This window comes from Equus przewalskii, chromosome 7, assembly GCF_037783145.1.
Source record: "Equus przewalskii isolate Varuska chromosome 7, EquPr2, whole genome shotgun sequence".
NCBI lineage: Eukaryota > Metazoa > Chordata > Mammalia > Perissodactyla > Equidae > Equus > Equus przewalskii.
The window spans coordinates 23,461,575-23,584,948 of NC_091837.1; the positions used below are offsets into that span (position 1 = coordinate 23,461,575).

Sequence of the window (123,374 nt, forward strand, 5' to 3'; positions counted from 1 at the left end):
AAGAGCAGGAAGAGAAAATACAGTGGCTGGGGAGCACCGATCCAGGGAGGTGAGATAGGAGAGGTGACTGGAAAGCTAGGCAGGAACAGATCTTGTAGGACCCTACAGGGGAGGGGAGGGAAATTGGATTCAACTAGCTTTGAGGCGTTTGTGTCATTTGAGCGACAGAAACAGCTGTCCAGAGAGTCACCCAGAGTCTTAGAGGGCAGGAGTCTAGGATCTATTAGTTGCAGTAAATAATAAGGACAATGTGAGATGACAGGGCCCTGTCTGCGCTTCCCCGCCCTGCCCGGCGACCTTGCTGGATGGTCAATGTCAGTTCTAGCATTTCAGGCCCTTGGATTTGGCTCAGGTCAGGCAATGCCAAGAGTGGGGTGAGCTTTCACCTCCCCGACATCTCCTTTCTCCCTCCAGACCCGAGACACCCCAAATAAACACAATCTAAGTAAAATAATCTCTGCAAATACACCTCGCGAACAAGCTCTCCAGGCCCAACCGGGAGAGAGAGAGACTCTGGAGGCGCAGAGACACCCTTAAGGAAGCAGCAACAGACACTGCCAAGACCTGCAAAGCTACAGCAGTCCCCTGGCCCGACCGCGGCGCGGGGGCGGAGCCGGGGGAGGTGCGTGCGCATGCGCGGGGCCGGCCTCCCGGCCAGGGGGTGGAGCGGGCGCCGGGGCGGGGGCGGGGGCGGTGACGTCAGGTGCGCGCGTGGCTCCGGCTGCGCAGGAACAGCTGGTCCCTCGGAAGGCGGTCGGGGCGCGCACCGGAGTGGGGTGCTTGTGGCGGGTCGCGCCACGCTGCGGGAGCAGCCGCCGTCGCCTCGGCCCGCTGCACCATGTCCGGCCAGCTGGAGCGCTGCGAGCGCGAGTGGCACGAGCTGGAGGGAGAATTTCAGGAACTGCAGGTAGGGCCGGGCCACCTGGTCCCGCAACTCTGCTACCTGCGGCGCAGTGCCTTCCCCTTCCTGCTCTCCCAGCCCGGATGGTGGGGGCCATCATGGCCCAGGGCCTGTCCCTGGCTAGGCCCTGGGGGCTGGGGGTCCGTGTGGGTCAGCCCCCTCCCATCTCCCAGCATTTCAGTTCTTCATCCACTTGGGGCGCCCGGCGAAAACCCCCTATTCTCCCGCCCGCGCACTGGCTCTTTGCTCCGCGCCCCTCCTTCGCTGCAGAAAGTTGCTCTGTGGCCTCAGGGGAAGTTCCAGGCGTGCCCGTGTAGGGGAGGCCTGAGGGGGCAGGTGTGTACTGGGACTCCAAGAGAGCAGCCCAGCCCCCACCTTCGCAGGAGTCTCCCCTGACCCCGGTCCCGCCCACCGGCTTTTGGCAGCTCTCCTTGCGCTCTTCTCTGGCGGGGTAGCCCTCTCCTCTGCAGCTCCATTCTGGAAGATGTGCTTGGGAACCGTTCACCTCGAACCCCTAGGCTTTGCTTAGGGATCAGGGAGTCCTGTTCTCCGTCTTTGGGGCTCTGGTGTCTGTGCCTGCCTCTCCGGCGCTGCTGCAGGCTGAGTTTGGCGTTGTGGATGGCATCTATCAGTTCTGACAGCTGGCTTGCCTCTGTCAGCGCTAGAAGCTACTCCCAGCTCTTCACCCTTCTGGCCCAGAGCCTTACACGGGGTGGCATGAGGGCGGGTGTAAGACAGGCCCCTTGAGAGAATGGCATTGCCGCGGGAGTTCCTGGCAGGAGGAGTTGTTTCTGATGGGAGGCTCACAGAGGCCTCCGCCACCTGCTCTGGTGACTAGAGACGCCTCAGGAAACCTTGGGGTTGGCCAAGAGGGACCCTTGGATCATTTTTGGTGACGGGGCTGTTCCCTCTCCAGCCACCAGATTCCAGAGTTCGCCTCTGTTTGCCTGAAATCACATCGTACACCTGCACCTCCTTCCTGTCCTCAGCTGGAGCAGTGACATTTTTCCTGTCCATGTGGCTCTCGTCTGCAGTTAGCTGGCCTCTAACAGTGTCCAGAGGAGGGGAGAGGAGATTGCCAAGGGTGTCTGTAATGGGTCTTTCTAGACGTGAGGCAGCAGGTCCTGATCCATAGAGAGAGAAGGGCTGGGGAACCTGAGCAGGAAGGAGGCGTGAGCAGCGGGTCAGGTATCTAGAGGAGGGTGTGCCCTTCTTGGCCTGTCCAGCATGTCTGGGTTGGTGGCTTCTGTTTCAGATCTACGGCTTCACTCCCACACAGTTCCCAGGGGACCCTTCTGCCTCAGCAGCTTCTTAACCCTTTTTCCTACTGGGCTATCAAGCTATGTCCTGCTGCTGAGCCACGGAGGGAGTATTAGGGTGAAGACTGAGAGAAGAGTTTTGCCATGTGGAGCTTTTGTTGTTAATTCCTTTCCCTTGCCCTGGTTTAGACTAGTAGGAGGAGCAGGAATCTTAACACTTCAGAGCTATGCAATTAATGCAGTTAACAACAATTAGATAGCTAGTCTTGGCAGGCAGAGGTTGCAAAGGAGATCTTTGATTTGTTGTTGTGTTCTTACTTGGTGGCTCTGGGGCTCAGGTGTGAGAGACAGAGAGGAGTTGGGACTTAATCCTGGATTTTGTCCCCTGGTGCACAGCAAGTGTTGTAGAAGGACTGACCGGGTAGAAACTGATGTCCTCTGCTCAGTTCTTCAGCAGTGGGGGAACTGGAATGGATTGGGTCTTACTTTGGGGGAAAGGGACCCTTCTGGCCTCAGGCTTTGTTGGGCAGCTTCTGGGTCAGAGGCCAGTGATGGATGGAAGGCCACGGAGTCCTCTTGGGGTCAAGGTCATAGACTGGAGAAAAATTCACAGTCTTCAGTTCATAGATGAGGAAATGGAAGCTTGGGCATGCTAATTGAGTGAACTGAGCTCACACAGCTCTTTAGAGTAAAGTTAAGGCTAGAACTTAGTTCTCTAATCTTTAGTTCAGGTGTCTACCTTTGTGTTGGGGGCCCCCTCTCTGTCTTCACACCCCTGACCCCCCATAATAAATGAGAGCTCTGCACTCCTGAGATGAACTCTGGAAATATGCATATAATAAGTGGGGTGTACATTGTCATTGTGCATGTGTTGGACGGACTTTCAGATATGAGACATTTGTTGGGGAACACGGAGGTCACAACAGGTAAGCAGGTGGGTGGCTTGGAACTAGAAAGGTTAACAATAGGAATGATTTTTCTCCCACCAGAAAATCTCAGTCTATCTTAATTTTCCTGTGTCTGCCTTAGAATCTAGGATTTGTGGGTTTCAAATTTGTATCTCTCTGATTCTCTTTCTTGGGGTAATATATAATCTCTGTGTTTTACCTCTCCTTCCATTTTTCAAATGAAGGGAAGAAAGAAGAAACCCAGTTCTCAGACCCTAGAAGATTTGAAAGGTCTTTGGAATTCCTCCCCGCCTCCAAAAAGTTATAGTCTCTGGGACTTTCTAGAGAAAAAGATCTGTTTTCTTTTGACTGTGATTTGCACCTGCCAGGGCCTTACTGGGCTCAGGGGCAAGGTCCAGGGGCAAGGTCCAGTCGCTATAGGACCTTGTTTTTGGCTGGCTGAGGTTTCCATCTTGCTGGTGAATTGAGTGTCAGTCTGAAACCAGTGTATGTTTGGCCCTGTGGCCTGTAGTGTGATCACAGAAGGTCACTTGTGGTTATGGTGGCGGACAGCTGAGTGTTTCCTGCCTTGCGTGACTGGAAACCTGACGTTGTCCCTCCTTACTCAGGAAGGAGGTGGTCGTAAGTGGCCTTTCCGTAAACCTGATCTCAGCAGTGCTGGGGCCTGGTAGGCCATTGTAAAGATTTAGCCCTTTACTGCCGATGAAACTGGCATCTCTCTGGTTGTTGTATATAGAATAGAATTGGGGAGCAGACAGGAAAGAGGACTATATTGTTATTTCATTAAAACCTTATAAAATAGACCCTTTTACTCCCAATTTACAGGGGAAAAAAATCAATTCCCCAAAGCAACAGGGCTTGTAAGTGCTTGGAGTCAGGATTTGAACCCACGCTGTCGAACAGAACAGTGGTTAAGAGCACAGACTCAGGGGCTGACCTGGTGGTGCAGCGGTTAAGTGCGTATGCTCCGCTTCAGCGGCCCGGGGTTCACTGCTTCAGATCCCGGGTGTGGCACCCGGGGACATGGCACCGCTTATCAAGCCATGCTGTGGTAGGCGTCCCACATGTAAAGTAGAGGAAGATGGGCACGGATGTCAGCTCAGGGCCAGTCTTCCTCAGCAAAAAGAGGAGGATTGGCAGCAGGTGTTAGCTCAGGGCTAATCTTCCTAAAAAAAAAAAAAAAGCACAGACTCAGTCTGTGCCCTGGGGTCCTCTTTTGTGGGCTTTTGTGTCTCTTCCATCTTGCCGTTGCCTTGTGGGCCTTTTTCTTTAGAAGCGAGTTCTGTGGAAGGAACTCTGGGGAGGGAGGTGGGATTCCTGGGTACAGGCCTGATCTCTGCCATTGTCTAGTATCAGACCTTGAGCAAGCCTCCTCTCTGAGCTTAAGTTTCTTCATCTACAAAACAAAGGCTGATAGTAACAACAACAACGACAAGAGCTAACTGATACTTGGAATGTCCCATTTAATCTAAATGACAACCATGCTTCATGGATGAAAAGACTGAAGCCCAGAGATGTCAAGTAACTTGAACGTCATGGAGCCAGAATTTGAACCCAGGCCTGCTGTATAGGTCAGATACTTTTTGGGTTCCTAACACAGTGGACTCAAACTTTTCAACTTGCAAGTTCTCATTTCTTTTGTATGGTGCTTTAACACAGTGCATTAGTCAGAATTCTTAGTTGCAAGTGACAAAAACCCAATTTGACTGGCTTTGAGCCAAAAAAGGGGTTTATTGGCTCATGTATTGCAAAGTCCAGAGACAAATGGCTTCAGGCAAGGCTGGATCCAGGGGCTCCAGTGATGTCTCTGTGTATCTCTCTGTCTCCTCTATGTCATTTCATTCTCAGGCACTCTCTCCCGTGTTGTGGCCAAGAGGACCACTGGCACTCCCAGGCTGATGTCTACTAGCTTAGCAAACCTGGCAGAAACAGATCATCTTTTTCCCTGTAATTCTAGCAGGAGTCCCAGGGCTGACTCTCATTGGCCTGTCTTGGGTCATGTGATTATCCCTTACTTAACCAGTTACTATGGCACTGATTGGCTGGGCCTTGGTACGTGTCTACCCACGGATCCCAGGACAGGGATCAGTGCCACTCAAACCACATGAAATTAGAGTTGGGGAGGGGCTGTCCCATGAAAGAAAACCAAAATACCAATAGTGAAGAAACAGAGAGGGGTGCTAGACAGACATCTTTTGGGGGATAATAGAAACAGTTTATATCTGTAATTCTCAAACTGTGTCAAGGCACTCCCAGGGAGCTGCAGCAAGCTCACGGGAGCACAATGCTATAATTTAAATTTTCAGGGGAAGCACAGTGACGTCTGTCACACGTCGCTTAGACTGCTAGCTTGAGGCAGTTAGTTCACAGTTGCACGTTAGGTCATGCCGCCTTCTTTTCGATGATGTCATTTCTTTCGAAGTTGAGTTTTCAGTGGTCTCTGATGAAAATCAAGTACTAGATGAAAATCAATATGGAACAAGAAATGAGAAGGGCAGTGTCCAGTCTGATTCCAAGGTTTGAGAATTTGTGCAGAGCCCAGCGGACGCACATCCCATTAGTAAATAATTCTGGTTATGTCAGAATGAAATAATAATATTTTTGTCGATTTCTGTGTACTCGTTTTTCCAGAGGCTCCTAAGTTGTTAGGACGTAAATACTTTTCAAATATTTGACCTAAGGACTCCGGGCAAAGCTTACTGAGATGCTAAGGGCATGGGGAACTGGCAGAGTTCGGGAATTTGTTTTCTGTCCTGATTGTGGCGGTGGTTGCACAACTGTATATATTTGCCAAAATTCATTGAATTATATACCTGAAAATTGGTGAATTGATATGAAAATTATACCTCGATAAAACTGATTTAAAGAGACCAGTACATGACCTGTTACATGTATGTCATCTCCCCGCCCTTTTACAGCTGAGGAAACTGAGGTACAAAGAGATTATGTAACTCAGCTAAGAAGTGGCAGACTCTGGATGTGCAGTCAGACATTGTAACTCTGGAGCCTAATCCCGTAACCATGGTGTTCTCCTGCCTCCTCAGTGCCTGACATACATGCTGATAGCCCTGTTTATTCCTTTAACAGACATCACTAATCGCTCCCAGCGCATGATTGAGTATCGCCCAATATAGAATTGAGACAGTTTAGGTGAAGTCAGCTTGCCATCCTTGGTAGTGGTTCCATGGTGATGAGTCTTCATTAAGTATACTCAACATCCAGAAATCTTTATTTGAAGTTGATTCCTTGGAAAGAGAACTATGTAAATAGAATCTCTTGAAAACTTACCACCAGAGAGAAGCACAGCTGTAAGGCACCACGTTTTGGTGGTGGCCATGGCTCTGTTGCAATCTACTGGGTTGTCCATCAACTTGCCGTGCTCCTGGGCCAGAGCCCTGTCTGAAAATGCCGTGAGATTCCATTTCTGGCAATTCTTGGAATAAACGTTGCCTCAGGAGTTGTGACTCCTCAGTTCTGGATCTCATGACGCAGCCAGGTTGTGTTAGGGAGGCATCTCCGGATGTTTCGCGGCCGTGCTGGGACCTGGAGTCATGAGCCTCATCTTCCCACTGGGGCAGAGCTTTGGGCCTCAGAGGACAGGGGAGGCGGCAGATCTCAAAATCCTCCAACGGAAACTTGCTTGTTTGTGTCTTCTATACGTGGCCTGAAAGGGTGATGATCAGATGTGTAGGAAAGCAGCTATGGGCATCTTAGTTCACAGAGCTGATGTTAGTACTTCTATTTTTTTTTTTTTTTTGAGCAAGTTTAGCCCTGAGCTAACATCCACTGCCAATCCTCCTCTTTTTGCTGAGGAAGACTGGCCCTGAGCTAACATCCATGCCCATCTTCCTCTGCTTTATATGTGGGACGCCTGCCACAGCATGGCTTGACAAGCGGCGCATAGATCCGCACCTGGGATCCGAACTGGCAAACCCTGGGCCACCGAAGCTGAGTGTGCGAACTTAACCGCTGTGCCACTGGGCCGGCCCCAGTGCTTCTATATATATATATATATATATTTTTTTTTTTTAAGGAAGATTAGCCCTGAGCTAACATCTGCTGCCAATCCTCTTGTTGTTGAGGAAGACTGGCCCTGAGCTAACATCCTTGCCCATCTTCCTCTACTTTTTATATGTGGGACGCCTGCCACAGCATGGCATGCCAAGTGGTGCCACGTCTACACCCGGGATCCAAACCGGGGAACCCTGGGCCGCCAAAGCGGAACGTGTGAACTTAACTGCTGTGCCACTGGGCTGGCCCCCTATTTTTTTTTTTAATTCATCCTACATTTTTATAAGGAATATGTATCCGCATAGTTAAACATTCAAATAGGAGATACATACAAGAATTCTCTTAACACTTGTTTATAACAGGTAAAAACTGGAAACCTAAGTGTCCGTCAGAATGGATAATTCCCCTCAACACCCACGGAGCGGGACATCAAGAGGAGAGTAAATAAACTAGAGCTGCATGTATCAACATGGATAAATCTTTTAAACGGAAAGGCAACATTGAATGAAAAGTTGCAGAGGGGTATTTACAGTGTGACATTTATATTAAAGTTAAAAACGTTCAAAACAACACTATGTATTGCTTCCTGAGACATATCTGTGGAGTACAAATATAAAGACTTGCAAGGGAGTGGTGTGGGCCACATTGAGTCTCGTGGAGATTTGAACGGGGGCCCCCGGCAAGAAGCCATGACTCCCGTAAGGGTCGCACTGAAGAGTTTAAGGGAGGGGCTGTTTACAGAGGTGTAGCAGTTTCGGGGGAGGCCTCGGACCTGGGGCCAGTCCTAACCCTAAAGGGGCAGAGGGAGGCAGGCAGTCACTAGAGCTTGGCCGAAGCTTGTTGCTGGGGAAGGGGAGCTGCCACCGGCGCTGGCCCTGTCCTGGTTGAAGGCTGCAGCAAAGCAGGGAGGAGGCAGGAGCAGCAAACACCCCCACCTCTCTCTCCTCCTCCCTCCCGTCTTCTGTCCGTGCAGCCTATTAGCTAAACCCCAGTAGGAGGCAGAGCAAGGGAGCCCAGGAGACGCGGTCTGTAGGGGTCAGCCTGCCAGGGCACAGAGAAAGACAGAGTTGATCTGGGCTGGGCATGGGGGCAGAAATAACCAGCAAAAGGATCCCCCTCTTTGGGGGCAGAGGATGGGAATACCGCCTAGAAAGAGTACATAGGGGCTTTCAACCCTGTGGACACTATTATTTCTTAAACTGAGGGTGAGAATATGAATGTGAATGTTATGTTTATTTTCTATTATATGATTTTTCATCTCTTTTTCTATGCCTGAAATATTTCATAATAAAATGATCAGGAGACCAAAAAATAATCGAGCAGTACTAAAAGGGTTATATAGAAGAAAGAGGCTCACTGTCAATCATTTCCATGATTATGACCGTGCAAATGTCATTTACTGCAGAATCAAGTACTATGCTTGTTTTTTCTCTTGGAGATTTTGATTACATTTATAGAGTTAACATTTGATTCTTTACTGGCAATGTTTGCCTTATAATTAGCCTCTTTTCCCCTCTAAAGCTCTGTCTTTAGATATTCTGTTAACTGTGTTTTTTTTCTTTGCTTGGTCTTGAACTAGACAGTCGCGGGGTTGGGTGTGCTTTGTGCTCCCGGATGGAGTCCTTTCTTCCACAGCTGCCCCTGTGCTTTGGTGCCCCCAGCACTCTGGGCTATTTTTAGAGGTAGCAACTTGGTGTGGAGTCCATCACGTTTGATAAGCTGGTATTCCCTGCGCTGTGTGCAGAGCGCCCACTCCCAGTTTTTGGTACGTGTCCTCATGTTCCAATCCACTGCTGCCAAGTTTAGAAATAAAAATAGTGGTTTGGCAGTTTGGCATTTTCTTTAAAAGTTAAACATACATTTACCGTACAACTGGGCATTTCCATTCCCAGGTATCTACCCAAGAGAAATGAAAATATGTGTCTACAGAAAGACTTGTACGTGGATTTTCATGGTAGCCAAACAGTAGAAAGAACTCAAGTGTCCAACAACTGGTGAATGGGTAAACAATATGTGGTATATTTATAGCAAGTTTTTATTGCTGAATGGCAATAAAAAAATACTAATACATGCTACAGTGTAAATAAACCTCAAAAACATTATGCTAAGTGAAAGAAGCCAGACACAAAAACCACATATTATGTGATTCCATTTATATGAAATATCCAGAAAAGACAAATCTATAGGGACAGAAGGTGGATTAGTGGTTACCAGGAGCTGTGGGGGGAGAGAGTGGGGAGTGAGTGCATCGACCCCGGGGATCCTATTGAGTGATAGAATGTTCTAAAACTGGATGTGGTAATAGTTGCACAACTTGGTAAATATATAAAAATCACAGAATTTTGCACTTAAAATGAGTGCGTTTTATAGGATGTAAATTGTTACCTCAATGAAATGGTTAAAAAATAATGGTTAAGATTCTTAGTTTGGTAGAAAAACACCCAACGTGGTGGTTCAGAGAGCTACGTTTTTGGGTGACTGTTTAGTTACTGGCTCGATGAAGGGTTCTTTCAACCAGGCTCCAAGTCTTTGCTTTGGCATTTTTAAGATGACAGTGCCTTGGGCAAGAGCTTGGTAATAATGAGTCCAAGATTTGTGGCTTCTCTTCTTACCTGGTGTGGTTAACTTTGTCCAGTAGGAAAGCTCTGTTCTTTGGCATATTAATCTAGATTCTGACACTTGCCTCTGAAGTGGAGACACTCAACCCAAACGGGCAAAGCCAAACATAAGATGGAATTTCTTTGCTCATGTAATTGGGAAGTCAAAAGTGTACCGCTTCAGGTATAAGCTGATCCAGGGGCTCAAATGAAATCATCATGGCTCAGCCTTCGTCTCTCTCTCTGCCCTGATTTCCTCTTAGTTGGGTTCATTCTCAGGCAAGACAGCCCCATTAGCTCTGGGCTCACATCCTGCTACCTTCAAAACTAGTGGAAAAAGAGTTTCTCTTTTTTGGCAGTTCTGATAAAAGCCCCATAACTGAGCTTCATTGGTTCTGAATACCAGTTCCTGAATCAACTGGCTGGGTCAGGAGGCTGATGTTCTGATTGGCCAGGCCTGGGTCATGTGCCCTGGAACCCAGGGTAGGGTCAACCCCACTCCTACCTAGATCTCGTGGACTGAGTGTAGGGGAGGGATGGGTCTCCAAAGAAACTATGGGGACATTAACCAGAAAGGGAATAGCTGCCTAGTTGGCAAAAACAACAGAAGGTGTCCATCTGGTGAGTAGTTCCGTTCAAGGCAACAGGGACAGGGTTGATTGGATAAAAGGCAGGATTGGATTGCCTCAGTGTGGCCCATCTGCTCCTGGAAAAAGCATCTCAAAGCACAGGTCCTTTTGAGGGTCTGCTGAAGACACCGTCTTGTGCAGAGGGTAGCCAGAGGCTCCGAGGGAAGACAGGAGTTGTATCGCCTCCGCCTGCCAGAACCACCCCATCGACAGTGCATCAAGAGATAGCAGTTATAAAATGGTGCAGCTGCTGTGGAAAATGGTATGGCAATTCCTCAAAAAAATTAAACATAGAATTACTGTATGATTCAGCAATCTCACTTCTGGGTATATGCCCAAAATAATTGAAAGCAGAGACTCGGACAGATATTTGTACACCCGTGTTCATAGCAACATAATTCACAACAGCCAAAAGATGGAAGCAACCCAAGTGTCTGTCCACAGACCAATGGATAAACCAAATATGGTATATATGGACAGTGGAATATTATTCAGCCCTAAAAGGGAAGGAAATTCTGATACATGCTACAACATGGGTGAGTCTTGAAGACATTATGCTATGTGATAAATAAGCCAGTCACAAAAAGGCAAATACTGTATGATTCCACTTATATGAGGTCCCTAGAGTGGTCAGATTCATAGAAACAGAAAGTCGAATGGTGGTGGCCAGGGCCTGGGTGGGAGAGGAAATGGGGTCATAGTTTGATAGGTCTAGGCTGTCAGTGTGGGATGATGCAAAAGCTCTGGAGATGGATGATGGTGATGGTTGCACAACAACGTGAACGTATTTAATGCCAATGAATTGTATGCTTAAAAATGGTTAAGATGGTAAATTTTGTGTGTATTTTATTACAAATAGAAAAGTAAAAATTTAAAGGATTAAAAAAGTAAATTTTTATATGTATTTTATCCTAATTAAAATATATAGAGAGAGATGGGTGTCTGGAAAAAAGTAAGTATCCAAGAAATGAATTGGTAACCTTCTCTGTGTCTTGTGGGACTGGCATGAGGGGGAAACAGCAGAGCCTGAGCATGGGTGAGGAATGCTCTGGGGGTGGAGAGCGTGTCACAATAAGGGCCTTATTTCTGACTCCTCTCACCCTGCGTTGTCCTCCTCTTGGCTGGCAAGTCCTGAGTCTGGAGCCGAGGACAGGAGTGGTCTCTAGTATCGGGTCTACCCTGGGAAGTGGCTTTGGCCGATGGCAGAGAGAGAGAGAATTGCAGGGGAGTAGGAATGACTCACTCCATATACTGGGGGACAAAATTATGGGAAGGCCCAAGGACTTCCCATCCCTACGCATCAGCCTTAGGATTGAACAGAAAATATCACCAGTGGAGTATTAGAAAAGTGCCCGTAAAAAAGTAAATGTTGATAGCATTGAGTATTGGTGAGGTGTGGACAACTGTCGTATGCTGTGGCTGGGAGTGTAAATTGGTACAGCCATTCTGTGGGCAGTTTCCCAAGATCTATTAAAACTAAAAACAAGCCTGTACCCCCTGACCTAGCAATTCCACTTCTTTTCCCCAGAAAAATAATTGCATCTGTGCCCAGGGAGGCAGTGCAAGGATATTATTCAATGTTGCATTGTTGATTATAGTCAGAGACTGGAAACAACCTAAATATCCAGCAATAGGGAAATGGCTAAATAAAATGTACTATATCCATAGCTGTATATCCATGGATATATTCATATGTCCATGAAATACTGCACTGCACTGAAAAGAATGAAGTACATCTATATATTCTTAGGTATATCTTTAAGACATATTGTTGAGTGAGAAAAGAATGTTGTGGAATCATATGTATACTCTGATGCTGTTAATATATTTTTAAAAATTAAAAGTATGTGCTTTAGGGTATAAGCTATGCTGTTATAATAAAAAGATCCCCAAATAAAAAGGCTTGAATGAAGTAGCTTCTTTCTTTCTCACATAACAGTCTGGAGGGGGGTGTGGTCCAGGGTGAGTGGTGTTCCAGTCATCTGTTGCTGCATAAAACAACAATAATTACATTTTGCTCATGGATTCTGTGAGTCAGCAGTTTACACAGGGCATGGTCTGGATGGCTTGACTGTGCTCTGGTGTCAGAGGCCTTAACTGGGAAGACTTGAATGGCTGGGAGTAACTCACATGCCCGGGGGCTGGATTCATCTGGAAGCTTCTTTACCCCTCTGGTGCCTGAGCTGGAATTACAAGAAGGTTTGTCTTAGTTGGGACTGTTGATCAGGGTGCCTACATGTGACTTCTCTGTGTGGTTAGGGTTTCCACACAGCACAGTGGCCTCAGGGTAGTTGAACTTTTTGTTCCAAGAGCGAGTGTTCCCGCAAGTAAGGTGGAAGGTACATGGCATTCCACACCTTTTTCTCAGAAATTGTATAGTGTCACTTCTGCCGTATTTTATTGGTCAGAACTGCCTATATTTAAGGGGAGGGAACAGAGACCCCCATGTCTCTATGTGAGAAGTAATAAAGGATGGACGATCATGTTTTAAAACCGTCACAGGTGAGAAGCTCTTTCACATGTGGTCACTCAAGATCCAGATTGGTGTGACTGGAGAAGGAACTGTGGGCTTTTCCATTTGCATCATGTAGCTTCCGTCACTGGTTTCGAGGTAACTGGACCCATCGTTGCCATATCCCAGCCTCGGAAAGAGAGAGTGGAGGGCAAGCAGTTCCTTATAAAAATGTGGTTCAGAACTTACACACATCACTTCTGCTTGCATTTGGTTGGCTAACTCATAGTCATCTCATTATACCTAGCTGCAAGGGAGGCTGAGAAACTGGGCAGCCATATGCCCACCTACAATTCAGTGAGGTCCTATTGCTAAAATGAAGCAAAGGAAAATAAGTATTAGGGACAATTAGTTTTTGCAACAGTATGTATTTTTCATGTATGTATTTGTATATATTTATGTGTGTATATATAGAAATAGGTCTATGTAGAATAGAGATATATGGTCACGTGTAGCTTAATGATGGGGATACATTCTGGGAAATGCGTCATTAGGTGATTTCATCGCTGTACAAACATCATAGAGTGTGCTTACACAAACCTAGATGATACAGCCTGCTGCACACCTAGGCTATATTGTACTAACCTTTGGGACCACCGTTGTGTATGTGGTTCGTCACTGACGTGTCATCATGTGGCTCATGACTATAGAGAGATACGTAGGATACAATCTGGAAGAATACCCAGGAAAAGGTCTAGAACAAGCTAGTAACAGTGGTTACTTCTAGGGTAGGGGAGAAGACGGGATAAGGGTGTATTCAAAACTGACTCTAGCCTAGCTGTATTGTTTTAATTTTTAACGAGGATAATGTCTTCACATTTTACTTCTGAAATTAAATATTAATACAAACTGAAGAGGGCCTGGTGAGCCTTTGACTGCTGATCCTGCGGTCTTGGTCCTGTCTCTCTGTGGTGGGACCGAACATCCAAGAGCGTCAGGAGGCGACATGGCCCTTTGCCCTCCAGAAGCCTCAGCTGGCGTTGCCTGGCCTCTCAGTCCAAAGACCCCACCTCCTTGATGGCTGTGTAATCTAGTCGGGGTCTCTGCCCCTGTCCTCCCCATCCAGTTCTGGAGGGTTTCCTTTATTACTGGCAGATATGGGTTGAACATAGAGGGCTGTTTTGGCATTGAAGAATTTGAAAGATTAAAACACAGCCTCTCTTTCACAGATTATTTATTAATTACAGACAGGAAGCCTCTCACTGGACAATGGAGAATGCGGGTGGACACCACCTTTTCTAAACAAAGTTAACGTCACTGCCACCGTATCCTTCCTGATGGGAGTTACTGAGAAGGACACAGCGTTGCTTCAGTGGCATTTCTCCCCCAATTGCATAACCAGAATCCAGTCGTGAAGAAATATCAGATAAACCCAGGTGGAGGGACATTTTCCAAAACAACTGGACTGAGCTCTTTAAAAATGTCGATGTCATGAAAGACAAAGAAAAGTTGAGCAGCTGTTCTAGACTAAAGGAGACTAAAGAGAGAGGAGCAGTAATATGGGCGGGACACTGAGTTGGGTCCAGGATCTGGGGGGAAATTGCCATAAAGGGACAGTCAGCAAAATTTGCATTTGGATGGTATTTGGGGTCATAGTCTTATATTGTATCAAGGTTATATTTTCTGTATTTGATAATTGTCCTGTGGGTATATGAGAGAATGTCATTGTTCTTGGGAAACACACACTAAAATATTTAGGAGCAAAGAAGCATGTTGTCTGCAACTAACTCCCAAATGGTTTAGAACAGGAGGAGGCAAACTTTTTTGGCAAAAAGGCCAAGTAGTGAGGATTCTAGGCTTTGTGGGCCATATGGTCTCTGTCACAACTACTCACTCTGTCTCGTGCCAGAGCAGCCTCAGATGATGTGTAAATGAATGGGCGTGGCTGTGCTCCAATAAGGTTTATTTATGGATACTGAAATTTCAATTTCATATATTTTTCACTTCATGAAGTACTCTTCTTTTGACTTTTTTCAACTGTGCAAAAACCATTTCTAGCTTACTGCCCATACAAATCAGGTGGTCAGATCTGGCTTGTGGGCTGTAGTATAATGATGCCTGATGTAGAAAAAGAACACACACACACACACACACACCCCCACACACACACGGGAGATAAAGCGAATATGGCATAATGCTAACAATTGGGAGATCTGGGTGAAGGGTATAGGGGAGTTCTTTGTACTCGTCTTACAAACCTTCTGCAAGTTTGAAATTATTTAAAAATAAAAAACTAAATAAAAAAGGGGCATGATTTTCCTCTCTGGGGGCCCAGGAAGGAGAGAGTGACGATAGTGTATGGATCCAGGGGACTGAGCCCTCTCACCTGGGGCCCAAGGGAGCCTTGCTCACAGTGTTCCTCACTGTTGCTTTTAATTGTTTTCTATTCACTTCTGTGCCTTCACTTCTTCCTTGTTTTCCTCCTAACCGTCATACCTAGGGACCTCGCTTGGCAGGCATGAGAGTTTAGGCTCTGGCCTCACTGTTTTTGACCATCTTCTTTTTCTCTTCTTCTGCTAAACACGTTTCTCCACCAGCCAAGAAAACAGCCGTTTTCAGTACCCATACCCCATATTGTTTTCTCCAGATTGTGGGTATTTGTCTTACGTGATCAGAACCCTAGAGGGAAGGGCTTGTTCCCCTGCCTATGGCGTTATTTGGGGGAAGTGAGCTATGGCGGCATTGTTGAGAAGTTACTGTATTCCATTCTCCCAGCATTGGGGCGAGGTCTTTTGTAATCCCCCTGGCCTTGTGGCCCTGAATGATTAATTCCAGGAATGAGATAGTGCGTTCATTGAAGTAACTGTGTCTGGGGTAGGGAGGGTTGGCTTTAAGGGAAGAGGTATGTCCTTTTCTTAGTTGACTTAGTGAGAGTTCTCTCCATTGCCATGATTAGAAACCCAACTCAGACTGGCCTAAGTGAAAGGGGATTTATTAATTCATCTAGCCAAGAGTACTGGACAGCATTACATTCAGACTTGGTTGGCTCAAAGGGCTGAAAAGATACTATGAGAATTCTGTCTCCTACCATATCTCAGTTCTGTTTTCCTGTTTGGCTTCATTCTTAGGCAGGTTCTTCCCACTCAGCACTGCCAGGGTACACCTTCTACCAGATTAGTAAACCCAGGAGAAAAAGGGCATTTTGAAACAGTATTTCCAGGGGACTTCCCAGGACTGACTCATTGTCCCGATTTGAGCCGTGTGTCTATGTCTGAACCAATCAATTGATAGGAGATTGGAGGATACTGATTGTCAGGCCTGGATCATGTGACTCTCTCTTGGCACGTGGTCTCTCAGCTCTACTCAAACCATCTGGAGTAAGAACTGTTGAGGTGGCCCCTCAGAGACATGTTTGGTTGTTACCATCAGGAAGGGTGGAACCTGGGCAGGAAAAAAACAGCAGGTTCTTCGTTTTTTGTTTTTTTTTTTTTAAGATTTTATTTTTCCTTTTTCTCCCCAAAGCCCCCCGGTACATAGTTGTATATTTTTAGTTGTGGTTCCTTCTAGTTGTGGCATGTGGGATGCCGTCTCAGCATGGCTTGATCAGCAGTGCCATGTCTGTGCCCAGGATCTGAACCGGCGAAACCCTGGGCTGCTGAAGTGGAGCATGTGAACTTAACCACTCGGCCACAGGGCCAGCCCCCAGCAGTTTCTTATTACACAAATTCTATGCCGTGCCGTGCTGCCTCCCCCAGTTCCAGTCCCAATTTTCTAAGCGACGTCTCTGATAGTTTTAGCTGTATTGTCTTAGCTGTCAAATTGTGACTTCTGTAGTCACGACCCCTGACACAAGCAAGCGATGAAAAATGACCTGTTCACATTCTCCCTTACGCCCTGCCCGGACTCCTCCATCCCTCAGGAAACTCACAGGATCTATAAGCAGAAGCTGGAGGAGCTGACCGCGCTCCAGACTTTGTGTAGCAGCTCCATCAACAAGCAGAAGACGCGACTGAAGGACTTGAAGCACACACTTCAGAGGTAGGCGGGGCTGCATCTCCAAGGCTCCACTGGTTTTAAGGGTCAGAAACCCAACTCAAAACTGGCTTGAGCAGAGAATGGAAATTTTAATGGAAAAAGAAAGGAGTAGCTTCAGGTATCACTGGATCCAGGGGTCAGAGGGTGTTTTTAGGAATCTGTTTTCTTCCCTCTAAATTCTGCCTTCCTCTAGATTGGCTTCACTCTCAGGCTGATTGTCCACTCACGGTCACTGACATGGCCACCAGCAGTGCAAGGCTTCTGTCCTTCAGCCTTGCTTCCTGCTGGCTTGGCCACCCTGCAGAATGAGAACTTGTCTTCCAGCACAAGTTCTGGGTGTGATCCTCATTGGCTGGACTTGCTCATGTGCCCATCGGTGAACCAACCACTGAGACTCTAGTTAGGCAAAACTAGGTCATATTCTTAGTGTATGGACTTGGGGGATGGGACAGTCCTGATTGAACCATGGAGGCGGGAAGAGAATGAGAGGTGCTTCCCCAGAGGAAAGTTGTTGTAAGAAGGCCTGCAGGACAGGTAAACAGTATCCTTCTGATGGCTGTGGGAGCTCGTCCCACCGGGGTCTCTGCTGTAGGGGTAGGAAGTCGGGCATCCCTGGTGGGGATCTACCTGGCCTCATGACTTCGTTCCGTTCCTGAGGCCAGGATCACATGTTCACTTCCCGATCCTTATGTCTTCATGGTTTGGGAAGTGCGTTCATCCCCCGTAGGTGAAGGAGTCCAGTGGATGCTGTGACTCTCTAGGCAGGCAGGGAAACTGAGGCTCTAGTGGCTTGTCTCAGATCACTCAGCTGGGCTTCCATTCCAGAGTGCGTGACTCCTGGTCAGTTCTTCCCTTCTCTTGTGGACAGGTTTTGGGAAGGTTACTGATTATACCCCTAACCTTGGCTGACCATTTTGGAAATGGAAGCCCCTTAGTCATGGGGTAGAGTGTGGGTGGTTCCATGTAACGACATTGCCACTCTTGGAAAAGCACATCTTACTGATGGCAAGACTCAAGGGTCTTTTATCTGTCTAGGGTTTTTCATCGTTGGAACTGCTGATAATTCTTTGCTGCAGGGGTCTGCCTTATGCATTGTAGGGTGTTTAGCAGCATCCCTGGCCTCTACCCACTAGATTCCTGGGGAACCCTCCACCCCTGTCATGACAACCAAAATATTCCCAGACATTGCCAAGTGTCCCCACTTGAGAACCACTGCATTAGAAGGTTGACCCATGAGGACCCCTATTCTTCTGAGAGTGTGTCTGCTGACTTGTTTTTCTACTTTTGAGACTTAAGTGAACCAAAGAATAACAATGAGAGCTGACCGGTTTGACTGCTGACACTTTCAAAGCGCCCTCCTGTCTGCCCTGTTAATAATCTTCAGGTTATTCCTTTAGAATAGTGAGAAGGATAGTATTGCTGGGAGATATCCACTGAGCTCGTTCTGTGTGTCAAATATCATTCTAGAGGCGTTACATTTACTCACTTAATCCTCACAACGGTGTTGTCAGTGAAGTGACCTGATGTTATCCCTGTTTTTCAGGGATGGAATGTAAGACAGAGAGGTTAAAGGACATTTGCAAGGTCACAAGGCTAGCAGGGAGCCAGCATCAAACCCAGAGAGCACAGAAGGAGAATTGAGGTTGCGAGAAGCATTGAGAGGGGAAGATGGGAGGGCAGTGCCCAGAGCTCCCAGATTCTCCGTCCAGCCTGAGTAATGCCCCTGCTTCTCCCACGCCCACACCTCTGACCACAGGTATAAGCACCATGCCAGTCGGGAGGAGGCCGAGCTCGTTCAGCAGATGGGCGCCAGCATCAAGGAGCGGCAGAACATCTTCTTCGACATGGAGGCCTACCTGCCCAAGAAGAATGGGTAGGAGCTGGGCGCCTGCCCCTCCCTGTTGGTCTGAGTCACTCCCACCTCCCTGCTGGGGCTTGAGCTTGAGGGGAGAGCGGGGAAGCAAGGGCAGGAAAGAGAAGGAAGCTTCCTTATCTGTCCCTATGAACCCAGGAGGGGACCTCAGCCCCTGCTGCATGGTAGTGACATTCCCGGGAGGGCTTTTGCAAGCAACCAGGTGAAAGATCTGGTTTCCACCTGCCACATGCCTGGTGCCACTTGGGGTGAAGAGGAAAGGTGTTCTCTCCCAAGGGAGCAAACTATTTGTTGAGTGCTTGCTGTATCCTGGCATTGTGCTGGGAGCTTTCTTTTTTCTTTTTTTTTTTTTTGAGGAAGATTAGCCCTGAGCTAACTGCTGCCAATCCTCCTCTTTTTTTCTGAGGAAGGCTGGCCCTGAGCTAACATTCGTGCCCATCCTCCTCCACCTTAGATGTGGGATGCCTACCACAGCATGGCTTGTCAAGCAGTGCCATGTCCGTACCTGGGATCTGAATTGGTGAACCCCGGGCCGCCAAAGCGAAACATGTGCATTTAACCGCTGCGCCACTGGGCCGGCCCTGTGCTGGGAGCTTTCTTGACATCAGTCATTTTATCCTCAGCAACCTACTGAGTTAGATCCAGGTACCCCCATTCTACAAGGTTCAGAGACATTAGGAAGTATCTTGTGCAGGCAGCTCAGTCCAGGTTTGGCCAAGCTAGGATGTGAACACTGGACATTCTGACTCCAGAGCCCATGTTCTTTCCATCTTCCCCCTTCAGAGAAGTCCCATCTCCTCCCCAAGAGACATCACTGCCACCCAGTTCCAGAGAGAGATCCAGTGTGGGATCGTGACCTGATGGGGGCTGCTGAGCACTTCACCTTGACCTTCTTGCCTGGCACTGAGCCAGAGCTTCCTACCAGGAGGCTCGCTAGCCCTCTTACATTTTAAGCCATTCCTCTTGGCTGCTGCTTTTTTGCTGTGTTTGGTTAAAACTCCATGAGTTGGGTGGTGATGATTTTCTACAGAATGAAACAGCATGACCCTCTTTACAGTGTGGCTCGAATCCACTTTCCCAGCCCCGCCCTCCCCAGTCCTCTGTGCATCTTGCAGATGACAAAAAACTCAACTCCAAGTTGCTTAAGAAAAAATAGGGGATTTGTTGGCTCAGGTAATGCGAAAGTCTGGATGTAGCGGTAGGTATGGCTGGATCCTGCTGCTCAAATGATACTGTTAGAATTTGTCTCTGGTTTAGCTTTCTTTTTACTCTTTTCCAGTGTGAGTTTTATTCTTAGGCAGGCTTTCTCTACAAGCAGGCCCCAGCAGCTCTGGGTTTGCATCCTATCTGCTTAGCAATTCTAGTAGAGAAAGCCTTTTTGTTCCTTAGTGGTTCTGGGAAAAGTCCTGGGACTGATTCTCATTGGCCTGGATTGTGTCACATGACCATTATTAACCCAGTCAGGAGAATGCACTGCTTTGATTGACTGAGCCTGGGTCATTTGCCTTCCCCTAGAGCTTAGGGGAAAAAGAGATCCTTTGAAGGGAAATGACACTGCCCTTTCAGGAAGTAGGGACTGTATGCCAGGCAGGAAACATAGGTGTCCTTTCCACACCTCTGCTCCAGTTACACCAGACTAGAAATGCCTCTAGAATCTCCTCACAGCCGCAAAGAAGGCTCTTCCATTCCCTTTTCTCCTCTCAAACTTCTGCTCATCCTTCAAAGCCTAGTTCACATGTCAGCACCTCGGTGAAGGTTTTCCAAACCCTCTCCCTCTGTGGAGTTAGCCCTGAGATCTCACAGCCCTTAATCTGCACCTTTATTAGCGTGTTAGAGCGCAGGCTGTTGTAACAGAAGCCCAACCGTACAGTGAGTGGCTCAAACAAGCGAGAGATTTCTCTCTCTCACACAGCACAGTCCAGGGGTGAGTGGGCCAAGAGTGGTGGGCTCACGAGGTCCTCTAGGGACTCAGGGTCCTTCCAGTTTAGTGCTTCACCACCCTTTGGGGAGTTGCCCGCATCGGCATGGCCAAGGCTGCCTCACACCATCACATTCTCAGGAAGAGGGGAAGAGTCAGGCAGCGGAGGCCAAGCAGATCCCTCTTTACAAAAAATTTTTACCATTTTCTGGTGAAGCCAACATATACATACCCTGTGACCCATAAATTCCACTGCTGGCTATCTACCCAACGGAAGTGAGTGCTTCTGTCCTCCAAAAGACATGGATAAGAATGTTCACAGCAAAGAAGCCAGACACAAAAGGCCACATATTGCATGAGTGTATTTATGTGAAATGTCTGGAATAGGCAAATCCATAGAGACAGGAAGTAGACTAGTGGTTGCCAGGGGGAGGGAGGAATGGGGAGTGACTACTGATCGGTACAGGCTCTCCTTTTGTGGTGATAAAAATGTTCTGGAATTAGGTAATGGTGATGGTTGCACAACGTTGTGAATATACTAGAAACCATTAAATTGTACACTTTAAAAGGGTGATGTTAATGGTATGTGAATTATACCTCTGTTGAAAAAGAGGAATGTTAGGGGGCTGGCCCAGTGGAGTAGCGGTTACATTCAGGCACTCTGCTTCCGTGGCCTGGGGTTCATGGGTTTGGATCCCAGGCACGGACCTGCACAGCACTCATCAAGCCACGCTGTGGAGGTGTCCCACATGCAAAAAGAGGAGGATTGGCAACAGATATTAGCTCAGGGCCAATCTTCCTCACCAAAAAAAGAGAATGTTCACAGCAGCTTTATTCATAATAGCCAAAAACTGAAAACAAGCCCAAGCCCAATATTCATCAATAGTAGAATGAATAAATCAGTTGTAGTATATTCTCTCAATGGAATAATATATGCAACGAAAAGGCAGGAACTGCTGAAGCACAGACAACATGGGTGAATCTCACAGACACAATATTGAGGGAAAGAAGCCAGGCATAAAATATGACACACTGTGTCCATTATGTGAAGTTCAGAAGTAGGCAGAAGTAATCCATGGTGATAGAAAACATAACAGTGGCGACCCTTGGTGGGGGTACTGACTAGGAGGGGACACGAGGCAGCCTCCTGGGGCTGGAAGTGTTTTATTGTTTGATCTGAGTGTTGGCTACATGGATGTGTAAAGATGTAAAAATTCACCATGTTGTATACTTAAAGATCTGTGCACTTATGAACTTTATGCCTTAATTTTAAAAAGAGTTTGTTTTTCTTTTTTTGAGGAAGATTAGCCCTGAGCGAACATCTGCTGCCAATCCTTCACTTTTTTGCTGAGGAAGACTGGCCCTGAGCTACCATCCGTGCCCATCTTCCTCCACTTTATATGTGGGATGCCTTCCACAGCATGGCTTGCCAAGTGGTGCCATGTCTGCACCTGGGATCCGAACTGGCGAACCCCGGGCCACCAAAGCAGAACATGCACACTTAACCACTGAGCCTCCAGGCCAGCCCCAGAAGAGCTCTTTTTAAATTGACCTGGAGATTGAACACTTACCTTTGCCTCATTGGCTAGAACTTAGTCACATGCTCATGTTAGCTGCAAGGGAGACTGGGAAGTTTGGTCTCTAAGCCAGCTAAAATGGGGGAAATGGGTTAGTCGTGACGTCCTCTAGTCATTATTCTCACTTGATGTGAGAATTTTACCGCTGAGCTTTAGCACCCTATTTTCTAATATCCGGTGCTGAGTGTGTGCTTATTAAGTTGGGATATTTTTTGTTGGGGCCCACTCTTGTGGCTGTTAAGGAACACGATGGCCCTCACAGTTCTTTCCTTCCAGGCTCTACTTAAATCTGGTCCTTGGCAATGTGAACGTGACCCTTCTCAGCAACCAGGCCAAGTAAGTATCCCAGACCCCACCTGGCTTTACGGAATCCGGGCATTTGGCTCTTTCAACTCAGGAGAGACAGGACAAGCTAGAATTTTTGCATACGTGAAAAGTCGTTAACAGTTGGGTCTCTGGCTCTTGGTCTTTCTGACACCCACCCCCTCAGTGGGTAGACCTCCTGAGAGAGGTTTCCTTCCTTCATTTACAGAGTCAATATGCTGGGTGGACAGGACTGCCAATTTCTCATGAGAAGTGGCCCCTGCTCCATTCCACGCCTTGTCGCACACATTTCTCCTGGGAAGCAGGCAGTCCTGTCCACCCGAAATCTGACACTTTCAGGGGAAGTGGGGCTGTGGCATTTCTGCTGCAGTTGCTGGTTGCGGGAGGAGACACTATCTCTGCCCCCTGCCCATCCCATCACAGGCCGGGAGCCCTAAACTGGGAGTCCATGGCAATGTTTACACACTGACCTTCTTTCCCTAATTGATCATCACCATTAATTCAAGGCCAGGTCTCTCCTTTAGTGGGATTGGCAGGTCCTTGTGGGGTGTGGGTGGTGGTAGGTCAAGGATCTGATGGGGCTGAGGGTCCTGCCCCCAGATGGGATATAGTTATGTTACTATAACTATAGTAATAGTTATGGGGGGGTGTCTGTCACTACAGATTTGCCTACAAGGACGAATATGAGAAGTTCAAGCTCTACCTGACCATCATCCTGCTCCTGGGGGCTGTGATGTGTCGATTTGTTCTTCACTACAGGTAACGGGGGCTGTGATGGTGTGTGTGGGCGTGCAGGGGGGAAGGGGCCACGAGGGAGTATCCAGGATCTCTCCTATGTCTGGATCATTTGGTATGACAAGGTGTAGGTAGAGAAGGGCCATTTCTCATGAGAAATAGCAGTCCTGTCCACCCTACGTCCATCCAACAAATATCTAGTAAACAGCTGTTGGAGAAGCCTTATAACATAGTGGTTAAGAAAGCGCTCAATGGCATACCCATGCAGTGAAATTTGTGATTTAGCCATAGACAGGAGTGAAGCACTGACACGTGCTACGGCGTGGACGAACCTTGAAAACATTCTGCGAAGTGAAAGAAGTTAGTCACGAAAGGCCACATATTCCGTTCATATGAAATGTCCAGAACTGGCAAATCCATAGAGACAGAAAATAGATTAGTGGTTACCAGGGGCTGAGGGAGGGGAAATGAGTAACTGCTAATGGGTATGGGGTTTCTTTTGGAGTGATGAGAATATTCTAGAACTAGGTCGTGATAGAGGCATAACTGTGAATATACTAGAAACTACTGAATTGTGTACTTTAAAAGGCTGAATTTTATGGTATGTGAATTATATGTCAATTACAAAGAGAGAAAGAGAAAGAGAAAGAGGGGAAGAAGAAAAGAAAGAAAGATCACAGACTGTCTGGGTTGAATCCTGGCTTGGAGACTAACTGGCTGTTACCGTGGGCAGGTTCCCTCTGGGAGCCTCAGTCTCCCCATCGGGAAGACGAGGTGACACCAGTGCCTGTCTTACAGGGTTGTCGTGACGACTCGGTGTTAACACTGTATGTGGGGGGCTCTGCCCAGCACCTGGCACCCCGTAGTGTGGTTGAGAGCGTCAGCTGCTGCTGTTTGAGTGGGATGGGGGTGTGCCGCTCTGAGAGGCTGAGGCCACTGGGCTGAAGGTGCACTGCTCCCGGGGGGTTTCGTTTCTCCCCCAGGTCCTGGGTTTTCTGCCCCGAGGGGAGGCGGCCAAGTACAACTTGGGCATTTGGCCCTCGTATCAGGGATTTGTTTCCTGACAGGCGCTTGGCTGGGAGTCCAGTTGCTGGTCTGGCCACTTGAATGTCCAAACAAAGGCTCTTTTAGGCCCTGGGCCCGTGCCTGCCTGCCACCTCGGGCCTGGGCCGTTTCCCCGGAGGGCAAAGGCTGCACACGTCAGTAATGCCTGCTCACACGCCCTTCTGGAAGCGGGTAGAAGTTCTTGGTGTACAACCAGCGTCCCTTGCGCTGGGACCTCTGGGGCCCTCAGGGGCAAACCTGTGGTGTGTTGTCCAGTTCTGGGACCCACTGAGGGAAGACTTCCATTTCCTCTCGGCCCTTTCTGTATTCATTTCCTGGGGCTGTCTTAACAAAGCACCACAAACTGGGCAGCTTGAAACAACAGAAAGCTATTTCATCACAGTTCTGGTGGGCACCTGGAGTTCAGTGCTGCTGGAGAACGGGGGGACAGCATGGGACATGCCTCAGTTATCCCAGCTGAGGGGCGAGGGAGTGGGGGTGTCCATCCTCTAACTGCTGTCGCTCAGGGGAGTGGAGGACTGCTCCCAGACGGTGTTAATTCCCTCACTCTCCTGATCTGCCTCTGCTGCCAGCAGCGTGAGCTCGGGGGGCCTGAGAAAGCCCCCGGGCATGCTGGGAATTGCAGGTTGTGGCTGTCAGAAGTGGTGTAGATGGGCATGGTTGTGCTAAGTGTGTCTGCCACAAGAACCAGTCCTGTAGGGTTGTTAGAGGATCCAGAAAGATCGTCCATGTAAAATGCCTGCAAGCTTGCAAGTTCCCAATAAGTAGTGCTGGCCTAGCGTGGCAGGCTGAATAATGGTCCCCAAAGATGGGCACTTTCTAATCCCCATAACCTGCGAATATGTCCCCTAATGTGGCAAAGGTCTTTGCAGATGGATTAAGTTAAGGATCTGGAGATGGGGGATTGTCCTGGGTTATCCAGGTGGCCCAGTGCCATCACAAGGGTCCTTATAAGAGGGAGGCAGGAGGGTCAGAGTCAGAGAATGAAATGTGATGACAGAAGCAGAGGTCAGAGTGATGTGGGGCCACAAGACAAGGAATGTGGGCGGCCTCTAAAAGCTGGAAAAGGCAAGGAATGGGTTCTCCCCTGGAGGCTCCCAGGGGAATGCAGCCCTGCCGACCCGTTTCAGACTTCAGACCTCCGGCACTGTAAGAGAATAAACGTGTTGCTTTAGGTCACTACGTTTGTGGTCATTTATTACAGCAGCAACCGGAAACTCACATACTTCAGCCAAGCAGGTTGAGGCGGGCACCTCAAGCATATCCCTGAAGTGCCAGAGCCATAAAACTTTATTTTCATTCTTCTTTTTACTGATAAGATACAGGAAAGGACTGGTGAAAATATCCTGCTAACCACAGTGGGCTCCTGGGCCTGTCTCCTGCTTGGAGGTGAGGTCAGAAGTCAGCGTGTATGTGCCCTGCACTGGGGGGGGCCATCCCCTCCCCCCCGTGTCCTGGTCAGGTCATGTGGGCCTCTGATTTCCTCGGAGTCGGGCATCTGAGACTCAGTGCTCGGACTCTGGACACTGTGGGGCTTCCAGATTATGACGGGGAACACAGAAAGCTTGTTCAGAGGTGCGGCCTGGCGGAAGGTGCTGGTACTCTCCCCATTTACAGACAGGGACCCGACAGCCCTGGAGAATCGCTAACTCGTCCGTGCTCTCCGAGCCGGGATTGGAACTCAGGCCCTGTGTTTGCAGGTCTGTTCCTCCTCCTCCTGAGACTGCCTCTGCTGGCGATGGTTCAGTGGGACTCGGGGCTGAGAGTCCGTCATCTGTGACCGCACAGCTTAAAAGACGCTTCCCATCCTCTTCTGTTATTGTTGAAGTTGCATCCTCCAGTTTCCCTCTCAGGGCCGTTAGAGCTGAGGAGGAGGAGGATCTCCCAGTTCAGGGAGGGAAATGGCGCAGATGGGGCGTGTTCTCCCTGCCCTGAGCAGATGGGCAGCACCCCGTGCAGTCATTTCTGTTCCCCTGCTGGATGCATCTGTCTGACACTGGGAGGTGCAGAGGCGCTTGCCATTGGGGTTGAAGACAGAGCCTTTGTCGAGGTCTTGTCAGTCAGAGAGAGTCAGTGGCCAGGGAGCCCTCTGAGGGGCTGTCTGTCGCAGGCTCTTCCCCAGGATCCTTCACCCAGGAATGCTCATGTAGGGGGTCAGCCTTCCCATCTTACAGACAGCAGAGCTGAGGCCAGGCAGGTCTCTGACAAGGTCACACACAGCGTGTCCACTGGCTCTCCACTCTGACCAGGGCACAACACAGCTCCAGCTGCCCGGTTCTGCCCACCTTGAAGGCCTGCTCTGCCCAGCTCCAGGCTGTGGTCCCTGTAGAGGAGGCTGGGAGTTCTTGAGTTCGTCTTACAGACGATTCAGGCTGTCTGAAGAATTTCTTTGTATGTGCAACAAGGTTTACAGATGGTTTAAGGGGGCAGAGGGAATTTACATCTTGACACCACAGACAGTTTAAAATAGAATATTAGGTTCCCTGCGTAAAGTCGTTCTGTCACCATGCCACCAGAAATGTCACATCAGACAGTAAGAATTTAGAAGGGAGAGAGGCTGTCGTGGATCATGGGCTGAGTGATCCGGGAAGGAGAGGAATCCTCAGCCAGAGCCTTTAGGGCAGGGAGAATTCCTGTAGAAAGGTGAGGAGGGGACAGGCACTCTGGGTGGAGGCGAGGCTCCGTCTGCCTTCCTGGGGGTCATGGGGGTTTCCGGAGGCACGCTGCGGTGGGCAGCCCGTGCACGTCCTGGTTTGCTGTTCTGTTGCTGTGCGGGTGGGTCAGCCATCCCTGGTTCTCATCCGTGCTCCCCTCCTTGGGGCTGTTTCTCCTCGCCAGGGTGACAGATGAAGTCTTTAACTTCCTGCTGGTGTGGTATTACTGCACCCTGACCATTCGGGAGAGTATTCTCATCAGCAACGGCTCCAGGTAATTGGGGGCCTGGCTTAGTGGAGGGTGTAGGGGGAGCCAAAGGGAAAGCCGTCATGGATTCTCAGCCTGCATTCGCTTCCTCCTCGGGGGAGTCTGTGACCACTCAGACCCAGGGAGGGGGAAAACTGTGTCTGCTGCTGCTGCAGTGTCACTTGCTATGGTCAGTTTCTTGCTTACAAGGAACCCTAACTCAACTGGACTTAACAGGAAATTTATTTTCTCCCGTCAAGGACCAGCTACATTGGGCTGACTTCAGGTGAGGCTTAAGCCAGGTGCTCAGACATTGTCATCAGGACCCAGTTTCTCTCCATCTCTCACCTCTGCCTTCTCCTGTGTTGTCTTTATTCTCAGGCTCCATGTAGGCGCACCCGGCAGCTCCAGGTTCACGTCTTTATTTCTAGCATTCCCAGCAAAATAGAGCACAGTCCTTTCTTCCAAGAGTGTCACTGGGTTTCCCTGGCACTCACTGGATCATGTGCCTATCTATGAACCAATCACTGTGGCCAGAGAATGCGTGGCTGTGATTGGTCAGGCGTGAGCCCTGTGCCCACCCTTACACTGTTAGAAGTCTAGAGGCTGAGTCTCAGGAGGGGAGTGCTTCCCCAGAGGAAAACTGGGGTACTATCACTGGAAAGAGGAGTGGATGCTGGTGACAAGAGTGGATGGTCCCGCACTGGGAGATGGGGAGGAGGGTAGACAGATGCTGTGGGTCTTGGGGCAAACTTGCCTTGTCACAGAGCTGGTGCTTGGGAGAAGGAGGCCAGGCTGGGAGTGGAGATTCCTGAGTTCTAGTACCAGTGCTGTCACTCAGCAGCTTTGTGACCCCGGACAAGTCATGTCCCCTTTTTGGGCTGTTTAAGAGTCCCATGGGGGAGTGATTGTGCCCCAGTGTTGCTGAGTGAATCTGGGCACGATTGGGGCACCCCTTATTCCCCAATCTCTGAAGGCGTCCAAGTGCAAGGAGCCCCACTATTTTCTCTCAGTTTCCTTTCTGCCCCGCCTGTCTCTGAGCTGAGACTCTCAGGACCCTGTTAAGATCCACAACTTGCCACCTGGAGGACCCATTTTCTGAAGGTCTGATTCCTTTCTGGTGTGTCCGTTTTAATCTCTATGTGCCATTCCTGTCCCTGTTCTTTCCTGGAACAACAGTAACAACCTCCCAACTCCTCCCCACTTCCTCCCTCCTGGGGTTTGCTAAGGAGTGGCTAGGAACTGTATTTAAGATTGGGGGCATCTGCCAAAGCCCCAAGTAATTTGCCACCTTCTCACTTTTCTGCCCAGTGGTCTCTTATGGCAGATCCTTGCCCTGCCGGGCCTTACCCTGAACATAGAGCCGAGAGGTAAGGACCGGGGAGCAGCGGTTTGTAGGTACGCAGCCCTGTAGCATGTAGCTCTTTAGAAAAGATCAGTGTTTCTCAAACTGCACTTGCTTTTGTCCTATCCATGCCTTTTGGGCCATGTCCATGTATCACCTAGATGATAATTTTCTCACATTTTAAATCAACCCTCTCCTTTTTTTTTTCACTTAAATATTAATTTATTTTAAATGGAAACTTTATTTCACTATCATACATGGAAACCAGCATCAATTGCAGGAAAGAGGAAGTCGTGTAAAAATATCTTTTTGTTTTCATTGTCTAAATTATTGAAGTCAGTCATTCTTGCTTCCTGTAGGCTCTGTGCCCGAGGCCTGCTCTCTCTCTTGTGTGTGTGTACATGTGTGTAAAAAGGGAGTTTAGCAGATCTTGAGAGGCGTTAAAGAGGTACTAGCATCTCGCCAAGACACTCTCCCTGACTTAATCAGGAGATGGAAAGAGAACTGAAAAGATGGCTTCTCGCCATGATTCAGTGTCATCTATAGACTGTTATGCTCGAAGATCATCTAAAACCTTGTGATACGCGCCCCATGCTTTGGGAAACACTGAGGTAGAGGATCTTACCAAGTAAATAACATCCATAGCTTTCCTTAATTTTAGTGAATAGTATCTTTCTGCTTTTGGGTATGGCCGGAGGGAGCCAGTGGAGTATATAGTGGGGAAATGGGGCCAGAGTGATTGGCAAGGCTTCCTTGTCACTAATTTTCTTCCCATACCCATGGGCTGTCAGTCTTGCAGTTTCACCCTTCTGATGGGCTCATATCAAGAGTGTTCAGGGGCATGCTACGTCTCTAACAGTCACTAACACTTGAGTACGAGTTAGTCTTGTCAGCTCTTTTTCTAGTATGACAAGCTGTGGATGGAGGGGTTACCAGAGAGAAGGGAGCAGGACTGAGTGGAGGTCCCTGCGAGTGCGGCATACCAGGAAAATGGGAAGGGGCACAAAGGAGGAAGAAATGGCATTCCATGCCGTGCCTCGTTTGCCTAACCCTTTAGCAGGGGCTGTTCTGGGGCCTCCTTTAAGCTCATGCTCTGATGGCACAGCAGGAAGGGTTGTCTCTGAGCTTGTAATGCAAAGCTTTGCGTGTGGGTCTGCTCTATCCACCCCTCTCCCTGGCATTCATCACGCATTTATTTTGAGCATCTCCTAGGTGCCAGACACTGAGCTGGAGACTCCAAGATAACCCATACTCTGTGCCTTTTGGGAGCACTCAGAGTTTTTTTTAAAAGACCCATTCATGGCCAATATGGTTCAGGAATCTCGAGTTGTAATGGCACTGTTCCCCCAAGCCTGCCTCTCCACTCTGGCCTGGGGCGGGGGTTCGGATGTGCTGGTGGTGCGGAGGCTGGAATGGATGAGGTGGGCTCGTACAGGTGCCTCATCTTCTGGAATGACTACAGGAGTTGTGGCCAATTTGTGGGAGGGAGCACAGCAGGTGGGCCCAATCTGAGTAACTAAAACTTGTGACTCATCCTCGAAATCTGTTGGATATCTAGCCTCCATCCTCCCCCAGCTCCTTCTCGGAGCTGCTTTCTCCTGGGGGCGGGCAGGGGAGGTGCCTTTGAGGTTTTCCCTCACACTTGGCCCTTACCAGGAGTAGCTGAGAAACCATTCCAAGAGAGCACATGAGGAGGAGGAGGGAGGGGTCTGGATTGGGGTGAAATCCACCCTTCTCTTCTCTGAAGCATCCCAGGGCCAGCTCAGGGTTGGCATCCAGTAAACACTCCATGGTCTTTGTAGAAACAAATGGCACCCAGGCTCGGCACTGAGGGAAGGTCCCTGAGGCTGTACCAGCGGTCTAAAGACAGCTGGTGCTGAGCTCTAGGGGCTTCCTGGAGCCTTGCTGCCCGGTTGTGGTCTGGCTGAGCCCCCTTCCTTCTGTTCCCCATTACCTGAGGCCTGAATTAGGGGTGTGGTCAGGGAAGCAGGCCTAGAGAGGTGGGGTATGGAGGAACTCCCCGCTTTGGTTTGTGTCTGACTCCTCCCATGTGAGATGTAGCTCATTAGCTCAGTGCAGTAAGTAAATCGGCTTCCCTTGCAAATTTCGCAAATAAGGGAAAACCACCCAAGAGGAGTGAACGTGAAGGGGGAGAGCCGTCCTGATGGCCTAGTGGTTAAAGTTCCATGCACTCCCTGCTTTGGCAGCTGGGGTTCGTTTCCTGGCTGTGGAACCACACCGCCCATCTGTTAGGCCATGCCATGGCAGTGGGTCACAAAGAACTAGAAGGACTTACAGCTAGGATATACAACCCTGTACTGGGACTTTGGGGGAAAAAAACACCCCAAAAACGTGAAGGGGGAGCATATAAATAGTTCAAGGAGGTGAAAAGGGCTCAAACAATGTTAACAACCCTGCTTCCTTTCCCTAGTCTATTGTCCCTTGTGCTGGCTCCCAGCCCTCGGTCCAGCATCCTACCTAATCAGCACTCCCAGAGGAGCAAGCTCCTTTCCTCCACTGAGCCAGCTGCAATCTTGAGAGGGACTTCTCATTGGCTAGGCTCAGGTCACATGCTCATCCCTGAGACAATCACTGGCTGGAGGGATGCAGAGCCGTGATTGGCTGAGTCTGAGTCATGTGCCCAGTTAAATTCCTCAGCTCCACCCCAACTACCTAGACTTGAGTGTGGGGGTGAGGTGGTTCCCCCAAAGAAAGCTGAGGCCCGGACCAGAATAGGAGTGATTGACAGACAGGCAAAACAGCAGATGTCTCCCACAGTTAGTTCTGGGCCAGAATGAATAATGAATCAGAGATCATGTTGGCATTCTTGGCGAGCCGGCCCTCAGGTTCCTGGCTCTAACCAGACTTTATAGGGGCCTTCCCTGGGATACACAGGTGTAGGGGTGACAAGCAAGGGAGGGAGCCTCAGTGTGGAGGCCGTTCCCCCAACTGCCCAGAGGGACCCGGAGCTCAAAGCCAGAAGCAGCCTGGGGTTGAACAATGGCTGGTACACATATCTGTGGACACACTGCAAACATGACTAAGGTGTCCTGAAGGGAGGGCCCTCGTCTCCCTGGGCACAATCCCCAGATACCAGGACATGCTGTCCCTACGTTCTGGCCACATGTGCACCACTCTTCCTGCAGCCTCCACTGTCTGCTCATTTAGAAAGCCCACAAGTCCTTGCAAGCTTCATCTCTGTAGCAAAATGGGCCCAGAGAATGACCACTAATTGGTGCAGTTTTCTTTTTGGGGTGATAAAAATGTCCTAAAACTGATTGTGGTCATGGTTCCAAAAACTGTGAATGTAGTAAAAACCACTGACTCGTATACTTTATTTTTTTATTTTATTTTATTTTTCTTTTCTGCTTTATCTCCCCAAACCGCCGCTGCTCCCTCCCCCCGCCCCGGTACGTAGTTGTATATCTTAGTTGCAGGTCCTTCTAGTTGTGGGAAGACTCGTATACTTTAAATGGGTGAATGGTATGGTATCTGAATTATATCACAATAAAACTGTTATATAAATACACACACAAGCACAAAACCAGTCCAGAGCCCTGGGGTGTGCAGATGGATGATGATGCTGTGCTGGGGAAGAAGCAATTTCTAGCTCCCTGGTGCTGCTGAGCTGTTTATTGGCGGCATCTGTTAGAGATGGGCTCTGGGCATGGTGAGCAGAGAAATTCAAAGCTGCTGCTCGGCCACGCTTCTTGCCCAGACCCTGTGTCTGGCTCTGCCGCCCCCACGAAGGGAGAGGGCATTTCTCGGGGGAGCTTTGTGGAGCAGGACGTGGGAGCGTGGGGCTTGCGTGTGGCTTTGCAGAGAACCAGGGGGTTCCAGAGAGGCTTCTTGGGGTCAAGCTGAAAGTCTGAGGATGGGGCCAACTGCCTTTTCTGTCAGAAAATTAGAGCCAGGGGTTTTCGTAGATTCTGATGGACAAGACAGGGACTTGGGGAGGGAGAGACTGGGACAAAGAAGCAGGTGGATATCTTGTCTTGTGAACTTACATGGCACCTGCAACAATCTCCTGTCACCTCTGTGCTGGTGGCAACCAGACCAGCTGCTGCTTGCACCAGCCGCACCTCCTGGATGTCATTCATTTCAACATTGATTGAGTGCCTACTGTTTACCGGCTGCTGTTAGTGCTAGGAATAAAGAGCCACCTACAGCCTTGTCTCTCACCATGACCCTTGAAGTGCCCCCAGGCCATTGTGTGCACAGCTAAGTTATGCCCAGAACTATTGTAGGGCTTCAAAGAGAAGAAGAGAGGAGTAAGATCCAGTCTCTGCTCTTATGATGTCTATATTCTGGTTGGGAGGTTTTAAGACTGCTCAAAATTGCTTATTAGGACAATGCAAATTAAAACCTCAATGACACACCAATTTTCACCTAATAAGATGGGAAGAAATTTGAAAATCTTGTCAGGCGTTTGTGCAGGTTTGAGGAACCAGATATTCTCCGCTACTGCTGCTAGAAGTTTAAGTTGGATAGCAGTCTTGGAGGGCGATTTGACAAGTAGCCATGCATACATCCTCTGACCTGGCCAGCCTACTTCTCGGTAGGCACCACAGAGAAACATTGTCATTGCCCTTAGGGACATCCACAAGGATGTCATGGCAGCATTAGAGGATGATAGTGACAGTTGAGGGACAGCCAAGTAGACTGTGGCGGAGCTGCATCCTGAGATGTCATGTGGCATTTAAGAAGCCAGTGACAGGTCTGCAGGTACTGGCCTGGGAGTCAAGACATGAAAGCAAGTTGCAGGACGATTTTAGTTAAAAAGTCTAACCCAGCGCTCATGCCCCGAGCCAGCAGATCCTCGGGCTCCTCCTTTTGTGAGCGGCAGCACCTTGGACCGCATCTCCCCATTTGGCTGCCGCCCCAGTCCTTTCTCGAGAGAGTTCTGGAGGGCGAGGGTTTCCTACTACTCCCACGTGGAAACTGCAGGCGTCCCAGTCTTTGAGAAGAAGCTCGCTGCTCCCGGGCTGCATTTGGCAAAGCAGATCATTGCCAGATAGACTCAGTTGTATTGAGGTAACTGAGCTCCAGAGAGGGGCCGGGGAAGGGCAGCAGAGGCCAGAGGCAGACCCGGGGACTTTGACGGGAAAAGGTTTGAGGGGCCAGCTTCATCCTAGGCTGCCACTGACACAGAGGAGGAAGTGACAGCCAGGCTCCTTCCCCCACTGTGGAGAGCTGGGAGCTGAGGGAGCTCTGGGTTCTGACAGCAGAGTCCCCACAGCTTCTGGACTGGACGGATGAAGTCGAGGGCTGGGCAAGGACCTGCTGTAGACGGCAGGTGCAGGTGCGCCTAGGGCATCGGGCTCCCGGGAGAAGCTGTGTCTGGGATGGTGTGAGCGCCTGCCGTTGCAGCCTGTCGTTTCTCTGTATCTGTGTGGGGTAACGTAGGTAGCTACAGCTGTGTGGAAATGTGTGCGTGTGTTCTGTGTTTATTCAACACACTTACTGAGCGCCTGCTCTGAGCCAGGTGTCACAGATACATGGATGAACAACACAGACAAGATCCTTGCTCTTCTGGAGTTTACATTTGAGTGGGGAAGGGGGTTTAGAAAACAAACAAGAAAAACAAGAATTTCAGATAGTTGTAAGCACCATGATGAAAATGAAACAGGGTAATTGTGATCCAAAGTGGGGCTGGCTGTTTTAGTTAAGGTGGTCAGGGAAGGCATCTTGGAGGAGGTGACAGTTGGTCCGAAGCTTGAATTCGGACCAGGAGCCAGGCAGCCAAGTGTTGGAGCAGAGAGAATGGCAAGTAGGGGAGCCCTGCTGGTCTGCCCTGGCTGTCATGAGAAAATACCAGACTCGGGGCTTAAACAACAGAAATTCATTCTCACAGTTCTGGAGACTAGAAGTCCAAGATCAAGGTGCCTGCAGCATTGGTTTCTCCTGAGGCCTCTCCTTGGCTTGCAGATGGCCACACTGTCTTCACACGGCCTTTTCTCTGAGCATGCGCACCCCCTGTGTCTCTTCCTCTAGTAAATCCTCTTGGACTAGAGCCCATCCTTATGACCTCATTTAACCTTAATCACCTCTTTGAAGGCCCCGTCTCCAAATACAGTCACATTCTAGGGTACTGGGGGTTAGGGTTTCAACATAGGAGTTTGAGGGGCACACAGTTCAGCCCATAACAGGCCCTGAGGTACAGTGTGCTTGAGGGGTTCAAGGAGAAGAGGACAGGGAGGCGGGGCCTGGACTTGTGGAGAGCTTAGGGATGTGTTCTGAGGGTTGCGGGAAGCCACTGGAGGCCCAATTGCTTCTGTGGGTCTCGTGGCCAATCTGTGAGTGGTTCCTGTGTGATTCTGCATCTCTGTGGGGCAGAGAGAAGGCAGTCATGGCTTGTATCTATTTCGTGGCTGTTTCTGGGCCCCAGAGCAGCCCCCTCCCACGTAGGCTAGGGAGCCAGCAGGCGCCTGCGTTTCTCTCTCCGCCTGAGCTCCTTTTCCTTTTGTTCTCTCTGAGAATTAAAGGCTGGTGGGTGTCTCACCACTATGTGTCCACGTTCCTGTCTGGAGTGATGTTGACCTGGTGAGTGTCTCCTACCATGCCCTGAGGGCCTCCGCTCACCCTCCTCAGGAAGGGAGCCGGTAAATGGGGGCTGGTGGTGGGCGAGGGGGCCCAGGTTGGAGGGGGGCAAGGGGCTTTCAGGTCAAGAAGGAAAATGTGAGCTTACAACCGGGCTGTGGGGACCACCCCCAAACCAGCTGGCTGGTTTTCTGGGGAATGTCCCATCCACCTGCTGGCTGGAGCAGAGGTGAGAGGGAGCAGGGCTGGACGGATGAGGCTCCGGCACCAAAGGGGAGGAAGGGAGATGGAGGGAGGGGCACTGGGCGGGAACTTGGGCTTCAGGCTGACTGCCTGGGCTCCCCTGGTTCTGAGACGGACTTAAAGCACTGATGGAAATGACCTGGTCCAGCCCAGGGACACTGGTGATAAAGAAGGGCAGAAATCAGGGACCTCGGTTTAATTTTAAAACCTTTTCCTCTCGGATGGAACAGAGACGGGTGGGGATGAGTGTCTGATTTCAAGCTGTCTCACCTTTGCCTCTCCCCACTTCTCTGCAGGCCTAACGGACTAATTTATCAGAAGTTTCGCAATCAGTTTTTAGCATTTTCCATTTTTCAGAGTGAGTGTCTCTTGCCCAGATTCCGGGGAGGGGGCACGGTTTCCTGTGGCTTTCACTGAGGGAGGACCCTGTAGCCCTGTGTGAGGGGCGTGTCTTGCGTGGAAGGGAAACAAGACTGGGGGAGGTCCCTGGGCAGCCTGGGGCAGGGGAGTGTCCCAGAAATCCAGAAGAGAGCTCTCCCTGCCAGAGCATCTCCATCCTACCCTGCAGCCTGGGAGAGGGAGGCCTGACCCACCCCCACCCCCTGTAGCTCCTGTCGCCTCCTTTCCCCTCCCTGAAACTTATCCAATTGCAGCCTTCTAGAACTGAGTGGTGGTGGGGGCACTAACTTTGTTTTCCTCAAAATGGAAATATACATTCTTTTTCTCACTTAAGAATAGCCCTGGATTTATATCCAATGAACTGGGCGCAGGGGTCACCTCTGGGAAGGGGAGCCTGGATGGTTGGGGACGGGGACAGAGGGAGTTTTACTTTTTACTGAGTACCTGTTTGTTCCCTTTGAATTTTATGCGACGTGTATGTTACCTGTTCAAAAAGTATGATTTAGTTTTTAAATAAAACCCTGCTTCCAAATGCAAATATATAAAGCTGAGAATGAAAACTGTGTATAATCCCACCCTTAGGGATGATCACTGTTAATAGATCTATGTCCTTTCAGATGTTTTTATTCATAAATGCGTATCTCTGTATGTACTGCATTATGTATAGTCCACAAATGTGGGATCCCTCTGCACATACAGCTTTGCTTATAACCTAGTTTTTTTTTTTTTAAACAATTTATCATGGGTATTTTTCCATGTCAATACACAGAATTCTACTTCCTCATTTTTAATGACTACAAAGTATCCCATTGTATGAAACTATATTTTGCGTGTCTTGGCATTGCACGCAGCTCCCAGCATGGCGCTGCCATTCCAGCAAGCATCTATTGAGTGCCTACTGCATGCCTAGGAAAGCTCCAGAAGTTTCTAGTCTAGTTGGGTCCTCAGATAACCTGAGCTCTCTTTGTATTCTGGTTAAGGGATAAAGCGGGTTCAGTCTGAAGTATGTGCACGGTGCGCATGCGATCATGTGTGTAGTTGCTAGGGGTGGGGGTGGAGTTGCACCCAGGGTGCCCCCTGCAGGCAGTGAAGACCCGGGGCTTGCCGTGGAGGTGTCGCCCAGTCCTCCAGGTCCTGAGCTGGGCGCTGTGCTCCCCCTGCAGGCTGTGTCCAGTTCCTGCAATATTATTACCAGAGGGGCTGCCTCTACCGGCTGCGGGCCCTGGGGGAGAGGAATCACCTGGACCTCACGGTGGGTACGTAGCCCTGGCTGGGGTGTAGGGGCAAGCCCCTGACCCCTCCCTGCTCCCCTAGACCTTGCCTTTCACTCCCCACTGGGAGCCCCTGCCAGTAAGAGCATAGAAAGACTGACCACACGCAAAGCCGGGGCTGCTGGCCTCTGCCAGAGTTGCTTTTCCTAATTCATCGCGGATTCTGTTTCAGCTGACGAGCATGAGGCCAGCTGCGTGCCAGGCCCTTGATGCTGATTTCTCTCTTATCTTTTTTGAAGAATGTCCATTTTCGGTCTGTTTTATAATATATGTAATATTAGCTTAGTGTTGCACATACAAAATTTATGTATGATATGTCTACATGTAAATGTGTATGAACATATACATGTATGCACCTTGGGAGTGTATGCTGAGCTTTTTTAACTCGTAGAGGTGGGTGCTTAAAAAAGCTCGGAGACCCCTCATCTAAACTCTCGGGGGAAACTTCTTAATAGAACTCTGCTATCTTTTAAGATGGTCCTTTCCATTGAATTACTCTGCAAAGTAGGTCCTATCTTGTCAAGGCTCGATTACAATGATTCATGCGAAAGCCTATGTAAATTAAAGAAATTATTAAAAAACAGTGCCTGGACATGAACGTTCTGTAGGTATTGTTGAGCTCACTTAGTTCCTGGTGACTTGAGGCGTGAGAGCAGTCAGGCCTGGCCACAGCTGTTCTGCCCGCTCTCTGGGTTATTTTCACAGCGAGTGCTCACCCACCTATAAGAGGGGAGGGCTGTCCCCCCCCCTCGGGTGTGTTTGTGCCTGACTACTCTCAGGGTGACTGGCATGGCTGGGCAGGGGGCACTTGGTGTGGCCGTGGGGGCAGCCGAACCCCCTCACCTGGCCCCTTCCTCCCTCCCTCCCTCCCTCCTCTCCACAGAAGGATTCCAGTCCTGGATGTGGCGGGGCCTCACCTTCCTTCTGCCTTTCCTGTTCTGTGGCCACGTGAGTCCCCCTGGAGTTTGTGGGTATCCCCTGCTCTGGGCTGACCCCCGGGGACAGAGGTCTTCAGGCCTCTCCCTCATTCACCAGCCATCCCCCAGTTGGGCCCCACGGGGTCCTAGGGCTAGGACGGCCCCTGGTTCCAGGGGTGCCAAAGGCAGAAGCCAGAACTGGCCCTCAGCACCAGCATGCCCAACCCCAGGCCCTCAGACCTGCTGTGGCCTAGGGTGCCCCTGATTCATTTGGGAGGTTTGTCAGTGTGTCAGGGAAGTTGATACCAGAAGCTCCAGGGCCTGGTCCATCTCCCGGGCTTTCCCTCGGGGGTCTCCAGGGGAACTGGGTCAGTGAGCAGCGCCTGCCTCCCCTCTCGCAGTTCTGGCAGCTCTACAATGCCGTCACGTTGTTTGAGCTCTCCAGCCACGAGGAATGCAAAGAATGGCAGGTATGGGGTGTGCGTGCGCGTGTGCCTGTGCATATGTGTGTGTAGTCGGGGTCCTGGGGAAGGGTGGGCCGGCTTGGGGAGAATTCTTTCCTCCACCACTCCCCTCACCTCCCTCCGTGGGGGCCCTGCTACTCAGAGCTCCCTGCTACTGGGGCCGGGGAGCCTCTCACTGGTCTGAGAATCCCAAGGAGGTTCACCCCATCGAATGCTACTGGGAGCTGCAGAAGGAGCCCCCCAGGACCCTTCCTGACCCTGAGGACTCTCCCCCTTCACCCAGTTGGCCCAGAGCTCTGCCATCTGCGGGCAAACCCTGCAGTTTTTGGGTAGCTGGCGCTAAGGGGGTTGTGAGTCCGGGGGGCAGGGTGGGCACTCAGTGAGGGGGCCGATGGGAGCCCACACAGCCTCTTCCGTCTTTGCCCTCTTCTCTCTGCCCTGCCTTCCCGGCCCCTGGCACTGCCCTTCTCTGCACGCCCCCCGCCCCTAGGTGTTCGTGTTGGCGCTCACGTTCCTCGTCCTCTTCCTTGGCAATTTCCTGACCACACTCAAAGTCGTGCACACCAAACTCCAGAAGAACAGAAGCAAGGCGAAGAAGCCGTGAGCCACGGGACTGTGAGGCTGCAGGGGGATCCCAGTCGGCACCCTCGCTGCCGATTTCCTCCCCTACAGTGTCAGTGGCCACTGACAGCAGTGACCTCAGGGGCCAGTGGCATCGCTGGGAGCAGGACTGAGGCCCTGGACCGCGGCCGGACATGAAGAATGTGACCCCAGCCTGTCTGCACAGTATTAGCCCTACAGCCTCCCTATTTATGACATATTTAATTCCAGACCTCCCCACCTCCCTAGACTGGGTCAGTCTTCCTGAGGTGGGGGGCCTAACCTCAGGGAGCCCCTCTGTCCCCACTCCCATCGTTTGAGCCCCTCAGTTGGGGTTTGGATGTGCCTCGCTGGGGTCGGGTTGATGCTGACCTGCTGCTGACTGAGTCCCAGGCGGGGGTGGAAGGACACCCCTCAGCATCCTGTGGAGCCTCCCTTCTCCAGGCACACCCCTTCTGCTGTAAGCTCCCCCCTCCTCCTGGCCCCTCCTCCTCCCAGGTGGGGGTATTTAAGTTCTCAGAGAACCACTGTCTGTGCCTCGTGCTCTTTGTGCTTCTCGAGTCTCCTGCCTGCTGACCACCAGGGGAAGGCAGGTCTGCCGCCCTGATGCCTGGGGCTTGGTCCCTGGAGCAGCCAGGGTTCGGAAGGTCACCACCAGAGGGCACTGCAGCCTCTGCATCTTTCCCGTAGTTCGAAAGCCTTTTTGACACTGGAAGTTCGGGTGCACTCCTGGGGGTGTCCTGACCCCCACCCCTCAGCTTACCGTCCTGAATTCTTGCAGTGAGTGCTTAGGGAGGGGGACCAAGACCCTCAGCGCCGGCTGGGACCTACGCCATCCTGGAGGTCACCCGCCCTCCACCTCCCTCCCTTTGCCTCAGAGGCTGTGGAATGTGGGGGCGGTCTGCGCAGGTTTACTTCCAGGAGGCCACACTCAGGCCCGGGCAGGTCTGCTGGTCACCTTGTCTTAGCTTCTGGATTCTTGGGGAGGGTGAAGAAGCCAACAGGTTTGGTTGAATTTTCTCCCCACATATGGGCCTCAGCTACTTCCCTACAAATCCCCTTTGGCCAGAGTTCACAGCTGGTGTCCATGGCCATGCTTTGGCTCTCAAAGGGGCCTAAACTTTTAAAATTAGTTATATTTTTAAACTATGAAATTTCCCCTTCCTCTGAGTAAGATTACACATAAAAATCTAGATTTCTGGGGGCCAGTCTGGTGGTGTAGTAGTTAAGTTGGCACTCTCTGCTTTGATGGCCCAGGGTTCAAGGGTTTGGATCCTGGGCGCAGACCTACACACTGCTCATCCAAGCCATGCTGTGGTGGCTTCCCACATACAAAATAGAGGAAGACTGGCATAGATGTTAGCTCAGGGCCAATCTTCCTCCCCCCAAAAAAATAAAATAAAAATCTGGACTTACGGTTTGCCTAGAAAAATGAAAAGATCTGGTAATATTTCCACAGGACAGCAACTGGCTGGGCTGAGCTGCCTGCCTAGGGTGGTGTGCTTGTTTTCTAGTTTGCCACAGGCCCCACCACTCCTTTTTATCCCTGTCCTACTTCACCCTTTGGGTCTTCCATTAGGCTCTTTAGGCACTGGGGTTTGCCCTACACTAGGAGTTGGCAGACTTTTCCTGTAAAGGGCCAGATGGTAAATATTTTAGGTTTTGCGGGCTAGATGGTTTCTGTCACAACTGCTCTAGTCTGCAGTTGTAGGGCAAAGCAGCCAATGCATAAATGAATGGGCGTGGCTGTGTTCCAATAAAAATTTATTTACAAAAACAGGCAGCGGCCAGATTTGGCCCACAGGCTGTGGTTTGCTGACCTCTGTCCTAGACTATCATTTGTCCACTAGGCCTTTGATTCTGCTAGAACAAGAGGTCCTTGGTCTGAACACTCTGTTGACTCCCCAGGGTATGGCAGGGCCTTGGGGAACCAGGGTGGGGTGGGGTAGGGTGGACTTCAGAATTCCCTTTTCCTACCACTTGACTTCAGAGAGCCTCAGGCTTAGTGGGGGCTGCAGCACTGCAAGGGGGGGCTGAGGCAGGAGCCCCCTGAAGCCATTATCCCTTCTTAGGCAATGCTGACTCCCAGGCTCACTCAGGAACCCAGCAGCTGTCATCTCTGGGGCAGTAGAATCACCTGGGGCACTTGTTTAACTGCTCCTGGAGCCCCGACCCCAGACCTTCCAGGAGGTTCAGGGAACCCGAGGCTGGGGGTTGATCAGGTCCCTTCTCGCAGGTGGCCAGGATGGTCTCAGCTCCAGAGCTCCACATCTTGGCAGAAGTGGAGGCTGTGAGGGACAGAGGGGAGCTTGATGACTTTAAATGACCCAGCGCTGTCCTTTTGCAGATAAGGAAACAGTCTTTAGAGAGAGAACTGACTCGCCCAAGATCACTCAGAGCTGTTGTCACTTTTCATCTCGAGTTTCTGGCAGTGGGGGGTTGCAGGTGAGAGGAGTTCGGATGGGTGGTCCAGAGTCTACTCTTTGCTTTTTAAAGTGAGTTTCTTCTTGGGCATATGTGACCTGCTCTGGAAAGATGGCAGCCAAGCCGAAGGCTGAGACTCAAGTCCTGTGTGGGGTGGAGGAGGGAGGGAGGTTGGGTAGGCGCTGGTGCCTGTACTCTCCTGATAGGCTCTGGTCCCTTCGTGGCCCCCAGGTTCCTGGGGGAAGGAAGCAAGAAGCTGGAGGATGCAGCCAGGCCTATCTGAGGAGCCCAGGGAGGCGGGTAATGTGGGAGCTGCAGGCTTGGGGGGCGCTATGTGGAGTGGTGCCAAATCCACATTTACCCACGTACCAGATGTTTTACATTTCAAGCACAGGATTTGAGGACCTATTGGCTGTGCAAAGGGGGGACACATATGGCTGGGGGGGAGGTTGTGAAGAGGGCACTCCTGGGTCCTAGGGACAAATGCTACTTCCAGGGTACAGAGGGACTGAGTCCAGCACCCTCACCTACCACCACGCAGGCCACAGCTCCAGTGAGCCCAGAGGTGAGCTCATGATCAGAGCTCCAGCTGAGAGAGTTCCAGAATGTTCTAATAGTGTGGCCCCAGGCACTGGAGATGCCCAACTCCAAGTGTGCTTCGAGAGTTGGGTCTGGGACCGGATCCTGGGGAGCAGTCTGGGCCTAGGGAGCCAGGCCCTGTCAGTCCTGTTGTGAGGGCCATGTGCCCCCGAAGGGTCAGAGCAGCAGGCACACGCGGTTTTTTTTCTGCCTCTGTGCTTTCTTCAGAGCACTGAGGGCAACCTTGGCGGCCTCTCGGAAGACATCCTCCACATTCTCCCGAAACTTGGCGGAACATTCCAGGTAGAGGGCAGCTTGGATCTGTTCGCAGGCGCTCTGGCCCTGGTGGGGGAGGGGCCGGCATTAGATGAGGGGCCTGGAGCATGGGGTGCCTCCTGACACCCCCTTGGGGGTTTGGGGCTGGCGTTGGGGACTCTCCAGGGGCAGAGGCCTTGGTGTGGGGCCCCTCTCTCCACCCCAGGGCCAGCCCCACCAGTGAGTGTAGATGAACACGGCCTGTTCGCTGTGGCCCACGGGCTGCAGCTGCTGGGAGAGGCCACTCCTGGCCTACTCCTACCCGCCCTCCAGCCTCGGCAGAGAATGGCAGCACGGGCGGGCGAGGTCGGTCTCTGCCAGGCCTGAGAGAAGACCTGAAGGCCCCAGGACAAGAAGGGCTCCCTGCAGGCCTCTCCCTGTCTCTTCTCCAGAGCACAATTTAGGCAACTGAGCTTGCCATTAGAGGAAAAGATATCTTTATTTCTAAAACAAATTTACTTTTATTAGTGCTTGCTTCTTTTTATTAAACTTTATTAGTTTTCCTTTGTGTTCCTTTTATTCTCCCAAGCCTCACCCAGAAGGCCGTGCCGTTTTGCTTTGCCCACGACTCTCCTAGGTAGGGGAAGCCTGCTTTTGAATGAGGGCCTGCCCCTCCGGTCCCCTGGGGAGATGGGACGGGGCGGGGGGGGGGGGTGGCTAAGAGCCCAGACTCGAGCCAGAGTGACTAGGACAGGATCCTGACTCCACTTCAGGTTAGCTGTGTGACCCTGGGCAAGCTACTTAACCTCTCTGGGTCTCAGTTTCTCCCCTGTAAACTTGGGGATGCTAACAGTCCCTGCCTTAGGGTCATAAGGGTTAAATGAGGTAAGTAAAGTGTTCACATAAGTAGGCTCTCAATATTAATATCTTCAAATTAGCATTCTTAGAATCCTGCGTGCTTCAGCTCCCCAAAAGGCCACTAAGGCACCCCAGTTGCAGAGGCCAAAGGCCTGAGAGGCTTTTCACCTACGGTTGTGCCCAGGGACCTGGGCCCCTGGTGGGAAGGGAAGGGGGCCCCTGGCCGACCTGCATGTAGGTGATGGGCTCCAGCTGGGCCGCCCGGAGCTTCCGCAGCTGCTCCTTGTCCTTCCTTAGGTCTGTCTTGCAGCCGATGAGCACCATGGGGGTCCCACGGCAGAAATGAGTGACCTCAGGGAACCACTGTCAAGGGAGAGGGCGGGCATCAGGGCTGGGGCCGGATCCGTGGTCCCCAGCCCCAGGTGCAGGCTGGCTGGGAGATGGGCCTCACCTTGATGAGGACGTTGTCATAGCTGGTGGGGTTCATGACGTCATAGCAGATGAGCACGAGGTGGGTGTTCTGGTAGGACAGGGGCCGCAGCCTGTCGTAATCTTCCTGCCCTGAAACCGGAGAGCAGGTGGGGGGTGAGGGAGGCACCACTTCCTTGTCCACCTGAGTCCCCTGTCTGGGCTCAGATGGGTGAGGGGGTGGGGTCTCCTGGGCAAGTGACTCCATGTCTCTAGGCCTCAGTTTCTTCACCTATAAAACAGAGGTAGCAGCCCGCAGCCCTGGACGGTAGCCAAGATTACACAAGATAAAACCCATGCAGTGCTCAGAACTGGGCCCGAGTACCGGGTACGTGCTGGGAGAACAGCTAGCAATTACGCGATGATGATTACATCCCCCCACCTGCCCTGGTGCTCAGGTTGAAAGTGCAGACTCAGAAGCCCCATCCCTCCCCTCCCCAAGTGGGGCAGGGCACTGCAGTTAACCGTGGAGGGTGCCCCCAGGCTCAGGGGTGCGTGGCCTCCGGCTGAATTCCTCCTGCCATTCTGGTACACGCCAGGAGGACTGTCAGGGGATGGCTGGAGATGACCAGCACGCTCCCGCCCAGAGCCACCTGCACAGCAGTTGTCAGCCCCGCTGCATATCAGCCTCACCTGGGCAGAACCGAACACTCCAGGGGCTCGCCGCCCCCACCCCCCCCTTCCCCCAGCACCAACTGAATCAGAACCCAAGGCTTGGCTTCAGCAACAGTGGGTTTGGTTTTTAAAAACTTTTTTAGTAATTTTTTATACTCACCATTTCAAACATACAGAAAAATTGCAAAAAAGCATGCAAAGAACTCCCTACTCAGAGGCACCAAGTGTTTACACTTGGCCCACCCCTCCCACCTCCCCCTGTTATCTATATATAAATGCCTTTGAAGCACATGAGAGGTAATTGCAGGCGCTCGGCTTCTTTGCTCTAGAATCGGTCGTGGATTTCCTAAGAACAAGGACGTGCTCTCACCTCCCACAGTCCCCGGATCGAACCCGAGGAGCCACCGCTGACAGTGTTCTCTAATCCAGCCCACAGGCCGAGTCAGATCTCACCCATAACGGCCTGTGGTCTTTTTGTCCTGGTCCAGAAGCAGGCCCAGGACCGCGCTTAGTTATCATGCCCGGCATTTCTGAAAGACTCCCGAGTGAGACCCACCCTGGGAAGGGTGCTGTGACTTCCCAACACAGAGGCCCAGGGTCCCCCACCCTCGCTCCTCCCTCTAGCCTGTGGGGGCCTGGGTAGCACCCGCCTGTCCTCCCCTCCCTCCCTGCCAAAGGCCTCTCGGGACAAGTGGCCTCTCCACTGAGCGAGGCCAGGCCACCTCCTGCTCCTGGCTCCCCTCTGATGACAGGGCACGGCCACCCTCTCCCTTTCCCACTGGCTTTTCCTCAACCCAGGAGCCCTAAGGGGGTGCAGTGAACAAGAGCCACAGTTATGACGACAGCTGGCCCAGGAGGACTGTCCATGCTGTGGTGCAGCCAAAGTACCCCCAGCACTGGAGGGAAGGTGAGGGGTGGTCGGGGCCCACGGGACTCAGATCCTCCTGCCCTCATTGCCACAAACAAAGCTGGAGAAATCCTTGTAAGACGGTGGGAAACGGGTCCAGCATGCTATTCCAGCCCATCCCCCCTTTCCACGTACATCCCCAACTGTCCCCTCTCCTAACCTTTGTCCATGTCTTTCTAGACTTGTGCCGTCCGATAGGGCAGCTGCCAGCCCCATGTAGCTACTTAATGAACATTAAAAATTCAGCTTCTCTGTTGCACTAGCTACGTTTCAAGTGATTAACTGCTACATGCAGCTGGTGGCTACCGTAATGGGCAATGCAGGTGCAGAACGTTTCCATCGTTGCAGAAAGTTCTGTTGGACAGCATGGCACCGTCCTCGTCCAAGTCACCGTTGGTCTGCTATGCCGCCTCCTCCCTGGCCTCCTGCTGCTCCTTGATGAATCCATTCTCCACCAGGCAGCTGGATGGATCTTAAAGCACAAGTAAAATCCTGCCCCTCTCCCTTCAACTGAAACACTCAGTGGCTCTTGATTGTCCTTTGGGTAAATCCAGCATCTCCTGGTGGTCCATCTGACCTGGCACCCACGGACCTCGACCTCATCTCCCTCTCTCGATGCCCCCTCACTCACTGCAGTCCAGCCAAGATGGCCTCCTCACTGTTTCTCACACCCATCAAGCTCTTGTGCCTCAGAGCCCTTGTACTTGCTGTTCCCCACACCTGGAATACTTTCCCTCATTTTTGTTTTCCATTTTCTTCCTAGCATTTTATTTTTAAATATTCAGACTGACCATCTGCATTATTTCCTTTTTCAGGATAATTGCCTTCTCACTATTTCTACTTAATAATAATACCACCTGATACTTCATATGCATTTTACAGTGCTTTTGCCTGTAAGCGATTAAGAAGTCCTTACAACTACCACCTGACGTGCCAGTCGGGGAACTTAGGAATACGCCCATTTCCGTATAAAGAGAGTGAGTTTCAGAGAAGTGAAGCCGCCCACCTGAGGCCACTGAATTAGTGACTGAGCCAGGACCCAACCCCAGTTCATTAAATTCCAAGTCAACACAGCAATGCTCTATTCTGCTTTGCTTTGTGCAAAAATAGGTGCTAGGCCTCTTCGCTGCCATGATGCCGTTCATCATTCTGACAATACAGACATTCTCATTCCCTTCTAGAAATACGGCAGGAGTGGACACGCAGTTGTTAAGTGGGGCTCTGACGTCTTCCCTCATCTCGCACAGCTGATTCCTGTGAGAGGCCTTCCCTCCTCCCTCGAAGTCCACCCCGTTTGTCCACAATCTTTACTCATCCATGGACCTGCCGTCTCCCCATGGACTGTAAGCACCCAGAGGGCAGGGACCAAGTCTGTCCTTAAAAATACTTCCCGGCCCCCAGGAGGCGTCCACTCAATAATACTGACTGGTTGTTGAGGTTGTTCAGCTCTTGTCAGATGAGCAGAGACGACGGCCGAGATGTGCCCCCGGAGTTTAGCAATTACGGCCTCTGATGATTTCAGCAGAGGCAATGAGAGCAGAAGTCGGGCTGTGGCGGGTTGAGGGAGGAAGTCAGACCAGCCCTGCTCCCCATCAGGGCCTCTGCCCTTGCTGTTCCCTCTTCTAGAAGGCTCTTCCCCAGGTAACAGCACAGCTCATTCCCTCCTTTCCTTCAGGTCTCTGCAGAAATGTCACCTCCTCCCAGAGAACTTTCCCAAGGACTCTGACACCACAGCCTCCTTTGCAGTCTGTCGGCTTTATTTTCCCATGTAGCGCACACACTTCCTGACCTCGCAATATCCGTCTGCGTTTTTTGTCTCCCCCATGAGCACGTATGCCCCCTGAGGCCAGGGGCCGGCTCTGTCCTCGGGACAGTGACACACCGGGGAGACAGCAAGCTCTGCGAGTGTGGTGAACGAACAGATGAGTGGGTGCGTGAAGACAGTGGGAAACTCATCTACTCGTCGGTGTGGCTTTCAGCCTTGGGAGAGCACTTCGCTTCTATCCTGTGTTAATTCAAGCAGCCACCCGGGAGGGGAGCTGGGCCCAGGAAGTTCTTCCTGTTAAGAGCCCACGTGGCCGAGGGGGCCTTTTTCAAGGTCATAGACAGGCTGCCTGTGAGCTGGAGTGCCAACTCAGTCCCCAACTCCAAGGTCAGCTGCCTGCCAGGCCACTCGAAACGCGCCAATTCTCCCAGGAAGCCTTCCCCAGCCTTCCCAATGTGGAATTAACTTCTGGACCTCAGTTTCCTCATCTGCGAAACGGATATGTGGGAAGCAGATGGGGCTTGATGACAATAATAAAAATGGTAAATATGGGCAATATTTATGGAAGAATGCTCACTCATCATACACCAGGCCCCATCTAAAGTCCTTTACCTACACTCATTCCTTACTACGACCCTACAAGGTAGGAATATTGTTATTCCCATTTTACAGATGCAGAAACTGAAGCACAGAGAGGTTAAGTGACTTGCCCAAGGTCACACAGCTAAGGGGAACTCTGTAAACGACAGAGGACCATAGGTAGGACGGTCGGGATGCCTCTCTCTCAGTCCACCCTAGAGGGTACGGACCTGTCCTCACCCTACAAGCATCAGCTCTGACCAAATGAGGAAAGGCTGCCAACCCAGGCATCTCAAAAGAGAGAGGGACTCCAGGAGGGGCTGAGCAGGCAGCCCAGATCCCAGCTCCCCCTCCGGGTTGCCTTCCTGGCTTAAATGTGCCTGGCTCAGCTCTCCCCGGGATTTGGTGTGGGCCTCCACTTGGGGACCAGGCCTGCAGTCTGGACTTCCGGGTGCCGTTGACCTCGTCTCCTTGGGAGGGGAGTGTTCTAGCCATCTCTCCTGTATGAGTCAGGAGAGCCAGGCTCCACTCAGACTCACGTTCTGTGACCTTCCACCTTCCCTCTCTGGTCCTCAGTTTCCTTATCTGGAAAAGGGGGTGATAACCCTGCCCCTGATACTGAAAGTAAAGGACTTTCAATGCTGAGCAAAGGTGAGAGATGGCTCCTGTCGTTATGACTGAAAATAGAAACTCCCAACGGCCAGGGGCCAGGGTGGGGGGTTCTAACCCTGAATCTTTGGCCCCACAAGCTTTGAGGGCCTCCCAGCCATAAGGTGATACCTCCCATTTACCAACAGCGATGCCGAGACTTAAAGGGGCTGAGCCACCTGCCCACAGGCAAACAGGGATCCCCCTCAGGCCTCTGAAGATGTGCTTGAGAGGTTAAGAAAGCCCCCGAGTTACGTTCAAAGGCATCTGTTTCTGGCGAGGAAAGGTCTGAGCCCCGGCTCCCCTCAAAGCTGCTCATCTTCCTGAGGTTGGCGGGGCTGTGGGGTGGGAGGAAGTGAGGCTCTCGCCTCCCACCAGGGTATTTCCTTTGTGGGAAGGAGCTTTGCCGCGGCAGTCATCTTTCTGGGCCGAGGGGTCTCTACGGCCAAGCTGGGTTGAGGAGAGAGGGTGTCATGGGGCCACAGTGGTGCCCACATCAGCTGGAGGAACAGACACAGGGCAGGCGGCTCCCAGCTCCAGCAGGGGCGTTGGTCAGGGGAGGGGCGCAGGCAGCGTGAGAAGCAGCTGCTGGAAGAGGAACCCACTTCTACTAGCACTACTGGGGCCCACCCACCTGCGTTTCCTTCCCCAGAGACAGGAGGGGCTGGGGTGGGGGCAGCCCCAGCCTGGAGCCGAGAGCACATTCTGACCCACCCACAGCTCGGCTCCCCAAGCTTCCAGTGCTCCTGGCTCCTAGACACCCCTCCTGTGCCTGATTCCTTGTCTTAGCAACCACTTTGTCCCTCACTTTTCCTACTGTTCCCATCTCAGGCTGGGAAGGGGACCACGGCTCCCCACCTCTCTGGGCAACCCCCACCCCATCCTGTGATGCCCCAACCCTGGGCCCCACCCAAGGCCCAGATAGCTGTCTCTGGTTGGTGTCTTAACATCCCACCTCGTGCCCCCCTCCCCTCTGCCCAGGAAACTTCAGACCTCACCACAGCTTCCTGCCTCTGAGGGCGTCAGGCCCGACGGGCGAGGCTGCTAGGGTAATGGGTGCTCACAGCCCCCACCCCTTCACCTTTGAGCACTGAGAACTCTGTAAACCCTCCATCTACCCTCCCACTGCTGCGGTGTCTGTAACTGCTTCTGCAGGACGGAGACAAGTGGCCTCCCACGTGGACTCCTGCGACCGAGGCCCTGGGTGTGGAGAAATTCAGCCTCCCAGGGGCCACCCTTGTCCCAGAGCTCTGGTCATCACAGGTTGGTTGGAAAGATGCTGCCCTGCCCACTCCCATCCCCCACCCCGGGGTCGTGCCCATCAGGTTCTAGAACCTTCTGCAACAACCTTTACTAGACTCATCTCCAGCTCAGCCACTTCCCTCACCCCCCTTAGTCTCTGTCTTTTTCTAGTTGGTAACCTGGCCATCCTTTTCTGCCACGTTCTCCTGACATCTGTCCACCCCATAGGTAGAGACAAATCTCATTGGCTTTATCACACAGGACCTTCTCCAGGGGCCTCTCTGCATCCAGATTTATTTTTCATTCCACAAGCCTCACTCTAGGACAAGCACCGTGCTGGGCACTGGTGTACGTAAGAGGAATGACCCAGTCTCTCCTTCACTCTGCTCCCGATGATGGGCTTCCCAGGTCACAGTGGGACCCCCTTGAGGTGGCAGCAGCTCTGTTTCTCCCTCCTTTGGCTGTCCTGCTGACTGTGAGGCCAGTCGGCCAGTCTACTCCCCCAGGGCTCCAGCTGGAGGTTCAAACCCCAGCTCTGCTTTTCTGCTGCTTGAAAGACTCCTGCTGGGAAAGCGGGGGTGGGGGCCAGCGCAGAGCTCCGCCTGACAGATCCAGAAGGGGCTCAGGCTTGGGGCTTGGCCTGAATGGTGGAGGTTAACAATCACAATGACAACACTTAGCCGTTCCCAAGAGAGAAAACCCAGTGCTAAATGCTGCATGTCGCACAGATCTGATTTAACCCTCACGACTATTGTAGCCCTGATTACACATGAGGAAACTGAGGCCCAGGTGTCCCTGATGACCCAGCCAGGGGAGCTGGCGTCAAAGCCCAGGTCTGACTCCAAAGCATGTGGCAGGAAGTCACGGACGGGACTATCATTGTCCAGGGGGGTCGCATGCTTCTGATGACGAGAGATGGGGCTCCCTCCGTCCCTCCCACAGCAGCAGTTAGTGCAAAGCCTTCCGTACACCGAGGAGAAGCTTTCTGGAGCCTCCACACAACAATCTAACGGGTTCTTTGAGCATCTTTCTCTGGGTGAAGTTAGAAAGATCAGAAGTGGCTCCTGCGCTGGGTCTCATGGGAGAGGCTGAGTGAAGGGTGAACTCTGGGGATCTGATAGGGGAGGCCCCGAGGTCAGGGGAAGGAAGAGAAAGTGAAAACTCTCCTCTGGCTCTCCCAGCCTGTCAGCCCTTCACCCATAAAGTGGGGCTAATGGACCTGCCCCTCCCTGGCTCCTGGATGGGAAACATATGAAACTTCAGGTGTCCCAGGCATACCACCATTTTTACTGCTTTCGTGACCTCGCCCTCGGGAATTCCTCAGAAGCCTTTGGCTTTCCCAGTTCAGTGGGCTGGAGGCATGGCCCTGTTCTGGGGGCAGCCCTGCAGGGCTCTCATCCAAGAAGAGGGGATCCTTAGAGGCCACTCAAGGCGGGGCACACCTGTACAGCAAAGCCTGCCAAAGTCAGGAACAGAGGGAGGGTCTGGGACTGGGGCGAACCTTTCTCTGATCCTCTCCAGGATGGAACGAGAGATGCTAGTGGCAGCCTTGGGGACGGGGTGGGGGTGTCTGGGTTTTGGCTCCATCCAAGACCAGTTGGCAACTTCACCTCACACATACAAGGCTTGGCTTGCAAGGGAACCTGATGACATGATTCCACGCAGGTCATTAAACACTGAGTCACAGAGGCTGGGTGAGGCCCCAGCTGGGGATCCTGACCTTTGCTCCCCAATACTGACCTTTGGCCCAAAGGGGAGCCAGAGCAGGACGGAAGCTACCCGAAGGCAGCCCCCTCAAGTGTTACCCAAATCCTCCCAGTGGCTGTGCTCCTCCACTCATCCCCCAGCAACAGGGACCCTGATGACTGTCGCAGTTAGTTAGCGTAAATCCCCTTGCCTTAGGAGCTGCAGGTGGCAGAGAGGATCTTATCTTGGATCTTCATTCCTTAGAGCTCTGTTCCATCATCAGTGCCTGGTTTCTTCCCAGGGAATCGAGAAGACACAGACCTGTAGCCACAGAATCCTAGAACCACAGGCTTTAAACTGTAGACCACAGAATTCCAGAATCACACACTGTATTCCAGGGAATCCCAGAAGCATGGGACTCAGAACTTGGGTGCACAGGACTGTGGAGTCTCAGAACTGTCAGCCACAGAATCTTGGAATCACAAGCTCTGATCAGTCACCTAGAGTATTCCAGAAGCACAGAACCCAGAAATGCAGCCCACGGAATCATAGCACCAGGGCATTCAAATCTGCAGCCCACAGAATCTTAAGAGACCACAGCATGTAAGGCACGAAATCCTGGAACCATGGGAAGCAGAAGTAAAGCCCGTGGTTTTCTAGAACTACAGAAGAGAAACGAAGCCGTGGGTCCTCAGCACATCACGCTAGCAGGGTGTTCCAGAAGCTCACCTCCTCCAAATACCCTCCTTTGACAGATGGAACGACTGAGGCCTTTTTGGACTCCAGGCGGTGGTTAACCGGCCCCCAGCCAGCGCCCCTCCGCGGCCTCCATGAGTGATGGGATGTCAGGGCCCCGCAAAGGCTGACGGGCCCGGGATGCCCGGCGGGGGATACCCCTGCAGGGGAATCCCTTCGGGCGGACCCCGGGACCCTCGGCGCGCAAGCGCACTCACCGGCGGTGTCGTAGAGATTCAGGGTCACCTCCTTGCTGCCCACAGTCACGCTGGCCGTGTACTTCTCGAACACGGATGGGGCGTAGTGCTGTCGGAGAAGGGGTCGGGTTGGATCTTAAGGGGTGGTGCGAAGACTCAGAGTCCGGCCGGACGCCCCCTCCACCTTCACCGCATCCGGCCCAGCCTCCCCCTCACCCCGCTGGGCTCTGGAATTCCCGAGGGAGCGCCCCGGGGTGGCGGCCGCCTCTCCACGCGCAGGACGCCGGGGACCCGGGGTCCGGGCTCGTGGCGCAGGCTGAGGGCCATCCCTCGCCCCCAGTCGCCCCAAGCAAGTCCCCTCCACCCAGCCTACCTGCCTCCATCCCCCCGGCGGGCCTCACCTCGGGAAAGGAGCCCTGGCTGTACACCATGAGCAGCGAGGTCTTGCCGCAGCCGCCGTCGCCCACGATCACAATCTTCAGCTCCTTCCTGCCCGGGCTCGGGCCCGGGGCGACGGTCGGGGCCGGGGCCCCGGGGGCGTCCATAGCCCGGAGCCGGCAGCACTGGCGGTGGCTCGCCCGGCGGAGCGCAGGGGCTGAGGGATCAGCGGTGGGGGCCGCCCCCGGGGCGGTGCTAAAAGATACCCCGCCCCTTCGGAGCTGGCACAGCCTCCGCCAGGCAGCCACCTGGGCCGACCTCCCAGCCTGTTTCCTTCTTGCTAGGGTCCTGGCCCAGGGCGTTCACCTCTCATTTCCAGGGAAACTGAGGCAACTGAGAAACGGAGTGCTCAGCGGCAAGCGCAGCTCCCACCCCCTCACCCGCGCGTCACGGCGCGCCCCCCACAGGAAAGATCCGAACATTTCGGCCGCTCCTAGCCCGGCACCCCTGATTGGCAGGCTCCGCCTTCCGGCAGGGTCCCTCTGATTGGCCGGCTCGGCCTCCCCCATCAGCCAGGGATTCTTCGATTGGCGGACTGTCCCTCCAGCACTCGGGTTCGAGGAGCCTCGGTCTCCAGCTCTGGGAACCCCTCCCCCGCCCCAGCTTAGCCCCGCCCCAGCTGCGCGGCCTGGGGCAAGCCCGCCTCTGACCTCAGTTTCCCCGAAGGAGGTAGGTTGGTGGTGCCAGGGAAGACGATGGCACGGGGGTCGTGTCTGCCCACCCGGTGTGGCCGTCCGGACACCTGTGCGGCTGCGGGTTGAGGGTGGGGAACTGCGGTTCCACTTACCTACCCCTCACCTCCCTGGGGGCGCAAGGTGGACGTCTGGCGCCCTCTGCCGGGCGATCGCCTCGGCGCGGGCGGCTTGGGGAGCAGGTGAACCTCCCCGGAACAACACCCTTTCGGGGGTTGGCCCCAAACCACGCTGGCGGGAACCTCTTTCTAGCAGGGGCCAGAGGCGTGACCCGAGCAAGACACTGTCGAAGAAGGGACGGGGAAAGCCAGGGTAGATCTAGTGGAGATAGCTGGACCCTACTCCATCCGCTTTGGAGATTCATTAACACCCACCCCCACCCAGAAATTTGTATTCTCCAGCTAGCAGCCACATATCCTTCATCCCAAGGATTCTCCTTAATCCTCCCACCCCCCTAATCAAAACAGCTATTTACTGAGCACACTATAAGGACAGGCATTACCAGGGCGGCGGACAAGATCGCCCCTGCCCTTCCATCCCTGCGACCCTGGGGTCCTTTGGACAAGCCAAGCCAACGGTCGGAGGGACAGAGGAACCCCTGGACCCGGTGCGCGGCAGGCAGGCACTGAGGCATGGCCAAGTGAGAGAGCAGGGTCCTCCCAGATGGGGTAAGACCTCGAGTGGTTTGCTCAGAGGGGCTGGCAGGACTCAGGATCCTCTTGCCCCCCACCCCCACCCAGAAGATTCCCAATTTTCAAGTTCTCAGCAAAGACCAGGTAAACTACTTCGGGGAGGAAACTGCCAAGCTGGCAGTTCCACAAATGCCAGGTCAAGGTTTTCAGTGGATCCAAGTCAGGATCTGACCACCAGATGGCAGCATCGACTGCCCGTGGAAGCCCCAAGAGCCCAGAGCTGGAAACAGGACAGAAGGCCCAGCTCCAGGTTGCTGGGTGGAGGCCCCATCCTGTCACCAGGAGTCAAACACCCCTAAACAAATTTACAGCAACTCATTCATTCCTTTTTGCAACACAAGTTTATTGAGAGGCAATTATGTTCCTGCCTGAGAGGAGCTCAGTCTTGGGGGAAGAGGTCTAAAGGAGTTTGGGAGATGTGAACAACTTAGAGGACAGAGTCCCTGTGGGGTTCAGGGAAGGTAGGGCTCTGGGTGGCACATGAACTAAGCTTGGCAGTGCTGGGAGGGCAGGCCAGTGGAAGCAGGATGGATACCTAGCCTGAGCAAATGCATGGTGGCTCGAAAACCCCAACAGGTTCGGCAGTGGTGGGGGAGTGAGGAGTGAGGCCAGACATGGTTGGCAAGGTAACCAGGGTTAGATCATGGAAGGCTTGGCTGCCAGGCTCATGCTGGGTACTGGACAGAAGGCTCCTGAACAGGAGGAACCCAGCCAAAGCCGGGACCTCAAGCTCTCTCTGGTGACCAAGGAAGAGCTGTGATTGGCTGGTGGGATAGGCATGGGGCTGGGGCCATCTTTCCATAGAGGCAGCCTAAGGCTGGCAAGAGAGGAGACCAGGTCCAGGGACATGTCAGAAGTGAGGTTCCCCAGGACCATGGGGGGAGGCTAGGGCATCCCATCACTCAGGGAGGGGGAGCATGGAAGAGGGTTTTGAGTGAGGGGAGGACCACTTACCTTCGCAGCCAGCCCCAGGCCTCTCCCCTCTGGCTGCCTCAGGCGTCACCCTGAAGCTCAGGGGGGACTGGAGGGTAAGAGAGGGAGGGAGGCTGCCTCATCTGGGAGAGGCCTGGGGAGAATTCACTTAGGAGGGTCTGAGCAAACTGTGTCACCGAAACAGGGTTAACCGCACGAGCCCATGGGAAGGCTCCTGACTTTGCTCTGATCTCAGTTTCCACCCATCTGAGAAATAGGGCTACGATTTAGACTTATGACAGAACAAATGACTTACACGAAACTGAGGGGAGGGAGGAAGAGGAAAAGTGATTCTTCTCAGCTCTGCCTGAGTCCAGGCAGAACAGCTGATGCTGGCCCCAGCCCGCCCACCCACCCACCCCTGCCTGGCCAAGGCTGGCAGAACCCCAGCCCCACCCAGCCTGGAGCGTGTTGGACTTGGACCCAGCTCCAGTGGTGGTGCAGGGGCTAGATCTGTAGCTAAAAATACCCAGGAGCCAGGCCAGCTGCTTGGAGCTTCCTCAGAGGCGGCCGGCCTGGGCAGGCCACCCGAGGCGGCCGGCACACCCACAGGCATGGGGAGCCCCACTCCCTTACCTATGAGATTGTCTGAGGACCCACGTCATTCTCTCTATTCACCAGGCATTCCTGGAGACTGAGGAGGGCCACGATTCTTTAAACTGGTTCTTGCTACAGAGTTGTTGGGACACAGAAGCCTAGGGGAGCTGGCCAGGTGGCATTTGTGGGGTGCCTGTGCCATACTGAGGCCAACTGAACACAGGAGAGAAGTAGGGGCCAGATCACTTCTGTCTTATCAGGGCAAAGGTTATGATGGGGAAGTTAATGGTAATTCTTACGGCTTCCACCTCCTTGTCCCTCAGAATATCCTGAGATCATCCACCCTAGATGAGGCAGAAGAAACTGAGCCTTCACAGATTAAGCTGTTCTTTGAGGTCCCAGAGATGGGAGATAGCCAAGGCCATCTGCCCTCACCCCAGGACTCCCTGCAGGCTTCAGCACTTGGTGGGGGAGAGTACAAAAAGCTCCCCTCTCACAAAGCCAGACTCAGAAACAAGATTATCAGGCCAACTTCCCCCTCCAGGTTCACACGGGGAGACCACTGTTCCCAGAGGGGCGGGGACATGCCGAGGTCACTAGCCAGTTGGAGACAGCACTGGACCCAGATGGCCTCTGAGATGGCGGGGTACCTCTCTCTCTACAGTCCGAGAAGAGGCCTCCCGTCTGGCCCAGAGGGTCCAAAAGGTCGTATTCCACGCTGGGGCTCTCGGAGGGGCCGGAAGAGGCGGGGCTCTGGCGTCCAGTAGTAAGGCAGGTCCAGCCACCTCCCTGCCTTGGGCCGCCCTGCTGCTGGCGTGGCCCTTTGGGCAGGCCCCACCGGCTTGGCGCCAGGACCAGCCCCGCCCCACGCTCCCTGGGTGACCGGTGGGCGGGGCCACCCTCACGGCCAGCCAGGAGGAACAGCAGCCTGCGGACAGGTTGCCCCGCCCCTCCCGGGCTCCACGAGGTGACACTGGGAAGGGGGGAGGGGGAGGTCAAAGAAATTAGAAGGGGTGAAAGAGAAATGGAAGCAGTGAGGGAGTACCACCTTCCAGGCTGTGAGGATGCCTCTCCCTTCCAAGAATCACACCTAGACCACAGTTCCGCACCTAATTGCTCCCTAATTGGTCCGAGGGCTGGAGCAGAGGAACTGGCTGTAGCCCTCCAGGGTGCTGCTAGGCAGGGAAGGTTTAAATCATTTCACCATCCCATGCCCATGGGAGGTAAAGACCCCTGCCGGGGGAGCCCCTAGGACTCTATTCAAAGGGACGCAGGACGCTCTCAGTCGGCCGACCCGTCTCCTCAGTGGCAGAGCCAAATAGAAACCTCAGGTTTGGGGCAAGTGTGGAAGGAGGGCAGAGGCTTGAGATGCTAACAGTAGTGTGAGTGCAACAACTCTGCAAAGTGCCTTCCCCTCTCCCCTCACCCCAGGTAGGGGGAAGGCTGCGGCAGGGTGCACCCCCTTCCCCCCCAGCAAAGGACAAGATGGACCAAACCCAGCTTATCTGGGGTTGGAAACCCTCACAGGGCCAAGGCTTGGCAGCCAGGAGGAGCCAAGAGCAGCACGCTGCTTACTTTCAACCAGACAGCTTTCCCAGCTCCCGGGCAGTGATGCCAGCAGACAGCTGGCATGGGAAGCAGCCCAAAATAACCCAGACAGCTGGGGTGAGGGGGTGCCATGGACACAGGCCCTGGGCTGGAAGTCAAGACACCTGGAACCCCATCCTGGCTGCTCGTGGTGGCCTTGTGACCTTGGGTGAGTCACTTCTACTCTCTGGGTGGGTGCGTGATCCAAAATCGTATCGGATCATGGAAAAGCCTGTGGAGCTGGGGGCAAGCCACCATCCCGACTCAAACTACAGAGGAGGAAAAACAGCGCTGGCTCTCTGCCTGCAGAAAGGCAGTCTTCCCTTTGCCCTGAGGCTTTGCCACGTGCTTGGGGGGGGAGGGGCTGGTGGGGGAGGAGCTCGAAGGCAGCCCAGCCCCCACTCCCTGCAGCCACACTAGAATGGAGGCCAACTAGTGTGAAGCCAGAATGCGAGGCCGGCCCCCTTAATCGCACTAATCCTCCCACCACCGTTTTCAGCATTCATTATTATCATTTCACACCGGAGACTCGCCCAAGGTCGCCAGCACGGCAGACATTCAAGCCCTGGGCCGCCTGACTTAGAGCCTCCCTTGAGTAAACACCAAGACGCCCAGGTCAAGCCCTATGGGTTCCCCCAAACCTCAGTTTAGCCCTCACACTGAGGGGTGGAGTAAAAGTGGGCAGGGCTGATCTGACAAGGCAGCCATGCCCCCGCCCAAACGGGGCGGCACCTGGACCCAAATGGCTCATCAAAGTAATCTCAAACTAGAGATCACATGGGGCAGGTCGGAGATCAAGGGTCCCCTCCAGCTGTGGAGCTTCCTGGAGACAGGATGGCACTGTGCGCAGTCAGCTCAAGTTAGAACAGGGAGAGAGTTGCCATCATTACCAAGCTAACGAGTCTGTGCCAAGCTGGGGGCTCCAAGTACACGAGCTTGCATCCTCCTCACAACACCCAGATGTGACCAAGCCCAAAGGTTCTCAAAATGTCCCAGGTCACAGCATCAGTTCACCTGGGAACCTGTTAGAAATGCAAGTTCTCAGGCCCCATCTACTGAATCAGAAACTGAAGGACTGGGCCCAGAATCCGTTCTAATGAGCCACCCCTGTGATTCTGACGCGCACTGAAGTGTGAGAATCACTGACCTAGCCCCGTTTATGCAGATGGGAAAACTGGGGCTCAGAAACTGTGCAACTCATCCAAGGTCACAGCAGGTAAAGGGCTAGCCAGGTTTCAAATCCAGGTATGGCCCATTCTAGAAACCAGGCTCCTTTTGGGTGGGGGCTGGGGAGAGAATCGTGGGAATTCCCAGGAAGGGGAAGAACACTCAAGAACCCTCTTTCTCAGAGGAAGGTGACCCAGATCTCAGGTCCTTCGGTTCAGCTCCCTAGCAGCCAGACACCAGAGGCCAGCTCCTAACAGTCACCCTACACGTTCCCACTGGGGGCGGGAAGGTAAGGCCAGGCTTCCTGACAGCAGACTGTGCCTTTCAGAAGTAAGAGGCTTCCTGGGCCCTCCCCCCACCACCAAACACACAACTGGGAAATACTTGCAAGCGCAGCCTGTCGTACGCTGCTAAATACGGCAGAGAATTGCACGCCCCAAACTCCTGACAACAGAAGCTGACAGGCAGGGATGGATGGACCAAGCAGGCCCAGCAGGCAGCCGATTTCACACACACAGTCCCACACATCTGTGTGGGGGAGGGGCTGCAGAACCAGCCTGGCGGGTTTGGGGTCCCCGCCCTCCCTGGGCTCCAGGCCAAAGCCCCCCAAATCTCCCTCGCAGCCTGGGAAAGGGCTCACACCTACCTTAGTGGGAGGATTGTCAGAGTCAAACTAGGCCTGCTCCTGCTGTCCAAAGGACTGTCCACTCTGAGGGAACCAGGCCCGCTGCCCCTTCTCCGGTCGAGACCCTGAGGGGGAAAGAGTCGGAGGGTTTGTTAGGGAGTCGATGACCACGAACCGGACAGGATCTCCTCGAGGGAAGGGGAGCTTTACAAATGCCGCGCGCCCCTCCCCAGCTGCCAAGACGGCCCTCACTCTGGAATGGATGGGGGGGGTGGCTGAGTCACCAAGGTTCAGCCCGGGCGACAAGCAGCAGGAGGCGACTCATCTGCATTTCCAAAGGCCCGCCCCGTCCGCATCCCCTCCCCCAGGAAGGGCCGGAGATGAGGGTTTACCCCAGAGCCCTCCGCCTCTGGGGATCCCGGGGAAGGCCCGCTCAGCCTTCCCAGGCCCCAACCCCCACCGCAGCTCTAGAGCCTCCGGGTGGAGGGCGTGCCGCGGGCGGCCAAGCCCGGGCGTCGGCGGCCTCCGCGAGGGCCTCGCGCCCAAAGTGGGGACAAAGGGGGCCCCCCGCCCCTCGGGCTCTGCGATCCAAGGACGCCCTAAACAGGGGCGCCCAGGCCCGGGTCGGCGGCGAGGGAGGCTTCCGCGGCCTCCGGGGCAGCCGGCCGGGTCAGGGGGCGGCCTCGAGGCCGCGGCAGGCCCCGTGGCCCGCTGCTACTGGCTCCCGCGCGGGAGGAAGGAGGGAGGGCCCCGCGGCCCGGTCTGCGAGCGAGACCGCGTGGCCCGGCGCGGGGTCCGAGGGGCGGCGGAGCCCGCGCTCGTCGTCGAGGCCTCCCGGGCCAGGGCGTCCACGCGGGAGGCGGCCTCTCCTCCCCTCCCCCCGGCCGCCGCCTCCTCCCTCCTCCCGCCGGCGCGCGGCAGCCGCCACCGCCCGAGCCGCGGGCGGCGCGCGAAATGGCGCCCGTCTGGCCGCCTCGCCCGGCAGAGGAGAGCGCGGGAGCCGCGGCGCGCGACGCCCCCAGGCCCGCGGCCCCCGAAACGGCCTCCGCGCCCCCCGCCCCGGCCCGGGGCGCTGGGCCCTGCGGGCTCTCGGGGCCGCCGCCCGCGCCGGGCTCCCGACCGCGACCGGGGAAGGAGGGAGGAAGGCAGGAGAGCCGGGGCCGCCATTAGCCGCCGCAGCCCGCCCGCCAGCCTGCCAGCCCGGCCCCGGCGGCGGCGCCGCGCTGAACCTGAAAATAAAACTCGAGTTTGGGAGGGAGGAGCGAGCGCGGCCGGAGCACAGGCAGCGCGGGCAGCGGGCTGAGAGATGCTGCGTCATGGTGCCAACATGGACGCCGGCCTTTGTCCTTTCTGCTTGGGAAGTGCAGGCGCGCCCCGGAGCCCCGCGAGCCGGCCTCGGAGGGCGAGCCCCCCCCAGTCCAAAGGGAACGAGGCCCTAGGTCGCGTGGGGAGGTTGCCTTGTCTTTTGAGTCCCTCATTTCCAAAGCACTTTAATTTCTTCTCCCCACCAAGGCTCAGACCTAGAAAAGCGAAGGGGACGAGCGCAGGCGGCCCCGTGGACGCCCGAGGTCGCTGGGGAGACCCTCCTCTCGCCTCCGGGGCAGAAGGGGCAAAAGGGTTTGAAGAGCCCTCCTCGTCCCCCTACCCCTCCCCGATCCGGGTGCCAAACATAAAGCTCCAGAAACCTCCTTCTCTCCTCAGCTCCCAAACATTTGCAGCCCTTGGCCTGCTCTAAAAAAGATTTCCTCGAAGGGGCAAAAGGCACGTTTGTTTTTTTTTTTTTACTCACCCGCTCAGCCCGGTGCCATGGAGTCTGGAAGATCAAGCGGGGCGGACGTTTTGAGTATCTTTTGGGGGGGATTGTTTAGTTGGGAATATTTGGGGGGATGGTGGTGTCTTTTTTTGTTGTTGCTGTTACCTTTTGGTAAGTTACACTGTCATGGCATTTTCTGCTCCTTCCACTTCTGCAAACTTTCCAGGGTTGGGTTGGCAAAAGGCGGCTTCGCAGAGGACTGTTTACTGCTCTGGATATAGCAATGGTGGGATCGTCATTAAGAGACAAAAGGCGAAAATACACAGTCAAATCAAACAAAAGGCATAAGACGCACCGGCCATCCCAACCATCACAGAAAATACCCGCGACTTAACGTTGGTGTTTGGCTCGAACCAGCTAGGACTTGTTTTCCAGTTTTAATCTAGTTTCCTGTGACGGCTTTAGTCTCTTTACACAAAGAGAAGGTCTTCCTTTCCCTCACCCACCCCCCTACCAAGACGAGAAAAACAGAGCTGTTTTTCTTCAAATAGATCGATTTTCAAAGAAAGTGTACATGCTACTGGGAAGAAAGCTGACTAGCATTTATTGCTGTAAACATTTTCAAAAGCTTAAAGCTAAAAAACCTTAGCTTTATAAAAGCAAAATCGTCTAAAAGCATTTTAACTGGCTTATATTAGACAAGAGCGACAAAGACATACATGCAGATGAAGGTTCAGAAAATTAAGGACATCTCAGCAACATTAACATGAAAACTGCACTGCGTAAGGACAGAATGGATTGGGTACTTACAATGTAAAAGGTTTTTAGAAACTTAAAAGTAACAACTGCTTACAATTTTTTGTTGCTGCCATTTCGCTAGTCCTAAAACTATACATTTAAAACATTACCTTGTTAAAAAGAGAGCAGAAGGAGTTAATAAGATGGCCAGGTTTAAGTGTTTAATAGAGGAAACTATATATATTTAAAAATTTATTGTTCAGTCAAGAGAATACAGATTAAGACAGCTCCAAGCTCCCCCCACCCACCCAAGAAAAAAAGAGGAAAAAAATTAAATATGTCATTTACTTAGGTTTTTTGGAATTCAAAATTGTTAACTGCTGACATTAATGGTGTGCTATGACCTAGTTATACAAGACAAAGATGGATTCCAAGTCATAAGGAAAAATCCAGATCTTTTTAAAAAGTCTTCTTCATTCTTCCAATTGTGAGTCCTTTAGCCTGTTGACAAATGTTAAACACAACACTGAGGCGTCCTGAACTGGATGGTGGAGTCAAAGGAAAAACATTCCCCATTTGCAACAAAGGAAAAACCCACTTGGCCATTTAATTCCATTGCAGAAAAATGGCTCCCCTCATCTGTTGGCCTCTCCTTGGTGTCTGATGAAGGATGTTTTGAGACCAGCGTCTAATAACTCAAGCCCGATAGAAGCCGCGCGCTGATTGGCTGCCGCGCCCTGCCGCCCTGCTCCAGCCAATTACCTACCCACGGCCAAATTACAAACCCCGAAAAGAGCCCCAATATGAAATACACCACCACGAAGCCCCGGCGAGGCGGCTCCCGCGCCTCGGCCGCCCGAGAGGAGAGGCAGAGGGGGCTGCAAACGCGTCCTCGCGAAGCCCGGGAGCCTCGGAGTTGAACTCACAAAATGGAAGCCGCGCGCTGATTGGCCGCCGCCACTCCCGGACCTTTAATAAAGAAAGGGGAAGGAAAAGATAAATGCAAAAAAGGGGGACTCTCTCCTCCGCTGGTGGCTGGAGGAAGAAGGAGGGGGGAGAGAGAGGCATGTGTTCAAGACAATTACAGGGCGCTCCTCTCCAAAAATAAAAACAGAGAAAGAAGCTTCTATCACCCAGGTCCAGGCGAGGGCTGCATCCTCCCAGGAATGTGAATGCTAATTTGGTTAAAATCCTGGTTTTCCCTCCCCAGCTCTGTTCCAGGGGGGAGGGGGTCGCGGGGCAGAAGAGGAAGCCGGAGCGGAGATACCTCGATTGCAACTCGTCTTGAGTCGTCTTGCCTCTCCCCACGGCTCCCAACGTTCAAACACACAATCACACACACATACACACCCCAAAACCCAGCCCTTCCCCCCGAGCCCCCACGCGCCCACCTCCGGTCTTGGCAGTTTGGAAACAGTTTTGGAGGCCCGAGGCGCGCACCGCGGCGGCCGCGGCTCGGAGGGTAGCCCCAGCCGCGGGAGGTAGAGCCTGGGGAGACCCCCTCCCCCGCCAGCCAAGCCCCCCACCTAAGTCCCAGCAGAATAAATAAATTAAAAGGCCTTCCCCCGGGGAGGGGGGAGGCAGTGTGGGAGCGCGCGAGTGAGGGGTGGGGGGCCGCTGGGGCCCGGGGCTTTGGCGGCGCAGCTGCCGCCGCCGGGAGAGTGCCTGGGGAAGCGGCGAGGAAGGAGAGGGGAGGAGGAAGAGGAGGAGGAGGAGGAAGAGGAGGAGGGTGAGCGCTCGGGTCGGGCTCCTTAGCGGTGTATTGTGGGATGTGCGGCTACTGGGAGCCGAGCCTCCGCCGCCAGCCGCCTCCCGGGCAGCAGCAGCAGCAGCAGCAGCGGCGGCGGCAGCAGCTCCGGGCCCGGCAGCCGCGGCGGCGGTGCCCCCCCGTCCCGGCCCCCAGTCCGGCCGCCCCGGCCTCGGCTCCCGCGGGGGACACCATGTACTGGCTGGCGGCGCAGGGAGGCCGGCGCCCGGCGGGGATGTAAGCGCGGCTCGGGGAGGGAGAGGCCGCGGCCGGCAGCCGGGCAGCCCGAGCCCCCGGCCCCGGCCCCGGCCCCGGCCGAGCGAGCGGGCGGGCGGGCGGGCGGCGCCAGGCCTGCCGCGAGCCCCGCGCCCGAGCCGGGCCGAGCGAGCGAGCGAGCGAGCGCCACGCCGGGCGGCCGGGCGGGCACCATGGGCCGGAGCCCGCGTCCTCCGGGCGCCCCGGGCACCGCCAGCCCGCACCCGGGGCCCCCGGGAGCCCCTCGCAGCCGCCCCGAGACGGTGGCCGAGCGGGCGGGCGCCTAATTCTCCCGGAAGGGTTATTCTCTCGCTCCATTCTTATTTTGGGGGGAGCCAGCGAGACAGCTCCTTTTGGGGCGCGCTGGTAAGGTGGGAGGGGGTGGGGGCCGGACGATTGGATTCTCTCGCGTGTGTGTAGAAGCGGCCGCCGCCGCCGCCGCGGCGGAGACGACAACAACTTGCTCGTTTTCAGGTTGGGTTAACGGCATGGAGAACAGTCACCCCCCCCACCACCACCACCAGCAGCCCCCGCCGCAGCCCGGCCCTTCGGGCGAGAGGAGGAACCACCATTGGAGAAGTTACAAGTTGATGATTGACCCGGCTCTGAAAAAGGGGCATCATAAACTGTACCGCTACGATGGGCAGCATTTCAGCCTGGCGGTGAGTAGCCGGCGCGCCTCCCCGCCGCCCCCACCCACCCCAGCCCTGCCCGGGGAGAGGGGTCCGAGCGGCCCGGGGACCCCCGCCCGACCACCGGGCCAACTGTCAGCCGGGGCCCCAGCCCTGGAGTTTGACAAGCGCCTGGAGAAGGGGGGTCTGCCCCTGCCCCCGGGGAGTGGGTCCAGCCCTCCCATTCCGCCCCCAATTCCTCCCCACAGATGTCCAGCAACCGCCCGGTGGATATCGTCGAAGATCCTCGGGTCGTCGGGATCTGGACCAAAAACAAGGAGCTGGAGCTGTCGGTGCCCAAATTCAAGGTAGGACCCCTCCCCCTCCCCACTCCGCGAGTTCGAAAATAACGCCAGTCCTGACCGAGCCCAGCCGGATTCTGAGTTCCCGCCGTCCGGGCCGGGGAAGTTTTGGCGGGGAGGGGGAGATGGCTGCGAGAGGGTGTCCCTTCCAAGCCTACTGTAAACACTCGGTGAAACTGTAATCAAGGCGCTGATACAGTGTCCTGCCCGCCCAGCTGGGGGCTCCGGGTCTCCACCTGGCTCCTGCCAGCCGGGGGACTCAGCCCCGGGACCCGCCCCCCTTCCCAGCCTTCTGGCTTTACGGGGACAGCTTCCTAGCCCCAGGGGTCGCCCCTGACCCGGCAGCAGGGAGAGGAGGCCAGAATGGGGGGTGGGGAAAGAGAAACTGTTTCTTTTTCCCCTTTCCTTTCGAACCCAGAGGACTTCCACGTTCCAAACGATTTAATCCTCCGCTTCCCGGGCCCGCCCGCGTGCATTTTTTTTTTTCCAAAAAAATTTTTTTTTTAATTTTTTACCCTTCATTGTTTTCAACGGGCGGGCGAGTGGGGAAATGTTGTTTTTCCTTCGGTTTCAATGTTCTCCAAACTCCCTTCCCCCTCGTCCCCTGCCAGATCGATGAGTTCTACGTGGGCCCGGTGCCTCCGAAGCAGGTGACATTTGCCAAGCTGAATGATAACATCCGCGAAAACTTCCTGAGGGACATGTGCAAGAAGTATGGGGAGGTGGAGGAGGTGGAGATTTTGTACAACCCCAAGACCAAGAAGCACTTGGGCATTGCCAAGGTGGTCTTTGCCACGGTCAGGGGGGCCAAGGAGGCGGTTCAGCACTTGCACAGCACTTCGGTCATGGGCAATATCATCCACGTGGAGCTGGACACCAAAGGTGAGTGGAGGCCTGCTCTGGACTGCCCACTGCTGAGCAGCCGCAAGACCTGTCCCTGTGACCCCTTTCCCCCCTAGGGCCCCTCCTGCAGTGTTGGGGACCCCCTCACTCTTCCTTGTGTGCCCCCCTACAGCTGTATTTTTTCCCCCTCCTGAGGGTAGAGTCACGTGGAGCTAAATGTGTTGTCTGTTGCTAGGAGACAAGCTATAATTTACCAAATGTGCCAGTCCTTGGCCACTGCACCCCTAGGGACCACCCGGAGGCTTCCCCACTGCCGACACCCCTGTGGGCCCCTCTCTGAGCCCTGGTGGCCTGGGTTTAGACAGTCCCCAGTGTTGCCAACTGTGTTAGGGGAGGAGGCAGGGTTTGTTTATTTGTGGGGGGCTGAGGGAGAGCCAGCAAGATGCCTTTAAATACATGAAGAATAGGTCCCTCAACTAAAGAGAGAGTCCTCTAAGGACCCAGGGTGCCCCTTCCCCGTGGAACTGGGAGCCAATCTGGGCCCAGAGTGTGGTTTCATTGATACTGTTCCGATTAGAGCGGATGCTCTGGGTGCTCAAGGGTTGACACTGTGTCTTCCCTCCTCTCTCTTAAAGAGACAGCACCACCTCCCATGCACCGGAATCTCACTCTGTGCTCACTCTGAGCGGCTGCTGGGAGAGTCTGGGCTAGTCAGGCTGGGGAGGCCATCCCTCCCACCCTCAGGGTCCTGGGAGGCTCCTCCTGGATGCTGGCTGGAGGGGCTCGCAGGCCTCCAGGGCATCCCTGGGGTTTGCCTGTGGCCTCTCTAGGGAAGTTCCCACTGATATAGAAGAAGGTGCGGGTGCGCTGAGGACCAGCCAGCCCTGTGACTGGGCAGATGCTGTTGGGTCCAGAGCCCCTGGGGGTCCCCTGGGAGACCCTGCCTGGGAGGGCTTAGGTAGGTGGCTTCCAGGGGTTTTGTGAGCATGAGGTTTAGGGGCAACCAGGGCGCACGAAACCCAAGACAGGAAAATCTAACCCTTTCTTTTTTGTCTTTAATAATGAATACATATTGACTGAGTCTCTAAGACCTTGCTGGGGGTTGTGGAAGGACGCTGGTCCTGGGTAGGCAAGGTTATCCACAAACTCTTCAAGCCTGTCCCTAGTTCTGAGCCTCCTGAGGGCACAACCCAGGTTCCTGGCCAAGCCCCAGCCCCTTGACCCCCCTTCTCTAGTTTCTCAATCTCTGCGGGGGGTGGGGAGGGATGGACCCTTTCAAATCTATGTATTCCTTGGGCGGCTGCCATCAGCTCTTACCAAAATTTCATTTCTGCAAAAAAAAAAGAGGGGAGCTCTCAGAGACTGCCAACTAAGTTTGTATTTCAAGAAAGAGACCGGTAAAGTGTAAAGAGTCGCTCAAGGAATGTGTCTCCTTTGCATATGTATGCAGCTGCCTCAGCGGGCTCTATAAATATCGATAATCTGGGGCCCCCTGGTCTGTAGAGGCCTCTGTCTGCTGGGGTGGAGGGTTACCAGACAGGGTGCAGTGGGCCCCGGCGAGCTGGGGAGCCTGGGTGGAGGAGGAGGCGTGTGGAGTTCACAGTAATGTCGTACCAGAGTGTGTTTTACAAACTTTGCTGGTCACCTGGCCCCAGAGAGTTAACAAGAAACTGTCGCCTGTGTCAGCAGTCTCCTCTCCCCTTGGTACAGGGCCCTGGCTGTTAAATGGGAAGGTGAAGGGACAGGGAAGACCTGACTCACTCTTTGGGTGCCATGGCCAGGTGACAGGAAGGGGGTTTGTGTTGCAGGTGGCATTTCTGTATTTGGGGGAGTCCCAGCCCCACGAGGCATCAAATTCTGAATCTCAGGATCAGACAAATCATACAGTTTATTTAGCAGCTTCGTTGAACAGGTGGGACTCTTGCGTGAGGTACAAAGAGAGATGGGAAGCTGGTCAGGGTCACACAGCTTCCCCAGGCTTGGGGTCTCAGGGACCCACAAGGATGCCAACCTGCGGGGGCTGCCCCATCCTGAGCCTTGCTGAGTCCTCCCTCCCTTCCCTTTCCACAGGGGAAACCCGCATGCGGTTCTATGAACTGTTGGTCACGGGCCGATACACACCCCAGACCCTCCCAGTGGGTGAGCTGGACGCTGTCTCTCCCATCGTGAATGAGACCCTGCAGGTGGGTTTATGGCTGTCAGTCGTGTCGTTGTGTTGTTCCCCGCTGCCCCACCATCTCCAGCTTTGGACACCAGGGTCTGGGAGGGAAAGGAGCCTGGCCACACGCACCACAGGTTCCAGTATGGTCTAAAAGCCCAGACTGCCCAAGCTCTCGCTGAGCACAGGCCCCCAGCCCTGCCCCTGCACGGGCTGGGATTCCCACAAGACCCAGAGCCCCCCTGGGGCCTGCTTTCCACATTGATACTGAAACATTGCTGTGTCCAGGGTCCTGGTGTCTGATGTCCTGTGCACACCTCTACCCCTGTGCACCCCTCTAGCCCTGTCCCCAGAGAGCAGAGTTCAGGTCCCTCCTTCCACAGCAAGACAATTCCTTTCCCAACCACTGCCTCCCAGGACACTCACCTAGACCAGTCTTTCCTGGGGAGCTCTTCATCCCAGTGTCAACCCCCGCACCCCCCTCCCCCCGGCACGCCCCCCCAGTAACTATTCCAGAGTGAAGAGTCTGCTTACTTTCAGTCAGCTGGGTTGTTTATTAGGCACTTGTACCATGTCACACTATTTAAATCCTAAGACATCAAGACTGGGGGGACAAGGCCCTTGGCCACCCCTCATTCCTAAAACCACAGGCAGCTATCTCCACCTGGAAAGTTTTTGATTTCTGACAACCTGAGGCAGGAAGGAAATCCCAATTCAAACCAAGATGTCAAGGTCTTATCTTTTCTCTGCTTCAGGGATTAGGAAAAACCCTCAAGGGGTTTTTCCTCTGAGGATAACTGGCTACCCCAAGATTAGAAAAACGTTAAGACCATCAGACACTCCTCTTTAATCTCCCCCACCCCTTCCTTTCACCATACTGTAGTTCTACAGCAACCAGTTTGGCTCTGAGCTCCCCAGCAGCCAGAGTGAGAAGGGAAAACAGCCCCATTCCGCTGCATGTCTTCCCCCCAATGATCTCACATCTCTCTCTCTCTCTCTCTCTTTCTCTCTCTCTAGCTGTCAGATGCCCTGAAGCGCCTTAAGGATGGTGGCCTATCTGCAGGCTGTGGCTCTGGCTCATCCTCTGTCACCCCCAATAGTGGTGGGACACCCTTCTCCCAGGACACTGCTTACTCCAGCTGCCGCCTGGACACGCCCAACTCCTACGGACAGGGCACGCCGCTCACCCCGCGCCTGGGTACCCCCTTCTCGCAGGACTCCAGCTACTCTAGCCGCCAGCCCACACCCTCCTACCTCTTCAGCCAGGACCCCGCAGCGACCTTCAAGGCCCGGCGCCACGAGAGCAAGTTCACGGATGCCTACAACCGCCGCCATGAGCATCATTATGTCCACAACTCTTCTGCAGTCACCGCGGTGGCAGGGGCCACAGCCGCCTTCAGGGGCTCTGTGGACCTCCCGTTTGGGGCAGTTGGCAGCAGTGGGGGCAGCGGTGGCCCTCCATTCAAGGCCCAGCCACAGGATCCAGTCACATTTGCCCACACTCCACCGCCTGCCCCAGCAGCCTCTGCTCCTGGAGTCACGTTCAAGTCGGCTTTCTCTCCATATCAGACCCCTGTGCCCCCTTTCCCCCCACCTCCTGAGGAGCCCACCGCCACAACCCCCTTTGGGGCCCGTGACAGCGGGGAGTTCCGGAGAGCACCTGCGCCCCCGCCTCTGCCCCCCACTGAGCCCCTGACCAAGGAGAAGCCAGGCACGCCTCCCGGCCCACCGCCCCCTGATGCCAACAGCATGGAGCTGGGCGGCCGGCCGACCTTCGGCTGGAGTCCTGAGCCCTGTGACAGTCCTGGCACGCCTACGCTGGAGTCATCGCCTGCAGGGCCGGAGAAGCCCCACGACAGCCTGGACTCCCGCATCGAGATGCTGCTGAAGGAGCAGCGCACCAAGCTGCCCTTCCTTCGGGAGCAGGACTCGGACACGGAGCTGCAGATGGAGGGCAGCCCCATCTCGTCGTCCTCCTCCCAGCTCTCCCCACTGGCCACCTTTGGCACTAACTCCCAGCTGGGCTTTCGAGGGCCCACACCACCTTCCTCACGCCCCTCCAGCACCGGCCTGGAGGATATCAGCCCCACACCACTGCCTGACTCGGATGAGGATGATGAGGTTGACCTGGGCCTGGGGCTCCGGCCCCCACCGGAGCCAGGACCCCCAGACCCGACCAGTCTTCTGGGCCAGACAACTGAGGTGGCCTTGGACCTGGCTGGAGACAGGACCCCAACCTCAGAGAAGATGGATGAGGTACCACCGTGTTTGTCCATCTCTGTCTGGGATTGGTTTTATCTGTCTTGAATCTCCCTCTTTCCCCCTTTGAAACGTTATCCCCTTAGGATAACTAGCTAAGACACAGAAGCAACAGGGCTAGAGCAGGCAAAATACCAGATCAAAAATAAAAAGAGGATGCAAAAAGCACCAGGGGCTGTGATTGAGCAGCTGATTTGGCTTTGAGCTCCCTAGCAGCTATGGAGAGAAGGGAAACATGACCTAGTTCTCTTGCCCTCCTTGTTAGGTATGGGAAGTCATGACTTTTCCTAGGGATAAATTCCGACTTGAGCTTCTTTGGTAGGAGTTTGCTGAGACCCCAGAGAGTATGGGCTGCAGGTTCTGGGCCTCCTTCTCTGTTGGGTGGCTGGGGGGTGATCAAGGCTGGTCCTGATGCTCATGCAGATTTGGGGAGAGGCATTAGCCAGAGCGCTCTCCTGAGCTCGGTCAGGTCGGAGCTCTGGAGCACTGTCTCCTAGAACCTGGTGCTCTCTGAAGAGGGGGCAAACCGTAGTGGGCAGGGAGGGCACTGAAGTTTTCCTTTTCCCTCTGCCCCTGGTTCCAGGAGTGAAGGAGTTAAGGGCTAGCCCAGGGGGAGGGCCAGGGACAGAAGCCGGCAAAGTTGACCACCCTGTACCCTCTCCTCACCCCAGGATCCTCCACCTCCAGGTTGGAGTAGGGGCACTGTGTGCCACATTGCCATGGGGGGGATTAGGTCATCTTCCTTGGCTCTGCTCCTCCTCCCTCCTGGTCCAGGCACCTGCAGTGGCCCTCCTGGAGACCTGAGCTGGAACCTGTGGGCCCGGCAGGCATGAGCAGCCAGGGGCTTAGACAGAGCTCTGTGTCCTGTGGGCAGCAGGGCGGAGGGTCCCCCCTTCCCAGGCCCTTTGATCAGGCCGGTTTGGCTGCCTCAGGGAGGAACAGAGAGGAACCTGTCCTGCCCCGGAGGGGACCGCAGGTGGCTGGGGCTCCAAGGGGCCTCCAGGCCGTTCTAGGGAAGTGGTTTCTGGCGCCAAGGGGACCAGGCAGGGGGAGTTGACAGGTGTGCAGAGGTAGGGGGCTGCTGGCCCTGCCATCCTCCCGTCTTCCCTCCCTCTCAGTTCCCTGGGGTTAAGGATGTTTACCATCCTGACCGACTGGCCTAGGGCTGGGAAGCCCAGAGTAGCCAGAGGGAATGGGCTCTCGCCGTGTCACTATAGGGAAGGGGAGACTGAGGCCCAGGGATCTGGGGTCGGGGATGCCCCAGGACATTAGCCCAGGGAAGCCGGGGAGTACTTCTAACTTCCAGGCTGGCCCTCGGGAGCCCCCTGCTGGCGGTCGGGAGAGCAGCACCCGGGCTCCTCGGGACCGAGCCGGGAGGGAGTCCCAGTCCCCGCTGAAGACTCCGGGAGAGCAGCGGGAGGCGGGTGGGAGACTGACGGGACGGACGGACCTTGGAGGGTGGAGAGAGAGAGTCCCATTCTTCACTGAGGCTGTTGGTGAAAAGTTCAGGCTCCCGTCCTTGAGCCTCGAGTCCTAGCTCTGTCACTTACTAGTTGGGCGACCTTGGGGAAGGCACTTTCCCTGTCTGAATCTCAGTTTCGTCGTCTGTGAAATGGGACGGTGACAGCACCTGCCTACCACCCTCACCTGCCTACCACCGTCTCGGCCTAAGGGCGGGCCGCAGGGGGCGCTCCAGGCTGGGCTGGGGGGGGGCGGCGCTTCCCGCGGCTGCTCCGGGCCTGGGCGGAGGGCGGGGCCGGCCGGCTGGAGCCCGGGGCTCCCCGTGATTGGCTGGCCGCGGTGCCGGCTTAACCCTCTGCGCGCTGCGCCCGCTCGCCCGGCTGTCAGGACTCATCTCCGGGGGCTGTCCCTGAATGTCAGGCTGAGCCTGCCAGTCCCTCCCTCAGTCTGGCGTGGGGACCCCCAAGAGGGAGAGAGAGTGGGTGTGTCCGTAGAGGGGACCTAGCAAAATGCAGAGCCTCCTGCTGCTGCCGAAGGGTTGGAGGGCTGCGCCCCTCTGATGCCCTTGGAGTCCTCCCTCACCTGTAAACCTGACCTCTGACCTTGCAGCCTGCACAGACCCCGCCCCCTCAGCCTTTAAAGGCTCTCCTGTCTCTTAACACCGGACAGAGGCTGTGATCCTCAGCTGCGCTCACCCTGGGCAGGGCCTAAGCTACCTCCTCGCCTCTTGTCCTGACACAAGAGCCTGGGGGTGGCCTGTCCTCCTCTCCCTACCCCTGCTCCTCTTCCCTCCACCTCCACCACGTGGACCAATGCCTCCCTCCAGTTCCAGGCCTGTGCATCCAGCTCCCCGAAGCCCCATGTCCCAAGGCAAAGGGGCCCTTGCCCATTTCAGAGCCGGGGTCATGCTTGACTCCTCCCCTGGTCACCTGGTACCACATCCCTGGATTTGGACAACAGCCCCCTTAACCCTCACTGAGCAGGTGTCCTAGGTTTTGAGTCCTGGCCCCGTTTCTGACTGGCTGTGATTTCCTGCTCTTTGAGTGTGTTTCCTCATCTGTCAGAAGGATCGGAGTGAAACCCCATCTTGTGAGGTTTTGGTGCAGATAAGAAAAGAGACATTGATGAGACATTGTATGCCTGCCACACTCAGCCCCACACTGGACCACACTAAGCGTGCAGTTATGAGACTAGATGAAAAGAGTAATTAAGGAAGAATAAAGACACATCTCCAATTTATGCACCTTTGGTACTGCTAACCCCACTTGCTCCAGTGTCACCTCCTTTGGGCCCTCTCTGCTGCAGTGAGGACAACAGGCCAACTGGGAACACAGGCTGGGGAGCCACTTTCTGGTTCAAATCCTGGCTCCATCTCTTAATGGCTGTGTAGGCTTGGACAAGTTTCTTTTCTTTTTTTTTTCCCCTGAGGAAGATTCGCCCTGAGCTCATCCATTCCAATCTTCCTCTGTTTTTGAGTATGTGGGCCACCAGCACAGCGTGGCTGCCAACAGCAGTGTAGGTCCATGCCCAGGAACCGAACTTGGGCCACTGAAGCACAGAGCACTGAACTTAACCACTAGGCCACTGGGGCTGGCCCTGGCAAATTTCTTAAGGTCTCTGTATTCCAGTTTTGTCATCCATAAAAATGGAGAGAGCAGACCTACTTTGTAGAGTTGCTCTGAGGATTAGCTGAGTTAATATATGTAAAATGCTTAGAAAGGTGCCTGGCACACAGGAAGTGCTATAAGGGTGTTAACTAATAGTATTATCTTTTCTGAATACAAACTGAAACAGAATCTCTCAGATTGAGACAGCATCTCTTTCCTCCTTCATGCCGCATCTCCCTTCCCGGGTTTTCTTTTTCTCTGTGGTGGACTGTATATTTCACACCTTTATCCTGGTTGTCCTCTGCCTCTTCCCTCTAGAAGTTTAACTCCAAGAGAGCATGGATTTCATCTGTCTTGTTCACCACTGTGTCCCTAGCACCTGGAATGGTGTGCCTGCCACACAGCAGGTGCCAAGTAAATGTTTGTTGAATGAATGAATGAATGAATGAATCTTTATAATTACCCCACGAGGCAGGTAATATGATGCCATTATGCAAATGGAGAAACTGAGACTCAGAGAGGTTAAATGACTTGTCCAAGGCCACAGGGCTGGGAAGGGAGGGGACAAGGATCAGAATGGCAGAATCCATGTTGCTCGCTAGTCTTACAGAAAGCTTCTCCAACTTTCTGGGGCTCAGAAGGGGGCTTTGGGAGCCTGCGTGGCCTCCCAGGCTCACCCTCACTGCTCTCTCCTTGCTTTCACCACAGGGCCAGCAGTCCTCGGGTGAGGACATGGAGATCTCGGATGATGAGATGCCCTCGGCCCCCATCACCAGCGCTGACTGCCCCAAGCCCATGGTGGTGACCCCAGGGTCGGCGGCTGTGGCAGCCCCCTCTGTGCTGGCTCCGACCCTGCCACTGCCCCCACCCCCTGGCTTCCCACCACTGCCTCCACCCCCGCCACCGCCCCCACCGCAGCCTGGTTTCCCCATGCCCCCACCTCTGCCCCCACCACCGCCCCCACCACCCCCAGCCCACCCAGCCGTGACAGTGCCCCCACCACCCTTGCCAGCACCACCACCTGGTGTCCCACCCCCGCCCATCCTGCCGCCGCTGCCGCCTTTCCCGCCGGGGCTGTTTCCCGTGATGCAGGTGGACATGAGCCACGTGTTGGGTGGCCAGTGGGGCGGCATGCCCATGTCCTTCCAGATGCAGACGCAGATGCTGAGCCGTCTGATGACAGGCCAGGGTGCCTGCCCCTATCCTCCCTTCATGGCTGCCGCGGCCGCCGCTGCCTCGGCTGGGCTGCAGTTCGTCAACCTGCCGCCTTACCGGGGCCCCTTCTCCCTGAGCAACACTGGCCCAGGCCGCGGGCAGCCCTGGCCACCCCTGCCCAAGTTTGACCCATCAGTGCCGCCACCAGGCTATGTGCCACGCCAGGAGGACCCACACAAGGCCACTGTGGATGGCGTCCTGCTCGTGGTGCTCAAAGAACTCAAGGCCATCATGAAGCGTGACCTGAACCGCAAGATGGTGGAGGTGGTGGCCTTCCGGGCCTTCGACGAGTGGTGGGATAAGAAGGAACGGATGGCCAAGGTGGGTGGGTGGACGCGGGCACCCTGGGTGGCGGGTGGGTGTGAGGCAGGAACCCAGCTGGGCACCCCTTCTACTCCCAAGGCACTTCTGCCACCCACACCCCCAAAATAGGATAGTGTAATATTATTTTGTGAAACTTGTGTTTCGATGATACGAATGTATCTACAATGTTTCTTCTGGATTCCGATTTCTAAAGGGCCAAAGCCACTGTTCTGATGTAGGTAGCTGTAGTGGCCCACTTTGCAGGTGAGGAAATTGAGGGTCAGTGAGGCAGAGTGGAGTACTGGGGCCATCCACTGGAGTGGTGGGCACAAAGTGTGGCCAGGTACACAGAAAGGAAGTGCCCAGTACTGTGCAACTGTCACTATCAGCAGAAGGCAGGCTGCTCAGGGAGAGCCACCCCACAAGGTCACAGCAGCCCTGTAACCATGGTGACGCTCCCCTCCTCTCTCGCACCCCAGGCCTCACTGACCCCTGTGAAGTCCGGCGAGCACAAGGATGAGGACAGGCCGAAGCCCAAGGACCGCATCGCCTCGTGCCTGCTGGAGTCATGGGGCAAGGGCGAGGGCCTGGGCTACGAGGGCCTGGGCCTGGGCATTGGGCTGCGCGGGGCCATCCGGCTGCCCTCCTTCAAGGTCAAGAGGAAGGAGCCACCAGACACAGCGTCGTCTGGCGACCAGAAGCGGCTGCGGCCCTCCACCTCTGTGGATGAGGAAGATGAAGGTTTGTGTGCCCACCCCTTCCTCCATGTCTTCTCCTTCCATGTTCCTCCTGCCCAGCTCTGACACCCTGCCTCCCACAGAATCCGAGCGTGAGCGGGACCGGGATATGGCAGACGCCCCCTGTGAGCTCGCCAAGCGAGACCCCAAGGGTGTGGGCGTGCGGCGGCGGCCGGCCCGGCCACTGGAGCTGGACAGTGGAGGGGAGGAGGACGAGAAGGAGTCATTGTCAGTGTCCTCTTCTTCATCGGCATCCTCATCCTCGGGATCCTCGACCACCTCACCCTCGTCCTCAGCCTCTGACAAAGAGGAGCGGGAAAGCACCGAGGAGGAAGAGGAGGGGGAGGAGGAGGAGGAGGAGGAGGAGGAAGGCCCCAGGAGCCAGGTCTCCTCCTCCTCGACCTCATCCGCATCAGATAAGGTACCATTCAGGCTGAGGAGGCCTGGGGTGCTGGGCCAGGTGAGGGGGCCCAGGCCCTTCACCCAGCCTCCCCATCCCTCCCCCCAGGATGACGACGACGAAGACAGTGATGACCGGGATGAGTCTGAGAATGATGAAGACACAGCCCTGTCAGGGGCGAGTGAGAAGGAAGAAGGGGACTCGGACGGAGGTGAGTGGGGCAGGCTGTGCACCTGGCCCGGCCCAGAGTCCCTCTGCAGAGGGCAGAGTCGGAACAATAGTTAGCAATACATTTGGGGCAAAATTTCTTGCCTTTGAAATGTGAACTCATTAACACACACGTGACATGCTGTATAATTCCTTTTATATGAAATGCCCAGAACAGCTCAATCCATAGAGACAGGAAGCAGATTAGTGGTTGCTTGGGGCAAGGGATGGGGGTAGAGTGGTGATAGCTAAAGGGGATGGGTTTCTTCTTGAACTGATGAAAATATTTTGGAGCTAAATAGAGGTATTGGTTGTACACATTGTGAGTGTACTAAATACCATTGATTGTTTACTGTAAAATGGTCAGTTTAATGTTATGTGGATTTCACCTCAATTTAAAAACATGACAAGTAGTTAGCACACGCATGCACACATTCCCCGACTTATCCGAGGGCCATATTCAGCCCAGGTGCCACCAGTTTGAGACCTTTGGTAAAGCATCTGGCTGGGGCACAGCAGATAACGAGAGGGCCCCTGCCTGTGTCCCCACCCAGAGGAGACAGTGAGCATCGCCACCTCTAAGGCTGAAGCTGGGTCCTCCAGCGAGAGCTCTGAGTCCTCTGAGTTCGAATCAAGCTCTGAGTCCTCGTCATCCTCAGAGGATGAAGAAGAGGTGGAAGCAGAGGAAGAGGAGGAAGAGGAGGAGGAGGAGGAGGAAGAGGAGGCAGCTGCAGATGAGAGCATGGCTCCCACTGCACCTGACGAGGACTTTGAGGAGGACGTGGCCATGGGGGCGCCCGCCATGGAGTCCTTGGGCACGGAAGAGGAGGTGGACATTGAGGCTGAGGACAAAGCCCCCGAGGAGCAGACCCCCATGCTGGAGGAGCCCTCCTTGCCTGTGGGTGTCGAGGAGCTGGCGAGCTGCAAGGAGCCCCCTGAGGAGCCGCACCTGAACCAGGAGGCGGCCAGGCTGCTGTCTCCAGAGCCCCCTGTTGGAGAGGTGGAGACCCGGCCCCTGCCATCCCCAGGGCCCTCTCCAGGTAACACCTGCAGCCCATGTGAGGGTCGTGGGGAGGGAGGCGGGAATGAGGGCCTCCGTCAGAATGAGCCTAGGCTCCTTTGGGTAAATCACCTAACCTTCCTAAGCTTCAGTTTCCTCATCTGTCAGATGGGGTCAGTGGACAGCGCCCCCCTCATGAGGCCGTGAGGGAGGGCAGGGTAAGGTGACACAATGTGCGAGCACTGAACCTGGCCCGTGTTGATGGTGTCCACTGCCGGTACCACTCCTCTCTGCCAGTGTTTCCCCACTAGTTCAGTTCTTGGACCATCAGTCCCACGAGATGCTCCCCAAAAGGGGGGTGGGTGTGTGCAGTCGTTTTAGTGATGAGCCCCGGGGGAGCTGGGCCAGGCGAGAGGGGCTGCGGACACTGCACCCTCCACCATCTCAGTGGAGCTGCACAGAGCACCTAAAAGGCTCTGACAGCGCCGGCCAGGAGAACTTCCTGTGGTGATGGAAGCATTCTCTCTCTGCCCTGTCCAACACCATAGCCACTAGACACACTGTGGCTATGAGCACTTGAAATGTGGCAAGTGCTACTGTGGAGCTGAATTAGTAATGCTAGTTAACTTCAACTAATTTAAACTTACATAGCCGCATGTGCTTACTCCATACCTCTAATAAGACCGTCAGGAAAGAAACCTGTTGTATTTTGTTTAATTGCGTCATTTGGCTGCTGAACAACAGGTCTTTGAATATTGTCACAAGTATTTATCACGCCTCTGTCGTGGCCCCAGTTCTCTTGTTCTGGGCACTGACAATTGGGCCAAACAGACAAGTGTCTGCCCTCGGAGAGCTTGCATTCCAGGGGGTAGGGTGACAGGACAGCAGATAGGTTAGAATATGTGTTATAGGACAATGGAGATAAAGGCCAAGAGAAAACCTTAAAGCCTCTGCCAAGTCCTGCAGGAAGGAGACCTGTTGAATTTTATTTGATCACAGACCCCATCTTCTTGGTCTATGGGGCATTCCCTGTTCACAGGAACTCCCTTCTAAAGACCCAGTGTCAAAAGCTAGCAATCATGTCTCCTGCATCTTTGATTTATTCCACCAACATTTACCAAGCACCTACTGTGTGCCTGACACTGGCCTAGGCGCTGTCCTTGAGTGGTTTAGCTAGAGGGGGACAGTCCCCATACTCACAGAACCCCAGGGGACTCAGAGGGCTATGAGTCGGTCGGGTGTCAAGCGCACAGTAGGGCAGCATAGACAGAGCACTGAACAATGTTAGAATCCAGTAATAACGGCCTGGTTTTCGCCCACCTCTATGCAGAGGACAAGCTGGAAGTGGAGCCCGAGCCCCCTGCACTGCTCTCCTTACCCCTGCAGCCACCATTGCCGCCCCCTCGACCACCCCGGCCGCCTAGCCCACCACCGGAGCCCGAGACCCCGGACGCCCCACAGCCCCCTGTCCCTCTGGAACCTCCCCCAGAGGACCAGCCCCCACGTACTCCAGGCCTCTGTGGCAGCCTGGCCAAGTCGCAGAGCACAGAGACGGTGCCGGCCACGCCAAGCGGGGAACCCCCACTGTCAGGGGGTAGCAGCGGCCTGTCACTGAGCTCCCCACAGGTGCCTGGCAGCCCCTTCTCCTACCCAGCCCAGTCCCCCAGCCTGAGCAGCGGGGGCCTCCCAAGGACACCTGGCCGGGACTTCAGCTTCACGCCCACCTTCCCCGAGCCCGGTGGGCCCATCCTCCTGCCCGTCTGCCCACTCCCCGCTGGCCGGCGCGATGAGCGGGCTGGCCCCCTGGCCTCCCCGGTGCTCCTGGAGACCGGCCTGCCGCTCCCTCTGCCCTTGCCCCTGCCCCTGCCCCTGGCATTGCCGGTCCCAGTCCTGCGGGCCCAGACTCGGGCCCCAACCCAGCTGCCACCCTTGCTGCCTGCCCCGCTGGCCCCCTGCCCACCCCCCATCAAGAGGAAGCCGGGCCGGCCCCGGCGATCCCCACCGGCTGTGCTCTCCTTGGATGGGCCCTTGGTCCGGCCACCAGGAGGGGCCGCCCTCGGCAGGGACCTTCTGCTCCTGCCAGGGCAGCCGCAGACCCCTGTCTTCCCTAGCACCCGAGACCCCCGGGCTGTGACCCTGGACTTCCGGAACGCGGGGATCCCGGCCCCCCCACCACCCCTGCCCCCCCAGCCTCCCCCACCCCCACCTCCACCACCTGTTGAGCCCACCAAGCTGCCCTTTAAGGAGCTAGAGAACCAGTGGCCCTCTGAGGCCATCCCTCCGGGTCCCCGTGGGCGCGATGAAGTCACTGAGGAGTTCATGGAACTGGCCAAGATGCGGGGACCCTGGCGCCGGCCGCCTAAGAAGCGCCACGAGGACCTGGTAGGCTCAGCCTCACCGGAGCTCTCGCCACCACAACCCCTCTTCCGGCCCCGCTCTGAGTTTGAGGAGATGACCATCCTGTATGACATCTGGAACGGTGGCATCGACGAGGAGGACATCCGCTTCCTGTGCGTCACCTACGAGCGGCTGCTGCAGCAGGACAACGGCATGGACTGGCTCAATGACACGCTCTGGGTCTACCATCCCTATATCCTGCCAGGCGGGGCGGGGGTCCACACCTCCTAGGATGCAGGAGCCCTCACCCACCTCTTGGGCCCCATCTCCCACAGTAGCATGAGTCACTGTCACCTATGGAGCAATGTCTGTGGGCCGGCGCTCTGCCAGGCTCCATACAGGATCATCACACGCACTTTACACACACCCTCTATGCCAGGCCCATCTCGCCCCCAGAATTAGGGCCGAACGTAACGATGTGACTGTACAGCATGTCGGTAGCAGAGGCTGACTGAGGGCTCACACTTCCTGGCCCCCCAGTCGCCTAATTTAATCTTCACAGCAGCCCAGTGAGGTAGGGACTAGTATTACTCCCATTTTACATGTAAAGAAACTGAGTCTCAGAGAGGTTAAATGACCTGCCCAAAGTCACACAGCTATGAAATAGCAGAGCTGAGATTTGAACTCAGGCAAAGCTGGCTCCAGGATCTGGGCTCTTAGCCATGATGCTGCCCTGATGGTTATTACCACAAGCCTGTGAGTTTGGAGCTGTCATTATCCCTTTGGTACCAAACTAATTTACTGAGCACCTACTCTGTGTCAGAAACTCTGCTAAGCAGCCTGAGCAGATGTAATCAGAGAGGCATCATTATTACTCCAATTTGCAAATGAGGAAACTGAGGCAAAAAGTGGATAAGAAACACACCCAGGGCCTTGCATCTAGGTGCCCCTGACAGAGTTCTGACCATCAGCAGAGTCGGCCAGTGGGCAGCTGCATGCAGGCGGCGTAGGTGTGGGTGGTGGGGCTTGGCATCCTTACCCTCTGGGAGATTGGTCTGAGGGTGGAGAGGCCAGGACTGGGGGATGGGTCTCCAGAAGGATCTCCCAAATGTCCGTGTGGCCCTTGACCCACACCCACCCACCAGCCTCTCTTCAGCTAAGAAAAAGAAACGAGACGATGGCATCCGCGAGCACGTGACCGGCTGCGCCCGCAGCGAGGGTTTCTACACCATCGACAAGAAGGACAAGCTCAGATACCTCAACAGCAGCCGCGCCAGCACCGACGAGCCCCCTGCAGACACCCAGGTACTGCCATCAGGTGCCCAGACCCCGGAGCCTCCCTGGCTGAGCAGTGAGTGGGCGCCTCCTGGGGGGGGTACCAGGCACTGTGAGGGGCTTTGGAGCCAGAGGGGCCGGCACATGGAGGGTGTTACTCACCTGGGTGCTCGGGGTGAGGGTGGGCAGTGGAGAACCTCCAAAGGGTTTTAATTGAGCACGTGAGCAGGGTTGAGTTGCATCTGCAGAAGGTTCATTCGTTCCTTTTTAAATTCAGCAAATGTCTATTGAGCACCTGCTGTGTTCCCGGCCTGTCCTGGGGCTGCAGCCTCAAACAAGGCAAATCCTTTCTTCATGGAAATTATGTTTTAGTGGGAGACTGGAAATAAGGGAATAGACAAACACAGAATTCAGGTGGAGAGCAAGCTATGGAGAACACAGCAGAGGAGGTTAGGAATTGGTAAGTCAGAAGGGGTCAGAGAAGGGGACGTCTGAGCCAGACTTGAATAAAGTAAAGAAGCAAGCCATGTGGATAACTAGGAGAGACTGCAGAGAAGTAGAAAAAGTCTTCAACAAAAAATTAAAACAGGAGGGGGGCTCACTAACTCTAGTAGGTCACACACAGAACAACATGTGCAAAGGCCCTGAGGCAGGGAAGGGCTCAGTGGTGTGAAAAAAGCAAAGGCTAGTCACAGCCAGAGAGAGAGAGAGAAGAGGTCCTCAGGGCCCCAGAGGCTGTGGTTTGTATTCTGTGTGTGACGGCAAGCCACAGGAGGGTTTTGAGAGGGGGTGACAGTGATGTGGTTCAGGCTGTGGTTTCCAAAGCTCACATTGGCTGCTGTGTAGACCGTTGACTGCAGGGGTCCAGAGGGAAGGCTCTGACACAGTCGCTACAGTTTCCAGTGCAGGGGTGCAGATAGGTTGGACTTAGGTGGCCATGAGGACAAAAATGGGTGCGTTTGGAAGAATATCAGAAATATTAGAATATTAGGAAGTCTAATGGACAGGACAGGCTGAATTGGGTACAGGAGACAAGGGAATTGGGGATGCCACTGGGTCTGGCCTTGGCGACTGGGTAGCTGGACCAGTGCTGAGGTGGGAAGGAAGGTGGCACCTTCACTTTGGGACAGCTTGAGTTTTGGGGTTTGGACCATCCAGGCAGTGAGGTCTGGCAGACTGGTAGATCTATGGGTACACTATAGAACTTGGGAGGGGCACTTCCGGGCCAGGGACCTGAATTTAGGCATCATGAGGATAGAAATGTTAATCAAAGGCCACAGCAGGGACAAGCGCACGCAGGGAGAGCATCTGGGGAGGAGGGAAGCGCCAGGCGTTCATGGCTGGGGCAGAGGGCGATGGAGCCCGAGAGAGGGAAGAGATGCTCCATGTCCAGGAAGGAGCCGTGATTTTGAATGTCCGGCGAAGTCAGAGAGGGTCAAGGTAGACAGACACCACCATCTTCTGTCCAAGAAGCAGAGATGCTTCCAAATCTTCCAGCTGAGATGGGGAAAGACGGCAAGAGTGTGAAGGGAAAGCTGTGTCGTCTTCAAGACTGGAGGGACCTGAGCACGTTCAGATTCTGATGGGAAGGACCAAGCTAGAGGAGAAGTGACAGTTAGGGACAAGAGAGGCACAGATCCGGCCAGAGCAAGAAAGCTGGGAAGTTAGGGCGACAGAGACCCAGAGTTAGGTTGGGGGCGCCAAGGATGTGATGGGGACATGGGTACTGTAGTGAGTGGACCAGCTCCCGCGGGCAGCGCCCCCTTCCTCTGATGTGTCACCGCCATCCTCGGCAGGGCATGAGCATCCCGGCGCAGCCTCACGCCTCCACTCGGGCGGGCTCAGAGCGGCGTTCGGAGCAGCGCCGCCTGTTGTCCTCCTTCACTGGCAGCTGTGACAGTGACCTGCTCAAGTTCAACCAGCTCAAGGTGAGGCCAGGCCCCACCCGGGGTGGCAGCGGGACCTGAGATCAGGGCTCTCACCCCTCATCTCCTTCTCTCCCCCAGTTCCGCAAGAAGAAGCTCAAATTCTGCAAGAGCCACATTCACGACTGGGGCCTGTTCGCCATGGAGCCCATCGCAGCTGACGAGATGGTCATCGAGTATGTGGGCCAGAACATCCGCCAGGTAGGTGCTGTGTGGCAGGACGGGCGTCAGGGCAGGGACGGGTGGCCCGGCCCAGACTGAGGGCTTTTCCTGGCCAGGTGATCGCCGACATGCGGGAGAAACGTTATGAGGATGAGGGCATTGGTAGCAGCTACATGTTCCGGGTGGACCACGACACCATCATTGACGCCACCAAGTGCGGCAACTTCGCGCGCTTCATTAACCACAGCTGCAACGTGAGTGACCAGCAAGGGGCGGCCACTGCCCCTGCCATTGTGCCAGGAGGACCTAGGAGCTCCTGGCACAGGAACCAGTGTGGCCTCCTTCCTAAGCTCAGGGTCGACCAAGGGTGGTAGGGAGTGAGGGTGGGGTGTGAGGCTTTGTACAAGGAGCCCTTCTCTGAGCTTCAGTTTTCTCATCTGTAAAATGGGCATCATGAGATTCAAGGTGCTCAGAAGTGGTCTGTTCAGTTAACGGTTACAGCGTTCCTTCTCTGCGCTGGGCTTTTCTATGCCCCAGTTGTTTGGGCTCAGCCCTCAGAGAGCTTACGTCCTAGGGCAGTGCTGTCCAGTAGAACTTTCTGCACTAGTGGCAATGCTCTGTGTCTGTGCGGTCCACTATGTAGTACTAGTCACATGTGGGGCTGAGCCCCTGCAATGTGGCCAGCGCACCTAAGGAACTGAGTTTTTAATTTCAATTAACTTAAATAGTCACATGTGGCTAGTGGTGGCTGTGGTGGACAGGGCAGGGTTGCAGGGTGTGGTGGGCATTGATGACAAGGTGGTTCTCACGCTGAAGACAGACACAAGGATCTTCAAACAGGAGGCAGGCTAGTTCCAGGACAAGTACCCCCAACCCTGGGTTCGAGTCTTGGATTGCTACTTACTGAGCAACCGTAGGCTTGTACTTCATGTCTCAGTGCCCCAGTTTCCTAGTCTGTAAAACAGGGATGACAACAGTCCTCCTTGTAGATTGTTGGGAGGACCAGGTGGGTCACTGCCTATGGGCCCTTTGAGTGTATTGACAGCAGGTGCTTAGTACGCGCCAGCTTGCATAATTGTGACTTGATCATCCCCGGGGCCCGTAAGGGCTATGCTATGAGATCTGAGGGATAAGGGGAATCACCCAGGCGAAGCAGTGAGTGGGGCAAGCGTTCTGTTCAAAGGCCCTGGGGCAGGGAGCGAGAACACCTGTTTGAGGGACAGCAAGGGGGGCAGTGGGGATGGAGTAGGGGGTAACAGGGCACAGTGAAAGGATGGGGTGGCCAAGTCACTCAGCCCTGTAGGTAGAGCAGAGAAGTTTCTCTAAGAGCCAAGGCAGGCCACTGGAAGGTTTCGAGCCAAGGGCGTACAGGATCTGCTGTCCCTTTGGGGAGATTCCCCTGGCTGCTGGGTCAGGCATAGATTGTTTCAGAGCACAGAGAGGCAGTGGGAGCTGCTGTAGTCCAGGAGAGCAATGAGGGGGTGCCTGACCGTCTCCAGAGCTCAGAAGTGGGGCCTGGGCTAGAAATATAAACTTGGGAGTCACTGGCAGGATGAATGGAAATCGAAGCCTAGGAAGTAATTGGTGATTAGGACCATCATCATCATCCTTATTTAATATCAGGCAAGAGGTCCTTGCACCCAGAGGGGAACCGAGGCCTTGAGCAGGTGGCCAGTGGGCAAGGGGGTCACGCAGCAAGTAAGTCAGGCCTTGAGCTTGGGGCTCAGTTGAGTTTTGGGGGACACGGTGTGGGAGGGCCTGGGTGGGGTCCCAGGTGGGGTCCCAGGTGGGTCGCGTGCTCACCCTCCCCTCCCGCCTCGCCCACAGCCCAACTGCTACGCCAAGGTGATCACAGTGGAGTCACAGAAGAAGATCGTTATCTACTCGAAGCAGCACATCAACGTCAATGAGGAGATCACCTACGACTACAAGTTCCCCATCGAGGACGTCAAGATCCCCTGCCTGTGCGGCTCTGAGAACTGCCGGGGGACCCTCAACTAGGCCCGGTGCCCAGCAGAAGGATGTCAGCTGCCACCCCGGGGCTCCCGAGCGTGGACCCCACGGCCCCGGGGCCTGGCCCCACCTCCCACCCCCATTTCAGGTGCTGTCCTCTACCCAGTGGCCATGTCAGGGCCTGGCGCCCCCAACACTACCCCCAGGACCCCCGCAGCTCCAGCCCCTCGAGGGGAAAGGGCTCCTCTGTCTCTCTCGTTTTTAAAAAAAGCTCCTTTCAGGATTTTTCTTTAGTTCCAACATAAACGTCTCTCTGCCTCTGTGTCTCTCTCCCTGGCTCTCCCCCTTTCTCCACCTCTGTCCGTCTGTCTGTCTGTCTCTTCTCTAGCCTTTTCATCAGCCTCTTCCCATGAATGCTGCTACGTTGTTTTGTCTCCTCTTTAGTTTCTTCCTTGTCATAAGAAAAGACATTTTAACCGTTGAAATGTGAAGGCAGAATCAGAGAGCGGGGACCCCCAGCGGGGGCTGCAGAGGCCTCGGGTCAATGGCGAGTGGGCCCACGTGCCGGAACCCCAGCCAGGGCGCTGGGCCTGGTGCTGCAGCGAGGAGCGGGGCCTGGCTGGGCGGCTTTGACCTCAGAACACTACGCAAAGCCCCCCTCTCTGCTGGCAGCCTCAGCGAGGAGAGGACCCCCTTGCCTGACCCCTACCTGTTCCTTCCCCAGCAGCCTTGGGGGCACCATTTCCCGGAGCAGACCCTGGTAGAGCCAAGCTGGTCCCAGGCAGGAATGTTCCCTCCGGGCTCTCCCTGCCACCCCACACCCCGCCAGCCCCCAAATCTTGGGTTCAATGTTTACTTTCTCATTCGAATGCCAGCAACGAGGGAGCCTCCTGGAGGCCCCAGTGCAGGCGAAGGGCGCTGGGAAGGGTTGTCTACTCTCTCCTGCCCTCACCTTCACCGGGCGGAGGACGGCCTCCCAGGGCCGGCGGGGCCCCCAGTCCCGCCACTACGGGTGTCTGACCTGATGCGTGTGGCATTTTTTGTTTATAAGCTTCACCCACCCGCTCGCCCCCAGCCCACACCCCAGCTCACCCTGCCAGCAGCCTCCTCACCCCAAGAAGTCAAGAGCATATTTATTTTCAGAATGAGATTATTTCTCCCAGAGAAAGGAAAATCTTGGAAAAGATTTTAAAACTCAGATCTAAGTTTCACAGGTTTTTTTTTTTTCAGTCCTTTTTACCCCCCTCCCATCATGCTCTTCAGGGTGTATCTCCATGAATTTTTTTTCTTGTGCGTGTATAAAATCAAAACGAAGGGAAAAAATAGGTTTTTGAAGTTCAGAACCAACTTCTGTATATAGGCTGCCATAACGGACTTTTTCTCGGGAACATTGTTTCTTGTAGAAACATGTGGGAAGACTTTTTTGCTCATTTCTTTGTACTTCCAGAACACCTACAAACACACACACACACACACACAGGCAAGTCCCCTGCACCCCAGAAAGCAGAGCAGGCATGTAAATAATTTATGGAAAGTGACTGTTGTGACCAGGAGTCATCCTCACCAAGACGGGAGAGCTCCCGGTGGGGCCGCCCCACCCTGCGGACGCAGGCCCGGAGCCTCTGGTATCTCAGCTTGTGTCAAGCTTGTTATCATGTAAATTCTGTACAAAGAATTGTTATTTTTCTCTTTTTTTGTCGTTGGTGGTTTTGTTGTGTTTTTTTTTCCTCCACCCCATGCCCTCTCTGTTTGAGACTGTGCCCACCGATTTCAAGGTGGACGAAATCGGTGGCATTAAGACGCAGAGTGGGGACCTGGGCACAGCGGCGACCTTCTCTTCCGTTTGCGGTTTTCTGCCTAATTGTGCAACTGAGGAAATATTTATTTTTCACATGAGGAAATGCGTAGTGTGTAGAGACGGCTGATTAAGTTACTCGAGCATCCCCCAAGGGGCTGTCTGCATTCTCTCCCCTCCCACCAAGAAAGAAGTGGAGGGGGGATGGGAGGACACCAGGGGCCAGGGGCCAGGGGCCAGCCTCACGCCTCACCCTGGCCTCACCTTGCCCAATGGGCGAGGGGCTGGGCCCTCCCCATCCCCAGGAAACCCCACCCCACCCTTGAAATGGTTTGCCATATCCAGAAATGTGTTGACTCATTTTTCTTTCAATGCCTTCATTTTCACTGAACAAATCTTTGCTTTTGAAGAGTTGGGGGTTTCTGCTTTTCTTTTCCTTGTCCTTCCCTCCCTCCCTCTCTCCTCCGCAAAGAAAAGAACCCATAAGTTTTAGGGATGTTTGTGCGTATAGACTCTGTCATCCGTATGTAACTTGTTTTGAAGAGAAGTGTTTCCGTTGTGGGTGTGTCTTGCTGTAAATATTTGTTCATATTTTTGTGAATTCAATACTATGTACCATTGTATTATAGTAACTTTTATAAAGCAAACCATAAATATACTGACTTTTCTTACAGATACGCCGTCTCTCTTGCTCTCCTCTCTCTCCCTCTCTCCCTCTTTTCTTTCTATTGGGAGCTCGCCCTGCTCTCGTGGAGGGTGGGCTGGCTGGGTTCAGGGGGTGCAAGGAGCTAGGTGAGGTGTGATCCACTCAGACCAGCAGTTCTTAAACTCTGAGCCTGTAGGTGGATTCTGTGAACTGGGCCAAGTTATGGTCAGACTAGACCTTCCACAGCTTTTAAATTTTCCCTCCAGAACGTTTCTTAAAACCTTAGGTATCTAACACTGCTAATGGTCTGCAATTAAGGAAACAAGATCAAATATCCTATTGGCTTCACTTGAAGAGCTTGGAAAGGTGGTACCTCAAAAATGTTTAACACTTAAGGAGACATCGCTGTGGTCGCATTTGAGGGCAGAGAGGGATGATAAAATAGGCACAAGTTGAGAAGAATTCCATGCATGTGGCGTTTGCAGTATTCCAGAGGTTCTGTGCCCTGGAAGGTCTCCACTCTGGCCGATCTGGGGATGGGGTAACTAGGGGGCCCACAGAGAGCTTGTTAGACCACGTCCACTCATCCCCGAGAAGGACAGACTCACAACCTCAGCAAAAAGCAGCTTGACTGAAAAAATGCTGCACCTCACTTCTTACTAGAAAAATGCAAATTGTACCATGATATCATTTCCCCGGTCAGGTGGCAAATATCAGAAATTGGAAAACACCCAGTGTTGGTGAGTATGTGGCGGGGGGCACTCAGGCACCGTCGGTAGGAGCATAAATAGCTGCAACCCTGAGGAGGAAAAATGAGCTGTTCACAATCAGTACTTAAAATGCACAAAAACTCTTGGCTGAAATGCTCCACTGCCAGGAATTGAGCCTGACAGCCACAAGCAGGCAACAGTACAAGAATGTTCTTTGCAACCTCACTTGTGAGCAAAGAAATGAAGGCAGGGTAGATGTCCACTAGCGCTGGGCTGTTTTTCACAATTGTACTTCTGAACAGCTGAAAACCACTGAAGGTGGATTCGTGGGAACAGAAAAAGAGCTGAGGGTCTGGCAAGGCCAGGAAAGAGAAGGTAGAGGCAGCTGCTGACCATTTGTTTGTTCATTCAACCAATATTTATTGAGCACCACTATGTGCCAGATACTCCTCTAGACACTGGGGATGCAGGAACAGAGAAAACACACTCCCTGTCTTCATGGTGATTGTGTTCTTGTGGGTGAGCCAGACAAACATGAAGAACAAATGCTATAGTAGGGAGAAAAATAGCTACGAGAAGAGGGTGTCAGTTGGGAGGGGAGTGAAATTTTAAAGAATGTGGTCAGGAAAGTCCACTTAACTGACATGTGAACAAAACTCAGAGGAGATAAGGAAGTCAGCCCTGCAGACAGCTGGGGGAAGGGTATCCCAGGCAGAAGGAGCAAGCTGTGCAAAGGCCCTGAGGCAGAAGCCCACCCGGTGTACGTGAGGACCAGCAAGGGGGCCCGTGTGGCTGCAGCTGTGAGGGAAAGGAGGAGTACAGGAAATGAGGTCTGAGAGGTACTGAGTTGGGGAGTGAGGGAGGCAGATGCTATAAGGCATTGCAGGGCAGCATGAGGACAACCCAGGGGGTCCAGCCCAAGGCACACAAGGGAAACACATCCAAGTTGGAGTTTCCTTCAACTTCCCTCTCAAACCTGCTCCTCTGCTTCTCTTCCTAGCCCCCACTCATCATGGCTGCTGTGGGTGACCTAAGCTCAAAACCCGGAAGCCCTGGCCTTCTCCTTTTCTCTCAGCTACCAAGTTAGATGGTCTCCTCCCATATTCTTCAAATCCATCCACCTCTCCGTCTGCCCCTCCTCAGTCCCACAGGATAAGTCCTTCCTTCATTGGTTCTGCTGTGGGCACCAGAAAGGGAGTCCCAACTTGAGACATCTACATGCACAGGGCAGACCAGGGTGAGGTGAGAGATTCCAGGTACACTTGGGCAAGAGCCCTTCACCCAGGCCCCTCTGCAAAAATAAGAGCACACACAGCACTGACACTGTGCCAGCCACTGTTTTTTCATTTTTGGTGAGGAAGATTCGCTCTGAGCTAACATCTCTTGCCAATCTTCCTATTTTCTTTTTTTCACTCGAGGAAGATCAGCCATGAGCTAACATCCTTGCCAATCTCCCTTTATTTTATATGTGGGATGCGCCACAGCATGGCTTGGCAAGCAGTATAGGTCCACACCTGAGATCTGATCCTGTGAACCTGGGCCACTGAAGCAGTGTAGGCCAGGCTTAACCATTATGCCATAGGGCCAGTTCAACCCAGGCACTGTTTTAAACATCTTTGATATTAAACTCACAGCGCTAGGAGGTGAGTATTAATTATCATCCCCATTTAACAGATGTGGAAAATTGAGGCACTGAGAGGTCAAGTAGCTTGCCCAAGTTCACACAACTGGCAAGTGGCTGATCTGGAGTGTGAACCCAGGCAGTCTGGCTCTCTAGTCCGTGCTCAGCTGATGCAAATCTGCTCTGCTCATGTCCCATCTAAAGAGGCACCCACTGCTTGGCACCAGCTGATTGTTGCTGGATAGGAAGGCAAGCCCAGAATTGCCTGATAGTTCCAAGAAGAACCAGAATCCTAGAATTCGTATGTGAAATATTTCAATTTTCTGAAAAGTTGAGTCAAATTTGTTTAAAAGCAAGCAGACAGAATAAAACACATCTGTGAGCCAGATTTGGCCCATGAACCACCAGTTTGCAACCTCTTGGGGTACAGAATTCCCCTTCTTTGCATAAGCCATGGGAAAATAGAGGGAGGGTATTTTTAACCAGGAGCACAGGGGCCTGCCATTGTCCCTCTGGCTTCTCACTGCTGTTCTTTTCATTTCTGAAGTGCATGATCCTAGAAGCTCTGACTTCTCTAACCTGAAAAAAAAATCCCCCAATACCCCATTATACTGACTCAGATTTTTTTCTTATACCAAGATCCACCTGCTCCTAGTTCTGAAGTGACTGGTCCTCAGGGAGGGCTGTTAAGCATCCGAAGCAAGAAGGAAAGAGACCCAATTTGCCCCCCCACCTTCTGTTCTCTGGTTTTGAAGAAAAATGTCCTTCCAAGAGATTTCCGACCAATAGCTCCTCTCCCAACTGCACCCTTCTTTTGCAAGGGTCACTCACACTTGAGCATGAACTAGCATCTTTCCAAAGGAAGTCCTCACTGGGAGCAAGCAGAGGGGAGTGCAGCTGCATGGGCAGGGATGGCTGATGTGCTGGGGGTAGAGGGCAGAAGCTGAGGGGCTCAGACCCTACTACCTGCTCTACCTCTCAGACCGGGAACTGCATCCTGTGGGTGCTGAGCAAGGATGCTGCCCCAAAGTCCCTTGGCTAACACCCTCCCCTCTCGTATATCGAGAAGTTCGGGCTCAGAGCAGCAAAGTCGAGGACAGTTTATCTTTAGAGATCACAAAGCCATCGGACAGGATGCCACCAAGTGCGATCCCATCTTATGGCCTTTACTCTTGCTGTTTCCTCTTCCTGGGATGTTCTTTCCCCAGATTTTCCCATGGCTGGCTCCCAAATGTCATCTCCCCAGAGGGGCCTTCTCTCGATATGGAAATTAGTCCCCCTCCCAGCTTCACGCCCACACAGTCTCATCACCTACTTTACTTTCTTAATAGCATTTATTACTCTACGAAACGATACTGTCTTCCCCTCTAGAGTGCAAGCCCTCTGTACCCCTTGGTTCCAGAATTCCCCCCAACCGGTGCGGTCCCGCTTAGCAAAGCGTTTGCACCCCGTGCCTTCTCGGTTTCGAACCCCCAACGCGGAGGCCTCCCGCAGCACTGCCCCCCTGGGCTCCCGGTGGCGTCCAAAGGCCCCACCGCTCAGGCTAGGCACAAACAGGAGAACAAGGCGCAGGACCCCGGTATGCTTTATTCCAGAGGGCGGGAGCAGGGAGGGGCCCAGCTTGGGGGCGTGGTCAGGGGTGGGGGTGGGCGGAGCCTTGGGGAGGCCGCGGAGCCGGCTGGTGGGCGGGGTCTAAAGGGAGTGGCCAGTAAGGAGGGCTTGCTCGTCCTGGCCTGTGGGTGGGCGTGTTCCAGGACTAGGGGGCGTGGCCCACCGTGCGGGGCCCGGCTGGGCCTACTTGCCCGGCACCAGGTCGTTGGTCTGCATGTCGGTGAGGTTGCCCCGCAAATCCTGTTCCTCCTCGAAAGCCTTGAACAGTGCGTTGAAGTTGCCGGCTCCAAAACCCTGGAGCGGGTGAGATGAGGTGAGCTGTGGGCTCAGAAAGCCAACCGTGCTACCCTGCATGCCTCTCGGGCTTGCCGGGGACAGGCGGTACCTGGTGGTTGTGGCGCTGGATGACTTCCAGGAAGAGCGTGGGCCGGTCCTGCGTGGGCTTCGTAAAGATCTGCAGCAGGTAGCCCTTCTCATCGTAGTCCACCAGGATTTTCAGCTCCTAGGTGGGACGGAGGACTGGGTTACAGGGAGGCAGGCACCCTTTAGGTCTCACGGGGGGCTCGTGCACCCCCAAAACCAAGAAAAGACCCCTTTCTCCAGCCATTCCAGACACCTGCAAATAGATCCCCAAATTGTCCTGTTTCCGCCCCCTGCCACAGTCCCTGTGTAAGCCGCTGCCAAGGCTGGCCCGGTCCACCCCAGAAGCCTCTACGCTGGTCTCCTTGCTGCCCTCTTGTCTTCTTACAGTCTGTGCCCCACAGACATCAGAAGGATCTTTGAAAGATGAAATCATATCATTCCCCTGTTTAAAACCCTTCAATGAGAATCATTGCTGGTGGGAATGTAAAACGGTGCAGCCCCTGTGGACAACCGTCTGGCAGATCCTCAAAATGTTAAGCGTAGAGTTACAGCAGTTCCACTCCTAGGTATAGACCCAAGAGAATTAAAAACGTGTTCACGCGAAAATCTGCACACGAGTGATCCTAGTAGCACTATTCACAATAGCCAAAAAGTGGAAACAACCCAAATGTCCATCAACTGATGAACAGATAATCCAAATGTGATCTGCCTGGGCAATGGAATAGGATTCTGCCATAGAAAGGCAGGAGATGCCGATGCATGCTACAACATCGTGCACCTTGAAAACGCTATGCTGAGTGAAAGAAGCCAGACACAACAGACCACATGTTGTATGATTCCATTGATACAGTATGTTCAGAAAAGGCAAATCTATAGAGACGGAAGATAGGTTAATGGTTGCCTAGGGCCGGGGTGGGGGCAGGAATGGAGGGATCAGGAGATGATGGCTATGGGGTGTGAGGTTTCGTTTTAGAGTGATGAAAATGTTCTAACATTGATTTTGATGATGGTTGCGCAACATAGTGAAGAGCTAAAAACTACCGAATTGTGCACTTTGAAAGGGTGACTTATGTGTCAATAAAGCTGTTAAAAACAAAACCAGAAAAAGCCTCCAGGGGCCAGCCCTGTAGCGTAGTGGTTGAGTTCATGCACTCTGCTTTGCCGGCAGGGTTCACTCATCTGGATCCCGGGCGTGGACCTACACACCGCTCAACAGCCATGCTGAGGCAACGTCCCGCATACAAATCAGAGGAAGGCTGGCAATGGATGTTAACTCAGGGCAAATCTTCCTCACCAAAACAAGACAAAACAAAAAAAACCCTCCAGTGGTTTCTGGCCACAGAAGAAAGAAATCCAAACTCCTAAATGGCCTACAAGAGGAATTGGCCCCTGCCTACGTCTATGATCGAGGTCACTCCTCAAACACTTCCTTTCATCCTCCCTAGCCTTTTTGTTCCTCAGACACTCAGAGCTTACTCCTGCTTCAGGACCTTTGCACTTGCTATTCCTTCTGCCAGGACTGCTCTTTCCCCAGCCCTTCACCTGCCAACTTCCTCTCCTCATCTAGATTCCACTGAAATGTCACCTCCTCAGAGAGATCCTTCCTGATCACCTCCTGTAAAGTAGCCTCAGGTCACTGTCTGTCACAGGTCAGCTTTCTGCACACCCCCAACTCTCTCTCTCTGATGGTGCTTGTGTGACTTATTTGTTTGTCATCTGTCTCCCCACTAGCAAGTCCCATGATGGCAGGGACCTGGTCTGGCTTTCTGTCTGTGTCCCGGTGCCTGATGGCGGGTATAGACTTAGACAGTATGTGTGAGGGAAGGTGGAACTCAGGGCTCATTCTCCCCAGCCAACCAAGGCTCCTCCACGAGCCTCACCTCCAGGACATCGATGCTTTCCTTCACCCGGATCTTGGCCGACTTGAGCTTCTCCTGCAGTTGTCTGTAGTACGAGGACGGAACAGCCAAGAACTCCATGCCTCTCTCTCTCAAGTGGCGAATCTGTCTCAGAACAGGTCAGGCTCAGCCTCCTTCCTCCATGCTCAGAACCCCTAGCCAGGTGGAGGTGCTGGGCCGGGAGGAGGCAGGGTCCCCATCCTAGCTCCCTGCAACAGCCAGGATGCAATGTGACCTCTTCCCCTTCCTCCCCTGGTCCTCGCGGGTCCTGTGAGAAGAACAGCCATGGCTACCATGTATGGAACACTGACACTGGGCCTGTCTCCAGCACTCGCTCTGTGTGGCCTCATTATGTCCATGCAGGAATCTTTTGAGGCACCTGGACAATGATCATCCCCATTTCATAGCTGGAGAAACTGAGGCATTGAGAGATTAAATATCTATTTTCAACATAGTAGCCAGAGAGATTCTATTAAAATACAAGTCAAATCATGTCACTCTCCTGCTTAACCCACTGTGGTGTCCCGTCTCAGTCACATTCAAAGCCCTCACCATGGCTCCGGCCATCTGCCCCCAATCCTACCTTCTGACCTCGTCTCCTGCCCCTCTCTGCCTTGCTCCTTCTGTTCCAGCCACACTGATCTCCTTGCTGTTCCTTCAACCTTCCTCTGCTTTGACTGTCCTTTCTGCCTGGGGCACTTTTCCTGGATTTCCACATCCTTCTCTCCTTCCAACTCTGCATCCTCATATGTCCCCTTTCAGTGAGGCCTTTTGTGACCACCCTATGCGTGGTCACCACACAGCGTCCTTTACCCGCCCTCTCCCATCGGCCTGCTTTCTCCTCCAGAGCACGCACCGCCATCTAACATGTATTTTCCTTATTTCAGTTTCTGCCTCCGTAAGGGCAGACACGTCTTGTTGGCTGACGCATCCCAAGCACCTAAAGCCGTGCCCAATACTTAGCGGGGGCTCAAAAAACATCCACTGAGTGAATGAATAAATGAGTGAACGAATGAGTGAAGTTGCCAAGGTCATGCACTGAATTCTTGGTTGGGCCAGGATTGAATGGGACAGTTCAGGCTCTTGTCCACTCTGCCATACTCTGCCACATAAGGAATAGGTAGGACCCAGCCTCCCCAAGGGCTGGATCCATAGACTCAGGACATTTAGTTCAACTGAAAGGACCTAATTCACCTTGTAGCCCAATATCCTCATTTTCAAGGTGAGGTAACTGAAGCCCAGAGAGGGGGTTGACTCCCCCCAAGTACACAGCAAGGCACTTGCAGAACTGGGACTAGAGTCCAGGCTTTCTGTTACTCTGGCACCTGCTACTGATAAAGCCAAGAGTGTTCTGCAGAGACACTGTATCCCGGCAGGGAATGTGCCTGCATATGAGTGGCAGGAACCAGTAAGGGACCCTGTCAGCCCTCTGGGCCGGTGAAGGGGGCCCAGGACTGCCACTCCCCCCGCCCCCTTTTTATTTTGCAGAAATTGACTCGGGAGCTGAGTGGGAGGTGAGTTAGAGCCAGGAAGGGGCTTCTAACCGCTGTGATGATGTCATGGGTCTTGAGAGCAATGTGCTGGACCCCAGCGCCTCCGTTATAGTCCACGTATTCCTGTGGGAAGGAAAGGAAACTACTGTCATTGGCCCCCCTCATGCACACCCCTACCCCCACAAGAGCTCTCAAATTCCCAACCAGGCCCCCAGGGCCCAGAGCAGGCCCCACCTGGATCTGAGACTTCTTCCTGCCCGGCGCTGGCTCATTAATGGGCATCTTGATGGACTCCTCGTAATTGGCCACCACAATGGAACGCAGAGAGCTGTATTCTGTGTGCACCTGCGTGTCATCCACAGACCAGAAACGGTGGAACTGCAGGTTCTTCAGGTACCTGCAGGGTGGCCAGAGGGACACGTCGGCTCTGAGTGCCAGCTGGGGACTGGCTCCCCGCCTCTATTTTCACCTTCTAGAATTTGTTCCCTGAGCAGGCTCCATGAAGGAACCATCATTCACGTCATGTCCCTTGTAGATTTGTCCCTTTATTATGACAGTTTTCCCTCGGGTGGAAATAAAGTGTCTAGTAACAGGATCTGCAGTATGGCAACCCTCCAACCCTCCAGGAGGGGAGGGCTCTGAGAAGGGCCTCTTGCATCTAATTTGCACAAGGGCGCTGTTTGGGCAGTGACCGTCTTCCTCCAAGCGTCTCTGGGCTGGGAGACCCCCTGTGCCAATTCTCCAAGGTTCCTCAGAAAGAGGACCTGTGGATCACTTTGGGCCTTAAATCCTCTGGTCTCCATGGTGACAGCTTTACAGGGAACAGATGAATCAGTGACCCCAGGTTAGCCTCCCCCTACCTTGCTCTATTTCCCAACAAGAACTGGGAAGTGGGCCTGTCCCCTGTGAGGGCCTGTCACCTTTGTGGGAAGGGCGTGGGCCCGGGACTCACCATTCTGAGGCCGACTCCATCTCATGATCAGGTTGGTTTCCCACGACGTGATCGATTATCTCAAGACTGCAGTTGGGCCTGGGAGAGGGAAGCGGTTGGGGGGTGAGGAGCTGTTCTCTGCACCACCCCCTACCCGCTGGCCCCTTGATAACAATAGTAGCTCACATGGGTGTAGCACTTACTATGGGCACTTTATTTTTTGTCACCTCACTCACAGTTACTAGCCCCATTTTACAGACGAAGAAACTGAGGCCTAGAGAAATAAAGTAACTTGCCGAGGTTAAATGGCTATAACGCGACAGAGCTGGGATCTGAACCCAGGCAGCCTGCTTCCAGAGCCTATGCTCTTAGCATCTGGGCTGCCTCTTCAAGCCACCCTTGGGGACCCTCAGGAGCTCCCTGGCAGGCTCCCAGATGCTCTGCCCCCTCAGAGAAGCCCGTCTGCATCCATGACGGGAGCACGCACAGCTTGGAGAGTAGCGGGTCCCTGAATGCTGGGGCCTCGAATCCAGGCAAGAAGCGGCCGGCGTAGCTCATCTTCTCCACCAGGGTGTGTGTAGTGTCCCCATACTGTGAGTGGAAAACAGCCAGGCTTGGCCCCTGAGCTCCCATCCCCGCTGGGGCCAGGCCACATTTCATGGCACCAACACAGCCCTGGGTTCCAGCCCGGTTGGACCCTGACTCCGCATGTGATCTGGGGCAAGTCGCTCCCCCTTTCTGAAATGAACTGCCATCTATCATTTGTTGGGGAATTTCTCTGACAGTCTGTCTGCCCCTCAGGAGCGGAAGCTCTGTGAGGACAGGGATCTGCTTTCCTCATCCTGGTGTCCCCAGCACCCAGGGCAGTGCCTGGCTCATAGCAGATGCTCAATAAAAATGTGTAGCCTAAATGAAGAATGGCTGAGGGTGCTGCATCAAATTATACCAAAGGGCTCTTTCAATCATCTTAGCAATCTTTAAGTTGTATATAGTCTTGAGGAGGTAGGACCTATGACTGTCTGTGTGACGATAACACAGATGCCAGACAGACCTGGTCATCTTTGCTGAGTGTGTACAAGATGCCAGGCCCTGTTGTTCCAAGTGCCGTACACAAATGGTCTCATTGATCCTCACAACGACCCTAGGTTAGAGCTAAAGACACTGAAGCACAGAAGGGTCAAGGAGCACGGGTTAGGGTCCAACTCCAGTCCCTGCTCATTTAAACGGAGGCGCAGAGAGGTGAACTGATTTGCCCAGAGTCACACAGCTAGTGCAGGACAGGGCTGCCCAAGGCCCCACCCCTCTCCTTTCTTCCAAGCCCCTGCCTGCAGCTTACATCCCCTCCTATCACCCCCACTGTGGGGGAAGGAAAGCCCCAGGGGGCACTGGAAGCTCTCACCAGCCTCCGCACGCTGGCCAAGCCTTACAGGTGGTCAGACTGGAGGGAGAATGAATGTCTGTGCTTTGGGGCACGAGGGTGGGGTGACGTCATGGAGTTGGGGTGGGGCCGAGAGGGGGATCTGGGCATCTCAGGGGGTACTGACAGCAGCAGAGGTAGGGCACCCAATTTAACTCACCGTCTGCAGCACAGCGAACTTCACCTTCCCAAACTTATCCTGCTCGACCCAGGGCTCCCGCACGATTTTGGCGCCCCGTTCCCGGGCTTTCTGCAGAAGACATGGGGTGGGGGAAGCCGTCAGGGCTGGACCCTCCGGAGCCCTTGCCGGCTGCCCCTGCTGGATCGCCTTGGAGTGGTCCTGCCACAGCCTCCTCCAGTTTTTCCAGGCCCGGGCAGGAACCCCCCCCCGCCAGCTTCAGCTGTTGCCCCTGATACCCATGCTTCATGCCCATTTGGCAAATAGGGAAACTGAGGCAGGCCAAGGCCCAAAGTTGGGGCTGTGGGAGACAAACCAGGTGGGAGTGGGGGTCTGTCCTGCCTCTGCTAACTCACTTTGTGGCCCTTCACCGTCTCCAGTCCTCAGTTTCCCCAGCTGTAAAAAGGGTGGTTGGATGAGAAGAATATGAGCTGGCATTTATTGAGCACTTACTGTGTGTCAGACCCTCTCCCAGTGCCTCACACTTGTGATTCATGCATTTATTTAGCAAAACCTGACTTACTGCACATCTGTGCTTCTCGAACATCAGGCCCTGTTGCTGGTATTAACCTCTTTAACCCTCACGGCAACAGTCTACTAAAGGCACTGTCAGCTCCATTTTACAGGTGAGGAAAGTGAGGCACAGAGAAGTTAATTCACTTGCCCAATGTCACACAGCTCATAAGATTCAGACCAGGGCAGTTTGCCTCTAGGATCTGTGCTCTGAACCTCTAAACTGCCTCTAGAGTACCGTGTTGGGTTCCAAGTCGTGCTTAAGAAATGGGCATTATGATCTGATTTCCTCTTTGTTACAACTCAGTGAGGTAGGTGCTGTGGTTATCCTATTTTGCAGATGTGGAAACTGAGGATAAGAGAGAGGACACACAGTGAGTAAGGGGCAGGGCGTCCCTGGAACTCAGGTGTGTGTCACACCAATGTCTCGGCTTGTCATGGTGACATGGCAGTGTCCCTCCAGTCCTGACTTGTAGGGGTCCCTACGGCAGAGGGAGGGCAGGCCGAGCCTTATTGCTTCGTCTCAGCGCCAGCGCCAGTGCGGTCTCACCTGCACGATGTAGTCACAATCTTCCACCTCGAAGGCGATGTCCTTCACTCCATCGCCGTGTTTCACCAGGTGATCGCCCATCTCTGTGGTCAGCGGGGGAGGTGGGTTGCACTGGAGTCACAGCCCCCTCACCTGTGCTCTCAGCCTTCTGGGTTCCATCTCCTTCCTGGCTGAGGCCCCCTCCCTGAATCCTGACCCCACCCACAGTACCATGTCTCCACCTCCTGGCACCCCAAACCCCCGGGGCCCCCTCACCTTTGTTCCAAGGGTTGAGGGCGGAGGAGAAGACAAAAATAATCTAAGATACAGAGAAGAAGGGAGGTGGGCTGGTGGCTCAGGTGAGTGTGTGGAGGTGCACCCCGATCCCCTCCTCCCTGCCCACCAGTGAGATACCCCTGGGGGTAAAATGCCAGGGGGCATCAGGACCAGATTACCCCTCCCAGTCAGGCAGGACTCCTTGACTCTGTTTTCCAGTCCCTTCTCTGCCTTTGCGTCCCACCCTGGTCCTGAGGGATGGGGGCTTCCCATATGCCAGACCCTCCCAGAGCCCTGGAGGCTGAGTCAGGCCTCCCCATGGGGGAAAGCCCCAGGGATCCCATGGACCAAGGCACTGCTCAGTCTTCCAGCTCTGACATCGAGGCCTCTGCCAACCTTTCCTGAACATCTGTGAGGCCAGCATTGAGCCAGGCAGAGAAGGAGACAAAAGTAAGAAGATCCCTCTTGCATGTTGTACAAAGGTGCTGGGTCGAGGGGCCGGTGGGTCTGAACTCAGCCCATGCTCCCCTAGCCATGCCCCCCTAGCCATGCCGGGCATTCTGGAAGAGGACTAGGCCTGCCTGGAGAAAGGGCCCTCTGGTCTACTTCACCCAGGGGTGCCGGAGCCCTCAGGGAGCTCAGAGACCAGCAGGGGGAAAGAGGCTGGCCTCCTGGTCGACTGGGAGTCCTGGGGTGGGGACTCACCTTCCCTTGCTTGATCACGTGGCTGACCACCTCCCGGGAACCCGTCTCCAGGCCCTTGTAGGCTAGAGGTTCAAAGCCCAGCTTATTGCAGTAGAATGATGCAGCCTGGACCACAGAGTTGCAACCAGGTTCATGAGGGTCGAAGGGCCAGCCCAGGGAGTCCCCAGCTGAGAGCCCCCAGCCCCCCTCAGCCTGTTTGCCCTGTTGCCCTGGGGGCAGAGTCCTTCCTGGGAAGAAAAGCTGCTCCCTGGCCCATTCTGACTCAGATAAGTTTCCTGCTGGGATCTGTGGCCCTGATTGTGTACATAGGATCCAAAGAGTGTCTGTCCTTTCCAGTACTGGCCCTGATCCTCCCCTCCCGGGGGCCAATCACAGACCCGCTGCAGGCCTGCCCTGTCCGGGAGGTTCTCTCGCCTGCCCTCTGTCCACTCCAACACCTCACACTGGTTTCTACCTGCTTGGCGTTGCCAACCCAGAAGGTCACGGAGTGGAAGTGGAGGAATCGGCCTTTCTCAGGCTGCAGAAGGAGAGAGGGGAGAGGCTGAGTCCCTAGAAATGAGTCTAGAAAAGTGTGGCTGGAGAGATGTCCCCTAGCCACCTCTCTCGTCCCAGGCCCAATCCCACAACACAGAGAAGCCAAACCCCCACAGCCTTGCCAAACTCAAAAGAGGTTTCTCATGTGGAAATTGAGCTCCTGGGGGTCCAGGATGAGGAAGCTCCTTCAGGAGGTGTGCCCAGGTGTCAGAGAGGGAAACAGCTTTATGCTATAGCAACACAGATCTCAGTTAGACCCTAGAAAGTACTTCCAGACAGGATTAAGAGATTGGTAGGAATTTAAGAAGAGGTAAAAGTTTTTCTTAGGAGGGTGATGTTGAGTCCAGCTCAGTCTGGGGGGCCCGGAGAGGAACTCGATGCAGAGTATGCATCGTGGACATGACATACCCACTGGAGCTATTCCTCTTCTGCTCTTTGCTGACATCCCAGTCTCCCAGGACTCTGACCCCCTTTCAGACCCAGACCCCACGCTTCCTCTCCTGCTTACCTTCTCTCCTTTGTTGCTATAAGTCGTCTAAGGAGAAAGAAAAAGACAATAAGACTTGGAAGCTTGGACACAAGGTGCTTCTGAAAGGCTCACTGCAGATCCTACCACCCGAGGGAGGCTGCCCTGGCCCCGGCAGGTGCTTACCATGATTGAGCGTGGTCAGACTTTCCGCTGGGAGGACCAGGACAGACGCTGGCTGAATGCTTAACAGGTGTATTTAACCCCGAGCAGGTCCCGCCCCTGGCCTCCTGGCCTCCCTGGGGGTGGGAGCTGCTCCCAGCGCTGGAAGCTCCTAGGCCTGGGAGCCTCTAATCCTGCCAAGGCCTCATTGGACAGGGCGATGCCGTCAGGCCCAGAGGGGAGTCACTCCCCCAAGGCCACTAGCCAATGGGGGACCAGGCCAGGGCAAGAAGCCAAGGGCACGCTCCTTCTAGGACCACCAGCTGAGACTGCCATCTCTGCCCTCCAGAATCCAAAGCTCAGAGGCCAAGGTCAGCTTGAGTGCAGTGGTGGCTCCGGAATTCTTAACTAGGAAGAATTTGTAGGGAAATTAGGAACAAGCCTTGAAGCCCTGTTTGCATAGCAAGTATGTGGTTTATATTTAGATAAATGGGTTGTATTCCATAGTGATGAGAGGCATGGGCGTGGGGGCTGAATCCGGGATCTGCTACATCCTATGTGACTGGGGAAAGTCAACAAACCCATCTGAGCCTCAATCTCCCCACCTGTAAAATGGGAGCAATAGTAATGTGATGGGGATTAAACGAGACCAAGCATAAGTCTTTGAAAAAGAGCAGTGATTTCTCTGTTAATGTTGGTTATGATAAATTACGTTTCTTTGGGATTTTGGGGGGCTGACGGAGAACAGGAGGTCTTGGCGTTGCCAGAACCCGAGTAGCAGGAAAGAGGTAATGGCCCTGCCCCTGCCCCGAGTTCTCAATATCTCCAGCGTAGCGGGAAGGTGGAGGTGATGGCTGAGGGAGGAGGAAGGCCAGGCCTCTCCCCAGCATTCGCATTCCTGAGTCCTCAGGTCTCGCTTTCCTGGAAGATGGCGTGGTTCCTGCTGGCCAGCCATGGCTCCTGGACAGCCTCCTGCCTCTAGCTCCACAGCAGTCCCCAGAAACTTCATTGCTGGGCCATCTTGCCCACTTCCCAGCGAACTGACTTTCTCAACTATCCTCCTTGCCTGGAAACTCTTTTCCAGCCTCTGACGCTGACAGTCTGGCCCACGACCATGCTATGACCCCCTACCCTCCTGCATTTTTGCTCCCCAAATGTCTTGCATCAACCTTTTTTTAAATACAGAAAAACAGGTCATCATGGCTAGGAATGACCTCAAGGATCATTCAGTCCAACATTCTTATTTTTCAGATGAGAAAAACTGACAAATGGCAAGAAAGTGCCTGAGACGCCCTCCCTCTCTCCTTCCTCCCTCCCCACCAGGGAGCATCGAGGTGCTTGTACCAGGGAGGAGCCCTCCCCCACCTTCCTCAGCATGCCAGCCCCCCGGGCCACTCTCAAGTTTCCACCTTCCCCAGGAAGCCCTCTCAGAACTCTCCAGCCCCAGGTCTGAGGTTGAGGTAAGCCCTGAATCGTCAGCTTTAGCCCCCAGCGCTGGGAGTGGGGCCTAGGTCCGTTGGAGACCTTCCTCAGGCCACGCAGTTAGCAAGTGGCAGAGTAGGACTGGAATGTGAACCAGGTGATTCCGACTCCAGAGCCCACGCCTTTTGTTGCTGCATTAACTTATATACAAATAGAAGATACTGATATTCCTGTCGGACAGATGGGGAAACTGAGGCCTGGAGAGATGAGCATCTGTCTGTAAGGTCACAAAGCTGGTTAAGAACCAAGGTTCAAACTCTGGGCTATGTGCTTATTTTTTGAGGAAGATTATCCCTGAGCTCACATCCGTGTCCGTCTTCCTCTGCTTTATACGTGGGACGCCTGCCACAGCATGGCTTCATAAGCAGTATGCAGGTCTGTGCCAAGCAATCCAAACCTGCGAACCCCGGGCTGCAGAAGGGGAGCCTGTAAACTTAACCGCTATGCCAACGGGCTGGCCCCGGCCTATTTGCTTTCGAAATGGGATCTTATTCCACCAGTCCAGACACTTTCTCCCTTCTTTTCTGTTTTCTGGGCAAGTCTGGAGGCAGGCTAGGTGGTCCCACCTCTTTATTCTGCCCCTCCTGGGTGCCTTGCCCACCCTAGCTCCTTGGGTCTAGGTTTCCAACTGAAAAAACTGGAGTGGAGGTAGCCCAGAGTGGAGCTCACAGGCCAGAAAGTTCTACTGGGGAGACGGGCTCAGTGCAGCTGAGGAGGATCTTGCCTCTTGCTTGCAGTGGCCAACTCACACCCCTCCTCCCAGAGCCTGGCCTGGCCTGTGTTCTAGGCACAAAGCCAATGTTTACTGAACCAAGGAAGCATGCCGTCAGAAGCCTCAGGGTGAAGAAGGCCGATGTCCTGCTTAGCTGGCCAGGGCTGGTGGCTTTGTCCCTCTTATACTCTGGACTTTGCTTCCAGACACACTGTGGGTCTCAGTCACACTCTGGATACACCCCTTGGTACCTCTCCCATCTGTGGGCAGATCCTGGGATGGGGGACCCTACATGGTCCAGTTTCTGGAGCCCCCGTGTCCCTTCCCAGATGCTCCCCCTCAGGCTGGGTCCAGATAGATAACAGGTTAGCAGTGGCTGCGTATGGCTGTCTCTGCTCTTTGTTCCTGAGTTGTTACTTTCTGCCCAACCTGAGCTATGAGCTAGGTTCCGGAGGCCTTGCTCACAGATCCCACTGTTCAGATGGGCTCATAAGACTCATCCTCCAGTGTGCCCTGGTGTGCAGGAAACAGTACACACAGCAGGCTTGAGACTGCTATTTGTAGAAACGCCTGCCTGCAGGTTGAGCCTTGGTTGGCATTAAGGAATTTGAATTCCAGGAAGGTTCCCACCATCCCCAGAATTGACAGGAGTGGATCTCTGGCCTAAACTGTTTGTATGAGCAACGTGGTTTATGCTGAACACCTGGGAGCCTGCGATTTTGGTATGTGCTATGCAGCAGGTACCTATGATAAAAACCCTGGAGTCTTAGGCTCAGGCGAGCTTCCCTGGTAGACAGCATTTCACCACCCCTCGCCGGAGGAATTTAGTGCATCCCATGTGACCCCACTGGGAGACGACCTTTGGCAGCTTGCACCTGGTTTTCTCTGGACCTCATGTATGCGCCTTTTCTCTGGCCTGATTTTGCTGTCTCCTTTTGCTGTAACACATCTTAGCCATGAGGATGACTCTATGCTGCGTCCAGTGAGTGCTCCGAGCACATCATCAAACCTGGGGGTGGGCTTGGGAAGCCCTGACACAGGGGGCACAGCATGGAGATTTGCTCAGTGGACCGTGACTCATCGAAGGTGGTGGAAGCGTTGTTTTCGAAAAGGAAGGATGAAGGGGCAGGGAATGTCCTTCCTAAGATATGAGATTCCTAGCTGTATAAACACTGGCCGTCTTCTTCCTTATGACCATGACCAAGGTGGCCTTGGCCCTGAGATCCTTTCTGAGGACCTTGCTGAACATCGGGTACCTGCCCGGGGGCCACGGGGCAGTCTGCACGGTCTCCTGGAATGAATGACGAGTCTTAGATGCCTGGGTGGCTATGGAGTTGCCTGTGGTGTGAGACAGCAGCTTTAGCTGTAGCTGAATCTCTTGTGAGAGGTCAAAATCATCTCTTGGATTTACCACTGAGGGATGGACACCAGGAGTGATGACTGGCTGGGTCCCTTGGCCTCTTTTAACTGTTGTGGATGAAACGAAGGGAGAAAGCCCAATGTGGGTGGCGCCTTTGGTTTTTGTTCTCTCAAGGTGGGAGGTGAAAGGGTCCAAACATCCCCAAAGGTGAACTTTGGGTGTACCAAAAATGTCAAAAGTTTGTTCTCTTCTCCAAGTGCAGGAAAAAAGTTTTAAATCAGTTCCCAGGGCTGGAGCAAAGCTGTAGAGAAACCAGAGGGGGAAGGGGGGGGGTGCTCCTGCTGCTGCCGCAGCCCCCTCACCCTGTAAATGCTGAACTTACTGCAAGGGATTTAAGTAAGTTTGCAATGAAAATAAAGGGGGAAGAATTTTCTTTAATGGCTTTGTATTTTATAGCGATTACATCTGGATGTATGATTAAAATTGGTGTAAAATATCATACGCTACAATTTCATAAGTGCTAGAGGGACCGTCACGATCAGGGTGAGCTGCAGGAAAAAGTGTCATTGGGACACACGTTCTTGCCTTGAACGTGGGCGGCTTGAATTTGAATTCTTTGTGCCTCGAAAACAGAACAAGTCTTCCTAACCGAGAATTTTTACTATGATTTTTGCTTATTGGACGCTTCTGGAAAAAAAAGGGAGACAGCCTGAAAAAGAGAGGCAATCTCCAAATGGAGATACACTTTTGAGGTTTGAAAAAGCAGTTTTTGGTTGCTAATGGGCTCCCGTGAAATCACGTGTCCAGCCTTTAGAGATGATTTTCCAGCTGATGTGCGTACTTTTGTGGGGCTCAACTTGGGCTTGCAGACCAACACGATGAAGAGGGCTCAGGAGAAGCTTGCTCGTCTCTTGAACTTGGGACGCGGCTGTTTGGCCTGGCTGCAGCATCTCAGCTTGGCTGCAGCCAAAGAAAAGCTGCTGGCTCTTTTTTTTCCCCAGCTTTATCAAGGAATAATTGACAAATAAAAATTGTCTATGTTTAAGGCCTACAGGGTGATCTTTTGATATATGTATGATTATGAAATGTTTACTGCAATCAAGCTCATGAACATACCCATCACCTCACATAGTTACCTCTTTTTTTGCCGCTTCTTTGGGATCCCGAATTCACAAATCCCAAATCTAAGCGGAAACCGGCTGCTGTCTGCTGTGAGCGGTTTCAGGCTCAGCACGAGCTAAAATTGGGCGAAATCGCTCCACTCAGTGAACAGGACTGGGATGTAGGACTGTGGCAGATTTGGGACAGCCCTCTGTGGGACCATATGCTGTGAGAACATCCTGGATGGTGCTGTATCATTTAGGTTCTTATAGAAGTCCACGATGAAGTGTTTGCTTCTTGACAGGAGCATTTAAATCCAGCTGCTGATTGGCTCTCCATTTCTGATGCAGACTGATTGCATTCCTAACCGTGATCCCTGCCCAAAGCAGCAAGTTGGGCGAGGACACGTCACAGAGACTGTGACCTTCCCACCCACTCCTGACAGGTGGGGGATGTGTCACTGCTATTGATCGCTGTATTTGACTTTGCGATTAGTTGCATTTCCATCAATGGACTGATAGCTTACCTCTCGCTCCCTCACTTTCTCCTGGTACATGCATCTTAGTGAGGCAGTCCATTCAATGCAACTGTCTCCACAAAAGACATTATCTTTTCTGGGCTGCTCACTAGATCGACGATCAGGATGAAAGGGTCCAGGAATTACATAAATCCATTTTGAACATTTTTGAAAATGCAGGATTTCGCCATGACCACATTCTGAATCTCACGAGTCTTTCTGGATAAGTTGCCTAAAAATGTTTTTCTGTGACAATGTTTTTGTCCCTCTTGTGTACAACCCTTCCAGACAAAGGTCTGGCAGAGGGGAGGAGATGATTGAAAAAGAGTAAAGTTTTACTTACTGAATAGGACACAGTGATTTCTTAACAACGGAGAAAAACAAAACCCAGGACCTGGGAGGCTCAGGCGAGGGGAGGAGAGTGTGTTACCGATCTTGATTTCTCAGACCTGGTCCGGCAGCTTTCCTCTCTTCCTGAAGGGACACTCCCCTTGCTGCCTTCCCAAGCCAGCTGTGAGCTTGCAGCTCAGATGCTGAGTCTAAGATCTCACCTGACAGCAGTGCACGGCTCAGCTCCAGCACTCTCCATGAAGAACACCCCAAGCTGTCCACACGAGTCACGGATAAGCAAAATGGTTTGGAATTGACTGCCTCAAGCAGTCCTTCTGAAACCAAGGACGCTACGGAATTATTTGAACTGGAGCAAGAATGCTAGGATGGGAAGTCACGTGACAGGGGGCCGTATGGGGACCCTGACACCTTGACCTTCAGATTAATGCATGTCCTGCTTGAGATGCCTTAATGTTGTAAAGTCTGTGTTTCTAGGGGACCCTCGTGCACCCTCTGGGATTGGACTTCTTGTGTGAGTCTGCTCAGTATCATGATCTTCGTTGCCTCTGTCCTGGAAGGCGTTCAGGTCAGCTCTAACTCACTGGCCACAGTTGTGCCGTGCCTGAGTTGATGCCTCGGCTCAGGTAAAGAAAGGCTCATACAAAAACTTAAGGAGGAATCCACCTCTCTTTCTAAGATAAACCTTTCTGATTCTTGGGATTCATTTTGTCTAGCTGAGTCCAGGATCTCCGAAGAGCATAAGTGAGTTCAATGCAACACGCTGGTCTTACCTTGCTATGTGTGTCCTATTGATCATAATTTTTCTGTAAAGCTGCCTTGGCCAAGGGCAAAGGGCCAGTGCAGAAAAGAGTTGACCTAGCAGTTTGAGAAAGGCCTCTTAAAAGCTTGGCTGGCATCTAGAAACGTGGATTTTGGGAGGGTTCCCAGAAGTCTCTGACAAGAGGGGCTCACCATGCCTAAACTGGATAATGTCCCGTATAGTGACCACCTGCTTGCCTCCAGGAGTCTGGGATTTTCGTACATCGTACCAGACAGAGGCTTCACAAGACTTCCAAACGTGTTGTGGCACCAAAAAACCCTGAAAGGTTCAGAACTCCTGCTGGAGATAACAGCCACGTGAATGCCCATCCTCATTTATAAGGTGGTTCATTTGCCTTGGTTCATCTACCATGGTTTATGGTAGAAAATATTGTAAACAGCTTAAATATCCATCAACAGGAGATTGGTTAAATACAAGGAAACATTAAGTAACTATTTAAAAAGAATGAAGAGGGGCCAGCCCAGTGGCATAGTGGTTAAGTTTGCATGCTCCGCTTCTGCGGCCCGGGGTTCACCCATTTGGATCCCGGGTATGGACCTAGGCACCGCTTGTCAAACCATGCTGTGGCAGGCATCCTACATATAAAGCAAAGGAAGATGGGCACCGATGTCAGCTCAGGGCCAATCTTCCTCAGGAAAAAGGGGAGGATTGGCAGCGGGCGTTAGCTCAGGGATAATTTTCCTCAAAAAAAAAAGAATGAAGAAATTTTCTACATAGTGATGGGGAAAGAGCTCCAAGATAGGTTGTTAAGTTTAAAAAAAGGCAAGGTACAGAACACTGTGTATGAGAAGTTACCGTTTGTATAAAAAACCATTGTTTAGGGATGTTTTTCATTTTGTTCTTACAGTTTACTTGAATTCTCCACAGCGCAAAACGTGCCAGTGATTCTCAGCCACTGGGTGGAGTTTAAATAGAGAGAACCAGTTCAGCCTTGCCATTTGGAAGCTTCCGCTTTTGAGACCGCACCAGGCTTAGTGACCGAAGAATTTATTTCCTTCTCTCCATGTCTAATTGTCTTTCCTGGTTCTACAGCAAATAATATTTACATAATTTACATCATGATTTTGTTAGCTCAGGGCGAGTCTTCCTCAGCAAAAAGAGGAGGACTGGCAGATGTTAGCTCAGAGCTAATCTTCCTAAAAAAAAAAAATTGTAAATATGGCTTTTTGAGAGTGTGAAACTGAATAAAGGGAACCTCATTTAAAATGGGGTTGAGAGACCAGAAGTGGGAGCTGCTCAAGCAGCCACTCCATGTCAATTACAGGAAGGATCATCAATTACAAGCCCCAACAGAAGGAGATGTACATTGTATCCTCCACAAGAAATCAACCACCCCAGCAACTCAGCCACTGAGAAATCGTCACCACTCTGAACTCTTGCCTTCCACCAATGGACCTTTGTTTAAAACAACCCCTGTCAACTTCTTCCTTTTTCTCTATAAAATAATGTTCATCTCCTTTGCTTGCTGGGCTTGCCTATGGCTTTTGCTATAACTTGCTTGTCCCAAACTGCAATTCCTCTGCTATTCCTGAATAAACCCATTTTGCTGCTAAGAAATTTTCACATATTGAGGTATATGAGGAAGCTATTCTGGTTTAAACCTGATTCAGCCTGAATTGTATTTGAACTAAAGAGCCTGACTTATGGCCTATCAAACATACACAGTACATCTTTAACCATTAAAGTAAGGATGGGGCGGGCCCGGTGGCGCAGCGGTTAAGTGTGCATGTTCCACTTCTTGGTGGCCTGGCGTTCGCCGGTTCGGATCCCGGGTGCAGACATGGCACTGCTAGGCCAAAGCCGTGCTGTGGTAGGTGTCCCATGTATAAAGTAGAGGAAGATGGGCATGGATGGTAGCTCAGGGCCAGTCTTCCTCAGCAAAAAGAGGAGGATTGGCAGTAGTTAGCTCAGGGCTAATCTTCCTCAAAAAAAAATAAGTAAGTATGCATTAAACATTATCCCAAAGTGGAGAAGGCACTCTTTGAAGGTGGAGATGCATGCTTCTTTTCCTATGACACCGTTTGGGTACTCCTTTGTAGATAAGTTTCCTTTCCCAAACATTGGACCTGCTTAACTGTGACTAAACATCTTTTTGAAACTTTGAGGAATAGGTGCCTTGACATGTTTGATGTATGTTCTTTGTTCTAAAAAGGTATAGAACAGTCCTGAAAATCATGCTTCTCCAGAACGCTTTCTTCCTTTGTGGAGACTGAATTCCTGGGCTAGTCCTCAGCTTGACTCAAGTAAAATTCACCTTATCTTTCCTATTTATAGAATGGATATTGGTTATTTGTGTCGACCTTGGTAAAATACTGGCTGTTTTATTTTTTTCTTAGGACGACATCATTTGGCGTCAGAGAAGTGGGATCCAGTGAAGACCTCCGACCCTTCGAGGCTGGTGAGCAAAAATGGGCGCTGATCCCACAGAGCCCGTTGAGCTCACTGCTTTCTTGCTGACCCTGGAGTTTGGGTGTGAGTTTTCTCCTGGATTTGACCTCCACTCTCTTTTTGCCTTTTGAGCTCTCCAAGCTTTATTCAGGATCTGGTTTTTTGTTTGTATAAAGGCTTCATCCCTTCTGTTTTAAAAGTTTTGTCATTTAGGCTTTGGCCTGACCCCTTTGGAACAGGCCCGTCCTCTCGGCACTGGGCTGGTGCTTGGCACGCAGGCTGTTGAGGAATTGTTCTCTTGCCCTGGGGAGAACCCTCAGAGAAACGAGATCCCAGTTATCTAAATGCTTTGAGGGCACTCCCCCTTCAGGGACCCCCGGCCGGTTTTACATAAAAAATTTCAGTCCACCCTCATGCACATTTCTAACTTAAATGGACCAACTTAACCAAAAGTAGTTTAGAACACCCATGGCCATTATGGGGAACTTTCGACCTCCCCAAACTTACTTTTCTCAAAACTGAATAGGATAGCCAGGGCTCAGCACTGTCACAGCTGAGTGGGGTGCCTGTTTTGATTGGTATCTCAAGGCTTCCAAACATTTTCAGGAGTCTAAAATTCCCTCTCTGCAAAGTACAATTTCTGAGGCAAACCAACAGTTAAAGAAAGACAAAATGGCTTCTGAGGCCTCTCTTTCCCCTCCCCTGTTTTCTTTATCTCTGGACACATGGCAGCCACCTTATGCTCAGGCCTGCCTCCGGTGCCATCTTCTTCTTTCCCTTCTGCAACTCCCCCCGCCCCCATATCCTCAGTTTCCCTGTTCTTTTTGTTTGTTTGTTTTGTTTGAGGAAGATTAGCCCTGAGCTAACATCTGTTGCCAATCCTCCTCTTTTTGCTGAGGAAGGCTGGCCCTGAGCTAACATCCATGCCCATGTTCCTCTACTTTATATGTAGGATGCCTACCACAGCATGGCTTGACAGGCAGTGCCATGTCCGCACCCAGGATCTGAACCGGTGAACCCTGGGCCCCTGAAGTGGAACATACGCACTTAGCTGCTGCGCCACCGGGCCGGCCCGCCCAGTCCTTATTGACATGAGCTACACTCTTGGTGCTCATCCCCACTGCTATCAAGCAGCCCCTTCCTCGGGGTACTAAAATGATTCAAATGGTGGGGGCTCTCATAAACCTCAACAGGTTTCTGTCTCAGAAGCTGTTCCCTGTTGCTTAGGCCCTTTGAGAGACACACACCCTTTTCTCATTGGTTCCTCTGCCCCTATTCGTTTATTAGGCCGAGACTTCTTAGAAAAGTATCATGCTGGAATTTCTTTCTGTCAAAAGGGGAAAATAATTCTAGAATTTGACAGTAGCGATCAAAATAGCCAACCAGGTGAATTAAATGACGCTTCAACATCTTTTATTTGCTCTGTGTCTACAATATAGCTGAGTCTGGGGACGCTGAGCATTTGTCCCTTTTGGATCAACTACCATCCTCTTTATGGGCAAAATCTTCAACTGATGTTGGCAGAATCCACAGTGCACTTCCCATTAGGATTCAAATAGATCCCTCAAAACCTCTCCCCAGAACTAGTCAATACCCTATAAATAAAGAAGCCCTTTATGGCACCAAGCCCATAATAGAAGATTACCAGGCTCGGGGCCTCATTATCCCCTATACTAGTTCCTGTAATACCCTGATTTTACCTCTGAGAAAATCCAATGGTCAGGAATGGAGGTTTGTCCAGGACCTCTGAGCAATAAATAACATTGTCATCCCTTGCCACCCTGTTGTTCCCTAACCCCCATGTGCTACTGCCATCCATTCCCACTGGGAGCATATTTTTCACTGTAATTGATGTATGCAGTGCATTTTTTAGTATTCCATTTGATAAGGCTAGCCCATATCTTTTTGGCTTCACCTGGGAAGAATGGCATCACACCTGGACAGTAATGCCCGGGGTTTCACAGAAAGTCCCTCTTACTTTTCACAAACTTTAAGGGCTGATTTAGATGATAGAGTTTTCTGCAGGCTCTATTTTGTTACAATACGCAGAGATTTCCTTCTCTACTCCCCTTCTCAAACCTCTTCACAGGAAGACAGCATCCATCTCTTAAAACTTTTAGCCTTAAAGGGACATAAAGTCTTCAAAGAAAAATTGCAGTTTGCTCAAACTCAGGTTCAGTATTAGGGCACCTGATCTTGGAACAAGGACTATGTTTGAATCCAGGTGAGTCTCAAGGCATCTTGAACTTCCTCAAATGGAAAACTAAGAGCCAGTTATAAGGTTTTCCCAGGCTGGTTGGCTACTGTGGAAATTGGATTTCAAATTCTCTCTTATGGCCCAGCCCCTATATGTTTTACTAAAAATCAACAAACTTGACCCTATTATTTGGGGAGATGAAGAAGATATACCTTTGGGGCCTTGAAGAGAAGCTTAATAAAGCCCCTTGCCTGTGGACATCCAAATTATCAGCTCCCCTTTTTCCCTTTGTATGTGAGGAGGAAGGGAATAGCCTTGGAGGACTCACCCCAAAACATGGGCCCATCATCAACCCACGGGGTATTATAGCCAACAACTCTACCCTGGGGCACAAGGACACCCCCCTTGTTTCAGGGCCATTCCTGCCACTGCCTTTCTGGTCAAGGCCATGGAAGAAATAGTCCTGGGATCCCCTTCAACCATCGTTGTGCGCCATGAAGCAGAAGTAGAGGCCTTTCCAAATTCCCATTGCGCTCAACATCTTTTAGTCCGTCATCTCACCTCCTATGAAATCCTTTTGCTAACTGCTCCTCACATAACTCCTCACATAACTCCCCACTCTTCTTCTCCCTTCTTTCACTGATGAAATCTCCCATGACTGCTTAATGCTGACAGATCACCTCTTGACTTCCTGTAATAATTTACAAAGAAATTCCTTTAACTGGTGCAGAGTCTACATGATTTACGGATAGTTCCTATTTAAAAGATGACAATGGGAGCAGCCCCGGTGGCCTAGCGGTTAAGTTTGGCACACTCCTCTTTGGCGGCCTGGGTTTGGTTCCCAGGCACAGACCTACACCACTTGTCAGTGGCCATGCTGTGTCAGGGGCTCACATGCAAAAAGAAGGTTAGCAATAGATGTTAGCTCAGGGCAAATCTTCCTCAGCAAAAAAAATAATAATAAAAAAAATAAAAGATTACAGTGGTAAATATTGTGCTGGGTGTGCTGTTACCTCTTGAAGTCATTGAGGCAGCACCTTTACCTTTGGCTACTTTGGTCCAACAGGGCTGAATTATGTGCTCTTACTAGGGGTGGTACTTTAGTCAAGGGTAAAACAGCAAACATTTATACCAATAGTCCATATGCCTTTGGGGTAGCCCGTGACTTTGGGATGCTGTGGACACTGCAGGGTTTCCTTCCCTCTAATGGGGAAAAGGTTAAAAATGTCTCCTACGTCCAAAATCTATTAGATGCCATACTCTTGCCAGCCACCTTGGCTATAAATAAGATCCCTGGGCATTCCAAACTTGACTCTCTAGAGGCTGAAGGAAACCATCTCGCTGATATTGCTGCCAAAAACGCTGCTCTCAAGGAAACCAATAGCCAAGCCTCTGTCATGGTGCAAAAGGATGTTTCCCCAGGTGGTAAATTGGAAAAATTAACTAAAGATGCCCAACAGTTGAAAGGAAAAGCAGTATTGGAAATCTAAAAACTGTTGGCTCAATAAAAAAAGAGAATTCTGGTTTGGGCCAAACAACAATCTGGTCTTCCCAGTACTTACCACTGTCCATGCATTAAACCATTGGTCTACCGACAAAATGGTAGCATTCATGAACCAAAATGGGTGGAGAAGTATTCATAAGGCTGCAAAAAGTGCCTACCTCATTTGCCCCACCTGTCCAAAATATGATCCAGGAAAACCTGTTCCCTCTGCTCCCACACACTTTGCCCTGCCCCATGGACCATTCGAGGTTTGACAGATGGATTTCATACAGTTTCCCCATCTCATGGATGTTAACATGTTTTAGTCATGGTTTGTACGTTTTCTCACTGGAGCAAAGCTTTCCCTCATCGACAGGCCACTGCTTCCTCTGTGGCTAAAATTCGGTTAGAAAAGATTAGCCCTACCTGGGGAACTCCTCTCGAACTTTCTAGTTATGGCGGGATCCATTTTACCAGTGAGATACTTCAACAAGTCTGTGCTGTTTGGCCCGTATTATAAGACTTTCACTGTGCTTACCATCCTCAATCCTCAAGATTGATGGAACACACTAATGGCTTTATTAGGACTCAGTCAGCAAAATTTGTAGAGACCCTCCGAATACCTTGGCCAAAAGCATTGCTATTGGTTCTTCTAGATCTCAGGTCCACCCCCGCTGGAACTCAAACTCTCACCCTTTGAGATAGTCACAGGATGTCCATGCACCTGGCCCCTGCCTCTTTTGATGCACAGCTAATAAAAGGAGATATTCTTCAGTACTGTAAAGGCCTAATTGCTTGTATTAAAAATAATCATATTTTGGTGGAGCAATTTTTTCACAGTGTGCTCCCAGGAGACGAAGACCTTAAGCCTTACACCTTGCAACCTAGAGATTTTGTCTCCTGGAAAAGATACCTCCAGAAAGACTCTCTTCAGCCTCGCCGGAAAGGCTCCTCTCAGGTACTGCTCACCAGTCCTCGTGCTGCCAGACTCCAAGGAATAGACTCTTGGACTCATGTGACACATCCAAAGAAAGCACAAACCCTGAGTGGAACTGCACACCATCTGGTGACCTGAAAGTAAAGATTTCCCAGAATTGAAGCCAGTGACATCTGACGAGACAGCTTTCCCAAGATGTCCAGACCAGGCCCGTATACCCTTTCTCACTGTTGCTTCTTACTTTAGTCTCTCCCTTTCTTCCTTGGACGGACAATACTTGAGTGGGCCTTTTCCAGTCCCTTGCAAAAGGGGGAACCTACTTCCGGTTACCGTCTTTCAGAAACAGCCTCGTCATGATCCCCTGACAAATTAATCTTTTCACTTGCTTTTTCACGGGGTTGGAAGGTTCAGAATTCACAGAAATCGTTCTTTCTTCTGGACTTGAATCGTTCTTTCTCTGTGTTCTTATCCAAATTCATGGTCTCTAAATTTGCAGCCTTACAGGCTGTATTATTGGGTAACCCATTTGCTGCCCAAACAGTTCTTTTGAGACAACAACACTGTTTTAATACGTGTTTGAAGTTTTGCTATTTTTGCCAAGAGTTTATCAGCTGTTGCTTCAGGATCATTCCTGCGCTGGCTCTTCCCAATGCACTCCATCAGTTCTTTCGGTTTGAATGTGCTCCTGCTCTATTCACTGTGCTGGGATAATAGACTTCAGATGGGAAATGCCTAAGAGTTCTCACTTCTTCCCACCCTTGTTCCTTGATTGTGACCTCAATAAGTTTCCAGTCTATGGACTTTCCCTCTGATGCGGGACACAACACCCAGGAAATGTCCTTCCTGGCACCAGGGGACAACGGCCACTGAATTCAGAAAATCTAACTGTTGTATGTATACACCACATTTTATTTACCCATTTTCATCCATCAGTTGGTGGGTTATTTTCCACTTTTTGACTATTGTACTACGAATGTTTGTGTACAAGTTTTTGTGTGGGCATATGTTCTCATCTTTCTTGGGTCTATACCTAGGAGTGGAATTGCTGGGTCATATGGTAACTGTATATCTAACATTTTGAGAGACTGCCGGACTGTTTCCCCCAGGGGTTGCACCATTTTACATTCCCACCAGCAAGTCCCGAGCGTCTTAATTTCTCCATATCCTCGCTAACGTTTGTTTCTGTCTTTTTTATTCTGGCTATCCTGCCTCTTATTGAAGTGATATCTCATTGTGGTTTTGATTTGCATTTCCCTCATGGCTTGCGATGTTGATTTTCACATGCTTATTGTCAATTTGCATATCTTCCTTGGTGAAAAATCTATTCATATTCTTTGCCTATTTTTAAATTGTATTATTTGTCTTTTTATTATTAAGTCGTAAATGTTCTTTGTATATTCTGGAATCCAATCCCTTGTTAGATGTATGATTTGCAAGTATTTTTCCCCATTCTGTGGGTTGTCTTTTCACTTTCTTGATGGTTTCATGTGCAGCACAAAAGTTTTTAATTTTGATGAAGTCCAACTTATCTATTTTTTCTTTTGTCACTCGTGCTTTGGGATTAACCTAAAAGATCTTCAGCTGAAAGAGTGTGATCTGTCTCCAGTTGTCACCTCTGGAGGCAGAGCACTTTTTCTACATAATAACGATAGTAATAACAAGCACTCTCATTTTCTGGTTACGTTGTTTTATGTGCCAGGCACCATGCTAAGCACAGAAGATGCTATGCCCCTTACTCACTAAATCCCCAGACACTCCCTGTGAGATAGGTGCTAGCATCAGCCCCATTTTACAGATTAGAAAACGGAGGCTCAGAGAGGTGTTTGGACACACAGCCAAAAAGTGACAGAACTGAGAATCGAACCCAGGCCTCTCTCCAAAGACTATATGCCACCCAAGTCCAGCCACGCTATTGCTGCTCAGATATTTGGGAAAATGCTTTGTGAATCAACTTTGAGCCCATTTTCAAGCAGCAAGAGAAAACCAGCCTCCTGATGTTACTCACTAAGACCCTGGAGAAGGGTCCTCTTCAGTTGGCCTATGGACAAGCAAAGGGCAGGCTTGGCAGGGGGACTAGAGTGGGCAAAGGAGGGAGGCAGGAGCACAGCAGGCACGCAAGGGAGCTCTGTGGACAGGCTAGAGAGGAGCAGAGCCCTTCTGTAGGCTGTGGTGAGTGCTCCTGGTTCCCTCACTGACTGGCTGAGCAACCTTGAGCAAGTCACTTCACCTCTCTGAGCCTCAGTTTCCTCATCTGTAAAATGGAAATTATAATGGTACCTCCCTTGTAGGGTTGTTATGAGGATCATCTGATCTAATGCACGTAGACTGCTTTGCTTGATGCCTGGTAGACTCAATTAACAGTTACTGATTACATTTATTGTTACAAGGAATGTGGAAGGGTCTCGAATGTCAGGTTAGGGAGTTTGAGCTTTATCTTTGAGGCAGTGGGGAGCTATTAAAGATTTTACAGCAAGATTGCAACATCATCAGAACTTTAAAGGCTCCTCTGCTCAAGGCCAGCGTAGAGAGGAGAGCTGAGCAGGAAACCCAGCTATCCATGGCTGCTGTGCTTGGACTGGAGTGGCTCAGTGGCCTTTTTGTGATTCTTTATTATATTTGGAGAACATAAATAAACCAAGAGACTTTAGTTACATTTTAAAATTGGACCTAAAAACAGCCAAATAGCCCTGTGCTCTGTTTCTTAGAATCTGCAACTACCGCCCCCAAAACAGACAGAACTAACGAAGATTCAGAGGTGCAAGCCCATGGATGGAACTTCCCTATCCCCCGCCGGGCCCCCCAGCCCTCCTAAGCAAGGGCTGAGATAGTGCTTGGGGCCAGAGGGGATGACGGCTGCCCAGGGTGCCCAGCTGTTATCAAGCCTAGTGTAGCTGGGCAAGGCCAGCTGGGTGTGGCTGGTCCTTATCTTCTGGGGCGCAGAGCCCACTTGCCTGAGCTTTGGGGTGACAGGCAGCTGTATCACCAGGCATTGCTGATGGCCTTGATTGTCCAGAGAGTTGGTGGCATGGGATATGGGATCCCTGGACTCTGGAGACTGTGTGTTCTTGGGCCACTCCCTGGGTCTCAGTATCCCAGACTGTGAAGCAGTGGGTGCCCTGGATCTGATGTGGTCTGAAGGATGTCCTGTGTGTTTGGCACTGGAAGCATTGAGGAGTGTCCTGGATATTTTCTGTTGTTGCCTCACCAGCATCCATTCCTACTCTGTTGTTACAGCATCTCACTTTTCCTTTGGGGAACCACCCCTTCCCCTTCTCTGTCCATGTGGTTTGGGGGCATGTGAGCCAGGACTGGCCAGTGAGAATCCCTGTGATTGGTTCAGGGATGGACGCCTGACCAGAGCCGGCCAATGTGGGTTTGCCTTGAGACTTTAGCTTGAGAAAGAGCCTCTCTCTGAGCTTTGGGTTTGCTGAGCTGATTGAATGGCGCTGCAGTGGTCACGTCTGACTCCACGGAGGAAAACATGCCTGTGTCTGAAGCCAGCACAGAGAAAGCAGGGTCAAGAGAAGGAGACAGGCAGACTCCTGATATCTGAGCAACTTGTTCCAGGCATGCTTCTGGGTGAGCCAAAATTTTCCATCTTTTGCTTAAGCCAGTTTGAGTTGGGTTTCTGGTGTTTATCACCACTAATCCTGACTAACACAAGGAGAATGATAATAATAATTGCGACAACAGCACAATCTATGAGCACTTATTCAACATCAGGCACTGGGTGGGGGGCAGTGGGAGTTGACTGTTCAGCAACTGGCAGTGACATTGTTTAGATTTGCTGGCACAAAATGATAAAGTCAACAGACTTTCAGCAGTTTTCATTATCATTTTTAAATTCTCTACCCCTGTGGTAGGCACAGAGCATGCTGTTCCACCTCCCTTCAAGAAAGGACTTGCTGCCCGGGTGCAGGGAGAGTGGCTGGCTGTGGCTCCTATAGGATCTGCTGTAGCTGCAGAGACTTTGACCGAGGCTGCCCCCTCCCAGGGCAGCCCACGTTTGGGGACTGAACATGGCAGGGTAGAAAGGTCAGGCCATTTCAGCCCAATGGGGGAAACTTTGATCAGCAAGTTTGTCTGGTCGGGATAGGGTTGGCCAAGGCCTTACTGGGCCTCTACCACTGACTGCTCCTTCTCCCCAATCTGGCTCCCCCTTTCCTTTCCCTGATGTGGATCCCTAAAAAGATCTTGCACCCTAAACTCTGTACCAGCCTCTGCTTCTGGAGAACCATCCCATGACAACTCCTGCTGACCTGCACCCGGGGTGGACAGCACCCCTGCCTCTGTGCCGCTCGCAAGCACTGCGCCCACTTTATCCTCTCAACGTACTATTTCCCGCATTTTACAGGGAAGGAAACTGAGACTCAGGAAGGTGAAGATTTGCCCAAATAACTTGTCCACTGTGGTTAGAAAATGCTGAGCCAGAGCTTGGATCCAGACCACATTTATATCACTGTTTTTGCTGCTGTTCAAACATAAAACCAGTCCCGTCTTTCAAGGTTTCAAGGAGCTTAGCATCCGCTGGGGGAACATGTATGTGAAGTCTGTGATCTGAACTTTATCACTTTTCAAAGTCTACAACAGGTGCTGGCAAACATTTTCGGTAAAGAGATGGCAAATATCTCAGGCTTTGAGGGCCATATGGCCTCTGCTGCAGCTAGTCAGCTGTGCTGTGGTGGGGTGAAAGCAGCCAGGGGCAGTATGTAAATGAATTGGTGTAGCTGTGTGCCAATAAAACTTTATTTATAAAAACAGGTGGTGAGGAAAAAAAGAGACAGTTATCCAGATTTGGACCAAGAGCCCGTAATTTGTCCATCCCTGCCCTAGACAATCAATAAAACAATAAATTAAACCTTGATTTGTAGCACTTCCTGAATTCTGTAGTTTAAATACTCCCTACGGCCAGTTTCAGGCTACTGATGTGAGGTCATTGAACTTGGAGTTGAGACAGGCATGTGCAGTAACATATCACACAGATGTAAGAGATAAAAGCAGGGGTAATACTAAAATGTAGTACAATAATTAAGAAGTGATGAGGTTTGAGCACTTATTACCTTCATTTTTAACACAGAGTATTTAGTTGTAAGTTTATATTATTTAACCTTTTGCTGCTTTTTAATGTAATTTTTACTATAATTTAATTTTAAGCAATGCTGGGTTTAAAAAAAAAAACTGGTTTGCAAACTTCCTGAAGAATCAGCAGTGGGTTCTTCTGAGCCCGTAGGAGCTGCTCTGCGGCTCTGGATGCCTGGGGTTTGGGGGATGGGAGGCTCCCGTGACTGGGGAATGGGCAGAGGAGAGCAGTGACGGTGGAGGCTGAGCAGCCGCTATGGCATCGAGGCCCAGGGCACATCAAAAGGGTTTTCTCTTTCCTCTCAGGCCAAACTACCATGACATCAGTAGATCCATCGCTTTCATAAGCCGAGGGTGAAATTACTCAAGATCAACCATTGATCCCTTCCAGACTGAATCTGTGTCCTCACCATCCAAAGTCCCCAAGGTTTTGAACATCTCCCACCTTTCAGTTCAGAACACTGACTTTCATCCTTTACAGAGTAATAGGGGAGGCTTCCAATTTGCTGAGCTGCCTTCAAGACGTTGTTTAACCTCTCTGAACCTCCTTTTCCCATTTCTCAATATTGGGGAGAGCAGTTATGAGTCTCTTTTGCCCACGGGGATGGGAGTAACTGTGTGTCCAATGCTTTGCATTTAACATAACACCCCTGTGAGGAGGCTGTTATTATAATGCCCATTTTACAGTGCAGGTAACTGAGGCTTGGAAAAGCTGAGTGGTTCATACCAGTAAGTGGTGAAGTCGAGATTCATTCCCCCTTGTTCTCAGTCCAAGTTTCTCATTTTTTTCTGGTGTGTCCCACTGCCTCTGGAGATCTTCAGGATTTTTACAAATGAAAAGGATCTGAGAAATCATTCATCCAGGGACTTGAATCCCGAATGACCAGGAGCCAGGAGTGTGACAGAAGAGAGAAGAGCTGGGTGGGATTATGGGGGTTGTATGCTCATGTTTTGTCAACAAGGGCAATGATGACTCAGCTTCAGCCAGTTGTCACTTGTGGGGATGTGGGCCTAGTTTGGCCAGATTTTGTTCCAAAGAAGGTGGAAATTTGAATTTTTATGTGAAATCCACTGATTTGAAAACTCTGTGGTTTTTAATTATATTTATGTGAAATATCCAGAATAAGGAAATCCACAGAGACAGAACACAGATTGGTGGGTGCCAGGGGTGAGAGAAGAGAGGAGTGAGGAGTGACCACCTAATGGATACAGGGTTTCTTTTAGGGGGATGAAAATGTTTTGGGACTAAAGGTGGTGGTTGCACCACACTGTGAATGTGCTAAGTGCCACTAAATCACTCACTTTAAAATGGTTAATTTTATGTTATGTGAATCTCATCTCAATAAAAAAATTGGGCCCGGCCCTGTGGCCAAGTGGTTAAAGTTCCACACACTCCACTTCGGCAGCCTGGGTTCATGGGTTCAAATCCCGAGCATGGACCTACTCCACTCATTAGCAGCCATGCTGTGGCAGCATCCCACATACAAAGTAGAAGAAGACTGGCACAGAGGTTAGTTCAGGGCTAATCTTCCTCGGGCAAAAAAAGAGCAAGACTGGCAACAAATGTCAGCTCAGAGTGAATCGTTCTCACACAAAAATAAAAATAATAATAATTGTACTGGTTCTAAAATTTTCTTTATGATTTTATGCATTTTTTGATATTGGGAAATAGTATTTTCATTCAAGATTAATATACTTGGAAAAGTGAAAAAAAGTATACAGTTCTCTGAAGTTTCACAAACTAAATATACCTGTTTAACCAGCTTAGATATGTATTTTATTTTATTCTTTATAACAGAAGTAATACAAATTAATTTAGGGGAAAAAAAGAGAAAATACAGGTAATTAAAAGTAAAAAAAAAAAAGGAAAAAGAAAATACAGAAAACAGACCCACCCATAATCCTTCATCTACAGACAACCACCACGGACGATTTGGTCATATTAACCCAAGCTACCTTCTAAAAATGTATAAACATACCTAGATATGATATTTTTCTGTACCATAATTTTTTTCCTTATGTTTTGTAAATATTTTTCATGGTAATAAAAACCTATGTTCATCATATATGTGTTGGTATGTATGTGTTTCATTGAAAGGCTATATCATAGTTACTTTAACCGACCCCTAGAACCAGACAAAATCTTACCATTAGAAACAGCATCTACAATGATCTGTCTCCATTGAATGTACAGTTTCTTGGTGGGTTTTTTGTTGTTGTTGTTATTTGTTTGTTGTTGTTGAGGAAGATTGTCCCTGAGCTAACATCTGTGCCAATCTCCCTCTATTTTGTATGTGGGATGCTGCCACGGTGTGGCTTTACAAGCATTGGGTAGGTCCACACCTGGATGTGAACCCACAAACTCTGGGCCACTGAAGGGGAGCAGGTGAACTTAACCACTATGCCACCGGGCTGGCCCCAGTCTCACATTCTTTGACGGGGTTGTTTTCTTTGTTAGATTATTCTGGATTGATAATTAATTATTAATGAATAAATAGCCTGTTTTTTTCAATTGCTTTCTCCTCTGCCCCACACTCCGCCCAGATGCTGCATATTGACAATCTCATGGGTGTAATCCCCCACCTTTCTCCATTTTCCTGCCATCATATACAAGCATACTATAGGCACATACATGGTGGAGTTGACCTTGTTGTGGAAAAATAGGATTCTATACTTTGTGGATCTCTGCATCTGCTTTCCCAAATGTTTACATATCGGCAACTGTGCTGGATATTCTTTTTGCCCCTCCAAAATCTCTTCTCTCCCTGCCCTACTCTACGCCCTAGGCCCCTTTGCTCTCACCAATCAGAGGCTCCAGCAGGAGATGGGAGGGGAGGGAGAAGGGGTATTTACCCCCCAGCTCCCTCTCTGCCAGATGTTGTTTCAGCCACAGCTGCGTTCCTCATCTGAAGGCTACACTCCTGTTGGGTGGCTACACCCTCTCTAGGTTCTGAAACTCTCCCCCCGCATGCCGTTTAGGTCTGGGGGTGGTCACCAATCCCAGACAACTTTATCCTCCCTTATTTGCTTGCCCATGACTCTGAAAATAGCCCTTTCATTAAATACCCTTTAAATCTCTTTCTGAGTGTGCCAGCTATTTCGTGATGGGGCCCCGAACTGATTCAGCAACTAATTTAAAATTCTTAAAAACTCTTAGTGAGCCAATTCACACAAACCTGCCATCAATTTGGACCTTGGAGTTCAGCTCCTTGGTTTATAGATGCAGGAACTGAGGGTAAGTAACTTGCCTGTTTGCCTGGATTCTAGGCCAGGGCAGAGGGAAAATACAGAAAGTTTGCTGAGCCCTGAAGGCAGGCGGTACGAATTATGACCCCCCAGGTCTTGCTGGGCAGCTCTAGCTTCCTGGCTCTATTTCCCAGTTCTGTGTTTCTCAGCCTCCCTCTCGTTCTGAAATGGAAACGAGAAAGACGTAGATGTCTGGAACAGGCAAACTATTTAAGTTCTCCTACATCTGGGCAGTTTTCTAAAACAAAGGCATTGTTGGCTGTGGCCCCTACAGGTGAGAAGAGCCAGAACAAGTGGAATGGGGAAGGAGCAAAGATCTCTCAGGCTGTCCCTTCATAATCTTCTATGAAACAGTCAAATATTGAAAGATAAGCCTCAGTCCACATCCTCTGAGTCCTCAGCGTGTGGGACGCACAGGTCAACATGCATTACCATACCAGGTGGAAGGTGCAGTAAACAGCCCAGCTTTGGGGTGGGTCAGAGAACGATTCTCAGAGCAGGTAATGTTTGAGCTGGATTTTTTTTTTTTTTTTTTAGGAAGATCAGCCCTGAGCTAACCACTGCCAATCCTCCTCTTTTTGCTGGGGAAGACTGGCCCTGAGCTAACATCCATGCCCGTCTTCCTCTACTTTATACATGGGACGCCTACCACAGCATGGTGTTTTGCCAAGTGGTGCCATGTCTGCACTCGGGGTGCAAACCAGCGAACCCCAGGCAGCCGAGAAGCAGAATGTGTGAACTTAACCGCTGCGCCACTAGGCCGGCCCCATGAGCTGGATCTTGAAGGAGGAGCTGAAGTCCCCCTAGCCTGAGATGGTGTTCTAGAAAAGGGATGAGCTGGTACAAAGACCCAGTGCTAAGAAAGACTGAGCAATAAATGTGCCAGAAACTGCTAGAAGTTCCATGTGGCTGGAACACAAGTTGTGTGTGTGTTTTGGGGGACGTGCGTGGGCAGGGGTCAAAAGGCAAGCAGGCATCAGAAGGGTTGTGAAAGATAAGAGAGGAGCATTGGAAAGCCATTGAAAGCTTTTAAGCAGCCGAGTGACAATGTTACCCTTTGGGTACGTTATTCTGGCTGCTGAGTGGAGAATGGATGAAACGGGCAACCTAGAAGCTAAGACAAATACAGAGGGGCTGCATTCTGGAAAAAGATTGGAGTGGTGGAATGGGAGTAGAGGAGGAGGTGACAGACGGCTTTGAAAGCTATGAAGGCAGTAGAAGGGAGAGGATCTGGGTTTTATAATAATAAAAATACTGACAATAATAACATAACATAGTGACTTAAACAATAGCTCTGGTTGCAGACTGTGTAAGTGAGAATCTTCTCCCCGCCCTTTTTATTTGGAAAAATTTCAGACCTCAGAAGAATTGCAAGATGGTTTCCATGAACATCAATACATCCTTCACCAAGACTTACCTATTGTTACATTTTACCTCTCTCTCTCTCTCCCCCATCCCCTCTCTCTCTCTGTCTCCCTTCATATATGCGTGTGGGTGTATGTATAGCTTTTTTCCTGAACCATTTGCAAATTTGTTGCAGAAATCATGGCACCACACCTCTAATACTCCAGCATTGATCTCTTTTGAATAAGGAGATTCTCTTATATAATCACAATACCATTATCTTACTGACAAAATTTAACATCGATACTCTATAATCTAATATAAAATTCATATTCAAATTTTGCCAATTGTCCCAATAATGTCTTATAAAGCGGGTGCTTTTTATTTAAAAAAAATCTAAAATCCAATCAAGGACTGTGCGTTGCATTTAGTTATCACGTCTCTCTTTTTTCTTTTCCATTTTTGGGGACAATGTTAGAAATGTCAGTTTATTTACAAGATAATTGAACAAAATATAGGAGGTCTAACACAATAGGTTCTAGGATTTCCTGTATGAACATTATTTTTGT

At 52.5% G+C, this 123,374-nt stretch overlaps 4 protein-coding genes and 1 long non-coding RNA gene across 18 annotated transcripts; 3 read left to right on the forward strand and 2 right to left on the reverse strand.

Moving 5' to 3' along the window:
* Positions 1–668: 668 nt before the first annotated feature.
* TMEM120B (transmembrane protein 120B) lies at positions 669–42,785 on the forward strand. Of its 5 annotated transcripts, none has more exons than XR_011542437.1 (15): positions 675–907; positions 16,677–16,795; positions 18,549–18,665; positions 22,437–22,496; positions 23,148–23,243; positions 27,123–27,212; positions 35,008–35,073; positions 35,610–35,671; positions 36,876–36,968; positions 37,867–37,931; positions 38,302–38,370; positions 38,855–39,424; positions 41,312–41,409; positions 41,620–41,688; positions 42,196–42,785. XR_011542437.1 is itself a non-coding variant. In XM_070629072.1 (12 exons), exons 1-12 carry the CDS (start codon positions 839–841, stop codon positions 38,966–38,968), a joined length of 1,020 nt encoding a protein of 339 aa, XP_070485173.1. In that variant the 5' UTR covers positions 669–838; the 3' UTR covers positions 38,969–40,369. The 5 variants fall into 5 exon arrangements, 3 of the variants coding, with proteins under 3 accessions (XP_070485173.1, XP_070485174.1, XP_070485175.1); XR_011542438.1 differs by having other exon boundaries at positions 36,876–36,964; XM_070629072.1 differs by lacking the exons at positions 41,312–41,409; positions 41,620–41,688; positions 42,196–42,785 and having other exon boundaries at positions 669–907; positions 38,855–40,369.
* RHOF (ras homolog family member F, filopodia associated) lies at positions 40,712–62,798 on the reverse strand. 10 transcript variants are annotated; one of them, XM_070629084.1, is made up of 11 exons: positions 62,515–62,798; positions 62,050–62,092; positions 60,551–60,656; positions 60,422–60,445; positions 58,654–58,757; positions 53,011–53,110; positions 52,324–52,555; positions 51,944–52,031; positions 43,532–43,641; positions 43,309–43,443; positions 40,712–42,309 (listed from the first exon to the last, which is right to left on the reverse strand). In XM_070629084.1, the coding sequence occupies exons 7-11, from the start codon at positions 52,465–52,467 to the stop codon at positions 42,145–42,147; spliced, it is 642 nt and encodes a 213-aa protein (XP_070485185.1). In that variant the 5' UTR covers positions 52,468–52,555; positions 53,011–53,110; positions 58,654–58,757; positions 60,422–60,445; positions 60,551–60,656; positions 62,050–62,092; positions 62,515–62,798; the 3' UTR covers positions 40,712–42,144. The 10 variants fall into 10 exon arrangements, with proteins under 10 accessions (XP_070485185.1, XP_070485181.1, XP_070485182.1 ...); XM_070629080.1 differs by lacking the exon at positions 60,422–60,445; XM_070629081.1 differs by lacking the exons at positions 60,422–60,445; positions 62,515–62,798 and adding an exon at positions 62,391–62,424.
* LOC139084751 (uncharacterized) lies at positions 43,747–48,066 on the forward strand. The gene is made up of 5 exons (XR_011542439.1): positions 43,747–43,876; positions 44,493–45,070; positions 45,419–45,554; positions 46,252–46,413; positions 46,746–48,066. It is a non-coding gene; the product is annotated as an uncharacterized lncRNA (long non-coding RNA).
* A 90-nt stretch (positions 62,799–62,888) lies between the features above and the next one.
* Positions 62,889–86,410, forward strand: SETD1B (SET domain containing 1B, histone lysine methyltransferase). Its single transcript, XM_070629071.1, has 17 exons — positions 62,889–63,107; positions 63,600–63,787; positions 64,006–64,104; positions 64,710–64,980; positions 67,012–67,124; positions 68,117–69,355; positions 73,135–73,962; positions 74,424–74,685; positions 74,765–75,102; positions 75,190–75,292; positions 75,843–76,328; positions 77,619–78,878; positions 79,764–79,930; positions 81,697–81,828; positions 81,907–82,026; positions 82,104–82,241; positions 83,815–86,410. The coding sequence occupies exons 2-17, from the start codon at positions 63,614–63,616 to the stop codon at positions 83,986–83,988; spliced, it is 5,904 nt and encodes a 1,967-aa protein (XP_070485172.1). The 5' UTR covers positions 62,889–63,107; positions 63,600–63,613; the 3' UTR covers positions 83,989–86,410.
* A 3,871-nt stretch (positions 86,411–90,281) lies between these two features.
* HPD (4-hydroxyphenylpyruvate dioxygenase) lies at positions 90,282–100,182 on the reverse strand. The gene is made up of 14 exons (XM_008508071.2): positions 99,813–100,182; positions 99,669–99,695; positions 99,081–99,143; positions 98,627–98,731; positions 97,922–97,964; positions 97,667–97,749; positions 96,586–96,675; positions 95,496–95,599; positions 95,030–95,107; positions 94,312–94,474; positions 94,129–94,200; positions 92,567–92,689; positions 90,709–90,825; positions 90,282–90,617 (listed from the first exon to the last, which is right to left on the reverse strand). The coding sequence occupies exons 1-14, from the start codon at positions 99,813–99,815 to the stop codon at positions 90,507–90,509; spliced, it is 1,182 nt and encodes a 393-aa protein (XP_008506293.1). The 5' UTR covers positions 99,816–100,182; the 3' UTR covers positions 90,282–90,506.
* Between the last annotated feature and the right edge of the window lie 23,192 nt (positions 100,183–123,374).

What these genes read in the sequence shown, in the direction of transcription:
- TMEM120B (XM_070629072.1), top strand. Translation starts at nt 839, where the DNA reads ATGTCCGGCCAGCTGGAGCGCTGCGAGCGCGAGTGGCACGAGCTGGAG. An exon ending in TTGAAGCACACACTTCAGAG is followed by an intron (nt 16,796 to 18,548) that starts GTAGGCGGGGCT and finishes CTCTGACCACAG; the next exon opens with GTATAAGCACCATGCCAGTC. An exon ending in AGCATTTTCCATTTTTCAGA is followed by an intron (nt 35,672 to 36,875) that starts GTGAGTGTCTCT and finishes CTCCCCCTGCAG; the next exon opens with GCTGTGTCCAGTTCCTGCAA.
- RHOF (XM_070629080.1), bottom strand. Translation starts at nt 52,467, where the DNA reads ATGGACGCCCCCGGGGCCCCGGCCCCGACCGTCGCCCCGGGCCCGAGC. An exon ending in GCCAGGGCTCCTTTCCCGAG is followed by an intron (nt 52,032 to 52,323) that starts GTGAGGCCCGCC and finishes CTTCTCCGACAG; the next exon opens with CACTACGCCCCATCCGTGTT. An exon ending in GAATCTCTACGACACCGCCG is followed by an intron (nt 43,642 to 51,943) that starts GTGAGTGCGCTT and finishes CTCCGGTTTCAG; the next exon opens with GGCAGGAAGATTACGACAGG.
- SETD1B (XM_070629071.1), top strand. Translation starts at nt 63,614, where the DNA reads ATGGAGAACAGTCACCCCCCCCACCACCACCACCAGCAGCCCCCGCCG. An exon ending in AGAAGGGGACTCGGACGGAG is followed by an intron (nt 75,293 to 75,842) that starts GTGAGTGGGGCA and finishes GTCCCCACCCAG; the next exon opens with AGGAGACAGTGAGCATCGCC. An exon ending in TCAAGTTCAACCAGCTCAAG is followed by an intron (nt 81,829 to 81,906) that starts GTGAGGCCAGGC and finishes TCTCTCCCCCAG; the next exon opens with TTCCGCAAGAAGAAGCTCAA.
- HPD (XM_008508071.2), bottom strand. An exon ending in GGAAGAAGTCTCAGATCCAG is followed by an intron (nt 94,201 to 94,311) that starts GTGGGGCCTGCT and finishes TCCTTCCCACAG; the next exon opens with GAATACGTGGACTATAACGG. An exon ending in TCCAGCGCCACAACCACCAG is followed by an intron (nt 90,618 to 90,708) that starts GTACCGCCTGTC and finishes CACCCGCTCCAG; the next exon opens with GGTTTTGGAGCCGGCAACTT.